The sequence below is a fragment of the Stegostoma tigrinum genome, chromosome 2 (assembly GCF_030684315.1).
Source record: "Stegostoma tigrinum isolate sSteTig4 chromosome 2, sSteTig4.hap1, whole genome shotgun sequence".
NCBI lineage: Eukaryota > Metazoa > Chordata > Chondrichthyes > Orectolobiformes > Stegostomatidae > Stegostoma > Stegostoma tigrinum.
The window spans coordinates 34818221-34962399 of NC_081355.1; the positions used below are offsets into that span (position 1 = coordinate 34818221).

At 41.0% G+C, this 144179-nt stretch overlaps 2 protein-coding genes across 3 annotated transcripts; both read right to left on the reverse strand.

Annotated features, from left to right (window-relative positions):
- Positions 1 to 14217: 14217 nt before the first annotated feature.
- Positions 14218 to 35473, reverse strand: LOC125447061 (biogenesis of lysosome-related organelles complex 1 subunit 4-like). Of its 2 annotated transcripts, XM_048521142.2 has the most exons (5): positions 35202 to 35473; positions 29809 to 29880; positions 21548 to 21649; positions 19975 to 20109; positions 14218 to 14909 (listed from the first exon to the last, which is right to left on the reverse strand). In XM_048521142.2, exons 1-5 carry the CDS (start codon positions 35370 to 35372, stop codon positions 14820 to 14822), a joined length of 570 nt encoding a protein of 189 aa, XP_048377099.1. In that variant the 5' UTR covers positions 35373 to 35473; the 3' UTR covers positions 14218 to 14819. The 2 variants fall into 2 exon arrangements, with proteins under 2 accessions (XP_048377099.1, XP_048377108.1); XM_048521151.2 differs by lacking the exon at positions 19975 to 20109.
- Positions 35474 to 49022: 13549 nt separating this feature from the next.
- LOC125448673 (partitioning defective 6 homolog gamma) lies at positions 49023 to 100917 on the reverse strand. Its single transcript, XM_048524105.2, has 3 exons — positions 100671 to 100917; positions 86810 to 87032; positions 49023 to 55457 (listed from the first exon to the last, which is right to left on the reverse strand). The coding sequence occupies exons 1-3, from the start codon at positions 100737 to 100739 to the stop codon at positions 54613 to 54615; spliced, it is 1137 nt and encodes a 378-aa protein (XP_048380062.2). The 5' UTR covers positions 100740 to 100917; the 3' UTR covers positions 49023 to 54612.
- Positions 100918 to 144179: the final 43262 nt, after the last annotated feature.

Here is a 144179-nt window from a genome sequence, read left to right on the forward strand (position 1 = left end):
TATTTTTAAGCCTTTTTGTACTAATGATTTATTGGCAATTATCTTAGATTTAGAGAAGGGCAATAAAATTTGTAGCAGATGTTAATTGAGCCACTGTGTAGTCACACTCATAATGGAATTATTGTGTATGTTACCTCGGTAAAGACTTAATCCTGCATTATCCCAATTGTATGTTGTGTGTACCTGGTGTGTAATAAGACAGATTTGAAGAAGAATGCAATTCAAAATTTATATGAACTCAAAGTGGTTTTTGAAATTACGTTAAATTTGTTTTTCAGAGTTGTTTTGAGGTTTAGGGTGATTGCTTAAAGTTAAATACTCTGGCTGTTTCACCCTTCCCAGTCAGTGTCCATCTTTGACCAGGCAGATTTTTACTCTTGATCTGCCTCCTTGTCCCGTGTTCATTATATTCGAGCTTCCCTCCCTTGGACTTCCTCCAACCTCTAAACAACTCAGGGAGCTGCCACTTGCTGCATAAAAGAACCCTACTCCATCCTACTGACCGCCCCTAAACTTCCTCAACTATTCCCAATAGCCCGCAATCGCCCACCTCCACCCAAAACTTCAGCTGGGAGAGATTGTCTGTTAATAAGCATGCATTACAAGTAAATGAATACAAAAGGGCCTATACGTGCTTGGTGCCAGGGCCCTCAAACTGGCTTTAAAGTTCAGAGATGTTAACTGCAAACTTTGATCTCTCAGTGAGAAATCTGATTTTTGGTTTCTTGTACAATTAAACTCTCCCACTCACTTGGTTCCTGCTTTTGACAGCTTCACCAGATTCCACACCAGGAGATTGGCCACTGCTCCCTTCATTATCCTATTTGTCTTTGGTTTCAGAGCCTTGTAGCTGCCAGTGTTCCAACAGTGACACAAGGTAGAGAGCATGATCAGCTAAATGCCTCTTTGGTTCATTAGGCACTGACAACAGCAATTCATTTAACTTTCTGATACTGTGGAGAGTGGGATGAACGGAATCAGGCTGACAAGGTGAAAGTCTGCCTGTGAATCTTCCATTTTCTGCGGAGAATGTGAGGTTAGTATAATTTTTAGTAATTTTGGAGATTAGTGACATAGGACATGACTGGACATTGCCAACGAACCACACATTGATTGAAGAAGTTTAAAAAAAGCAACAGAAAATCTGGAAAAATATTAAAGTTAATCAGCCCTTTCATAATATATGTATTTTGGAAAAGAAAGGTTAGACATTTGAGATGTAAGATGGTGTTCAGGGGGAAAAAGAAGAATGTACAGCAAAAATTCACATTGTGAAAGAAAGGCTATGTTTTCAACTAGTTCACTTTTCAATTGATAACGAGAAAATGTGCTGACTTCTTTTTGGTTTCAAGAATGTGGGTGAAAATTGGACAGTTGTTTGATATTTTAATTTTAAATATTCTTAAAAGAAAACATCTATGTTGTTTTGCAATGTCAGCATTATCCACTTTGATTTCCACACAAAAAGCTATTTAAACTTCTGTCATCTTTGATGCTGTAAGCATCAGGTGTTTTAATTAATGCCTTTTTCTTTAAGCATGAACTTTGTCAAGTTTAATCAATTTCTCTACATACAGATTTATGGATACTATTTTTGAGAAATTTACTTATGTTTTTGGATTTGAAATGATATAAGATATGCAAGTATTCCTTGGGCTTGTGATTTTTGAATGTCTCATAAAACTTGCCTTTCATGGCCCAGTACAGAGTCAGGATTTCCAAATTATCTATTAGTATGAAAGTGTGATTGCATACCTAGAATTAAGGAAAACTTCGGATTACATTTTGAGTTAAAGATGCTGGCGGGCATTTATTTTGATTCAGGGTTACTTGTGAAGTTGTCAAATATAATTTTTTTTACTCTGAAACACTTAAAAGTTTGTGTGGGAATACCTCAGAACCAACAGCCATTGGAAAGCCAGAATGTCAGAATGATCTAGAGTGATGCAGAAGGGGAATTCGAAATTTATGTTGAGAGAGACCATTGAAGTACTCTACAAAAGGCATCTGGATGGGTACATGAATAGGAAGGGTTTAGACAGATGTGGGTCAAATGCTGGCAGATGGGACTAGATTAACATAGAACATAGAACATTACAGCACAGCACAGGCCCTTCAGCCTTCGATGTTGTGCCGACCTGTCATACCCATCTGAAGCCCATCTAACCTACACTATTCCATGTACGTCCATATGCTTATCCAATGACGACTTAAATGTACTTAAAGTTGGCGAATCTACTACCGATTAGGATTTAGGATATCTGGTCAGCATGGGTGAGTTCGACCGAAGGGTCTGTTTCCATGCTGTGACTCTAAATGGTTTATGAGGATGAATTGAAAGATTTGGATGCTTGACTGGATCTCGGCATTCCCTTCATCATTTATGTCATTATGTTGTAGCTAGTGCTTGTCACTACTCCTGCTGCGAGATCTGCTGTCGTCAGCTGCCATCCTTGTCTGTCCATTGCCACCCTTACGCATCCATTGAATTCAGTGACTTATGCCTATGTTGATCCTCTTATTGTTCCTCTTTTCTCTGCTGTCTAGAAATGACCTCTGTATTTCTCAGCTCTGATCAAATGGCCAAAATATTGACATTTTCTTTTCTGGATGTCACTTTATAGAATGTGTTACTCTTGCAATCTCAAATACCTTGGTCATTTAGCTTATGGTCTGTATCTGAAATTTGTAGCATACTTCCTAGCATCCACATTTCAAAGGCCTCTTTTTTTTCCAAAGATATTTACTTATTGTCCAGATTTCTGAGGCACATAGGAATGTGGGTAGAATAAAGCACCTTATAGGTTTTTATATATTGCAAACTTTAGTTTTCTTGTTAATGCATGCCTTTGCTGACCAACAAACTACACTAAGCCCATTTACCTGCACCTGGTCTATAGCTTACTATGTCATGGCATTTTAAGTACACATCCAGATTCTTATTAAATGTTGCGATAGTACCTGCCTTCACCACCCTCACAGGCAGCATGTTCCATATTTCTACCACTCTCTGGGTGAAAGCATTTTCCTCAGATCTCCTCTAAACCACTTATTCCTCACCTCAAACTTATGCCCTTTGGATTTAGACACCTCATTAACATTTGTAAAACAAAGTTACAACCAACATTCCCACAATACCGTGCGGCAGCTCTAAGGTTCCTCTAAAGCTCTGCACAAGCTGATTGGAGTGCCAATGCATTGTCTTCACGTTTCAGCAGGAAATCCACCCAACATGAAAGAAAATTAGAGGGAGTATTGTAGACAAAATAAGGCAAAAACCCAGGAAACAACATTTCTGATTATTGTACAAAAATAACATATAAACCATGTACATGAATGCGATTGCAGGGATATAAAGGTTGATGATATTTTCATTCATTTAGCATAGAGATCCCACAGAATGGGACAGACCTGAGTGGAGCCAGACTGAGTATCAGACAGAGTTCTGTTTTGCCAGCTTAAGACAGACTCTCTTGCTCAGATTGTTTGAATAAACATGAAGTTAGCCTGCATATTTGAGGTACTCAATAATCTATCAATCAGAAAATTACCACAAATTCTTGACTGCCTATATGAAGTAGTAATGACTGCGAACCGCCTAAAAGCAACATTGGCATCAGAGATAATAAGAACTGCCGATGCTGGAGTCAGAGATAACACAGTGAGGAGCTGGAGGAACAGAGCAGGCAGGCAGCAGCAGAGCAGGAAAGCTGACATTTCGGGTCGGGAAGTGGGAAGTTGGGCTGTTTGGCTTTACATTTGAGGAGCTGGGAGAAGCATCAGTCTTTAAGTTACATTGGCATTGGGATACATTAGATTGTGACTGATGAATATTTTAATGGAAAATAGAATCCCTACAGTGTAAGCAGGCCCATCAAGTGTTTAGCTGGGCTGAGAAATGGCAGATGGAGTTCAAACTGGATAAATGCGAAGTGATGCATTTTGGAAGGTCGAACTTAAATGCTGAATATAGGATTAAAGGCAGGATTCTCAGCAGTGTGGAGGAACAGCAGGATCTTGGTGTTCAAGTGCACAGCTTCCTCAAAGTTGCCACCCAAGTGGATAAGGTTGTTAAGAAAGCATATGGTGTTTTGGCTTTCATTAACAGGGGGATCGAGTTTAAGAGCCACGAGGCTATGCTGCAGCTCTACAAAACCCTGGTGAGACCACACTTGGAATATTGTGTCCGGTTCTGGTCGCCCTATTACAGGAAAGATGTGGAGGCTTTGGAGAGGGTGCAAAGGAGGTTTACCAGGATGCTGCCTGGACTGGAGGGCTTGTCTTACGAGGAGAGGTTGAGTGAGCTCAGACTTTTCTCTCTGGAGAGGAAGAGGAAGAGAGGTGACCTGATCGAGGTGTACAAGGTAATGAGAGGCATGGATAGAGTTGATAGCCAGAGACATTTCCCCAGGGCAGGATTAACTGCCGCGAGGGGTCATAGTTTTAAGGTGTTAGGAGGAAGGTATAGAGGAGACGTCAGAGGGAGGTTCTTCACTCAGAGAGTTATGAGCGCATGGAATAGTTTACCAGTGGTAGTCATGGAAACAGAGCCATTAGTGACATTTAAGTGACTGCTGGACATGCACATGGACAGCAGTGAATTGAGGGGAATGTAGGTTTGGTTATTTTATTTTTAGATTAGGATTATTCCACGGCACAACATCGTGGGCCAAAGGGCCTGTACTTTTCTATGTTCTATGTCCTATGTTCTAAGTCTAAACTGCTCCTCTGAACAGCATCACATCCAGACCTACCCCACTACCCGGTCCCTGTAACCCTGCATTTCTCATGGCCAATCCACCTAACCTCCACATTTTTGGACTGTGGGAGGAAACTGGTGCACCAAGAGGAAATCAAGGATGGAATCAAACCCGGGTCCCTGGCACTGTGAGTCAACAGTGCTAACAACTGAGCCACCTTGATACCCATCAGTAATGGGAGCTGTACTGGCAATTATAGAAATATGTGAATGGCAACTATGATTCTGATCTTGACAGGCTTTTGAAAGAGATTATGAAAGGAACAATTCAGTTAGAAACAGTCCAGAATAAGTTAACAAAGTGTGAAACCAGATGAACACAGCAGGCCAAGCGGCATCTCAGAAGCACAAAGGCTTCCAGCTTCACATTTTGTTATCTTGGATTCTCCAGCATCTGCAGTTCTCATTATCTCTGACTAGAATAAGTTAGTCCATGGTACCCATCTGTACACTTTACAATTGAATAAAGAACTTAAAAAGCTGCAGGAATTAGTAAATGAGCTGCAAGGGTAAAAATGATTGGCAACAGGAATGTAATATCTACATTCCGCTACATACAACACAAGGAAAAACCTGGAGGTAAACCCAATGTTATGACTAGACAAACTGAATATTGAGATGGATCATAAACCAGACCTCTACCATAAATTTGCTAAACTTAAAACATGCCAAGCAGAAATCTGAGAACAGACAGAGCTAAGAACTGCTATCTTGCAAAACAAGACAGGTAACCTTGGGAGCATGCAAAATAATAAAATGTGAGGCTGGATGAACACAGCAGGCCAAGCAGCATCTCAGGAGCACAAAAGCTGACGTTTCGGGCCTAGACCCTTCATCAGAGACCTCACTCCTTCCTCCGTTACTTTGATAACTGTATTAGCACTGCCTCATGCTCCCATGAGGAACTTGAACAGTTCATCAACTTTACCAACACCTTTCGCCCCAACCTCAAATTCACCTGAACCATCTCCAAAGCCTCCCTCCACTTCCTGGACCTCTCCATCTCCATCTCTGGTAACCATTTTAACACCAACATTTATTTCAAACCCACTGACTCCCATAGCTATCTGCACTACAACTTCTCTCACCCACTGTCCTGCAAGAATGCGATCCCTTATTCCCAATTCCTCCACCTCCGCTGCATCTGTTCCCAAGATGGAGTGTTCCATTCCCAGACATCCCAGATGTCCTCCTACTTCAAGGACGACGACTTTCTCCCTCTATTGATTCAAAATGCAGTCAACCACATCTCTTGCATTTCCCACACTTCTGCCCTCAAACCCCCTCTCCTCAACAAAAATAAAGACAGAGTCCCCTGATCCTCACGTACTACCTCACCAAACTCTGCATCCTGTGTATCATCCTCCCCCACTTCTGCAACCTGCAATCCGATCCCACAACAAAAGAGATATTTCCTCCCTATCTGCCTTTATAGGGACTGCTCACTCTTCAAGTCCCTTGTCCACTCCACTAACCCCACCATAACCAGTATCTTTCCCTGCAACTGCAGGAAGTGCTACATCTACCCCTATACCTTCCCCTTCACCTTCATTCAAGGTCCAAAGCAAGCCTTTCATATCTGACAGAAGTTCACCTGCACATCCTCCAACCTAGCTTATTGTATCCATTGCTCCTGATGTGGCATCTTCGATATCGATGAGACCAAGTGCAGATTTGGGGACCATTTTGCGGAGCATCTGCACTCTGTATTCGATAATCAACAACACCTTCCGGTTGCTAACCATTTGAATCTCCCTCCAACTCCTTTTGATGATATGCCCATCCTGGACCTCTTCCAGTACCACAATGAAACTACACGCAAACTGGAGGAGCAACACCTCATATTCTGCCTCGGGAGCCTACAGTCTGAAGGCCTGAACATAGTATTCACCAGTTTTAAAATCTCACGAACCCCAACTTCTATATTCACATCCCTTGCATCCCTGCCTCCTTGACCTTACACAACCTGATCCATCTTCTTCCACACCTATCCGCCCTACCCTTCCCACCAAGCAATCTCCACCACCTCCTACCTGCATCCACCTCTCATCATCCCACCTACCTTACCCCAGCTCCACTCGTCCTCCCTCTATTTATTCGCCAGCTCCCTTCCCCTTCCCTATTTCTGAAGAAGGGTCCAAACCCGAAACGTTGACTTTCCTACTCCGCTGATGCGACCTGACCTGCTGCGTTCCTCCAGTTCCACACTGCATTGACTCTGAATCCAGCATCCGCAGTTCTTGCTGTTTCCTTGGCTGTATACTTGTTTCATTTTAAGGTGGAATTAAAACAAATTAAAGAGATGTTTTCTTTAAGCCAATAAAATTTTGAAAAGGTAGTTTGCAGTTATCAGAAGGTTTCAACTTCTTTTTGAGTAGACTATATGAAAGTATAATATGAGATCATCTGGTGACTTCTGCTCTGTCCATTCTCCAAACAGCTTTTAAAATCTTACCACACACACCTTCCGTGTTCTGAAATGTGTGATTTTGGACAGGACTAAATTTGGATTTCTAAATTTACAAACCTATTTGGGCATTATTAACCCACTGAGCTTCTTCTGTAGCCAAAGCGTCTTTTGTTTTTGCATTTTAAAATAGGTTTCAAAAGCACAATGAGGTCCCCGGAAGACTTGCTGAGATTAAATATTTAAAGTCAATCAGCTTTGTTGTGTGAAAGGAAAAGTAACAACAAACGTGTAAGAAGTTGTATATAAACTGTTTGAGGAAAGTTAGATGAAGGTAAAAGTTTTAGATAAATCGGTGATTTCAGCATTTTTAAGATTGAATTGACAAGTTTGAAATTTCATTTTCTGGCCAAAATGAACTTCTAAATATTAGTTTTACATGTCAGTAAATTTTAACTCAAAATTATAAGGTTTCCTCAGATCAAATGTTTATTAAGGTGAATTAGTACTTTATAGAAAATAAGGAGCACTTCAAATTTTCAAACAAAAGATATCAAAATTCAACAAAGGATTGCTGAGACCATCACTACTTTTCTTCTTTTTTCCCTCAATTCTATTTGGAACTGTAAGTTGCAATTGAGAAATGAACGTTGAACTTTAAACAGTAGCTTCTTTGGAAAAAAGAAGAGAACAAAGACCATCCTGGGCCTCCTGCAGTGCCACAATGATGCCACTCAAAGGTTGCAGGAACAGCATCTCATATTTTGCTTGGGAACCCTGCAGCCAATGGTAATAATGTGAACTTCACAAACTTCAAAATCTCCCCTATCCTGACCGCATCCCAAAACCAGCCCAGCTCGTACCCACCTCCCTAAACCGTCCTCCCATCTATCCAATCCTCCCACTTCAAGCCCCACCCCACCTCCTACCTACGAGCCTCATCATGCCTCCTTGACCTGTCTGTCCTCCCTGGACCGACCTATCCCCTCCCTAACTCCCCACCTAAACTCACCTTTACTGGCTCCAACCCTACTTCCTTGATCTGTCTGTCTCCTCTCCACCTATCTTCTCCTTTATCCATGTTCTGTCCACCTTGCCCTTTCTGCCTATTTATTTCAGATCCCCTTTCCCTCCCCCATTTCTGAAGAAGGGTCTAGACCCAAAACGTCAGCTTTCCTGCTTGGCTTGCTGCGTTCATCCAACTCTACACCTTGTTATCTTAGAACAAGACTGATGCTTGTTGTTGGGAACTGGCCTTGGAAGATAATTACCACTGTAAGAACACCGTACACAAATCAGGATGGAGATATTGTTATGCTCAGAAACTGGCTACTGTTTGGATGTTATATTAGTCAATCAAATGAGGACCAGGGCTGACCAGCCAACTGTAAAGAATGTTAGAAAAAGAGGAAGAAAAAGGAGTAAACAGGCTCCGAGTGTGTTTTAGACAGAAGGCAGTTTCACTTTTGATGCGGATAGAACAGGAAGCTGTCTTTTTGGTTTTGCTGTGTTGAGTTATTATCCAACTATCGACTTGTTGAAACGTCTGAGCAAAGAAAACCAATCTGTAAGAAATAAATAAGTCTCCAGTGGTCTGTAGAAATTGTTTGCATTAACAGGCGATTTCAGAATTCAAGCAAGATATACAGTCCTATTTACCTACAACATAACCCATCATCAAAGGATTTCACAACAGCCTGATGTTCATTGTTGAAACATTTATTAAACAGGCAAATTATAACTTTTTCCAAGCTTATCCCTTAATTATATCACTGTGTGTGGCCAGTGGTTATAGTAAAGTAAGGTTAGATCATGAGATATTAATTAGATGAGCTTGTAGTTTATCAGTTTCCTGCCAGTTACATTTTTAAATAACTTGAACACAAATTAACAATGTTATCAACTTAGAATCCAATATTTGTTATTGGTAAAGGTCTGGTTTGGAACAATTGAGCAAATTTGAGTGTTGTTGAATGATTTAAGTTCACTATATTGCAAATTCATTGATAGTAGGATTGGTTTGGGTTAGCAGGCTATCCTTGGGTAGTAACAATGATTTTTCTCCTGAACAAAGGGAAAACCTAGAATCTACAATATGTAGCTTTTGTTTGTCTTTGAAAGAGGAAAGGATGGCATAATTATGTCCAAGAACCTTTGTCCCCATCTTTTAAAATCAGCAGATAAATTCTGACCTGTGCAGTTAATTATACTATCCAATATATTGTGAAATTTGAAGTTTCTGAATTGTCAAAAATGATTGAATGAATTAACCAAATATGTCTGAAGGGGGAAAAGGATGGATTTTCTTTTTGTTTTTCAGATAACTGCAAATAGAGTAAAGTTGCCAACAGCTGCAAGAAGTTTTAAATCTGTCCACAGACTTTTACCAGCAGTGATAGACAAATCATCCTTAACCCACAGAAGCTATTTGTTCATCAAAATAGAGAGTAGAAGATACGATGATCACAGAAACTTAGCTGCATAGGTATCGGGACTGGGAACTAAATATCTAGAGGATACACATCCTATTGAAAAAGGACAGGCAGATACACAAAGGGAACTGGGTTGCATTCTTAGTAAATGAAATTAAACCAATAGAAAGAATGATATAGTTAGAAGGCATAGAAGCCATGTGGATAGAGTTGAGGAACCACAAAAAAGAAAAAAAAAAATCCTGATGCGAGTTGTGTACAGGCCTCCTGGCAGTAGTCAGTAGAAAGGGGGGGGGGGGGAAAAAAAAAAAAAAAGATCGGAGATAGAAAAAGTACATAAGAAAGGCACTAATCTTGGGGGACTTTAATATGCAGGTGGACTGGGAAAATCAGTTTGGTAGCGGATCTCAAGAAATCCATGGAATGTCTAGTAGATTTTTTTTGAAGCAAGACAGTGATGGTGAAAGTGGGGCCAGTGAGGCAGTGATGCTGAGAGCGGGGTAGAGCCCATGAGGGAGCAGCCACTTCTGTATTTGTTGATATGTAATGAGGTAGACTTGATTAGACAGCTTAGGTTGAAGGAGCCTGTAGAAGTCACCCTGCAGTTTTAAAAAGGAAGAAATTGGAATCGATGTAATAGTGTTACCTTTACTCAATTGTAATGACAGATGTGACAGAAGTGCTAGCCAGGTGAGTGGAAGGGGATCTAACAGGGAAGATGGTAGAGCAGCAATGGCAGGAATTTCTGGGGGTAATTTGGGAGGCACAGCAGAAATTCATCCCCAGGCTGAGGAAACATACTAAGGGAAGGATGAGGCAACTATGGCTGACAAGGGAAAAATCAGGGCCAGCATTAAAAACAACAAGAAAAAGTAGACAAACAGGTGGTGAAGATTAGTAGAAAGCCCTTAAACCAGTGGAGAACAACTAAACAAGCAATAAACGGGAGGGAGGAGGGGTGATGATGATGAAATATAAGCAGTTTAACTAATAATTTAAAAGAGAAACTCTTACAATCTTTTACGATATCTAAAAAAGGTAAGAGAAAGGCAATAGCGGACATTAGGCCAATAAAAATTGAGGCTGGAGAAGTCGTAATGGAGAACAAAGAAATGGAGAGGATTCATTAAGTACATTGCATCAGTTCCACAGTGGAAGACACTAGCAGTATTCCAAAGCTTAGAGTCATAGGGCAGAAGTGAGTGTAATGGCCGTCACTAAGGTAACGGGGCCAGGGAAGCCGAGAGGTCTAAAGGTGAATGCATCACCCAGACCAGATGGCCGACAGAGATCTGAAAGACCTCTTTGACAGTGGAGACATTGGTGGTGATCTTTCAGGAAAAAAAAAAATCACTGGAAAATGGCTAATATAAATGCCATTGTTTCAGAAATCTGGGAGACAAAAAGACAGGAAACTATAGGCCAGTCAACCTGACCTTGGTCACTGGTAAGATTTTAAGAGGCCATTATTAATGTGGAGTTTGCCAAGTACTTGGAAGTGCATAGTAAAATAGGGCTTAGTCAGCACAGCTTTGTCAAGGGGAGGTCACGCCTGACAAATCTACAGAGATGGTAAGTTAACCAAGGAAAGGCAGTGGATGCGATCAGTTTGGATTTCCAGAAGGCCTTCAACAAAGTGACATACAGGATGCTGCTAAAGAGAACGTTCATTGAGGCACGAGTAATTTAATATTCCAAATGGAACAATCTTACTCAGTGCTGAAGTATGACAGTTATTGAATCTATAAATGTGGTTAGGAGGCAGATATCTAAGTGTACGACTTGCAACGTGTTATTCTAATGAATCTCTAATTGTAGACTAACAACTTGCAGTTCTATTTTCACAAAGTGGACATAAAACAATGGACTTTAAAAGTGGCATGATGAGAATTTGAGTTTACTTATTCTTTCTTGGGACATGGGTGTTCCCAGCAAGGCCAGCATTTGTTGTCCACCTTGCATTATCACTTGAACTGAATGGCTGTGAGATCACTTCAGACAGCACTTACAACCTACATTGCTGTGGAGTCACTTGTAGGATACATCAAGTAAAGAATGGCAGGTTTCCTTCCCTAAAAAGGAGATCATGAACCCGTTTTTTTTTGATGACCACTAAATCTACAGCAGCCCTACTGATCCTGTCTGTAATGCCATCTAGAAGAGATGGAAAATCCAGTACAGAAAGTTTCAACCACTACAACATTTGAATGCTAACGTCCATAGCAGATTCAATCATATCAACATGCCACAACTTGACAACGGTTATCAAACTGAGAGCTAGTGGAAGTTGCTGCTTTGATGGAATTCCAATATTGTTCAGTAATTTGACTGTAAATAAGATGTTTAAAAACAGAACTGGACAATACAAGTCATTCATTGTCAGCTCAAGGCAGAAAAGAATTTACACTAAAATACATACTCCAACATGCTGCATAGGCTATGGGGTTGAAGTAACTACAGAAAAGCTTGAGCACACCTCAACAGTACTGAGGGTGTGCTGCATTAAAGCAGGATTTAAAACCAAAGCTTTGACTTAGATGAGGGGTACACTGACCACAGTTGACAAACAATTTCATGTGTCATGGTCACTGAAGTATGGGATAGTATGGACAGGAATTCAACCCCCAACACATTTGAATTAGCTCTTTCACGAAGCAATTCAGTTTCTTCCACAATAGCACTACATCCCTGCAATTTTCTCCCCTCATTTAAACATTTAAGTAATTTCCTCTGGAAAGCTGCAAGTGAATCCATTTTCCCCTCAGTTTGAGGCAGTACATGCCAAAACCTAACTGATGTTAAAAATCTATTCCTTGGGCAGATTTTCAGAAAAATGTGAACGTGCATTAATTAATCCTCAATAATTACGTTTTTTTTAAAATAAAGAATTAGTAAACTACCTGATCCATCTATAACAAACAAAACACCCAACACAAGTGCTCTGTCCACTAATTCCAAAGTTGTGAATTGTTTTATAAATCTGGCAGGAAAATGTAGGGTAATAGCTCACAGGACAGCCACAAAGATAGTACAATACTTGAAAACTGGCATCAGCAAAATTGTTACCAGACAGCAGGAGGAAAAGTGGGGTCAGAGAGGCATTATAGTGCAATGCCCAGCCTGTCCCAGATGTGAACAATGGTTACATTTCAGAGGATGAGCAGAACATGTATGAGCATAGAGTACCTGTCCGTGGAACCAGTTACATGAATTCTTACAGTGAGGGAAGCCACACATCCTACTGTGTCTGTACAAAGGCTGGCCTTTTAATCAGGTTAACAAACCCAAAAGAAAATTCAAATGGGTATTCACATTATTATACAATGAATATCTGTCAAAGAAGAGGCCCCTAGTGGATAATGAAAGTTATGAATGAAGGGAGATTAACAGCATGAAAGCAGACCCTTTTAGTCCAACCAGTCCACGCTAAACAATCCCAAACTAAACTAGTGCTATCTGCCTGCTCTCCTGGCCCATATCTCTCCAAACCTTTCCTATTTATACACTTATCCAAGTGTCTTTTCAACACTATGCCCACATCCACCACTTCAAGAAGTTTGTCCCACATATCTTTAAAAATCTGTCACTTTAAAAAAAAAGGTGTCCTTTTATCTTTGCCCTACAATGGTGGAATTTCAAGACCACTACAATAGACTATCTATACCTCTCATTTTATAGAGGTCTCAAAAGGTCACAACAGGTTTTTTTTTAAAAATCTGTTTTGAAAAATTATATTCCACATTATGGTTATATTTAATTGCATTGCTCATTTAATATGTTTAATAATTCAGTCCATTAAAATTTATCAAAAAATTAGGATTCTATTATACCATTCTACTTAATCTCTCCAACTCTGCTAAACAAAATCCAACTCTTAAAAATTAACTTTGGTTACTTCTCCTTGTGCAGACCATCAATTGTCTGATTCTATCACCCAGAAGCTACTTGGTTTATCTTGAGATAACCTTTTACTATGTAAAAAGTGAAAGTTATTGCTGTTTTTGCTTGTTTGTTTGATACTATTGAAATTAAATTCATGCGATTTTGGGCGTGTAACAACAGAAAACAAGACGAAGGTTCTAGGCCCGTAACGTCAGCTTTTGTGCTCCTAAGATGCTGCTTGGCCTGCTGCGTTCATCCAGTTCCACACTTTGTTATGTCATATACTAAAATTAGACTGTTGAGCACAGTGCAGTCCTCAGTTGCAAGGTTGCTTCCTACAGCCCATGTACGAATTGCTCGAAGTTCAGAAGGTATACCCCATAAACCTAAAACACTAATTGGAAAAAAAAGTAGTACAGCTGTAGCGTCACGGGAAATAAAAAAAGAAGTTTTACTTCACATTGATACTGCTGTTAACGCTGCCTAAATCCAAAGCCATTCTCCAGATCATGGAGACTCTAGAGGATGAGAATATCTGACCCTGCTTTATAAGTTGTTTGGCATCATTGATGACTCTGCTTCACCAAATTCTGCTTTGCACCAATGCAAGTTTAAATAATATTAATGGATCCCAATGCTGATAGTGCAATATCGCTACCTGACTTGCTTCCAATTTTCTTCAAAAAGTTACATACATTTCAGGTCATTCTTAACAACAAAAATGAATAGACAATGCATTGTTGGGAGATACAATGCTGAACAGCAATTTAATAATTTCCAACATAAAAGAACTTGTATAAAATCCAGTGCCTGTAGTTGTTAATGGTATAATTTCTCTGAAAAAAAATCGTTGATTCTCCAGAAAATAAAAAGGATATTTCTCACCCTCAGTTTACAGAATTGAAGAAATGGAAATTCAATACATTCTAAGGCAAACAAAGTGCAAAATCATGCATTGGCATTAGCATGGACACCATTTATCATTAATCAGCAAATATCAAAGGTAGTCTCAAAAACAGAACTCTTACCAGATCAGCATTTAAAAACTCATCCTTGGTAATTATAAATCTGTAGATAAATATCAACACTGTTCAAATTTTATCTGTCAGCAGTATTTACTTTATGCATATATTTAAGCAGTTTCATATCAAAAGCAATATTTTAATATTAAAAAGGAAGACAAGAATATTGGCTTCAGAGGTTTTGAACAAATCAGCCTGTTTCATAAGAAAATGACCCCTGCTTCATTAACTGGAAGTGACTGACACTGCATCCAGTAGGTTTGGGCAGGTAAGTTTCTTCCTTTGTGCTACTATTCTTTTAATGTTATAATTATATGCTAGGAGTTCTGCACTGGGAAGTAATCTTCTGTCCGGAAGAGTGTTGGGTGTTCAAATCTTTGCTGTTGTCTCTTAGGCAATGGTGATTTCTACAATAAGAAAAAACACAATTAGAATCAGGGTATCTGTCTTTAGTCATTCAGCATAAAGATTGCTTGGTCACTTTTCTTTTTAAAAAAAAAACCTTGATTTCAACATCATTGGTTCTCCTAAAAGGAAACCATACTTCTTCTACAAATCTTCCTCCAAGAAAATGACAGACAAATCAGGGATTACAAAAATTCTGGGCACTAGTCATTTAATAATGCATTTTAATTTGACAACTGGCAATGTAAAATCTAAAACAAAAGAGATCCAGTGCCAAATAAAACAAGTGAGCTGATTTAAATATAGTAAACAATTAACAGCACACAGTACAAGTGTGGCATCTAGCTATAGTAATATTAATAAATGTGTAATCCAGAAATCTAGACTAATAACCTGGAGATAATTTTTTAAATCTCATAGTAGTTGAAGAATTCGACTAAATAAAATTAAAAATCTAGATCAGCAGTTGTGATCAAGAAGCTACTGGATTATCAAAAACTAATCAGTTCTCAAAAATGCTCCCTGCCTGTCACATGAGTCCAAATCCAATGTGCTTGACGCACAATTGCTCTCCAAGACATCCAATTGGATCAAGCAACATACATTAAAAGAGAAAGAAAAATACTGGACAAGACTTGACCTTAAAAAAGTCTTGAGAATAAACTCACTCCAGCCCACTCCTGCTCACCAACCTTCATTTTGGCAGCTCTGCCACTGATCAAGTCAAACCTGACAATCGTAATGACTGAACTCATCCTTCAGCTCACATCCCAGACTTCTCACTATTCCACTGATAGGTGATGACACTGACACACACAGACGCAGTGGCACTGACAGTTCCTAACATTGATTTTTAGGATCAGATCAAACATCAGCAAGGAAACCTTTTAACTGCCACGTACAGAGTTCAGATGAATTAGTGCTTTCCTGGTAAACACTATTTGGAAAAATACATGGAAAGGTGGCAAGGGCACAATGGAATCTGAATAGAAGGCTTCAGTGTCCAGCACTGAGTAACTCATAAGTACCGCTACTACAGCAACTGAGCTTTAAAGGACACAGCTATCTGACTAACCTTACAGGGGGTAATAAGAACACCATTAGGATTGGAAACTACATGCACTTCTACTCAATCTGTCACATATGCATCTGCAATGGAAATATCTGTAGCAGGAACTGCTGCACAGTTCCTGTGGGAGATGAGGCCCACTCTAATGCAGGTTATCCAAAATTTACCTTTTGTGGTACAAATGCTGGTAAAATGGGTCAAGAGCAGATATGCCATGATATTTTGGGTACTAAGTCAGTAGAATTATATTTCCACACCAAATGTAACCCGACAGCCCAGCATATCCCTCAGTCTACCACAACCATCAAACCACACAACCAAACCAGAAGTTCAGTGAGAAGATGAAGACAGCAAAATGTGGAAATAGCATGCGACAGAGAGTTAAGCATTTTCTCAACCAACAGCAAAAGCAGAAGTTGCAGGAAAAGCTCAGCAAGTTTGGCTGTATTTGAAGAAAAATCAGAGTAAACGTTTCAGTCCGGTGACCCTTCCCCAGCAGAGGAAGGGTCACCAGGGCCAAAACATTAACTGATTTTTCTTCAGACCCTGCCAGACCTGAACTTTTCCAGCAACTTCTGTTTTTGTTCCTGGTTTACAGGACCACAGTTCTTACTTAGCTACAACCAACAGATCAGGTTGAAGTGCTGCAGTTCATGTTCAGAGGCTCAGTGGTGATCCCTATACTCAACACATGAAAACAAAACAAAAAGACAAAGACAAAGCACTTGCACCTATCTTGAGCCAGATCTGTTGAACTGATAACCCACTTACGATTCCCAAAGGATGGCAGTTTTCAATGAAGTCTATTCACTTCACGTGAAGCAAGGAACAGTTGCAAATAGGGAATGACAACATACTTGCTTTGGTGATTAAGATCAGTGCCCCTAGCTACACCTCTAGTAAAGCTGTTCAAATACAGTTACAAACAATGAGGATTATCCAGTATATTCAGTCAGTCATGGCAGTCACATAACAAGGAGTAAGTGTACATTTTTAATTTATTTTTCATTCATGGGATAAACTAGCTAAGTCTATCCAATAGCCACGGAAAGTTTAGGTCAAGATGGGCGAGTGGTTTGGAGGGGAACTTATAGAAGCCTGTATATACTGCCCTTGCCCTTCTCAGCCAGAGAGAGGGGTTGAAGGTCTGGAAGGCACTGTCAGAGAAGCCTTAGCGTTACTACAGTGCACCTTGAAAATAATACAATGGGGGCATTGTGCAGAGGCGATAAAGGCAGGGAATGTTCCAAGTGGTACATGACGACATGCCAGTCAAGTAGGCTGCTGGATGGTGTCAAACTTGACTGCTACTGAAGCTGCATTCATCCAGGCACGTGGGCAGCATTTCATCGCATTGCTGAACTGTGCCGCACCAGATTTAGGGAAGCAGTTATTGCCACAGAACTCCAAGGCTCTGATCTGCTCTCATATTTAAGTTAGTTGATCCAATTCAATTAATGGTAACCAAGGATATGATAATGGTGGATTCAGCAATGGTAAATCCATTGAACATCAGGTGATGAAGATTTGATGGTCTTGTTGGAGACAGGTCTTGTTGGAGACAGTTATACAATAAGTAGCATCGGACAATAAAATGTTACTTTCCCCAACCGAGGATTCTCTGCTATCATGATTGGCAGTACCTTCAGTCATATCCAACCCCATCTGACACTTCTGCCGTCACCCCTTCTCTTCCTTCCTGCAATAACGACAGCAGCGTCCAGTGTTCACTTACCACCCCACTTGCTTCCATATCCATTCTCTCCTACCCAAAACACTATCATTTAGTAAGCTAGGACAAAACACAAGCTAAATATCAATAATACTCTTTCACGTACCCTCTGATCTCTCTGGATTCTGTCTCCCCACCACAGCTTATCTTCAATGCAAGTCAGTTTTGCTCAAGTTCCTTGGCTGAATGCGACCTTGAAGTCAGGGGGTGCAATTCTCACCTTATGGCTGGACGTCAGCCATTTTTGTCCATGTGTGAAACAAGGCTACAATGAGGTCTGGAGACGAGTGACTCTGGCAGAACCCTATCTGGGTGCTGGTGAGCAGGTTATTGCTGAGAAGATGCTTGATAGCACTTTACTGATTACAGTCCCATCAGTCTACTGTCAATTAGCCAGATTGGATTTGTCCTGCTTTTTGTGCACAGGATATACCAGGCAGATATCAGTGTTGTAACTGTAGTGGAACAGCTTAGCTAGAGGGTGCACAAGTCTTCAGTACTCTTGCAGGAATGCTGTCAGAGTACATTGCGTTTGCAACATTCAATACCAAGTGTTTCTTGATATCATGGAGGGAACAGAATTAGCTGAAGACGGGCATCTGAAATGTTAGGAACCACAATGACCCATTGCAGCCTCCCCCAGACAGCACTTATGGCTGAAGACTGCTGTGAATGCATCAGCCTTGTCTTTGGCACTGATGTGCTGGCTTCTTCCACCATGGAGGATGGGGATATTTGTGCAGCCTCCTCCTCCAGTGAATTGTTTAACAAGTGGATGAGAGAGGACTGCTAGGCTTACATCTTATGCACTGCTAATGGAACATCATTTGGCTCTATCACTTGCTGTTTATGCCAAATGATATGCCAGTAGTCTTTCTGAAGCTTCACTAAGGTGTTGCCTCATTTTCACGAGTGCTTGGTACTCTCCACTCAACTGGAATGGATCCCCTGGCTTGATGGTAACAATTCAGTATGTGTGTGTTTTGGTGGGGTTGGGGGGTGGGCAGGGTATACTCAGGCCATAACATTTCAGATTCCGTTGTAGAATGATGCTGCTGCTGATGCATAGTGCCTCATATGCCCAGCCTGGAGTTGCTACATCTGTTTGAAGTCTGTCCTACTGGGCACAGTGGCAGCACCACACAACACAGAGGGCATTCTTAAAGTAGGACTGCATCTTCACAAGGACTGTACGACGGCCATTCTTACAGATACCATCATGAACATACACATCTGCAGACAGATTGGTGGTGGTCAAATATACATTTTGCCACCCCCCCACCTCCACATTTTGGTTCTCTCTCCAGCTGCTGCATCCCAATCTAGCAGCAATACCCTTTACTTGACCAGCTTAATCACTTGTGCTGCTGCAGAGCTATTCTTGTGGTGGACATTGAAGTTCACCAACCAAACTTCATTTTGCGCTTGCCACTCCCAGTGCTTCCTCTGTGTGTTGTTCGACATGGAGGCGTACTGACTCATCAGCTGAGGGAGGGCACTATGTGGTAACAAGCAGGTTGTTTCCTTGTCCATCTTTGACTGGTGTCATGAGACTTCATGGTGTCCAGGAAGTCAATGTAGAGGAGTTCCAAGACAACTCTATACCACTGTCACCACCTCTGCTGGGTCAGTCCTGCTGCTAAGACAGAACACCTACAGAAATGGCAGTGGTGTCTGCTATGGTGTCCATAAGATGTGATTTCATGAGCACGAATATGTCAGGCTGTTACTTGTTTAGTCTGAGAGACAGTTCTTCCAATTTTGGTACTAGCTTCCGTAAGTTAGTATGGAGGACTTCACAGAGTTGAAAGGGCTATTTTTGTCATTGTCCTTTCTAGTGCAAAGTCAATGCCAAGTAGTGGTCTGGTTTCATTTTTTGTTGATACTTCTTAGGTATCGAGTGGCTTGCTAGGCCGTTCAAGGGCAGTTGAGAGTCAACTGCATTTGGTGGGTCTGGAGTCATATCTTACACTAGGCCAGGTGAACACAGATGTCCTTCAGGGAGGGACATCAGTGAACCATATTTTTTAAATTTCCCCTAACAAAAATCAGTGGTTTCACGGTTGCCATCTGATTCCTAATTCCAGATTATTTTCTTAGAATTCAAAATCTGGATTCCTAGAACATTAGCCAAGGTTCAGACCTAACTGTTTAATACTATTAGATAATATCAGTAAATCACTGTCAATTTCAAAGAACAGGATAAAGTAGTAAACCTCAATTCTGGGAATTTTTATGTTTTAAAAAAAAAAGGAACAATACCTACATTAAGGAATGCTGAAGAACCGATTGAGTGCCAAATTTTTCTAAATGTGCTGGGAAAGCTTCCAACTTTGGCTTCAGCTTGTGTCACTTGATCATCTAGAACACATACATTTTGTCCAACCATCTTGACAAAGGCCTGTAATTTACATTAGTATATTGTTAGTTAAATTCATACCTTATTGCATTTTTATAGTTTAGGTAGCTTTTGTTGAAAAAGTTTTACCAGACCAGCCACTCGATTTTTTTTTGCTCACACCTGGCAATGCTCTTTCACTATAGCATTGAACCATGGAATCCCTAGTGTTGATGCAAGCCATTCAACCCATCAAGTTCAGACCAACCCTCCAAGGAACATCCCACATTATCTTATCCCTGCATTTCTCACCCTAGATGTTATGGGCAATGCAGCATGGCCAATCCATCTAACCTGCACATGTTTGGACTGTAGGAGGAAACCCACACAGGTGCAGGGAGAATGTCTCTTGGAGTCTGCACAGTTGCCCAAGGCTGGAATTGAACCTGGGTCCCTGCCACTGTGAGGCAGCAGTGCTAACCACTGTGCCGCTATGCCAAGTATGGTACAAGTATTAAACTTCAACTTTATCCCCTCTTTCAAATTAGTGTTTTGCTGGAGAACAGTTCCACAGATGCTGGTTGGTCTAAGTGCCCATTATTGGCAAACTTTGAGAATGCAAACTATTTAACCAGTGACAGCATTATATAGTATGGTCTAATCAAACCTACTGCCAACATGCACAAAGGCACATCTTCAGCAAGGGTTGACAAGTATCAGAAGATTTAGCTGATTATTTTGCACTTCTAATTACGTTTAGAAGATATTTTGAGCACTTTTTCCTCAAAGTCAGGTGATACCTTAGGTTCAGAACCAGAGGCCTTCCAGATCTGTACTGATCAAATCATTTAACAGCATATTCTTGTCAGCAGTCAATGAAAGTGCAGCTTCCCTTTCATTGAAAATTTAGCATTTCTTAATATGCATACTTTTAAAATAAAAATTTGAAACATTTCAGTCAGTCATTCTTCTGAGAAGAGATTTCATCTTTGTCGCATCCAAGCCACTAACAGGTTTTGACAGACTTAAACAGGACAGTCTGTTGTTCGCTCTTGACAGAACAGTCAATAAACAGAGTACAGGTACAAATGGCAAAATAATCTTGACAGAGAAGGAAAAATTTTAGTTCTATTTTAGAAACAGTGAGCTGTTGTGATCTTGGGTAGAGGAAGGAGGTTCAAATAGTATTCACCCAAATGGAAATAGACATTATACCAGAAAAAGAAGGGCTTGTAGGCTTAAGGGTCAAGAAAGTGGAATGTTTAGATAGCTCTTTCACTACTTGAATGATTCAAAGTTGATAGCATACAGAATAAAACAAATTTTACACAGGAAATTAAAGAATAAAGCACCCGTGTCCACACTTTCACTGGAAACAGTTAATAGGAAGACTACATCGATAAAAGACGTCTGTTATAATTAATTAAATGAAGCTTTGATGACAACTTTTTCATTGTTATCACAAGGCAACTGTCTAATAATAGAAGTACAAATTGCCCACCTCTAATTTATCAATCTTTTTGTATAATTGCTTCATTTCATCTGCTTTCGCATGGATTTCAGGGATATTTTCATTCATTATCTGAGAAGAATCATTTCGAATCTACACAGCAGAAAACAGCATTTTAACCCATGAAGCAAACCATGAAACCTGCAATTCAATGCTCCAATAAATCTTTTGAAAACATAAAAGAATAACAATAATCTTAAACTACCTTCGACAGTGGAAAAATCTTTGACATAAGAATCCAGAACAATATTATTCCACCAAGTGACTGTTAATTAGGGAAAGCCAGCATGAATTTGTTAAAGACAGTGACAGGAAGCAAGTAAGTATGGCGGTAGTTGGTTTACAAACTTGAGAGAAATTACTGAGAAGTACAAAGACCACTATTTCCCTTGATCCGCAAGAAATGACCCAGACTTGAGTGCTCAGAGCACAACTTCCAAATTTTGGAGTCGTTGATGCAAAACTTAAACATATGAATCGTGAAGTGGATATGATGGACTTCAAGGCATAAATTGGTGAAATGAGCAACAGGCAGCAGATTAAAATTTAGTTCAGAGAATTGTGAAGGGGTACATTATGGTTGAAAGAATGACACACTATGGAAAAGAAAATTCAAAAAGGAGATGCAGTCGGGTGTATATGTTCATAAATTATTGAAGGTAGGTTAGCAGGTGAAGGAAGGGGTTAATATGAAAAAAAAGGGACTTTTGGGTTTTTACAGAGACATAGCATGCAAGAGCAATGAAGTTATTGCAGACATATTTAAAACCCCTTTAGACTAACTGGAAGATTGATCAATTCAAGACACTGCACATTTAGGAACCATACAAGGGCTTCAGAGGAGGCAGAGAAAAATATTCCAAGAACACAAACAAATTCAGAGCAGTAGGATATTTAGCCCTCAAAGCCTGCTCCACCAGTGAGATCAAGACTGATACGACAGTGGCCTCAGTTCCACATTCTGACTTACCCAAGATAACCCATGACTCACTTGTTAAAAATCTATCTCTGCCTTAAAAATATTTAAGGCTCTACCTCCACTTAGCAGGGGTCTAAAATATTCTCAGTTAAAATTATCTTATTTTAAAATTTTTATTTGAGGCACTTGTTATTCCCACAAGTAAAATCATTTCAGCATCAACCATATCAAGGCACCTCAGGATCATGCATACTTAAAAAGAGATTAGCTCAGATTGTTCTAAATTTGATTGGATACAGGCCCAACCTTTCTTCTAAGGTAGCACCTCAAATCTAAGGAATCTGTCAAGTGGATCTTCTGCGAACAGTTTCGAATATCTACACAAGTAAGGAGACCAAGACGCTACAACGTATTCCAACTGTGATGTCACCAATGCCCTGTATTATAGCAAGAAAACAGCTGCACTTTTATCTTACGCTCCATTTGCAACAATGGAAAAGCATTCCATTTGCTGTCCTAACCTCTGGATGTATCTGCATATTAACACTTGATTCATGTGCTAGGACACTGAGCTACAAAAGGAATCAGATCCCAGTTAAATAATCCACTACATTTCCACTTTACTATTGTCTTGGCAAGTTCACAATTACACCCCAGCTCAGAAATTTTCGCTCACTCAAATTTATATCTTTTTATCGACTCCTTATCTTTCAGCTAATTAAGCAATCATATTTTGTTCCCTCATCCAAAATTAATATAAAAAATTGTAAATAGTTCAGATGTCAGCACTAAATTCTGAAATGGAAATTTTAGACAGGGTAAGTGCAAGTGCAAGTAGAAAACTCTTGACTGGGGGATCCGGGATCCAGGACCAGGGTCATAACCTAAAGGATACAAGTAGGCCGTTTAGGACTGAGGCGAGAAGAAATATCTTCACCCAAAAACTCTGCCAAAAAGTAGCCGAAGCAATAACATTGAATGTTTTTAAAAAGGAGACAGATGTAGTTGCCAAGGCTGAAGAAATGTACGTACTGAGTAGAATGATCAGCTATGATCATATTGAATAGCAAAGCAGGCTCAAAGGGCTAAATGGCCTACTTGTATTCCTCTACACATTTGTCAACCTGGAGAAAAACCAAAACCGCTTTTTCCAATCCTCTATCCATCCATGTTATCGTCTGAGCCATCAGCACTTATTGTGTAGAAACCTTTGATGCAGTGTTGAATACCTTCCGTAAACCTAAATGGTAGGAATTTCTGAGATAATGGGAACTGCAGATGCTGGAGATTCCAAGATAATAAAATGTGAGGCTGGATGAACACGGCAGGCCAAGCAGCATCTCAGGAGCACAAAAGCTGACGTTTCGGGCCTAGACCCATCAGAGAGGGGGATGGGGGGAGGGAACTGGAATAAACAGGGAGAGAGGGGGAGGCGGACCGAAGATGGAGAGTAAAGAAGATAGGTGGAGAGAGTGTAGGTGGGGAGGTAGGGAGGGGATAGGTCAGTCCAGGGAAGACGGACAGGTCAAGGAGGTGGGATGAGGTTAGTAGGTAGCTGGGGGTGCGGCTTGGGGTGGGAGAAGGGATGGGTGAGAGGAAGAACCGGTTAGGGAGGCAGAGACAGGTTGGACTGGTTTTGGGATGCAGTGGGTGGGGGGGGGGGGGGGAAGAGCTGGGCTGGTTGTGTGGTGCAGTGGGGGGAGGGGATGAACTGGGCTGGTTTAGGGATGCAGTAGGGGAAGGGGAGATTTTGAAACTGGTGAAGTACACATTGATACCATATGGCTGCAGGGTTCCCAGGCGGAATATGAGTTGCTGTTCCTGCAACCTTCGGGTGGCATCATTGTGGCACCGCAGGAGGCCCATGATGGACATGTCATCAAGAGAATGGGAGGGGGAGTGGAAATGGTTTGCGACTGGGAGGTGCAGTTATTTGTTGCGAACTGAGCGGAGGTGTTCTGCAAAGTGGTCCCCAAGCCTCCGCTTGGTTTCCCCAATGTAGAGGAAGCCGCACCGGGTACAGTGGATGCAGTATACCACATTGGCAGATGTGCAGGTGAACCTCTGCTTGATGTGGAATGTCATCTTGGGGCCTGGGATGGGGGTGAGGGAGGAGGTGTGGGGACAAGTGTAGCATTTCCTGCGGTTGCAGGGGAAGGTGCCGGGTGTGGTGGGGTTGGAGGGCAGTGTGGAGCGAACAAGGGAGTCACGGAGAGAGTGGTCTCTCCGGAAAGCAGACAGGGGAGGGGATGGAAAAATGTCTTGGGTGGTGGGGTCGGATTGTAAATGGCGGAAGTGTCGGAGGATAATGCGTTGTATCCGGAGGTTGGTAGGGTCGTGTGTGAGAACGAGGGGGATCCTCTTGGGGCGGTTGTGGCGGGGGCGGGGTGTGAGGGATGTGTCGCGGGAAATGCAGGAGACGTGGTCAAGGGCGTTCTCTATCACCGTGGGGGGAAAGTTGCGGTCCTTAAAGAACTTGGACATCTGGGATGTGCGGGAGTGGAATGTCTTATCGTGGGAGCAGATGCGGCGGAGGCGGAGGAATTTCTGATGGCCAGCTAGTAGTTTCTGTATTGCAGACTGGAGATCTCTACTGGGAACCTACAGAAGACCAAATGTGGCAAGCCCAAGGGATTTGTCCAAGAAATTTGAAGATTCTGATGGGCAACCTCCCTGTACCTGGCATATCCTAAAAAGTATCCTCTTCAAAACTAGAGATTTCAGAGGATTCTTGCAGTGCACAGTTACTCAAGAGATGAATATTTAAAAATCTAGTTTAACTCCTGGGTACCTAATAAACTGACCCCTAACTTCACCAATTACACCTCTTCCAGACCACAACGCCCCCTAGACCAAGATCAAACATTCTGCTCTGCCCTGGAGACCAGATACCCCTCCTCTTCACACCAGAGGACAAATCCACCACCAACCTGAGCTACCCTCAGCATTCACTAACCTGCCACCTTTCCCAGCTTGTATCATGGTACCCACCTACCTGACACCCAACTGACCTCAGACCCTGAGGCACTACAACTGGCACTTTAACCTCAGTTATCATACTTATCCTCTCGCAGGTTCTCAGAGTGGGATTTTTTAAGAATTGCAGAATACAGTAGCCAGTGCTGTGAAAAAGGAGCCATTGATTTGGTTATCCTATCGTGCAAGGACAGCTGGATTTAAAATACATTCTGCATTTTTACAGAATCTGCTTTTGGGAATCTCCTGCAAGAAATATGGAATTCTAGCAGCGTGGCAATCCGAGTATATTTGCCATTCCTTGAAAAATCCAGCCCATCCACAGAGTCTCCCTGATTTCAGTTCAGATTTCTCAAAAAGGACCAAATAAATTAATCAATTGCTTTTTCACAAAGCCACAATGACAATGCCCATTACGCTGAGATTTCTCAAGTGCCCCACCATAACATCCTTAATAAGTTTCCAGCATTACCCTTCAAAACAGATATTAAAGCTAAATGACCTGTAGGTTTCTGCTTTCTGTCTCTATCCTTTGGAGGAACAGATGAGTCACATTTGCTATTTTCTAATCTGTTGGAACCTTCTTGGAATCTAGGAAATTTTACTTTTAAGACACTAATCTGAAGTCTCAGGACAAGGGGACTTTTAACCTTTACTAAACCAAAAGATGTCCAAAGATTTACTACCCTCAAAAAATTCCTCCTCATTTATCTTAAAGCAGACAACCCTAGACTTTCCTCACAATGAGAAACAACCTCTTTGCTGTGACAGTACTGTGCCTGAAGAGATTTCTCCTGTGCTGTTTCAGTTGGACAGGCGTTGCCTCAGTGATGTGGAATGCCTGCTTCAGAAGCAGTGGGCAAATAGCTTTGAGCTCAGTGTTCCATTTTTTAAAAAAAGACTAAGTAAGCATAATTAGGTGAAGTTAGACTCAGACGCAGGGTTTTAGTTTTGCTTTCAGTTGGGGTTTGGAGCTGGCTGAAGTTGAGTGATAGAATTCTCTCTCTCCACTGTAGCAAAAAGGCCAGGTTATTTCTTGCTGCTAGATTGTTTATTTCAGTGTTCCTTTCTCTGGGACTGGAAGAGAGATAGCATGTGAGGAAAATCAGGTTTGCTGAATTTGCCTTTGCTAGAAGGTGTTTATGGGATGCTGTATTGGAATAGTTGATCATTAGTAGTTAACTAATTTAAGTATTTCTCGAGTTAAAATTATGCCAATTCTATTTGTTTGCATTTAATTGTGTTGTAAGAATGAGGTGTGCTTTGCTTCAAATCTAGTAGTGAACCAACAAAATCACATCAATACTTGCCTTTAAGAGTCAGGGCCTCTGCTATCCCCTTGATATATTTTGAGGGGATTTGATCTGGTTCATAACAGCACATCTACCCGTCACGTGCCCCAAGAACTTATATAGAATAAGAAAAGACCTTACTGGAGTAAATTCCAAACAAGTATAGACTCAATCTATTCAACACTTCCTCACAAGATTGAGCAAAGGAAGGTCTATTCCTTATACATTCACAGGATGTGGATGCCACTGGCTAAACTAGCATTATTGCTTATCCCTGGTTACTCGAGACTGTAGTAGCAAGCTACCTTCTTGAAATGCTACAGTCCAGTCACCTAGTGTACCTTGTCTGGACTGCCTCCAACATCAGTACACATTTTAGGTCAGGGACCAAAACTGCCCACAATATTCAAGGTATGATAAGGACTACTGCCATGTCTAATTTTAGCAAGACCTGCCTATTTTTATACTTCATTCCCCTTGAAATAAAGCCTGTCCATTTGTTGAATGAATTAACTTGGATTCTAGCTGTTGAGAGATTTATAAATAAGGGTCCCCAAATCCCTCTGTTTTGCAGCTTTCTACAGTCTATTTCTAGGTAATATTCAGCTCTTGTATTCTTTCTACCAAAGTGCATAACTTCATTTTCCCAAATTCTGTTCTGTGCTGCAAGAAGTGAATTGCTGGGAGTTGAGCTAAATAGATCAGTTTAGGGAAATTGGGAGCAGCAGTTTATTGCAGAGAAGGCGCATTACCATGACTTGTTCCAGACATTTTTACAGCAATTTTTTGGAGGGGGAAACTTTGTGGTTTGAGTGAGTACTGGGCTTTGTGGAGGAAAGCAAGCAGCAATAAAGCAAGGTCCACTAGTTGTTAAAAAGGGGTGGAGATGGCAAATGTTATGCTCCTCCTGTCAGATGTGAGAGATCATACAGCAGTTGAGTGTCCAAGGCTACCATGTCTGCAGGAAGTGTCCAGCCTCTCAGATTGTATGGATTGGCTGGCATGACGGTCAGATGCACTGAGGAGCAAAGAATGCAACAGTAGTTTCAGGGAAGTGGTCACCACTGCAGGTAGTGAAGTGACTGCCAGGAGAGGTAGGCAGGTTGTGTCGGAGTCTTCACTGGCTATCTCCCCCTCAAATAAGTAAACCGTCTTATATACTGTTGTGGGGTAGTGTCTCAGGGGAAATAAGTTACTTAGAAACCACCCCCCAACATTTCCCCAAGACTCCTCCCAACACCAAGTTTACAGGCACTAGCAAAATTTTCTCCACTAGGATACTGGTTCCTTTCTAGTTCAGGTGAAATCCATCCCTGCTAAACAGAAGTGTTCTACTCCAGAAGAGATCCTAATGATCCAGTAATCTGAATTCCCACACACTGCACAACCAGTTCAGCCATTGTCTTACCTGCCCTATCCTTCTACTTCCTCCCTTATTAGAACTTTGCACTGGGAGTAAAATAGAGATTACTACTTTGGAGGTCTTTTTTTTTTTTAAGAAGCCTTATACCTAACTTCTTTATATTCACTCTGCAAAGCCTTAACTCTTTCCCTAACTATGTCATTCATACCAGCGTGTACAACTACACCTGGCTTTTCACTCTCCCCTTTGACAACATGCTTCAAACAAACAGAGATATCTTTAACCCTGGCACCAGGAAAGCAACATACTATCCTAATTCATGTTCATCACTGAAGAACCTCCTGTCTATGCCACACAGAACAATGCCCTATAACAACTGTTCTTTTAAATCTTGACAAACCCCACTTAACATAAGATTCATTCTTAGTGCCCACAATCTGACTGCCACTTGAGAAACTAGCCCCTTCAAATAGTAGCCAAAAATGGAACATGTTTGAGAGGAGTAGCTACAGCAGACTTCTGAACTACCTTACTTTTCCTGATAGTCACCCATCTGTCTGTCTGATTCTGCCAAGTAATCACTTCACTAAATCTGCTAGTCACACTGTCGTTTCAACGCCCTCAGTGACATTAGTCCCAGTGGGAAGCTCTCAATTGCACCTTTTATAGAGAAAAAAACTGCCCTTCCTTACCCACAGATTTCAAATCTTAAATCATGCAAAAGATTAAGAAAATTAAAACATAAATCTTAAAAAAAAACAAAGCACTTAGCTTAAACAATTGAGAAAAAAAGCTTCAAGTCTTGAAACAGTCAGCTTTCAATCTCCAGATTGAAAAAAGTCTCATTTAGACAGGCTACTCAAGGGATAATCCAGTGAGGCTATATGGGTGCAACTGCGAAATAAGGGGTGATCAATTTGATGGGATTGTACTCATCCTGTCAGCTGGGGAAGGCCTCAATTACTTGAATAGTTTGGAGAAGCTGGTGTTATGCTTCTTGAGCTTCTCTGTTGAAAGCAATCTCTTACAGCTGTTCAAAAATCATGAACGCATTGACCTTTTTCAAATAGAAACAGGAGTCAAGTGGCAGAGAACAATGATAAAAACGAACAGCAATGAGCAAAACATATTCTTTTAAAAAAAGCAAGCCAGAGTTTAGGACCTAGAATTTACAGTCTGATAATACTGCAGATGGCAGATACAACTGGAGTTTACTAAAGGGAATTGGATAAACACCTGAAGAAGAAATAATTATCAAGGTGGGGGGGGGGGGGGGTGGGGAAGGACTAGTTTAAATTGCTCAGAGCTGGTACAGACAAAAATGGACAGAATGGCCTCTTATGTGCTAGTCATGCTACAATTCTACTCCAGGGCATATTTGTGATTCAGCAACTTGGTGCATTAGTATCCTGCATCAGGAACCCTCAAAAAAGTGAACATCTGTTTTTGTACCTCAGATGTGAATTTGAATCAGATTGCGTTTGGAAGTGTGGAATTCACTCAAAAAACAAAAACAATCCAAATCATTCCAGCTTTCAAGATCACACACCTCTGACTAATTGCTTACGGAACAGCATCAGCAAGGATACAGAAGCCAAAAGAAAAATGTTTCCATCCTCTCGAACCAGTGTGTTCAGCTCAAAAAGGCAACCCTTTTACGTAGGAAATGCAGAGGGGGCACAGATTTTAAACAACTACTTACCATGTCTAACATCCCACAGAATTCATCCACTCTAGTAAGCATTTCTTCTAAACTTTGTTCCAATTGTTGAATCTGCAACAAATAGGTCAAGCTGAGCTTATTGTCACAATGAAGTACAATTTTACTAAGAGTAGCTCAAATAAAGTCTGAATCATTACTCCAGGGCTCTAATCACTAGTCAAGTAGGAATTTTTGAGCAAGCATTCTCATTGACACCAATAGGCTCTCTACAACCTGTTTATTACCATTCTGATTCTTCAACTTCTCAAAATATTGATAAGCCAATAGTGGAGATAAGCTTGGGTAGGAGACAGTAAACTAATCTTAAAATGGAGGCACCTAACTGCATTCATATTGGTCATTTTTGCTTTGACCCTGAGCAGTTTATTCCACCTAGAGATAGTTAACTCTAGAAGCAAGAGTGAGAGCAGGCAGTGACAAATGTCCAGTCTGAAGCAGTTTTCAATTACAGTATTTTGACTTTCCAAAAAAATGTATTTATTACAACAAAACAGCAGAAAGTTCAGATCTTGAACAGTTGGGACTTTTTTTTTTTTAAGGAACTGGATGGTTAAGTGTCTCTGATGTATTCAGCCAAACTAACTATTTTAGCAATTTGAGGCATTCTACAGTATAAAGGACAATGAGTCTGTGGTGTACAATTGCGAGATGGTCACTACATAAATAGGGAAAGAACAATTACGTTTAAGAGGAAAAGTAAGTTATCAAACATAACTGGTGACAGAGAAGGACTCCAGTTGAGACACAGGGAGTCTTTAGGAAATCTGAAATACTCTTTAAAGTGAAGAATACCTATAATCACAGACAGCAACTCCGGTGCAGTGCGTGGGGGAAACAATTGCAAACAGCACCAGAACATCTCAGCACCGTGAAACACTGGACATGAGTCAACTGCATCTACAGTAAGAAATTTGACAGAGATTCTTCTGTAATATAGCCTGAATTGTATACTCACTGTCAGGTTCCAGGCTAAAAAAAAAGACAACTTACTGGAACGGGTACAGAGTGACTGGGAGAGGGGTGGTCAGTCGGTGAGAAGTAATGTACCAAGTGTCAGTGACCACGTCAAAACCGATAATGGACCTGAGTGCAAGACTCATGCTGAAAAAGGGAGAGACAGGTTCTCACGAGAGTATTATTCTCAAAAAGACAATCAGTGTAATACATTAACTCCTACAAGAACAACCAGATTAGAAAGATAACTGTTGTGTATGAGTGATATACAAGAGTTCAGAATAATTTTTGCGATATTAATAAATCCAAACTGGCCCAATACTGTCCCAGTCTATTCTTGATCATCACTATAGCCATTAAGCATTACTTCCTCAGCAATCACCTGTTCACTAATGCTCAACTCCTGCCAGGGACATGGAGATCCTGACCTCATTATAGTCTTGATTTAAATAATGACAAAGCAGCTGAAGTCCAGAGGAGAGGGGGAAGTGACTGTCCTTGATGAAGTTCACATTTAGCCAGGCATGGCATCAAGGAGCCCTAGCAAAATTAGACTCAAATCAGAAATCATGAAGAAAACTCTGATCATCTCACAGTGGATTCAAATGCCATTCAGTACTTGGTTGCAGCAGAAAGGGAGCACTGTATTGTCAGAGCAGTCATCTCTAGAAATGAAGCTCTGGCTCTCAAGGTCCCATCTGCGGGATGTAATGCAGCAGAAGATTCTAGGGCACTGTGTAAAGAACAGCAGGGCAACTTTCTCAGTTTTCTGACCAATTTACCTATCTTAACCAATACCACAATATAGTGTGAGTCATTTATTCACCATAACTGCTGTAAGCAAGTCCTAAACAATACCTGCATTAAACAACCTATATAAACTCAGCAAAAAGCCAAAGGTATTTCACAAAACAGTAATCAGGTAAAATTGAATAAAGCCAAGAAAAAGAGTTAAGGTAGCAAAATAAAAAAAACTTCTGTCTTTGTTGCAGATGCTGGAAATCAAAGTGCTGGAAAAACTCCGCAGGACTGACAACACATTAGGACAGAAAGAGGTGTTAATATTTCAAGTTCAGTGAGCCTTCTTGAGAATTGATTGTAACCAGGAAAGATTGGTATATATGTGAAAGATGGGGTGGGGAAGTTAAAGATAGGTGGAGATGGCTGCAAAAGAGACAACAATACTTGGGCTGACAAAAGAATGGATAAAGGTCATCCTGGCAGAAGTCAATTGCTGTTATTGGGGACCATTAGTGGCTGACAACAGGTCAGTTGTGGTAGCAGCCACTGTGATGGCAAGGCCTAGCATGTGAGGGTTAGGTTAAGGACATGGGAGATGGTGCTTAGACTCAAAAATTATTGAACTCAATATCCAGTCTTGAAGGTTGCAAGGTCCAAGTGGAAAACAAGATATCCAGTCCCTCGAGCCTGCACTGCCATTCAATAAGATCACGGCTGATCTTTGAGACTCAGCTCCACTTACCCGCTCACTCACCATAACCCTTAAGATGTTGTTCTTCTAGTCTGTGCCGAGCTCCACTGTGTCAGAGACATTGGCCAGTGAAGATAGTGGTGTGCTGAAGTGGCAGGCAAGAGGAAACTTGAAACAATGTCTGAGAACAGAATAAGAGCGGTCACCCTGTCTGCATTTGGTCTCCCCAGTGTAGCGCAGACCACACTGTTACCCAGCACACACAGTAGACTAGATTGAGTGAAGTGCAGGTAAATCACTGCCTCACCAGGAAGGTATGTCCAGGGCAACAAAGTGTGGAGCTGGATGAACACTGCAGGCCAAGCAGCATCTCAGGACCACAAAAGCTGACATTTTGGGCCTAGACCCTTCATCAGAGAGGTATGTCCAGGGCTTTGGACAGCAAGGAGGGAGGACAAACAGGTAGGTGTTACAATTTCCAGGACTATATGAGAAGGAACCATAAGCGAGGGTTTAGGGAGATGGAGTAGAAGAGGAATGTCAGGTACCCCAAAAGAAACTGCCTGGCAGAAGGCTGACAAGGGAGCAGACAGAAATATGTCTGGTGGTGGCTTTCCACTGGAGGTGGCAGAAATAGTGGCTATGACTCTCTTGATACAAGTGATAGTGGGATGGTAGGTGAGGACAAAGGGGACCGAGGCCTTGTCACCCACGGTGGTGAGGAATCCTCAACTGAGGAAGTGGACATTTTGGAGGTCCCCTTTTGAAGCTGGCAACAATTAGAACTAATGTGACAGAGAATCAAAAAGAGTTTTTACATATAGCAGGATGTATAGTAAAAGGTATCTGTGGGAATTGGTGGGTTTGTAGTGGATACTGGTGGCCAGCATATCCCCAGAAATGGAAACAGATGCTGTGGAAGATTAGATTCAATTTATTGTTGTAACATATACCAAGTACAGTGAAAAGGTTTGTATTGCAGGCAACACAGGCAGATCATAGCAAACAAAGGATATACAGAGAAGGGAAGAGTTAGACAGAGCAGGTGAAGGACAGAGCAGAGTGGAAACTGGAAACAAAATTGATAATCTTTTCCAATTCTGGGAGTCAGGGGGTATCAATGTACTGGAGAAAGTTGCTGGCAGCATTTCATAGGAGCTGTTCCCTCCAGGTCAGTTTGGTCCACTCCTCCTTCATGTCCAACGACTCTTCAGGCCCCACAGCACCTTTCCATGCGACTGCAGAAGGTTAACACCTGCCCATTTACTTTCTCGCCTCATTATCTAAGCCCCAGACATCTTCCAGATGCTTCACCTGGAAGATGTCTACACTGCAAAAAAAACCATGAACATTGTCTACTGTATTTGCTGGCCACAATGTGGTCTGCTCTACATTAGAAGGGGAAATTGAGCAACCTCTTTGCCAAACATGTTCTGTCCACAACAATGACCCTGACCTTCCTCTCACCTGCTACGTTAATACGCTTTGTTCATTGACCAGTGTGTGTGTTTCAGGCTTAATGAGGTGCTCCAAAGCTTGGCACAAGTTGGAAAAACTACATCTCATTTCAAGCACGAGGACCTTGCAGCCTTCAAGACTCAGTGAGCTCAATAATTTTAGGGAGAGCACTTTCTCCCATGTCCTTACCCTCATATACCAGGCCTTGTCATTACCAATCCAAACCCCCTCAAAATACATTAAGATAACAAAAAGTTAGGGTTTAGGCTATTTTAAAGAACAGTACCAGATGTTGCATCCCAGGTGCAACTTGACTGGTCAGGCTTCCAGATTTGAGGCAAAAGGCAGTTTATTTATACACTATTGTTAAAATACAACAAGAGAGGACATTGAAATAACTCTTGGAAAATTTAGATTTAGGCAAATTCAGGAAAACAGTCTCACATGCAACTCCAGCATCAGGAAGAATTCCCAGCTTTGAGCTGTAAGTGAGGGGGTGGGAAAGAAACAGCTTCCAAAGATTCCCTCAACTGCTATTATTGCAAGACCAAAACCAAAAATCTTGGAGCTTGACCCCATCAATTCAGGCTGCTCCTACTGTTCCAACTTTAGCAAAATAAAACCAAGGTCTCACAAACTGTTTACTCTAGTGGTTTTGCTCAGCAGCTCTCTCAACCTTCCTTCATAAAAACAAACCCAGGACAAAATACACCTCTATTAGGATCATCACAAACTGCTACCACAATCAACACATTGTCAACCACTATATTTAGAACTACTGATTCTTTCAGACTGACCTTTATTCATTCCTTTCTCAGCCCAACTACTGTTCTCTCTCTGGATACCATCACCACCTATAATCAACTCCTTTCCCTACCCTTCTGCATATTTACTAACCTTTTCCTAGCTACAATCACTTCTGAAGGAGGATCACAAGATCCAAAACATAAACTGTGCTTTTACTCTTAAAAGATGCTGCCAAACGCTGAATTTTTTCCAGCACTTATTTTCAACAACAGCAGACGTTTTGCTAAAGGGCTCTATTTTCAAGAATTTCTTAGAAGTTTGATAGAATTAGGAAGAAAAAAACCCATCTAAAATGAAAACGTATCACCATTGAGCAATGGGCTGTGATAGAAAATTTATTAACTTATGGGGACAGTTCTTGGACAAGAACTAATTTAGATCTTTAAACAAAATGGGTGATACAGAGACACAGCAGAATCAAATTTAACAAAGAAAACATTCAAACTATTAACTTCGCTTCATAGACATTGGTTTCACATTACCGTTAGTATTGTAGACTAGTTATAGCTAGTTAAATGCACTTTTCTTGACTCGTTTTCCTCAGTTTCGTATGCAGCACCTGACCTTTAACTTCCCTGCCGGAAGTGAATTCAGCCAGGCCGAGGATCTCAAGACACCCTCCCGTGGGACGTTAAACCCAGCCTTCCTTCATGGGGGGCCGGTAAAACTTACTTTACCTTACGTTATGTTACGTTCCCAGGCCCCAGCCCCGGCAACTCACCTCCCCTTGGGCAGTAGCTGTTAAATAACTCGAGTAGCAGCTCGCCGTGCTCCATAGCAACGCCTCCTGCTCAGTCTCCCCAACAGCCTCCACCGGGCACGCTGTCCCGTCCTCGCACCGTTGCTGCACAGTCTCTAAACCACTCAAACCCTGCGGATCCTCTTCTTCCATCGCCTGGAAATTAGCCGCCAGGCTGGGCCTGGGCACACCCCATTCTTGGGCCACAGGGCCGTCCCTTCTACTAATCTCCAAACTGGCCACGCCCACTGCACCGACCCCGCCCCCTGTGATGACCCCGCCTCCACACCTAAACTCGCCCATTGCGCTGGCCCCGCCTCTTCCTCTGATCCTTTGCACCTACATTTTTTCATTTGAAACTTTCTCTGTACCTACATTAACCCAGAATTAATCCTGGTGTGGAGCTGGATGAATACAGCAGGCCAAGCAGCAGTGGAGTCGGAAGGCTGACGTTTCGGGCCTAAACCCTTCTTCAGAAAAAGAGGTCGGAAAACGTCAGCTTTCCTGCTCCACTGATGCTGCTTGGCCTGCTGTGTTCATCCAGCTGTACACCTTGTTATCTCAGATTCTCCAGCTCCTACTTTCCCAGAATTAATCCAGTTGTTTCCACTCAGGATTAGGGTTTTTTCTAAAAAATGTGGTGATAATATGTAGCATTATTGTTATGTCTTGTTATGTCACCTTTATCTCTAGAATAACAGTTCTCTTGTGGCCACTTTTTTGGGTTGGAGTCTTTCGCCCATCTCCAGTTCTACATTGACCCCCTCCCCTGTCCCTCTTACCCACTTTTGATTTATTAATTCAGAACTGTTGGCCTGATGTCAGCTGCATTTAATTTTAACCTCTAACACCTTAACCTGTCTTCTTTGTTTGAATTTGATAAATTTAGTTAGGTCAAATCTAACCTTGTCTCTGTTATTAACCCTGTTGACAATGGTGATACTGTTGCATTGGGCCTTTCAGAGTGCCAAATCCCTGACATTTCTTCCTATGTCTCCCTGTACCATGAGCCCAACACTGAACATGAGGGAAATTTTTCAGGATGGAGAATGTCCCTCCATATCTATAACCTTATAGTTCCCAAACCCCATAATACTCTGCTTCAACTTCCTTCCCAGAATCCACAACCAGGATGGACCATCTTAGCCTGTTCCTTGTCTTTTTCTTTAATCATTAATGGGTTGAGGGTATCACTGGCTCGGCAGCATTTAATGCCCATTCTGAATGGCCCAGAAGGCAGTTCAGAGTAAACCACATTGCTGTGGATCTGGAGTGACATGTAAGCCAGACCAGGTAAGGATGGCAGTTTCCTTCCCGAAAGGGCATTAGTGAACCAGATGAGTTTTTCCGGCAATCAACAATGAATTCATGGTCATCATTAGATTCTTAATTCCAGATATTTTATTGAATTCAAATTCCACCATCGGCCGTGACAGGATTTGAACCCAGGTCCCCAGACATTATCTGGGTCTCTGGATTAACAATTCAGCGATAATACCGTTAGGCCATTGCCTCCCTCACACAGCACAATATTATTTTTCCACCATCTCAACTGCTTTCTCCCTCTGTTTTGAGTCCAGTGGCTCTTCCCACAGATGCTGTGAAACTTAATGAATATCTTTTCTGATATTACCATCAACAACACCATTTCTGAGATGTCCTTTTTTTTCCCTTAACTGAGGATTCCGTCCAACTGTGGCTACAGAGCAGTACAGCATGGAAACAGATGCAACTTGTCTATGCCAACCAGATATCATAAATTAATCTAGTATCATTTGCCAGAATTTGCCCATAGCCCTTTAAACCCTTGCTTTTCCTATACCTATCTAGATACCTTTTAAATGTTGTAATTGTACCAGCCTCCACCACTTCCTGTGGGACCTCATTCAATTAATGCGCAACTCTGTATGGAAAAAATTTCCCCTTAAAAGGGACCTAAGTCTTTTCCCCTCTAATTTTGACCTCCCCTACTCCGGGGAAAAGACTTTGTCCATTCACCCTATCCGTCCCCCCATGATTTTATAAACCTCTATAGGGTCACCCCTCAGCCTCTGACGCTCCTGATTCAGCTTTCAATCATGTTAGATCCATTTGCCATTCTTCTAACCTCACCCTTTCCCTTCCTCCTCAGAACATGCAATTTAGGAGCAGGAGTAATGCATTCAGCGCCTCTACGCTAGTTCATAATTTACGGTTTCAAATCTAACATCCTGTCCATTCTTAATTGCCTTGTTAGTTCAGAAACTATCTGCCTGTGTCTTGAAAATTATTAATTGATCCTACTTCCACTGCTGTCTGGGGAACAGCATTCCAAAGATGCATAATCCTCTGAAAGAAAACATTCTTCTTCATCTCTGTCTTAAAACATGAGGTCTTGCATTTAATTGTGTCTTCTCCGAGGAGGTGATGCTGAACATGTATAAATCAAATCACATGTTAGAATATTGGGTACAGTTCTGGGTGCTACACTATAGGAAATATGAGAATGCATTGGTGAGAAAACAGGACAAGATGTATAAGAATATTTCCAGAGACGAGAAAATTCAGTTACAGGGTCATAGAGCTGTATTGCATGGAAACAGACCCTTTGGTCCAACTTGTCCATGCGAACAAGTTATCCTAAATTAAAGTAGTCCCAATTGCCAATATTTGACCCATATACCTCTAAGCCCATCCTATTCATATACCCATCCAGATGTCTTTCAAATGTTATAATTTTACCTGTCTCCATCACTTTCTCTGGCAGCTCATTCCATACACACACTAACCTCTGTGAAAAAAAGTTGCTCCTGAGGACTCTCTTAACTCCTTCCCTTCTCACCTTAAACCTATACCCTGTAGTTTTGGACTCTTCCACCCCAGGAAAAAGACCTTGTCTCTTCACCCTATCCATGCTCCTCATGATTTTATAAAGTCACCTCTCAGCCTCCAATGCTCCAGGGAAAATAGCCCCAGCCTATTCAGCCTCTCACTTTAACTCAAACGCTGGCAACATCCTCATAAATCTTTTCTGAACCCTTTCAAGCTTCACAAGATCTATCCTGTAGCAGGGAGACCAGAATTGCACGCAGTATTCCCAAAGTGGCCTAACCAATGTCCTGTACAGCCTCAATGTGATCTCCCAACTCCTATACCCAGTGCACTTATCAATAAAGGCAAGCATACCAAACCTCCTCTTCACTATCCTGTCTACCTGGGACTCCACTTATGAACCCGCACAAGCTCCCAGGACCTTACCATTAGGTGTATAAGTCCTGCCCTGATTTGCCTCTCCAAAATGCAGCACCTTATATTTATCTAAATTAAACTCTATCTGCTACTCCTCAGCCTATTGACCCATCTGAACAAGATCCTATTGTACTCTGAGGTAATATTCTTTGTTGTCCACTAACCTCTAGTTTTGGTGTTATCTGCAAGCTTACTAACATACCTCCTATGTGCCACCCAAAACATTTATATAAATGATGAAGAGCATGGACCCAGCACCGATCCTTGTGGCATGCTACGGTCTCAGGCCTCCAGTGCAACCTCCACCACCACCCTCTGTCTTCTACCTTTGAGCCAATTCTGTATCCAAATGGCTAGTTCTCTCTCTATTCTGTGTGATCGAACCTTGCTAACCAGTCGAACGCTTTACTGAAGCCCATGTAGATCATGTACAGTACTCTATCCTCATTAATCCTCCTTGTTACGAATTCAAAAAAATCAGTCAAGTTAGTGAGACACGATTTCCCGCACACAAAGTCATGTTGACTATCCCTAATCAGTCCTTGCCTTTCCAAATATATATAAATCCAGTCCCTCAGGAATCCTCCCAACAACTTGCCCATCACCAATGTCAGGCTCACCGGTCTATAGTTCCTGGTTTTTCCTCACCACCTACTCCTCTGTATTATGGACATTTTTCACAATGTTGCTATTGACTTCCCACATTCATTATCTTCTATATCCTCCTCTGCAAAAAACACTGATACAAAATATTTGTTTAGTATCTCCCATCTCCTGTGATCACCAGACAGAGGGGCCCTATTTGCTTTCTTGTTATATTTGTTCTTAATGTATTTGGAGAATCCCTTTGTATTCTCCTTAACCCAATTTGCCAAGGCTAGTTCATGTCCCCTTTCTGCCCTCCTGATTTCCCTCTTAATTAAACTCTTACTGTGTTTATACTCATATAGAGATTTATTCAATCCCTGTTGTTTATACCTGACATTTATTTCCTTCTTATTCTTGACCGAAACCTCAATTTCTCTTGTCATCCAGCATTCCCTACACCTACGAGTCTTGCCCTTCACCTGCTTTACTTCCCATAATCTGTCCTCAGAATCTCATTCTTTTCTCTTGCTATGTAATTACTCCCAAAATGTACAATGACCTCCAGCTGGTCCTTCTCCCCTTTGAGAATATTGTGCTCCGTCTCCGAGATATCCTTGATCCTGGCACCGGGGAGGCAACACACCATTCTGATGTGTTGTTGTCAGTGACAGAAACATCTGTCTGTGCCTCTGACTAGGGAGTCCTCTATCACAATCAATCAATCTCTTGGAACCTGACTAACCCCTTGTCACATTGGAGCCAGTCTCAGTAAGAGAGACCTGGCTATGAGTGCTACCTCACCCTGAGAGTGCATCACACCCCCTCTACACTTTCTAAAACAGCATACTCATTTGAAATGGGGATAGCCACAGGAGACTCTTGCACTACCTGGCTGCTTAACGAAATCGGCAGCTTTGCTCCCTTCTTGCAACTGCCATCCGTCGCACCCCCTAGCTCCTGTAAATTCTTCATTATCGCTAACTGCTGCTCCAACTGATACATGTGATCCAATAGGATTCGCAACCAAACACACTTACTGCAGACATAATCATCAGTGAGACAGAAACTGTCCCTAATCTACTACATCTGACAGGAAGAGCACATCACTCCACAAAAGGCCATCTTTGCACCTTAACAAACTACAGACTAAGAAGATGGACCAGTCTTACTGCCCTAAAAACATGTACTAAGCAAGCTTAGTATCTATGTTTTATATTTTTAAATTTTAATCAAGAGACAGAGCTCAACAAAAACATACAATAAAAAAACCACACTCTACTTCAGTATTGTAGATTTACAAAGAAATAGTAAGTTCCACACAGGTTTTTCTATGTCAGCTGTGAATTTCATTGTTTGTTTATTCTTCTTAGATGAACTCTGATGTCTGGAGATTTTGAAACCAAAAGCAGAGGCAATCAGCTCAGTTGGTTCACTGCTGAGTCAGACAGGTATACAAGTTTGCTTCTCCTTTTGATTCACTTCCCACATGATCAGTGCTTCGTCTCTCTTCCTCCTTTTTAAAGCGCATTGTTTTCAAGTCTTTTCTAAAAGTTCCAAAACAATGCAACAGCTTATCAAACAGTAATTACTGCTTCTAGAATTCAGTGAACTCAGTTCCAACACTGAAAATACCTCAAAAAAGGAGCAGCTCTTAACAGCCACAATTTTTTCTTGTCCTCTATCTTGGATTACCCAGAATTCTCTTATGAGGATAAATGAAAAGATTAGGACTGTTCTGCTTAGAAATAAGAAGGCTATAAACAATCTGCTAGAAATTTCAAAATTAGGAGGGGGCTGGATAGAGTCATATGGAGAAACTGCTCCCACTTGTAAAAGGATCAAGAACAAGAGGACACAGATTTGCAAAAGAATCAAATGTAGGATAAGAAAAATGCTTTTTCATACAATTGGTTCAGGTCTAGAATACACTTCCTGGAAGTGTGGGAGAGGCAATTTCAATTGAGGCAATCAAAAGATGATTACTTGAATAGAAACAATGTGAAAGGGTAGACAAAGGCAGGAGAATGGCAACATGTCACAACACTCATTTGGTGAACTGGAACAGTCCTAATGGACTGAATGGTCTCCTGTTGTGCCATAACACTTTTGTTCCACAAGGGGCAACATCGTTTCAACATATAATCTGTTCAGTCCCTTCAAGATCTTACACCTTTCAATAAGATCACTCTCACTTTTATATTCCTATTCCCTTGGCAATAACAAGATTCAATTTGACTTCCTAATCACTTGCTGCATCTGCATACTAAATATTTGTAATTTGGTCCACTATCTTGAATTATTTAAGGAATCTTGTTATGCACAAAGCACCAATGTGACCTACAAAAATAATTGACTTTTGTTCCTATTTCAGTTCTCCAACATTCTGCTTTTATTTAAATGTGTTAATATGTTTTGATAATGTGAGGGTGCCTTTCAAAAACAGATTCACACTTTCTAAATGGAGTTGTATCAGAAAGCAAGGAACAGTACTTGTTACAGTGCTGAGCTCAGTGGCAGAATGCTCAAATGTGAATCTTTCCTTAACTGTGAGAGCACTCAGGTTCTAAAGGTGAGTTGATAACCAAACACTTATCCTTAAATTCGTACTAATTTCCATTAGTTCAGCATTTATAGCTGTATCTAAGGTAGAGATCCACAACTTCACTGTAAAGCTGCTTGTCTAAACATGCTGGTGGGAAAAAATGCAGGCAACTAAGAACAAAACTATTGTTCTGATTCTAGCTTGCCGCAGAATATTTAAATCCCAAATTTTTGAACTTGAGTACATGTGACAAAAGAATCTAATTTCTGCAAATATGCATGATTTTCGCTCAATCCCAATGATATAACACAGTAATAACAGGTTCAGATTGAAATTGGTCATCCTACTGCCTTTAGTGTCAAAACTTTTATGAACAGCCCTACATCTGGTGTCAAAATTCTTTGTCCTAATAACGTGACAAGTCAGAATGATGAAAATAGGAAACTGATTACCACTAAAATTGAATTGGTTGAAGCTTCCACTGTTCAAATTTAATGAATAGAAAATTCTACAGTTCTTTGATCACTGCATCCAGAGCTGATAAGGCCTGTGAATTTGTAAAAATCGATCCTGTCATCTCTATGTTAATGACTAATTACAAATTTGGCATTGGGATGTTAACTAATAGTGGTTGCCATGTGTAGTTAGAAGTGGTCAGAGATAATGGGAACTGCAGATGCTAGAGAACCCAAGATAACAAAGTATGGGGCTGGATGAACACAGCTGGCCAAGCAGCATCTTAGGAGCACAAAAGCTGACGTTTCGGGCCTAGACCCTTCATCAGAAAATGACTTTTCTGATGAAGGATCTCGGCCCCAAATGTCAGCTTTTGTGCTCCTCAGATGCTGCTTGGCCAGCTGTGTTCATCCAGCCCCATACTTTGTTATCTTGTAATTAGAAGTGGGCCTTCCACCCAAATCATCAGACTCAGCGTGAACACAACATTCCTGCTGTTCAGTAAGGAATACTAGTATATTTACCCAAGTGTAGTGGTTGTCACAAGTTCAGCCTGGTGGACATCAGAGAATAGGAGTTCCTTGTTTGGGACTGTTAACCTGGTCCAATCAGGAAGTCCTGGGTGATAGATGTAAACAACAGTGTCAGAGATTCTGTGCACTCTGAAGGCTGGCTCTGATGAAGCTGGACTGGTGTGAAGTACTTTGCACATATAAATAAAGGCTCACTTGGTGACAGGATACCAGTCTCTGTGGAGTTATTTCAGTGGCAACAAATGAAAAATATACACTCTGGTTGTTGACTGGCTCACTGAGCTGTCAAGTTTGTTTGCAAATCATGCCAGGTAACATCAGTGTGCCTCTGGTGAAGACTCGGTGTTCTGTCCTGCTTGCTATTTATACGTCTTGGTTTGTTGGGGTGGGTGGCATCACTTCTGGATTTGTTTCTTTAGTTTCTCAAATCTCAAAAACCTTGAGCACACACTCCTGAAGAAATTTGCTCGCAACAGTTGTCCTTGAGGTGGGGTAACCTTTTCTGGCATCATGCCATTATTTGGGAAGCTTGACTCATTCAATCCTGCCAAAGACTGGGCCCCATATGTGGAAAGAATGCATTATCTTTACCAGGAAAAAATGGACAGTGGGGCAGATGAAAAGCAATGAGTTAATTCTCCTGACATATTATGGACCCACAGCTTTTTCAGTTATGAGTAGCCTAACACCTCCTCATGCACCAGATCCTTTTACCAGATTCTAAAACTTTTCAAGAGGTGACAGGTTTAGTTAATGAATATTACAACCACAAACTTCCTCTAACTCTGAAATGCTACTGGTTTTACTCAGCAGGTTGAGAACCGTGTGTCAGGATTTTTGGGGAGGTTAAGATGACTGGCAGAGGCATGCGACTCTGGTAGTTGGAATTAATGACGTAATGATACAAAGGTGCCTGCTAGCTGAAGCTCAACTGGACTTCAAACAGGCACTATGACTGCATGTGTTATTAGAAAATACAGCAAGCGGAGCATGAGTGTTGCAGGGAATGCCAGAAATGGACACCCTTCCCAGGCCAACTGAGCTTGAGTAAGCTACACCAATTGCATAGCTTCACTCTGGGACAAATCAAGGGACTTTAGGCCAGCACATAGCAAAACCCCAAAACAATGCCAAACCTTGGCCAAACCATTTTATTCAGGATCTGGTCTGGTAAGCCAGTGTAGTTGCTGCCAGTATGTGGACTCGAGACCCAACTGACATGAATTCAGTAACAGAACTCGTAGGATGATATCTGGGAGTGTGCATACCTTGGAAAGCCCAACTACATCTGGCTTGGGATAGTTAAACTGTTTAGCGTCATCGAAAGCAGAATAAAAAAAACATCAAGTTAGATGGTTATCCAGTTTTAAGGGCGGTTGACACTGATGCAGCTGTAAATGATTACAGAACCAGTCTTTAACAAAATTTTCTCTAGATTATAAAGCTTACATTTGCTTAAAACCTCAGCTAGACCGGGGAACCATTACAGGTTAAGGGTACAACTTAAGTTCTGGTCTTGTATGAGAAGCAGCTGGTTCAATTACTACGGATTGTAGTAAAAGGTTCAGACCCAAGCCTGATGGGGTGAAATTGCTGAGGAAGATTCAGATTGGTTGGCTCAACATTTTGTGATTAGAAAATGGCAGCCCGAGTGAAGCCCTGGATGTTTTTCAGTAAGTCTAGGGACTGTCAAATGAACCAAGGCCACCTTGCATGATGTCCAAGAAGCAATTCCATGGTTATGCAAGGCCCACAGGTACCACTTGCCTTACATGCAAAAACAGAGGCAGAGAGCAGGAGGCTGGAAAGTGAAGGGTTTGCAGAATGGGCAGTGCTATCAGTTGTACCGATAAATGCCCAATCCCTTGCATACAGGACTTGTATACAAAACGTGGGGAGGGCTGTCCTTCATGAAGCTGGTCATGAGCTATGTGTACCTGTAATTGCAGTTAGATGAGGATTCCCAAAAGAATGCTATAATATCTATAAAGACTTTACCAATATACAAGACTCCCATTTGGGGTATCATCTGCTTGTGCCATTTTAGAGCAGATGATGGAGAACATTTTAGGAGGTCTATCCCAGGTTGCCATTTATCTGGCTGATGTGCTAATCACAGGGAAGACCAATAAACAACATTTAGAGAATTTGGACACAGTACTATGAAGTTTCTCCCAGGCAAGCTAACACCTTAGAAGGCAAAAATGTGTGCTAGGCACCCCAATTGACATACCTGGGCTAGCGAGTCAAATACTGGGTTACAAATGTTGGATGATGAAGTGAGAGCGATCAAAGATGCTCTGGTTCCCACTCCTGTATCAGAGTTTGGATCTTACCTTGGATTGGTGAATTATGATGAAAAATTCATATGTAGAGTGGCCTACATTCTAGTACTCTTACATGTGCTATTGAAAAAAATGTCAACCTTGGAAATCGTTTCACAGCCAAGACATAATTTTTAAAGATGTGAAGAAGCAGCTATCATTTAAGGTGTTGGCTTTTGGCATATAAGGACAGCTCCATAATACCCATCATCCAATGGTCTGGCAGAATGAGCAGTCTAACTTTGAAGGCAGGCTTAAAGAAAAAGCCTACAGCTTTCCAATATACCAAACTGTCCAGGTTTCTATTTGATAGCAGGCCATGCCGCATGCAACTATAATGATAGCTCCAGTAGAGTTGCTAATGGGGAGAAGACTCTGCACCAGGTTAAATAGGATTTTCCTGGGGGTGGGGGAAGGGGGTAAAAGGCATTAAGAATAGGCAAAACTCCTGTAAGCAAGAGAGAGGGAGAGATTACTTCAAGGGATGAAGTTTGGTGCCAAAACTATGGAAATGGCGCTGCATTGGTAAGGGTATGGTCAAGGATCACATGAAAGCTGTAGACTTGCAAACAGGTCAGGAACAAAATGTACACAGGAACATCCAAAAAGGCTCTTGGAACCCATGGGTTCCCCCCTTTGACACCATACAAAGTAGTGGAGACAATGATCTAGTGGTATTATTGCTGGACTGTTAATCCAGATAATGTTCTGGGTGGATTTCTGGGCAGATAGTGGAATTTGAATTCAGTAAATATCTGAAATTAAGAATATATTGATGACCATGAAACCATTATCAATTGATGATCTCGTTCACTAATGACCTTTAGGGAAAGAAACTGCCATCCTTACCTGTCTGGCCTATTTGTGACTCCAGACCCACAGAAATGTGGTTGACTCTTAACTGCCTTCTGGGCAATTAGGGATGGGCAATAAATACTGCCAAGCCAGTGATGCCCTTATCCTGTGAATGAATAAAAAAAACCCTCATAGTCTGAGATGAACATGGTGAATGTTGCAGCCTTGATGCCTTTACCACCTGAAGAGGATGAACTTCTTCTAAGATGTTCTGGGCGCAAGACGCAGACTGCAGTCTGGTGCATACTGTCCGTATCGGAGGCTGAGTCAGAGGAACCGTACCAGGTGTGAAAACGCTTTAGGAAAGGCCACATGACAAAGATCAAGCCAACGTCCCTGGGCAAGGGGAGGTGTAGTGGCTGTAATGAGGTCAGGCAGATGGACATCATAGAATATCAGTTACATGATTGGACCAGTTTAACAGCCCTAATCAGGGAGCCTTGGCTGACAAATATAAACAGGAATGTCAGAGGTTCTGTTCATTGAGAGTTGGCTCTGAAGAAGCTGGACCACTTTCAAGAACTACGCGCATGCAAATAAAGAGTGACTTGGTGACTGGATACTGGCCTCTGGAATGATGACTAACAATGATGGAAAAATACCCATAAAATGTAGAAATTAGGATGGTGAGAGAATTGGACTTCAGTGCAAACACATTTGCTTTGTAAAATTAAAACATGCAACTCCCTAAATCTATTAAAAATAGCTATAATACTGAACTCCCAATACTTTCATGATGGCTTTACATTCAGTAAATAAAAATACACTAGTACAAATCTAAATTTTTCTTAAAAACACACATGCATAAAGGTCAGACCTCAAATCAAAAGGCTTGCATCTCCACAAGTGCACTGACCTTACATTAATGCATATGGAAGTCACAATTTCAAAAATTGCTTTCTTCATGTTTTCATATTACTGTGTACATGGCTGTTAATTACAAGAACACTGCTGCTTCCAGTCTTATGGTGGTTTCATTTTGCTATAACCATATGGCACTAAATGGAACTGGTCTGGGGTCTTGCATGGTATTCAGTAAATAAACTTTCAACAAATTGTGCAATGTGCGCCATTGGTATTTACTCATCCAATGATCGTGGCAATTAGTGATGGAATTTTAATAATAATTACCATAATAATTTACATTTATACCTCTTCCAAGAAAAAGTTTTTAAACAGAAGTGCAATTGACAAAGCATATTCAACCATGGGGCAAGATATTAGGGGTAATCAAAAGCTCGATTAACATGGGCTAAAAAAGCTGTGTTAGGACTGGCAGAGATGGTGCTGGGTACAGAGGAAACAGGAAGAATGATTTATAACACAAATACCTCTAGCAGGCTTTGTGGACCAATGCACGATTCAACAAATGCTATGCTGATGTACCACTCCTCAACCTTCTTATATAATCCCCATATCCATTGACTTTTCTGATGACTCAAAACATCTGCCTACCTCTGACTTAAATATACTCAACATAGACTATCCATAGCTCTCAGAGAGTGGTAGAGAATTCTAAATATTTAAAGTCCTTTTTTTGAGTGATATTTCTCATCTCTGTCATCAATAGTTGTTGTGTTATTCTGAGACCAATTCCCAATTCCAGAATCGTCAAACAGACATTTTCCAGCATTCATCCTGTTGCTTAAGAATTATATGTACCTCAATTAGATCATCTTTCATTCTTTTAAACTCTGGAAGTATAAGCCTAGCCTACACAATCTCTTCTCAATGACAATCCTCATTGTAGAAATGAATGTAGTGAATCTTCATTGCACTCCTTCTTGGGAAAATAGATTTCTGAATATTAAAACTGCAAGGTTTAAAATGGCCCTGTAGAAATGTAGTTAGATGTAATTGCTAATATTCTTCAATTCCACATGATAAAAGTTGACCATTTGTCTTGCTAATTATTCGCTATATTTTTAACTTTGCAATCATGCAAAAGACATATCTAGATATGTGAACATAAACATTTTCCTGTCTTTCATGATTCAAAATCATTACTTTTCCTCTACCCAAGTTGTCGAACTTCACACTTAGCCTCTTACTTTATGACAATTATAACACTGAATTCCATCTATCATGTTTTTACCCACTCATAGAACCTGTCTCTATCCTTCTGCAGTCACTCTGCATACAATGCACTGCTTCCTCTCATAGGTTACACTCAGTCCTTTCATTTCAGCCAATCATGAAGACTCAACAGCTGCAGTACCCTGCTTTATATGAATTGCCAAACAGACGAATGCCCAACTTAAAAATGCCCTGTTAATTCTGACTTTTTTTAATAAAAATAGGGCCTGTACACATAAGTTTAGAACATTTAACATTTAGGAAATATATAACTGAAACATAAAAAAAATCCTGAGTGAATTTTAAAGGATCAATGTTGAAACCATGTTTCCCATCGAGGAAGAATCCAGAAATGAGTGGCTAGAGTTTAAAAATAATTCAAGATGGGAGATGACGAAGAATTTTCCTCCTGGAGGGTCTTTGGAATTCTTTTTCTTTACCCCAACAGCATGGTAGAAATCAGGTTATTCAATAATTTAAAGGCAAGGCGAGACTAACAAGAGTCAAATTTAATCTGGGAATTCGGAGTCAGGCTACAACCCAATCAGCCATAATCTTCATAAATGGTGAAACGGGCTAGAAATCCTGAAACCCTACTTCTGCACCCAATTTGAATTTTTACATTTCCCAAATCCCAAGGGAGTCATAATTTTGTTTCATACTAAAAACCTCATTTCACCCCTTACTGAGTGTTTTTTGACATTACATCCACTGCAATGGATCCCCCATCATGTTTTCCCTTTCCCAATTACCATGTCCTCAATAACAGTTCTTAGCATTTTGTCTACTAGTGATATTAGCTATCTGACCTATTCACGATCAGCTTTCTGTCTATTCATTTTTTTAAATGCACACAGTTCAAGAGACCTGCTACGAGAGTGGGTCAGAGTAGGAATCCTGCAGCAAATATCTCTTTTTCCTGACTCCCAAGTTTGTTCACTATCTACAAAACACAATCAGGAGTGTGATGGAAGGTCATTATGTCAAATTAAAGACCATCAAATAATGAGAAATAAAATGACAAGCATTTTGTTGGTATCTCAAAAGTTTACAGGAATAGTTGGGAACTTTCAGCCATCAGAGACACCTTGAAATAACAGCAATGGACTACAGCAAACACTTTTAAAAGCATATTAAAAACAGCAAAGAACACAGGCAGGCACTAAGATATGAACAAATAAAGAGTGGTGGAGGTATTTTATTTAGGCTCTAATAAATAATTATGGCAAAAGAACTGACAAATACATTGTGGACCCATATTTGCAGAGATACCTTATTATAAAGACAAATATAGTAGGATTTGTTGGACCGAAGTAAAATCCAAGCAAGTTAGATTGAGTACACAGGACAGCAAAGTACCAGCATTATTGAAAGTTCTTGACCAGTGGTGCAATGTGATCATGAAAATAGTCTCATGCAGCAGGCACATAAATCTCCTGAACACTGCTGATGCAGATTCTTGGAACCTGGGTACAATGAGGGCAGAATTTTTATCTTTAAAGCTAGAAGTATAAATAAAATCTCAACCAGGTTGTCTGAAAGCAGAGTTGAAAATTATGCAAAACTGTTTAAACTTTGTAATAAAAATCACTTATTAACATATTAAAATAAAAAGTTATTTCTTTGGTGCAGAACGTAATAGTTCTTCACAATCATTAATTTACAAAATAGTACAAAATCATTATTTGCCCAACTATTACAAGCTTGTACACTCACTAATGTGGCAATCTGAATGTGGAAAAAAAAGGAACAGGAACTGAAAACTCATCCCAAAGTCACAAGGAAACCGAAAATAAAGTATGAATGAAATACTAATCCAAAGATCACAATTTTTCAAGTACAGGGAAGAGTATGTTGATTTCACAATCTGTATTTGATGCACAAATAGATGCAGCATAGCCAATCCAATACATACCTGAAACAAGAACACATCTTGCATACAAAATTGGTAACGTTTATTATATAAATAGCAAAGCAGTGTGCCATTCAGTCGAAGTTAGAGACTTTTAAAATTATCCTCAGTTTAGTGTAAACTCCGATGAAAAATACAAACTGCTCAAGCTTTGTAATTGGTATTTATAATATTGCCATTACATTATGATTTGGTGGCATCCCCAGCAAGGAATAAGTCAATTTGATGGGCAGCTAGTAAGTCTTTCTGGGCAATAATCTAAGTAAACACATGGCAGAAAGTCTGAATTCCTGAATGACAAGCTACAGCAGCTCAAGCTCCAAGTTTCGAAGATTGACCAGTAGCAGGAGTCAATGTGAGGGATTCATGAGGCTTAGAGCTGTTTGGAAAGCCTACTGCTGGATGTGGTGGTCATGCTATAGCTTTAAGAGGTGCACGAAGAGAGGGAATAGATGACTTCCAGAAGGATAATGGGGACAAGGCAGGAATCTCAGACTGTTAAGATTAATGGGTAAAGGTCCATCTGTGAAGTGCAGGAACAACCAATACCCCAGATGATTCAGCTGCACTGGGAAAGAGGAGAAGGGAGTAAAAGAGGTCACAAATTTGATAAGGAGGTGAACAGATCTGCACTCTTGTGGTTGCTAGTGTCATTTTTGGAAGGCATGTTACTTCCCTGCTGCCAGGGCCAAGGGTCTCATTTTTTTTGGGGGGGAGGGGGGGAAGGGGTGTAGATTAGGTGGGTTGGGTCTGGGTGGGATGCTCCGAGGTTTGGTGTGGACTTGTTGGGGCAAAGGGCCTGTTTCCACACTAAGGATTCTATGATTGCAGCTGCTGAACGGTCTAAGTGAATAGCCACAGGTCCCAGTCCAAATTGGCACAAATGAGGCAGACAGACAGACAAAAAAAATGGGTGGATTAGATTTTATTGTCACATGTACTCAAGTATACTGGAGGACAGTGAAAAATGTACAAAGTCACCATTCCAGGCACAATCTTAGACACAAAGATACATAGGTACAAATTTTAGGGATAAAGTAGAAAAAAGTTTGTCTTGAAAGTAGAGTTAAGATTCTGGAAAATAAACTGAAAATAGTACCTCAAAAGATAGTAATCTCCAATTTACTCCAGGGAGCATGCGCTGGTGACTACAGAAATAAGAATATAGAGCTGATGAATACATGACGAGAGAACTGGTGCAGGAAGGACAACTTTAGATTTCTGGGGCGATGGAGTAGGGACTGTACAAGTCTGACTGACTGCATGTCAACAATGCTGGGAACAATTTCCTCACTGAAGATTTTATTAGTGATGCTGGGAAGGGATTCAACCAATTTAGCAGAGAGATGGGAACCCAACAGCAGATTGAGAAAGGAAAGAGTACAAGCTGGGAATGGAAAGCAGAAGATTTGTATGCATGTTTGAAAGGCAAAGTAAACCAAGTCTAGAAAATAGTATGCAAAGCAGCTTGACATTACTAAATATAGATGTATTTCAATGCAAGATGTCCAAAGAGTAAGGCAGATGAGAGGAGAGCACATATTGAAATGTAGGAATATGATATCATAGCTTTTATTAAGACATGGCTAAAAGAGAGACAGGAGTGGCAGCTCAACACTCCTGGTTACAGTTTTCAGATAAAATATAGAGGATTAAGAGGAAAACGTCGTAAAATTGACTCAAGAAGTAACCAACCGAGAGAAGAATATGGTAAAAGGATCATCAAATGAGAGCATATGGGTTGAATGAAAATACATCATACTATGGGAGTGCACTCCACACCAGCAAACATTCGAGAGGGAGACAGAGTTGTAAATATGTAGCAAATTTGAAAATTGCAAATAACAGAAGTAATAATAGAAGATTTCAAAATTAACTAGGATAGAATTACTGTGAAAGGTACAGGGGGTGAAGTTTTTAAAAAAATGTATTCAGAACTATTTCAGTAGAACTTGCTGCATGTAGCAAGTGAGAGGGAGAGTTTATGGACTTAGTCTTACAGAATGAAACTGGATAGATAGCAGGAGTATGAATTGGGGATCATATCAGTAAAACAGAGTTAAAATTAGGATACTCACAGAAAAGAATAAAGGAAGATCAGAAATAAAATTTCCTCATTCATAAAGCTAATTTTACTCTACAGTGATTGAGTTAAATTGGAATGAAAACAATTACTTGAAAGGTGTTAGATAAGATGACTAAGAAAAATGTGAGATTCAGAGTTAGTACATTCTCTTAAGAAAGAAGTAATATGTTAGTATTATTCTTAATCAATATTTTGCATTTGTTTCACAAAAGAAAGGGATGACACACACAATGCAGTCAGGGAGGAGTGTCAAGTTTAAATAACGTTAACATTGTGACTGATACATCAATCCAGATGTAATGTGTCCCTGGCTGCTATGGAAGCCAGACGAGATATAGTGGAGACTGATGCCTTCAATTTCTAGTACCCTCTGGCTCCAAGCGAAGTGCTAGGAGACCGATAATGTTGTACCTCTGCATAAAAAGGGAGAAAGAGTCAACTGAATTATTACAGGTCAATCAGCCTAACCCTGGTGGTGGGAAACCGATTGAAAAAAATTCTGAGGAACAGGATAAATTAATTTGGAAGGACAAAATTAAAAGACATTTGTGAAGGAAAGGTCATTTCTGACTAACATGGTTGAATTTGTTGAGAAGGCAACAAGGAGGATTAGTTAGGGTAGCCATTTGGTGCAACCTGTTTGGATTTTAGTAAGGTTTTTGATGAGGTGGTACTAACAGACAACAAAAGCACATGGGAAAGAGGTAAATTAGATTCAAAACTGGCTTAAAGTTAGGAAGGAAAGAGTATTGAGTTGGTTCATATTTGAGAAACTGAACATGGCTTCCGCTGAATTCCATATGACTCAGCACTGAATCTTTTGGTGTTCATACTTTATAACAATGATTTAAGACTTAAATATAGCACTGGACTAACGTGCTTCCTGATGATGCAAAAACAGGTTTGTAGTAAATCTGGGTTGATTATGAGATTGCAACTCAGCACTTGCCAAACGTTTTCCCCCATTATGGCTCCTTTGAAAATTGGTGCCATCCCTCAGTAATAATTGAAGGCACAGAGGCATGTTCCAGAGGAAACACAGCTATTACAACTTGGTCCAAGCACCAGAGTGGCCGTTACTGCCTCAGAATTCAAGTGTTGATGTCAGCTAATGACCTCACTGGGGGTCCTCTGCAATAGGCTGAAATATCAATGGATTGGTCAGTCAGGCAGAATAGGGACCAGCTGAATTCCATTCAGAGAATTAAGATAATGCACCTGGAAGATAAGGCAAAGGAATTTACAATAAATGCCAAAATACCAACAAGAATAAGTACTTGTTGTTGAAGTATACAGGAACAGAAGAATTTATGACAGCATATCCACAGAGCTCTGAAGGTGGCTGGACATGTAGACCAAGGTGATTAACTGAGAGGCCATACAGTAACAGTACAAAATGCAGGTTTAAGCCACAGCTGGGGTACGTCATGCTGTTCTTGACACCACATCAGAAGAAAAATATGATTGCATTCAAAAGGGTATAAAGAAAATACGCAAGGATATTGCCTGGTTTGGAGAATTTTAGTTATGAGGGAAGATTGGATTGGCGAGAGTTGTTTCCTTTGGAAAAGAGGTGGCCAAAGAGAGACCTACTTACAGAGCATAAAATTACGAAGAACCTGGATACAGTGGTTAGGAAAGACCTATTCCCTTTTGTTGACAAGTCCATATTCTGGGGAGGGTTAGATTTATTATGAGATGCAAGGTTTAGACAGAATTCTTCACAGACACAAGGACTTCAAGGAGGCAGCTCACCACCTTCTCATGGGCAACTAAGGACAGGCACTAAATTCTGGTCCAGCCAGCAATGCCCATGTCTCATGAGTTATTCAAAAATAAAATTGAAGAGAAATGATTTCATCAAGAGATTGATCAGGAAGTGTCTTAAAAAGGTGGTTTGAGAACATAACATTTAAAAAATACTTAGATATGCAGTTCAATCACTGAAATCTCTAAGGTTTATAGATCAAGAATTAGGCTGGATGGAACAAATGGTCTTCAACTGTACTACAAATTTCAGTTAATTTGATCGCATTACTACCACTGTGTGCATTACTTTTAAATACCTATTAATTGTCACAAACTGCCAACAGCCATGGTTTCTAATTTGCTGATAAAGCAATATTATTTTCAGCTCCAAAAGGGTTTTTCTAAAGATGTACTATACATGTATTCTCAATATCTTCAGCATCTAAATTCCAAACAGTCAAACAATAAAACATACAAACATGGGCGATTGCATATGGGATTGGATGTGTTGGCAAATTCTAAACTAAAGTAGATAATTCTCCAATTCTTAGTTTCTAGTGTTACATCATCTATTTAAAATTATTTTAAACAATCTAGAATTCATTGGTTATGCATTGATAAACAGCTGCCAAGTCCTGGACCAGGCTGATACTTGAAGAATCTAAGATAAGTAAATTTGTCTTCCATAATTATTGCAACAAATACATCCAAGCAAGTGGTGCTACACAACACAATCATTTTTGCTCACAGGTTATCGCCATGATTTTGTTTAAAGGTAATTTGGTGTCATACTTTTGATACACAGTTTGTTAAAGGCTTTCCTATCATTTAAAATAAGCTTCTATGCTTAAATCCACTTACTAATTATATCTGAATAATAGTTTTAGCCTCAACAAAGGCAATCAAAAGAACATCCTGCAAGGTACGGAATTCCAGTAAACAAGGGAAATGTTCCCAAAATATGTTTGCGATTTAAAAAAAAACAACACATCTCTATTGTTTGAGCTTCTCTGCTGGCACTTTACATCAATCCAGACCAAAATTTCAAAGTGTAATCACTGTTCCATCCTCTTCAATGCCTCCTCTACTGAAAGCTAGGCTATGTCTTGCCTCAGCTTTGATTGCACTCAATGTTTTATATATACTTCCATTACTTTTTCTAATGGAGCCATTCAGTGGCAGCTCCTTCTGCCGTCTCTGACTCAGGTTATTTTGAGAACTGGTGAACGAGGAAGATGGTGATTTAAACAGAATGCTCTGTGGTTCACTACAACCTTCAATAATGATGTCAGCCTCCTCATCACTTTCATCTTCAGGATTATAGTTCTGCACGATATGAGCAGAGGGCAGACTATGATGACTGGTTGTACTGTCATTGGAATGGCCAGAGCTACCAGACATACGACTGCTGCGGTTGACATTGTTCCTCTGGTTCACTGGCTTTACTGTAATAATAAGGTTGTGACTGTTGGCAATCATCATGTCTGTAACTTGATCAAGTGTTTTACCCATCACCTCAATCCCGTTCACCTCGAGGACTTCATCATTAACAGCAAGGAGGCCTGTACTTTCAGCTAAACCACCAGGTACAAGCCGTGAGATGAAGATACCTGGAACTTTTTCTAGTCCATGAGCTGTCACTCTCACACTTGTGCCATCTCGAATGTAGAACCCCAAAGGTTTTTCACATCCATGCTTGTATAATCGGACCCTCCGGTGAGTTTCAGGCAGAATATCTACATCAATGATTGAAGAAACAGGCCTGAAGTCTTGAGGAATACTAATGCTGAGTTGAACTCGTTTTCGGAGGGTATCATTACGGAGACCTCCCAAAGGCTTTTTCTTTCGCGTCAATGAATCTGTGCCAAAGAGATTGTAGTCAACCTCTTCTGTAACAGTTAGAAAGAAAGATTTTTAAAAAAAACTTGCTTAGAAATTCATCATAATGTACAAAAAAAGGCTGAAGCATATCCTTAATATGTTTTCATTAGTTTCTAAATAAGAATGTATCAATGCAAAAGCTGCTTATGAAAACGGCGTAAAACTTATTCAGATTTGACTTTAGGTGAAAACTGTAAAAATGAAAATTCATTTTCAAACAGCAATTGGAATTCACAATAATAAGGTTAAACAAGGAAAACAACTACAATTTCAACAAGCTCTGAATATTAAGTCATTAGTTTTTTGCTTCAGAAACAATACTATTTAGTGCTCTCATATTGCCAACATTTGTTTAAAATTTGTTACAGGCAAAAAAAATGCACATAGAATACAGTTTTACATTCAATTCCCTTTTGTGATCTCACTACTTTGGACCGGCCTGGAAATAACTCCTGGTCACAATGGAAAACATGCTGACAAATAGGAGACAATCACCCAGTAGCACACATCATCTTCATCAGTGGAAGTGTTTGCTCTGCTAGCAGATGACTTAAGGTTTTAAGTTTGGGAGTATTCAGAAATGGAACCAACGAAAATTGATGTACCTTAATGGTTTTGTATGCACATCATGTTAGTATGGATACTTAATCCAAATTTTTGCTGTTATCCTAAAATAAACAGGGCACAAAAAGTATTCCTATTCATCCCTATATATACAAAAGATTAGTTTAATTTCATATGATTAAAGCTTTTACTTTTGCATATTTATAAATGGATTGAGAACTGGATTGTAAGTAGAAACAAAGGAGAGGTTAAAGCTTTTATTTCCACGATTCCCATATGTTGAGATGTAAGACATGATTTGAGTCTATTGACTTACAGATGTTACCATGATGTAAAATTAAATAACCTAGACAATCTTGAAATATATAAAAGGGACAAGTTGGCATCTTTTGTTGTAATGTATTCTATTTTCCTCCTGGTCTTGCTAACACTGGTCATGCTGTAATGGTTAAGCACAACGATTCCCAGCCTGGGGAATTTGGAATACTGTCCAAGAGTGAGTCTCACAATACCGGGTAGATCATCTAAGAATATAAATCCATAAGAAACAGGATCAAGAGTAAGCCGTTCAATGCCTTGAGCCCGCTCCATCATTCAACAGGATCACGGCTGATCCAAAATTCCTTATGTCCACTTTCCTGCCTTTTCCCCAGACTGATCAAGAATCTATGTCTGCCTTAAACATACACAAAGAATCTGCTCCCATAACTCTGTGGCAAGGAGTTCAAAAACACTTAACCTTGAGAAGAAATTCCTCCTTACCGCAGTCTTAAATTGCACCCCTTTATTCTGAGGCTACGCCCACAGGTCCTAAGACTGTAAATGAGGACAAATTATGCAGCCAAATCATGGGGTATTATTAACTGCAATCTTCAGAAAACAAAATTTGATCATGAATTTATAAAGTATTTGGTGAATGCATGGGTCATTTGTAGTTTGCATTCTGTTGACACAATTCTGACAGCTTTCTGCATTAAACTTCACACCAAAGATTAGCTGTGAAACTCAACCCTATACAGCCAGGCAGAAACAGAGATTTGTACATTGAATTATACGTGCACTGGAATCTCAAAATGTTTTCACGGGATCTCTACAGCGTGGAAAGAGGCCACTTGGCTCAGAGTCTGCTCCGAACTTTTGAAAAGCAACCCACCCAGACCCAGACCCAGACCCTATCTCCAAAACCCCACATTTACCATGGCCAATCCACCTATCTTTGGACTGAGAGGGAAAGCTGGAGCACTTGGCAGAAACCCACACAGACGCAGGGAGAATATGCAAACTCCACACAGTCACTGAAAGCTGGAATCAAACCCAGGTCCCTGGTGCTGTGAGGGAGCAGCGCTAACCACTGAGCTGCTTTGCTGTGCAATTTTAGTCAATCAAGTGCTTTCTTTAAAAAGGACAGCTAATTATGTTTAGCAAACTCACACAAAAGGATCAAATCTGATTTACATGATGTAGATTTGAGGAATAAATATTGGCCAGGACACCAGAAATAACTCCTTTGTCCTTTTTCAAAACAGTGTTATGAGTTCTTTTACAATTTACTCTGAGCAGGAAAGCAAGTAGATGAGGTGTTTTCATACAAGATGTCAAAGACAGTGCTTACAACTTACAAGATTCCCTCAATACTGCACTGGAGCATCAATCATGTTTTGTGAACAAGCCCTTCAGTGGGACGTGGACCCAGAACCCTCTGTGTATGCGACAAACTGAGCCACAAGGGGAAGAAAATTAAGATGGAGAGAGAGAGCGCGAGTGAGAGCCAGAGCAAGAATCATCCTAAATGTATTTTAATCAAGGATATTTGGGGATGCTTAGATACTACGTACACCAGAAATAGAGTTACCAGAATTTTGGCAAGCATAAAAATGTGGTCATTGTCATACATGGATCTCCAACTGAAGAAGGGATATTGGACCCAAAATGTTAACTCTGATTTTCCTTCACAGACCTGCTGAGCTTTTCCAGCAACTTGATTTTGTTTGTGATGGATCCCCAACTGATTCTGCTCCTCCACATTCAGTCCCATGGCAAGTCCATGTGGTGGAAGTACACCCATACTGCTGCTAGGTAGGTAGTACCAGAATTTTAACCCATTGATAGTGTAGCAATGGCAACTTAATCCCAATTCAGGATGTTGGTGGTGGTGGTGGTTGGGCGGGGGCAACTTGCAGAGGATCTTGCAGGAGGTGGCGTTTCCATCCATTTGGCACATTTTATTTTCTAGGACCAGACAGAACTTACAGGTTCGGAAGGTACTGTTGAAGGCTGTGGTACATCTTGTACATGTTTCTATCATTGAGTCAAGGTGGCGAATTTAAGATAGTGGATGGGGTATGAATCTCCTAAATAGTGTCAACCTCTGAGGTGTTTTTGGAGCTACACTCACCCCACGGACATGAGAGTATTGTATCACACATTCGGTTTGTGCTTCACAGGTGGTGGTCAGGCTTTGGGGAGTTATCTAGTATAGAATTCATTGCCTCCTGATCCACTCCTGGCTACTGTACTTATGCGGCTGATCCATTTAATTTTCTGGTCAGTGACAACTCTCTGGATGATGAGAGATTCTATGACTGTGTTGAGGGGATGGAGAAGTTCTCTTTTGCCTGATTATTGCCGGGAATAGTGCAACATGAATGTTACCTACCAATCTGCCTGAAAATTTTCCACATTTTGCTGCTTCAGTACCTGAGATGTTGGAATGGCACAGTGCTGTGCAATCAAACATACAGGGAAAGAACACTTGCGCTTTTGTCCATGTTTGGACCAAGGTCTTAATGAGATCTGACACTGACTAGCCCTGATGGAACCCAAACTCACCACTGGTGAACAGGTGAAGACCCTCTTTTTATACTGTTAACATCGCTATCAAACACTTTGCTGATTATTAAGAATAAATTGATGGGGTTTGTTCTGCTTCTTTTGGGAAAGTCGTGCCTGGGCATTTTTCCACACTGTCAGGTAATACCAGCCTTTATTTTAGCTGTTCTAGAACAGCTTGGTTAAGCTGGAGAACAAGTCTTCATTACTATAGTTGGGACACTGTCACTGCCATTAGCCATTATTATATCCAGACCAATCATCCATTTCTTGATGCTCATCGAATCATAGAATCCCATCAGTGTGGAAACTGACCATTCGGCCCATCAAGTCCACACCAACCCTCTGAACAGCATCCCACCTACCCCTGCATTTTCCCATGTCTAACCCACCTAACCTAAACATCCGTGGGCACTGTGGCCGATGCAGCATGGCCAATCCGCCCACCCTGCACATCTCTGGACTGTTGGGGGAAACCAGAGCACCCGGAGGAAACCCATGCAGACATGGGGAGAACGTGCAAACTCCACATAGACAGCTCCCCAAGGGTGGAACTGAACCCAGGTACCTGGCGCTGTGAGGCAGCATGCTTCAACAAGCAGTCATGCTTCAGTTCAGGGCAGCATGGTGGCTCAAAAGTGGTTAGCACTTACGTTGCACACAGTGGTTAGCATACCACCATGAACTGAAGCAAATTGGCCAAAGACTGACATCCGTGGCAGTGGGATCTTGACAGGCAAAGATAGATCATCCAGTTGGCTCTTATGGCTGAAAATGTCTTTGAAAGCCTTGGTTTTTGCATTGATATACTGGAAGAAACTAGCTTCATTTTCTGGTTATTTATTTACTTGTCCATCACCACTATTGGATGTGACAAAGCTGCAGAGCTTTGATTTGATCTGAGGAATAGTTTTAATTCTTTTCAGTAACGTGCTACTTTGGCTGTTTGGCATGTTACCTTTGCTGTAACATTACCAGGTTGTTTTTATGTATGTCTGGTGCTACACTGTGTATACTCTACATTCTTTCCTGCAGGAGGTCCTTTACAATCTGTAACAAGAGGAAGACATACCCATCTACTACACATCCTCTCTTTGAGAGAAACGTACTGATCAGGGAACATGTAATAGCCATGGCCTTGGCAAGGGGCAGCACTGAGGAAATAACGTTTACAATTTCTTCACACATCATCTAAATGCCTCTGAGCTTCTACCTCATGCTAAACAAACTTCAGGATAAATGTAGCTTTCCTAAAAAAAAAATCAGCAACATCTCTCTGCTCCCTATTCATAGAGTTATACAGCACATAAATTAACTAGCCCCTTTCTTTCATTTTAAGTATTGACAGGTGAATACCCTTCTGCCACTTCAGGAGATAGGGACCAGAACTCTGAAAATGCATTCTCATTTGCTGTTATCTCAGAAACCCTCAAATTAGGAACAAGGAACGGAGAATATGGGGCAAAGGAAGGGCTCAAAAGTCAATTCCATCATGCTGAATCTGTACAAAATATACACTGTTAATTGCACAGAGGACTAAACAAAAAGTATAAATCCAGTGACGAGTGACGGATGGGAGATGCCCATGGTTACCTTCACCCTTGGATGCATATTCTTTAATATTTTGGCTGTTATCTTTTTGTATTAATCATAATTATACAGATATTGCCTCACAGAATGGTGTTCGATACCATATAATCTAAAAATTGTTAATGTTTGCAAAATTGTGGTGAAAACAGCACTGTGCTTAATGACATTTTCAACATAGTAGCAACTACAAGCATACTGACAAGCAATCCAATCATGGCCAATAAGAGAGCCTTCTTGCCACCACATGGTTCTTACAATTTTAAGTCTGAAAACGGACCTAAATTGTAATACAGGAGCGCAAAGGTGCTGACTAAATTTTGCAAGTAACATAACAGTAAGTGGAAATTAATCCCAACTTGTTGTCACAGGTTGATGATTGGCCAACCAAAAGGGTATGACAGCTTTAAAAACAAGCAAAACTCTTGTTCTGAAAGACTGAGATAAGTTGTGAATTGATGGTTCTTCCTTTGTCTGAAAGGCACATAACTCAATGGGTATGTTTTAAAAAATGCCAGAGTAAGTCACATACTTGTGCCATTATCATTCTATACACTTGCCCTCTAAAATGGCAAAAAGTGAATTCAGTTACAGAATCAAGTTGAAGAAGTCATCAGGATAGAATCAAGACTGGAGGCCCTGGAAAAGACCACAGAAAATAGCCGTGAGGTAAGAACCAAGGACCACTGAAAAGATGATACTCCAGGTGGGTTGAGAATGAAGGAGTACTGAATAGAAGACATACCAACAAGCTGTAACCAGAAGTGATAATCCTTGTTCTCTACCACACTGGAGTTTGAAAATTACAAGACAGATAAAGTTACCCAAAATGTGGTCTAAAGTACAAGTATGCAGACACCAGGGTACGAGACAAGATGTCAGCTTGTCAGGCAGTGAGATCAACACTAACTTGGCTGTTGACTAGAAGGGATGAACTTATTGATGGCAGGTCAACGAGCTTAAAAATAGTTTTAGATACACTGGACAGCTTGCCACTAGGCTCGAGTGCAATGGCTCAAAACATGGAGATGTCCAGCTCAAGTGTCAAAAATGTGTGTGCATCTTGGAGATGAAGGCAAACAAAAACAAACAGGCACAAGAGAAATTCTTAGTTCGTTCTGTTAAGTATTATATATGGATAGAATTGGGCTATTGAATAGATTTTGAGGGATATGGAACCAAGGTAAAAGGCCCTAAGACAAAGGAGCTGAAGCAGGCCATGTGGCCCATTAAGTCTGCTTTGTTCTTCAGTAAGATAATGCTGGTCTGATAACCTTAATTGTCTTTTTGCCATATGTCTTGATTTCATTATGGATTAAAAAAAATGTTTGCCTTGACTATTCTTATGACTCAGCCACTTCAGCTCTCTGTCATGAAGAATCCCACAGGCTCAATACTATTCGACAGCAGAAAAATTTCCTTGTCGGTTTTAAACGGGTGACTCCTTACTCTGAAACGATGACCTCTGGACTTGGACTCTGCATGAGGGGGAATAACTTCTCAGTTTACCCAGTCAAGCCCTGAAGAATCTCCTGTTTCAATAAAAGCACCTTTCATTCTTCCAAACTCTAATGGGCACAGATCTAACTTAAACAATCTCTCCTCATAAGAATTGCCTTACATATCAGTCTCTAACGCCAGCGTACCACTCCTTAGATAAAAGGACCATGGTATTCCAGTTTTGGTTTGATTAGTGCCTTGTACAGTTTTAAGTTCTCTATTCATATACTCAATTCTCTTTCAAATAAAGGTCAATATTCCATTTGCTCTCCCAATTACTTGCCGAATTTGGAACTAGATTACTACGATAGCCACAATCAATGGATCAGATCAAAGCTCTGTAGTCTTGCAATATCCCAGATATCAGTATGTGGAAACAGGCCATTCGGCACAACAAGTCCACACTGATCTTCCGAACAGCATCCCAACCAGACCCATGTCCCCATCCTTTCCCTGTAACTGTACACTTCCCAAGGCTAATGTACTTAACTTGTACATCCCTGAATACTAGGGGCAATTTGCAAGGGGAGGTGATGGTCTAGTGATATTATCACTGGACTGTTAATTCAGAGACCCAAATAAAGTTCTGGGGACTTGGGTTCAAATCCCACCATGGCAGATGGTGAATGTGAATTCAATAAATATCAGGAATTAAGAATCTAATAACGACTGTGAATCCATTGTCGACTGTTGGAAAAACCCTCTGTTCACTAATGTCCTTTAGGGAAGGAAACTGCCATTTTTACGTGGTCTGGCCTGTTTGTGACTCCAGACCTACAGCAATGTGGTTGATGCTTAACTGCCCACGGAGCAATTAGGGATGGGCAATAAATGCTGCCTAGGCAGTGATGCCCTCATCCCATGAATGAACAAAGGAATTTAGCATGGCCAATCTACTTAATCTGTACATCTTTGGACTGTGGGAGGAAACTGGAGCACCTGGCAGAAACGCACGCAGACACAGGGAGAACATGCAAATTCCACACAGACAGTTGCCAGAGTGTAGAAATGAACCCGGGTCTCTAGCACTGTGACGCAGCAGAGCTAGCTGCTGTGCACCACCGTCACCACGCCCCAAAACAATGACTGATTATCCATAATCAAACAATTAAATGAAGGATGCAGCTCTACACATATCTTTACATTCAATAAGCAGTGTGTACATCAGTTCAAAAGACTGAAGCATTTGCGACCATGTCCAGTCTGGAGTGCCATGTGGACAATTCATCTCCGTCTCCTCCAAAGGTCCCAGCATTAGAAATTCCAGTCTTCAACAAATACAATACTGCAAAGTCTAAGGTCCCTGACAACACCTTAGCAGTTGCACTGAAGAGTTCTTCTTCAGAACTAGCTGAGCCCTTAGCCGAACTTTCTGTACAGCTATAACACTGGCATTTACACAATGAATGGAAAAATTTCCAGGTATACTCTCCAAGCTGGTCAATGAGTGCACTGGTTTACCTTCTATTATCAACCAATTGACAAAAGATGTGGGTGACAATACTATCAAGCAACAATTACACGAACTGCACACTGGCACTTATTTTTTGTCAGGGCCATTCAGCTCCTGAATTAATTATAGCTTTGGTCCAAATAGACAAAGCGCTGAAATCAAGAGGTCAGCTGAGAGTGATTGCCCTCAGCATCCAAGGAAGCAATGAATTCAATGCAGTTTGATTTGATGAACCCACACAAAACTGACATCAATGGGAATCAGGGGAAACTCTCCACTATTTGGAATCACACAAAGCACTAGTCAGGGTCAATTATCTCAGTGCCAAGATATCATTGCAGGAGTTCCTCAGGGTAGTATCCAAGGCCTAACCATCTTCAGATGGTTCATTAATAACCTTGCCTCTAAGAAAATGTCACAGTTAGAATGTTTACTAATGATTGCACTGTGCTCAGCACCACAACTGCTTAGGTACTTATCAATATGCAGCAAGACCTGAACAGTATTCAGCTATGAGCTGGTAAGCAGCAAGTAATATTTGCATTACACAAGGATCAGACAATGATCATCTCCAAGAGAGAGAATCTCACCTTTGCCGTTTGACATTGAATAGCATTACCAGAGCTGAACATCCCATCGTCATCTTGGAGTCACCACTGATTAGAAACTGAACTGGACTAGCCACATAAATACTCAGGCTACAACAGCACGCCAAAGGTTAAGAACTTAGCATTAAGTAATCAATTTCCCCAAAGCCTGTCGACATCTAAAAAGTCATGTGACAGATTCAACAGCAACTTTCAACAAGTAAAATTAGGAAATGCTTGAAGGAGATAAAATTGCATGGATATTCAAGGGGAGGTAACACTGAAGTGGTAGTGTCACTGAACTATTCATCCAGAAACTCAGTCAATATTCACAAGCCATTGATTCAAACCCCATCATAGAGAATGGACTGAATTGAATTTAATAAAATTCTGGAATAAATTAAAAGTTAAACTAATGGCAGATATGTTAATTGCTGCAAAAACCCATCTGCTTCACTAATGCCCTTTAGGAAAGGAAATCTGCTGTCCCTACTTGACCTGGCTTGCATTGATGCTAGACCCAAACTGATGTGGTTGACTCTTAACTGCCTTCTATCCATTTAGGGATGAAAACTAAGCACTATCCGAGCCAGTAATGCCTATAACACCATTCATGAACTTTAAAAATAGGAAGGAAGCTTGGGAATGGTCCAAATTGGGACTGCTCTTCAGAGGAGCACTGCAGACTTGAAAGGGCAAAATGGCTTCCTGTTAGGTGTACTATACGATAATTCTATTCTATTGGAGATTGTGAGGGCTCAAGGTGTGCATGTGATGAATACACCAATGTTTCTTCTAACAACATAGGCTGAACTATACAGGATTAATTTCTGAAAAGCTAGATTTTCAGCAATGAGATTGATGAAAACCCGAGTACTAAGTTAGGATGAACACTCATTCAGACATGCATATACGTTTGTCAAAAATACTGTAAAGTATTTACAGAATTAGTGCTCAGCACCAGTGACAAGTTTCACATTAAGTGAAACAAATCGTGAAATACGTAGAAACTGCTGGAGAATGTAGTAAACAAAGAAACTATAACACTCTGGGTTACAGACCTCCAAGAAGTGAACAAAATTTCTCTCCTCTCAGTCCAAAATCATCATCATCTTGAGACTGCACTCTATATATTTTAGATTTCTCAGATAACCTCTCAGATTCTGAAGGGGCGTAACAGGGTAGACACTATCATCTTAAAACAAGATCACCTCTCAGTCTCCTAAATGAGATAATATAGTAACAAATTGCTCTGCCTAGGATAGCACAACTGTCTCAACCCAGTGACCAATTTGGCGCACTGTCTTCAATGCAAGCATATCCTCACAAACATGGAAACCAAAACATCCTAGGTATGGTTTCGCCAAAGCCCTGTGCTAAGATTTCTTTATTTCTCCAACATTTCATCTATGCTAACACACCCATCTTGCATATTAACAGCCTTTTACATGGCACTCTATCGAATGCATTTTGGAAACCCAGGTGCACCACGTCTAATGATTCCCTTCTACCTACACTATTAATTACAGTAAATTTATTGAATACAATTTCCCTTTGTGACCAAAGCAGGATCAATTTTGGTTTTGTACTGAAGGTGGCTAATGTTGACCTCTCTGTTCTGTAAATTATCACAATGCCTATAGATAATATCCTAGTAGTGAAATCCAGTATTGCACTGAGGAAAATGCAAAAGAGTCAGAGATATAGAACATGGAAACAGGCCCTTCAGTGCAAATCGACCATGTCAACCAGATATCTTAAATTAATCTAGTCCCATTTGCCAGCATTTGGCCCATATCCCACTAAACACTTCCTATTCATATACCCATCCAGATGCCTTTTAAGAAAGATGTTGTAATTGAACCAGCCTCCACCACTTCCTCTAGCAGCTCATTCCATACTCTCACTACTCTACATGAAAAAGTTGGCCTTTGGTCCCTTTTGAATCTTGTCCCTCTCACCTTAAACCTATGCCCTCCAGTTTTAGACTCACCCATCCTAGGGAAAAGACCTTATCTAGTTACCCTATCCATACCCTCAAGATTTTATAAATCACTATGTGGTCACCACTCAGTCTCTGACATTCCAGGGAAACTAGCCCCAGTCTATTCAGCCTCTCCCTTTAGCCCAAACCCTCCAACCCTGGCAACATTCCTTGTAAATCTTTTCTGAACCCCTTCAAGTTTCACATGATCCTTCCTATAGTAGGAAGATCAGAATTGCACACAGTATTCTAATAGTGGCCTAACCAATGTCCTATACAGCTGCAACATCATCTCCCAACTCATACACTCAATGCACTGAGCAAAGGCGAGCATACCAAATGCCTTCTTCACTATCCTATCCAACTGCGACTCTACTTTCAAGATCTTTCTTCAGCAACACTCCACAAGACCTTACCATTAAGAGTATAAGTCCTGTCCTGATTTGCTTTTACAAAATGCAGTACCTCACATTTATCTAAATTAAACTCCATCTGCCACTCCTCAGCCCATTGGCCTATCTGATCAAGATCCTGCTGTATTGAGGTAACCTTCTTTGCTGTCCACTATACCTCCAATTTTGGTGTCATCTGCAAACATATAGCCATACCTCCTATGTTCACATCCTAATTATTTATATAAAAGTGACAAAAAGGTATGGACCCAGAACTGATCTTTGTGGCACAACACTAGTCACAGGCCTCCAGTCCTAAAAGCAAACCTCCACCACTGCCCTGTCTTCTACCTTCAAGCCAGTTCTGCAGCCAAATAACTAGTTTTCTGTCTATGCTGTGAGATCTAACCTTGCTAGCCAGTCTACCATGAGGAACCTTTTTGAATGCCTTAGCAAAGTTCACATGGATCATGTCCATCGCTCTGCCCACATGAATTCTCTTTGTTACTTCTTCAGGACAATTCAAATCAAATTTGAGACATGATTTCCCACACACAAAACCATATTGATCATCTGTAATCAGTCCTTGCCTTTCCAAATACATGTAAATCCTGTCTCTCACGATCTCCTCCAAAAACTTGTCCACCACTGATGTCAGGCTTACTGGTCTATAGTTCCCAGATCTTTCCTCACCACCTTTCTTAAATAGTAGCACCATGTCAGCCAACCTTTAGTCTTCTGGCAGATCACCTGATGCTATTGATGATACAAATCTCAGGGAGGGGCCCAGCGATCACTTACCTAGCTTTCCACAGAATTCTAAGGTACACCCAACCAGGTCCCGGGAATTTATCCAACTTTATGCATTAAAACATGCAACACCTCCTCCCCTATAATATGGGCCTTTTTCACAATGTTGCTATTTATTTCCCACATTCTCTATTTTCCACACTCTTCTCCATCGTCCAGTAAACACTGATGCAAAATACTCATTTAATATCGCCCTTATCTTCTGTGGTACCACACATTGGTGGCCTTGCTGTACTTTAACGGGCTCTATTCTCTCCCTAGTGTTTTGTCCTTCATGTATTTGCCGAGTCCCTTTGGATTTTCGTTAACTATTTGCCAAATATATCTCATGTTCCCTTTCTGCCCTCCCAATTTCCCTCTTAAGCATAGTCCTGCTGCTTTTATAGACCTCTAGGGATTCACTCAATCCCTGCTGTCCATACCAGACATATGCTTCCTTCTCATTCTTGACCAAAACCTCAATCTCTCTAGTCATCCAGTATTCCCTACATCTACAAGCCTTGACCTTCACCTTAACAAGAATCCAGAGACAGCGTGTGCCTGTTTCTGAAGTTTTCCCATTTTCCAGTCAGTCCTTTACCTGCAATCATCGGCCCCCCAATTAACTTTTTAAAGTTCTTGCCCAATTCCATGAAAATTGGCCTTCCTCCAATTTAGAATGTTAACTTTTAGATCCTGTCTATCCTTTTCCATCACTATTTTAAAACTAACAGAAGTATGAGCACTTGCCCCAAAGTGCTCCCCTACTGACACCTCAATCACCTGCCCCTCCTTACTTCCCAAGAGTAAGGTGAGGTTTTGCACCTTCTCTATTAGGTACATCCACATAATGAATCAGAAAATTTTCTTGGACACACTTCAATTGCTCTCCATCCAAGCTCTAAACACTACGGCAGTCACAGTCTATGTTTGGGAAGTTAAAATCTCCTACTATAACTACCCTATCATTCTTACAGACAATTGAGATCACCTTACAAATTTGTTTTTCAATTCCCCATTGACTATTTGGGGATCTATAGTACAGTACCAATTAGGTGATTATCCCTTGCTTATTTCTCAGTTCCACCCAAATAACATTCCTGGGTATAAGACCAGGAAAGTTATCCCCGCTAAATGCAGCTGTAATGTTATCCCTAATCAAAAACACCCCTCTCCTTTCTCTCTTGCTCCACCCTTTCAATCCTTCCTATAGCATCTCTACCCTGGAACATTAAGCTACCAGTCCTGTCCATCCCTCAGCCACGTCTCTGTAATTGTTATACCATCCCAGTCCCATTGACCTAACCATGTCCTGAGTTCATCTGCCTTACCTGTTGGGTCTCTAGCTTTGAAATAAATGCAGTTTAATTTGTCAGTCCTACCACATTCCTGTTGTTCCTGTCTGCCCTGTGTGTTTGACTTGCTCCTTTTTCCAACTGTACCAGTACCAGATTGATCTCTGGTCCTGAGAGAGCATGGTTATTCTTTGTCCAAATTTTCACAAGACAGAATTAAGTGGTGGCCCACTGATGATCATCCCTTTGATGAGAACTATAACTTGCATACTCTCACAGATCAAGTTGAAGATGACGACAACGACAAATTTCTGAGTGCAGCAAAATTCATGCAGCACCCTTGTCTAATGAGGTTCGAGTTTGAGTTCATAATGTAGGTAATTCCAGTTGCAATGCAAGGAAAAGTTAAAACTATGTCCTGGCTTCAGATCTGATGAATGATGTGGATTAGATTAAATATATGCAATACTTGAATAAAAACAAGAAAGTCTCCTGGTGTTTCAGTGAATTCAAGATCTTCGAGAAGATTTGGAGCTTGATCTGTTAATGCAGTTGTCGACTTGCTTGCCTAGCTGATAAGTTTGTTTGCAAATTTTTCATTAGGTAACATCATCAGTGCGCCTCCAGTGAGGTGGCATTCTGTCCCACTTGCTATTTATGTGTCTTGATTTGAGAGGTGGGTTTCATCACTTCTGGATTTGTTTCTTAGTGGCTGGTATTGAAATGAGTAATAGTCAGTCATATCTCTTGGTAGCTAGTTGGTGTTCATAAATCCATGACTATCACCTGTTTCAACACACATGGTCAAAGAGGGACACCAATTTGACTGGGTCACACCAGGACAAGCCAAGCAAAGACATGTATGAGAATTCCTAGAGGCCTGGCACTCAAATGGGAACTCCATTAACAAACCTGTAGAGCTGGACACCAATAAACCAAGACACACAAATAGAACACGGGTCATGAGTTTCCACTGATTTTGCTTTCCCTAAACTTTTCCGATTTTCAACAAGTTATTTGGTGTGTATCTGGTTAAGTGACAATGGTTTACCTATTCTTAAATTCAACAGCATATAGCAACTAGTGAGAAGGTTAATTAAACATAAAAACAAAACTAAACATGAAACTGTACAAAATAAATAATAAAGATGTCATTACAATCAAAATGGACCATAAGGCTGCTCTGTCATTAAAACAGTCACAACTGGTAATGGTTTAATCCAAGGATTCAAGAAGGCAACGCATCAGCACTTTCTCAAGAACATCTGATAGACAATAAATGCTGGTTCAGTCAGCAATGCTCACATCCTATGAATGAATATAAAATAGAGATGTCATCACCACTTGTTTTGAAACAGATCACTGCATAGACTGAGAGGTTTACAGCACAGGAGGCTGCCACTGGGCCAATCATGTCCATGCCAGTGAACAAATAAAAAAAAACTGGCTACAATAATGCATTTTCTAGTTTTGGCCCACAGCCCTGAAGACTGTGGCAATGAAAATGAATATCTAAACATTGCTTACATGTTACAGGATACTTCTAATTCAATCAATCTTTTAGGAAGTAAGCTGCAGACGCTGACCGCCCTCAAAAATAAGTTCTCAACTCTCTTCTCAGTATCTAGCCATTATATCTATGCCCCCTGGTTATTGAACTCTCTACTAATGGAAGTACTATCTTCCTATGCCTCTGAATTTCCTATCCACCTCTCAGGTCCTCTCTCAACATTTATTGCTCCAAGGAAAACAACCATAGTCTTTCCCATCTTTCCTCATATCTCAAACCCTCCAGTCAAGCAAACATTCTGGTAAATTTGCTTTGCACCCTCTCCGGGGCAATCACATCTTTCTTGCAATGAGATGCCTAGAAATGCAGATAGTCCTCCATCTGTGGCCTAACTAGAGTTTTATGCAGTAGCAGATTCAACCCCTTAGCAACATTTATTTTGCACACAGAGGTTGGCAAATAGAAATTGCACTTGTCACCACCGCTATGGAATCTAAGAAAATAGGATAAAACTCCAAATTTGTAGTAACCTTAGAAAAAAATTCATAAACCAAGATGACAAGTACCAAAGCATGACTGTCATAGAGAGATACGACATAGAAACAGGCCCTTCAGTCTAAACAGTTCTTGCTGAACATATTCCCAACTTAAACTAATCCCACCTGCCTACTCCTGGCACATATTCCTCCAAACGTTTCCTATTCATATACTATCCAAATGTCTTTTAAACGTTGTAATTATGCCCACATCCGCCACTTTCTCAGAAAATTCATTCCTAATATGAACCACTGTGTAAAGAATTTGTCCATCTTTAAAAAAGTTCTCTCCTGTCACATTAAAAATGTGCCCCATGGTCTTGAAATCCCCCAGCCTATGGAAAAGAAGCCTACATTAGCCCTATCTATACTCATGATTTTATAGACGTTTTTAAGGTTATCTCTCAATCTCCTACCCTCCAGAGTCAACACTCAGTAGCATTAATGATTAGAACTCTGGTTATAAAGACATAGCTATACTGACTGCAAGTGCTTTCACTATCTCAAGTTAAGGGCACATTGATTAGAAAGAAATATGGTAGAAGGATGATCTTACATGATGATAAGTAATCCTACTTTTATTCAAGAATCTGGGAAAATGTAGCAAAAGCCTGTACAGTCTATGAATCTACAATGAAGCATGTTTGTTGCTGTGAATTTAATAAAAGATGCTTACAGCAGAAGTTAACTATTGTTAGAAAAATCAGCTGCTAAAAGTTGTCGAACAGTGAATGATTATTAAACAGTTGTCAACATACCTGATGAACTAATCTACCAAGTTACATCACAATAACTTTAATTCTATTTACTCATTTTTTTGCTCACTGTATAATTACAGATAAGTACAGCTTTTGAAAAAATATCAATGGCTGAAGTGCAATTAAGAAAAACAGTATCTAAATACATTCTGAATTCCTAAACAGATATTATAAGATCAATTGAAGATTCAAATTCTCTTTTGGGAGAAATGCATTTGAAAATGTTTTTGCTTGCAGGTCTTTTTTTTCCAAAGAATATAGTGCAACCAATATTTTTCACCCCATGTAGCTTTCCCATGTTGGGGGAAAAAAGTGATCTGTATTTCAGGGAAACTAAGTGATACAAAACCTTTACATAGTATTTGTGCACATGAAGACAGGAACCTTTTGGCCAACCATCAAAACAAGATCACTTTCTAAAGTCAATACTTTACACCACCGCCATAACTAAAAATGTGTTGATAAGAAATATACAGACAATTAACCCATCAGCTCATTAACTAGGAATACTGAAGCAAATCTGCTTCAGAACAGTTATGGGCTGAGAAATTGAAAAATTTATTAAAACCGTAGCAGAAAGGAAATTCTGAAGTTGACTTTCTCTTGTCTATTATCCAGGGCTCAAAGAAACAAGGAAGGCTTGAGACTTCAAAAGATGCAGACAAAACATAGCAGTTATTAGCTAGAAATTACATGCAAAGTAAGAAAAAAAGAGAAAATTGAGAAGGTAGAGTACCAAAGTAAAATATTTAATAAAGTACTTTCTCACTGTTTTGATTGAAAATAATTGACCCTTTTATTCATGACATTTTATTATTGAAATATTAATGTTCAGGTCATGGTATACAACAGGAATTCTTTTTGTAACTAACATAGCTAGAACAGCAGTGTCAAAATTGAGAAGTTTCTGTTAGCCTAAAGGATTAGGTTTTGTTTAGGAAACAAGTTACATTCAATTATCTGAATTGTTTTTCATTAAAATTCAACAGAATGTTTCTTGAGACAATTGAAATATTCAAACTAAAGGACATTTGGTGTAATCCAACAATTTGTTGTTTAGTACATGGGTGGCACGGTGGTAACAGTGGTTAGCACCGATACCTCTCAGCAGCAGGGACCTGGGTTCGAATCCTCCCTTGGGCAACTGTCTGAATGGAGTTTGCACATTCTTCCTGTGTCTGCATGGGTTTCCTCCAGGTGCTCCGGTTTCCTCCCGCAGTCCAAAGATGTGCAGGTTAGGTGGATTGGCCATGCTAAATTGCCTGCAGTGTTCAGGGAGGTGTAGATTAGGTAGGTTATAGGAAGACGGGTCTGTATGGGATGCTCTGAGGTTTGTTGTGGACTTGCTGGGCCAAAGGGCATACTTCCACACTGTAGCGATTCTATATGCAAGCTGCTTCATAGGGGTGTATATTAGACATCATAACTACAGAATTTAAAAGAGGAGTCAATCTAAATATATTTGGCTCATCAAATGTCAGTGGCGAACAATTATATTCTTCATGAAGGTGGCATCAAATGGGATGCGCATTAATGTCTGTGTTAGAAAATTTCTTTTGGCTTCGAAAGGACACATAACTCTTAGTCACAGAGTCAAAGTCATACTGCATGGAACCAGACCCTTCAGCCTAACTCGTTCATGCTGACCAGGTTTCCTAAACTGAACCAGTCTCATTTGCCTGCATTTGGTCCATATCCCTCTAAACATTTCCTATTCAGGTACGTGTCCAAATGTATTTCAAGTGCTGTAATTGTAGTGCACAGTAGGATTGATTAACCAAACCTAACACAATGGGCCAGAACCAACTTTTACACCTCAGGTTACCCAGCACAGACCGTAAGGGGCCTACATGGATAGCAGACATTCAACTTCAATCAAAATACATTCACACATACTCTTAACTACCAGGAAGACAAGCGACCTTAAGGGGATCACCAGAAACACAATGGTAAGCACAGAAGTGTCATGAAGATAAGGGGCCCCACAATCAGTAGAATTGCAGGCCTGATCTCCCAGTCAGCAATCTCCAGAAGAATTCCAAAAACTAATAACAGCAGCTATTTCCAAGAACTATTTCCAGAAAGGAGATCCCAACAGCAATTTCGAAAAATATCAACATAGCCTTGTTAAGAACCTGGGGAATCAATGGGAACCAACTGCGATCAGCAGACCTAAGAACTAACAACCTCCAAAAAACACTGACTCAACTGAAACCACAAGGCCTCTGACACATGCTGAGATTAAAACTGACCTGCAAAACCACTAGAAAGTAAGGAAAATCAAGTACTTACCTGATAGATCCAATATGCATCCTAATACGTCAAAAGGACTCAACCCAGGCTGAAGGCCTACACAGTCTGAGGTCTTCGTTCAGGCACCAGGTACCGTAGGCAGGGACTGCCATCTGTGCATCTAAATCATATTTTCCCTGGTGGTGAGCTTAAACCCCGAGACCTCAAAAGTTTCTGACCTAGCTAGCATTGAGGGGAAGGCCGGTGGTGACCCCAAGGGTTGGAAGCCTGATTAGTTGCTGTGATTGAAACTGTTAATTTAGTTCTAATAGTGTGTAGTCTGTGTGAAATTTAATAGTGTATTCAATTACTATCCTCTGTATAACAGACAGCGTTAATTTCACTGCTTATTGCATTTACCTCTATTTCTTACCTTTTTGTATTGTAAATAAATGCAGAGATTCTTTTGCCCTGAAACACTTGTCTACAGCCTTCTTCATTTCATATTCTCTAGATAAGTCCAGTGTCTAGAACCAGGGATCTGGAGGTGATTCAAACCACCTAAAATCAGCAAATTACTGATTGCAAATCAAAACTCTACATAATGGTGACAGCGGTAAGACATTGGCATAAGGAACGTGATGTAACAGAGGTTGTTTCAAAAACAAAGTCTATGATCGAGGAGAGGATTTCCTCCTACGTGTTCAAAAGAGTAAATATATTAATGTAATGCATCATCAGTTTCTTGCAAGCTAAGTTTCCGGGAAAGCAGCAGCCCAGTGGACTGACAGCAAACAGCATTAGCATTCTACAGAGAAGGCAATCTGGCTCCTCTGCCTTCTGTGACAGGTCTGCGTACTGGATAAGAAAATCAAGGAACTGAAGGCAGACTTAACAGAGGTAGAGGAAGGCTCTAGCGTGAGGACTAGGGCAAGAGAAATGCTGCACGCAGACCTAGAGCAAGAGAGGCAGCAAACCAAGGAAAGGTACAGAAACCAGCTAGATTATCTGCAGCATCAGGTCACAGAAGCCAAGGCTAGTGAACGGGCTTGAAAAGGAGAATAGCCATCTAGGGAAGCAAGTTAAAGTGCAGGAGGAGAATCTAATAGACATTCAGGCACCCTACAAGGTAGCCTGCAGTGAAGAGTGTCAGAATGACAGCACAGTCCCTGCCAGGAGCAGATTCTTAAACTGAGCCTAGCTCTGTCCCAGGCCAGGGGCAGGGTTTGCCTGAAAGCCGAGATGCGACCAAGGCAGGTGCGGAACAGCAAGGGGCTTAGATGCGAGTGGATGATAGGGTAGTTGGGGTTGCTCGGCCACCTGTAGCAGCAGGGAGAGAGAATAGGTTGAAAGGCAAGGGGGAACCTCTGGATCACCACCTGTGGCACTGGGAGCAGGCCCAGTTAGGCAGCAGATGGAGGCTCCACTAGTACCTTCTGGTTTTGGACTCATCGACCCTGGGAAAAAGACCTTGGCAAGTAACCGTATCTATATCCCTCATGATTTTATAAAACCTTTATAAAGTCATCCCTCAGCCTCCAACACTCCAAGGAAAAATGAGCCAGCCTATACAGCCTCTTCCTGTAACTCAAAACTTTCATTCTTGCTAACTTCTTTGGAAATCTTTTGTATGCCTAATCCAGTTTAGTAACATGCTGCATTTAGCAGGGTGACCAGAACTGTACACAGTACTACAAATGTGGCTTTATCAATGTCTTGAACAGCTGTAACATGGTGCCCAACTACTGTACTCAATGCTCTAACCGATGAAGGCAAGTGTGCCAAATGCCTTTTTCACTGCACTGTCTACCTGTGATGCTACTTTCAAGGAACCATGAACCATCACCAATTGGGTCCTGTTTGACAACACTCCTTAGGGCCCTACCCATTAACAGTGTGAGTCCTATCAAAATGCAACACTTCAGATTTACCCAAGTTAAACGCTATCTGCCAATCCCTAGCCCACTGGCCCATCAGATCAAGATGTCGTTGTACTCTCAACCTTCTTCTATGTCCACTTTACCACCAATTCTGGTGTCATCTGCAAACTTATTAACTATGTCCCCTATATTCCATGCTATTAATATATATGTCAAACAGTGGACATAGCATCAATCCTTGGGCACCATGCTGGTCACAGACTCCAATTTGAACAACCCTCTACACCAGCACCCTCTGTCTCCTACCATCAAACCAATTTTGTATCCAATTGGCTAGCTCTCCCTGGGTCCCATATGATCTAACCTTATTAGCCAGTCTACCAAGCAGAACTTCGAAAGCCTTGCTAAAGTCCATGTAGGCAATGTCTGCTGTTCCAGAGAATGAGGTTTTATAATCATTTTGAAATGGATTTTAATGTAGGTAGATACATAACTACTTTCTGTCACCGTCATACCTTTCACAGAGTGCTTTTGTTTCTCATTTTCCTATATTCAAACTCGACACATCATTTGCATCTTAGCAAGTAAAAGTTTGGCTATCATTCAGAAATAAAGCTTACATGAACAAGTACAGGATATATTAATCCAAAACTAGTAACTGAAAAGAAAACAAGCAATTTAAGATTTATAAAACTGTAGACAGAAAATGGGAATAAAATGCTGGAAAATGAAATTAGAATGGTTAAGTGCTGGTTTTTGATCCGCGCTGACTCGATGTATCAAAGGACTTTTTTTGAGTTGCAGACCTCTTACTCTATAGAAATCAAAACCATTTACAATTCCTTCAATTTTTTACAAAATATATTTATGTGTTTAATGTGTAAAATATTAGTCCGTAGAATTATTTTCAATTTTTGCAATTGGAAGGCATTTTGAGGTTGTAGACATGCTCGCTGAGCAGGTGGGTTTGGTTGCAAACGTTTTGTCACCCTGCTAGGTAACATAGTCAGTGCGCCTTCAGTGAAGCATTGGTGTTCTGTCCCACTTGTTATTTATATGCATTTTTTTGGGGTGTTTGGTACACTTCTGATTCTGTTTTTCAGCGGCTTCTACCCAGGGTCTAATTCAATGTGTTTGTTGATGGAGTTCCAGTTAGAATGCCAGACCTCCAGGAATTCCCTGGCATGTCTCTGTTTGGCTTGTGAGATTATGGATATGTTGACCTAGCTGAATTCGTGCCCCTCTTTGTCCATACATAGTCAGATAAGGTGAGAATTGGTTGTCTCTCTTGGTGGCTAGTTGATGTTCGTGTATCATATTGTCAGTTTTTTTCTGGTTTGGCCTATGCAGCATTTCTGACAGTCCATGTACGGTATTTTGTATAATACATCAATTTTGCTGATTTTGGGTATGGGATCTTTTATGTTTGTCAGTAGCTGTTGTAGAGTGGTTGCTGGTTTGTGGCCTACCCTGATACTTAGGGGTCAGAACCAGAAGTGGTACCAAACACCCCAACAAACTGAGGCATATAAATAACAAGCTGGACAGAAAACTAACACTTCACTGGAAGTGCACTGATGACAACACCCAGCAGGGTGACGAAACATTTACAACCAAACCCACTGACTCGGCCAGCATGTCTATAACCTCATCCACAACACAAGATACAAATCTTCTTGAAAACTGAGGTATTTTGCCAATACCACTTGTCGACCCATTACTAGAAATTAGCAAACCTACCAAACAAATGAAGAAAATTCAAAATGGGATTTGGATATTTACCAGTCAGGATTTTAAAAAATCTTCTAACTCTCAGACCATTCATCAAAAATCTCCAAAATTCATCTACAAATAATTACCTATTTCAGTTTGGGTAATAACTTCCCACAAATGATTATGATAAGCAGATAGAGAAATTCTAGCACTCTTTTGCAATGTTGGTCCACACAACCTACAGTTGCACTTATAATGTACCAATTGATAAGGAATAATCAAAGATAACTTGTAAAGTTGAAAATAAAATGAAAACAATGTTATTTTCCATGCTTACCAAAGTTAGATCCTGATCTTCTTCAACATTGAATCTTTCTAGTTAATTTGTTCTCAATTCATTCAATTCTATAAATCCATTTTATACTAGTAACCTAGACACATTGCTTAGCTCATCAAGGTGAGAAATGTGACAGTATAGAGGGCACCATAGTAAATTACTGAGGCATTATTAGCAAATATTGCCTTGACATTTTTCGATTTACCAATAATCTCTTCTTCATAACACCAAAGAGGTACAATATTTAGCTAGGTTTCATTTAAATTCATAAATATTTCTAACTGCTTAAGAGACATGAAATATTGCTCTCAAAAACTGTCAGCTATTCTCATAACATCAGTACATTTTAGATGACAACTCGATAATATTTTCGTTACTGCTGGATTATTTGCCCTACAATTTTCAGGAAAGCATCACAATTTTGACCTTTGGAATCATGTTTGATATTCTCTAAGCTGTTACACTTCTTGTATTCCGAGTTCCATACACAGGCAAATGTTTAACACACACCCAAACTCTTCCATTATTTAACAGAGATGATGACCAATTTAAAACATTCCTACAATATATTTCACAGTAATTTCCATGTTATAGTTTATAAGTGATTAGGTCAAATCCGTCAAGTTTTTACATTTGTACTAAATTACTGGACTAAGTAAAACAGTTCAACCTGAAATTAGGGATGAGCAACAAATGCGTACACATCCCATTAGAAGTATTAAATAAAATTAAGTTTAAGTTTAAACAGAAACCGAAGTCTTAATTATCTGTAAAAAAAAGTGCAGATACTATAAATCAGGAACAAAAACAAAAGTTGCTGGAAAAGTTCAGCAGGTCTGGCAACATCTGTGAAGAAAACAAAATCAGTTCTGAGGAAGCATCACCGGACACAAAATGTTAACTCCAATTGTTTCTTCACAGATGATGCCAGACCTGCGGAGCTTTTTCAGCAACTTCTGTCATAATTTTCAGTACTTACCAAGTGACTGCTACAATGTCAGAATGAGTTCTGATGTATGGGTATTGGAAAAGCAAGTACCATGAAAGGAAAGCATTTACAAGATATTTTGCGATTACATCATAGAGTCATAGAATCTTTGAAATTTGCATCGCAGGTGGGCAGTGATTAAGAAGGTGTTTAGCATTTTTGCCTTCATTCCTCAGACATTTAAGGATAGGAGTTGGAATGTTGTGTTGAGGTTGCATAGGACATTGGTAAGGGCTTCTTATGGTGTATTGTGTACAGTTCTGTTCACCCTGATATAGGAAGGATATTATTAAATTGGATGGAGTTCAGACAAGATTTATCAGGATGTTGCAGGAATGGAAGGTTTAAGTTAAAATATGTTGGATAGGCTGGGACTTTTTCCACTGGAGTGGAGGCGGTTGAGGGGTGACTTTATAGAGGTGTGTGAAATCATGAGTGATATAGCTAAGGTGAATAGCCAGAGTCTTTTCCCTAGGGTGAGGTGTTCAATAAAAAGGATGTATTTTAAGGGGAGAGGAGAATGATTAAAAAAAAAAGACCTGAGGGACAACTAATTGTTTATTTTAAAACACAGTTGCTCGTATCTGGAATGAACTGCCTGAGAACATTTAAAAGACTGTTACAAAGATAATAGGAACTGCCGATGCTGGAGAATCTGAGATAACAAGGTGTAGAGCTGGATGAACACAGCAGGCTAGGCAGCAGAGGAGCAGGAAAGCTGACGTTTTGGGTCAAGATCCTTCTTTCTGCTCCTCTGATGCTGCTTGGCCTGCTGTATTCATACAGCCCTACATCTTGTTATCCAACATTTAAAAGACATTTAGATACATACATGAAAAGGAAAGGTTTAGAGGGATATGGGCCAAATACAGGCAAGTGGGACTAGTTTGGTCTGGGAATATAGTTGTCATGGACAACTTGGACCAAAGGGTTTCCATGCTGTATGACTCAAGGGATAATACAATTATTATTCCTCTGTGCCATATATTTTACAGAGTTCTGCATACCACAAACCCATTTTGTTTCAGAATGTTTTTAAATAACAACAATATTATCTGCACTTCCTTCACACCGGCACAGTTGGGTGGGAAGCAGCGTCAGGATTATGCATATTAGCAGAATAAAGATGAGCGTTCCAAGTATATAGTCTTTTCACTTCTGTATATGGCACAAACTGTTGGAAACCATGTGAAGGGGAGGGAAAGATAGTTCTACTGCATCTACCAACATGTTTACTTTACACAGCTGCTTCATTTACTTGCCCAGATCACTGGTTGTTCACTTCGCTGTCATTTTCCCAGAGGTTTCATGAACATCTCAATAGTTTCCTTTCAATCAAGTGTGCCTTCCAGCATAACACATTCAAGAAATCGGTTGTCTTTGGAAGCAAGAGAACTGAGAGACTGTTTAAACCAGTTCAGACCACAGAATTCCCAAAAGAGATGCAGAGTATATATGACAAGTATAAAGCATCATTTAAATTGAATTTGTAATCCTTGGACAAAAAGAAAAGTAAAGACACGCAAGAATAGATGAAATTAAGGGAGTGTGATAAAAGTCACAGACAGGGAAGGCAAAATTTTCCCCAACAATTCTGTCGTACTAATTTTCTTGTCAATGAAACACCATACTTGTAAAAATTATTTCTCTGAGCCAAAGAGCTGGTTCAGCAAAAATTACCACTATTCACATTTATTTTGGAATACACTAGCCCTAAAAACTTTCGCTCATCTGCTGTACAGACCGAGTCACCAAGCACAATAAATTTGCACTGTTGCGGTCATTTGAATGCTGGACATCTCAGTGGACAGCTGCAATGGCCTATCTTGTTGTTTTACAGGATATCTGACATCAACTTTCAAGTTTGCAAGTTTATCTGTGTGTGTACGGACATGTGAAGTTGCTATCTGAGTAAAGCAATGTTATTTCTGCAAAAAACCAGCTCAGCATTTATACATAGCTATTTAAGATAGCATCATAATAGCATCAGGATGGATGTAGTGACCTGCCACCAATGCTGTAAATTTCCTACTATTGGATGGAAATGACACATATATAGTTAACAATGTACTGGGTAAGGCATAATAACATGATTGGCCTACATAGTACCTTACAGTCAAAAAGAACATTAACTTTGACCGCATTGGAAAAGCTTTACAAGTTTTTATAATGCAATACAGTACTTTTAAGGATCTACAAAACTAGATAATTTTTTTCAGAAATTTTTGAGGAATGCAATTCAAACTCTGTCTGGAAACTCAAATGTAACAAAGCAGTAATTATGTTGGTCTAGCAACTAAACCATGTAGGCATATGCAAAGAACATGAAAACTTCCAAACAAGCAGCAAAATGTTATTTACAAAGGGTCTATGCACTTCAGTTTGTCCAAGCACTCAAAAATTAAAGAAAATGTTTCTATCAATCAAAATGCTTAACATCATGCCAAATATTCAAGGACTGCTGGATTCCAAGGCAAAAGTGACCCCACAATGGAGTATTTCCTTTATGGTATTATGACTAGGTAGGCTACCACGGATAATCAGGTTACATTCACATCTCCTCTTTGATAGTGGATTCAAGGGAAAACAGAAAATCTGTATAGAAGTGTTTGATTCCAAGGAAAAAAAAAGTTACCATTGATTGTAAAAATGACGACAAAATTAGCAGATCATTTTGCTTTCAAACATACTGGTGGGAAAATAGAACTTGAAAAATGCGCTAGATTACCTCAGCAAGAATCTTTTACTTTGGAGTTTAATTGATGTGTTGTCCTTCCTGACTAGTCAATATGATAGAAATTACTGCAAGTCATAGTGTATACATCAACGTCAATTTTCTGGTTCCAAAAATCATGTTTTGAAAGATGTTGTTAAGTTGATCATCCCATCTTTTACCCATATACGCTGTTTTTGCATCAATAATCACACTACAGCTGCAATTAAAGGATCAAGCTGGTAATATGGGCTGGTGCTGCACTGGGTTCTGATGACATTTCAAAATGGTTACCACCCAAACTGAGGCCCAGCAACAGACATATTCACAGTATCAGCCAATTCCCAATTTTGGAAGAAGTGTGAGGTTTCAAATGTTGATTATATGCTGCTGATTATCGATGGGTATCTTTAAATTCTACGGGATCAAAAATTAACATCTTGCACCAATAGTAAAAACGAAATGGGAAATAACTGATACGACAAGACTGAATGAATGGCATCATGAATGCAGCTATCATTTATATCCATTCTAACCACAATTCTCCTGAATATTATCACAGTCATCAGCTCAAAACTATTTAGATTAAATTAGATTAGATTCCCTACAGTGTGGAAACAGGCCCTTCGGCCCAACAAGTCCACACCACCCTTTGGAGCATCCCACCCAAACCCATCCTCCTATAACCCACACACCCCTAAACATTAGGGCAATTTAGCATGGCCAATCTACCCAGCCTGCACATTTTTGGACTGTGGGAGGAAACTGGAGCACCTGGAGGAAACCCACGCAGACGGAGGAAACCCACGCAGACACGGGGAGAACGTGTAAACTCTGCACAGACAGTCGCCCGAGGCTGAAATTGAACCCGGGTCCCTGGTGCTGTGAGACTGCAGTGTTAACCACTGAGCCACAATGCTGCCCGTTTACTGCAAGAAGAATGAGGACTTGTTGGGCCAAAGGGCCTTTCTCCACACTGCAGGGATTCTACAATTCAGAGATAGATAGGAGGACAGAATCTACTTTGTAGAGCACCTAAAAACAAAATATCCTGATGTGGATGTATCTCTAGAGTTAAAACTGATTCCATGTCCATGATGGAAAATGAATGATCCAAGCCCTATTATAGGGAACAGATCCTCTAGCGAGATTCACAGTTCAGTAGAAACCAAAAAATCTCAACATAAGGAAAGGTTTTAGAGCTGTCTAGTTCAACCCCCTAATGTACCAAATAAATGGTAGCTTTTGTTTTAAAATATTTGCACAATTTGACAGTGACTAGATCCAAGTGACTATTGCCCAAACTATTCCAAAAACTGCCCATCTTTGTAGTGGAGTATTTCTTCCTTGTGTTCTATTTGGTAATCATTCATTTTTAGCATCTGCTCATTTCCTTTTATTTCATAAACAAAGTTTAAACAGACCCAAATGATCTTGTATAGACTTGAGCTTCATTAACTTGATGGACACATTCATGTCAACTCAGTTTTCTTCTCCAACACCAGGCTTTAATCCAACAGATAACTCTTTTTTTTTAAGATTCTCATGCCTTATTCATCTTAGCTATATCTTTCCTGTACGAAAGATTCAGGACTGCATATAAACCTGCATCTGCAACTTAATCAATGCTGTGTACAATGGCAACAAAACTGCCTTCAATCTATATTCTATACTAACAACAATTTTGCCTGTTTGGTTCCCAGATTTCTATCATGTTTCTTCTTATTACTATTTCCAGATGAATTCGATAATCTCCTGATTGTTAGACAGTTGTTAGTGCATACCGTTATACTTAACTGGGTCAAGTTGCATTGGCTAATTGACCACCTCCACAAATCAGTTTCAGTGTGAATCTATTGAAAATTATTCAAATGAGGCCATGGTATTAAATTTGGTATAGGCTCCTTGTCATCTACTGTTGGGGTCCTCCACAAACCTCAGCCTCTCCATTAATAACAGAAGCACAGTTACGATCACATTCACTTAGTTCAATCAACATAACTTCTCTAAATATAGTAGTATGCTAATTTGCATTGGGGGTCACGGTACATGACAAACTGGTGTAGCTTCAATTGTTGCTGCATGTTTACCTTGTCAAACGACTAATACAACACCATACTTCTTCTAATGGAATTGCATTTCCTTTAAACTACCAGGCTAGTGTTGTTGCAGGGGGTGGAGGGAGGAGGAAGTCTAGTCAAACTAGAATGGTGTGGGAGTGGTTTTGGGAACCTAAGCAAAGTGACCAGCCAAAGAGAAACAAGGATGGTAGTAGAAGAAAAAAACACACAGTAAAATACAAAAACAGTAGACAGGGTGATCAAGGGTGACAGGCAAATAGGGTCACCTAAAAGAAAGGTCAGAATGATTAAAAATGGCAAAAAGGCAACCCTACAGGTTTTGTATATTAATGCACAAAGCAGTTGGACTAAGGTAGACAAACTGACAGCACAAATAGAGGTAAATGGATATGCTGTCATAGCCATTACAAAGAAGACATGGTTACAAGAAGATCAGAACTGGGAACTTAATATTCAGGGAAACCTGACCTTTCCCAAAGACAGGTGATGAGTTGATTGTTAATGAGATGAAATGAGGACAGTTGGGAGAGATGATCTAGGCTTGGATGATGTAAGGTCCATTTGGGTGGAGGTAAATCTGGTAGGAGTAGCGTATAGGCCCTCAAACAGTAGCCACATGGTATAAATCAACAAATAATAGGTACCTGTAAAACAAACAAAGCAATAAATATGGGCGACTTTAATCTTCATGTTGATTGGGTCAATCAATTTGGAAAGGGAAGTTACGGCAAATTTAAAGAGGGCATTAGGATAGTTTCTGACAATGTCTAAAGGGCCAACCAGGGAAAAGACTACCCTGGATCTGGCAATGAGTAATGAGGCAAGTTAAATAAATGACCTCAGAGTAAAAGGTCTCCAGAAACTACTAATCATAACCATATTCAGTTTGGTTGGAGACAACTGTGTTTAAATTAAACAAAGGGAATAATAACGAAACGAGGATAGTCAGTGAAAGTAGTTTGGACAAATAAATTATCAAAAAAGACAATAAGCAAGCAAGCACTGGCAGTCATATAAGAGGGTAATTCATGACTCTCAGCAAAAATATACCCCAGTAATGAAGAAAGATTCGAAGAGAGGGATAAATTAACCATAGATAACCAAGGAAAGAAGAGTATAAAACTGAAAGAAAAAGGAGGCTAAAGTCAGTGATAGCCCAGAAGACTAGGATAAATTCAGAATCCAGTAAAGGAAGATGACGAGGTCATAAACAGAGAAAATAAATATCTAGGCCAAGCTAGCGAGGAATACAAAAACTAACAATAAGAGCTTCTTTAAATATATAAAAATGAAGAGTGGTCAAAGTGAACACAGATCCCTTAGAAAATAACTCTGAGGAAATAGGTATGGGCAACAAGGAAATAGCAGAGCAGATGAGCAGATATTCTGCATCAGTCTTTACAATGGAAGATACTTCAAATATCTCATTAATACAAAAGAATACAGGTGGGAATCACATATCGTTACCATTGCTAGAGAAGTAGTATAAAACAAAGAAATGAGGCTAAAGGTAGTTAAGTCCCCTGGCCCCGATGGCTTGTATCCTAGGATCCTAAAAGGAGTAGCTACAGAGATAGTGGATGCATTGATTGCAATATTCCAAGAATGCTTGGACTGTGGAGAAGTACCAGAGGGATGAAAACTGCCAATGTGATATTCCTTCTCAAAAAGGGAGGAACACAAGAAGTGGCTAAGTATGAGTTGATTACCCTGACATCTAATGTTGGAAAAAAAATGTTCAAATCAATTGTAAAGGAAGTAATAGCAGCACATTTGCAGAATCATTATTTAATCAAGCAGATCAGCATGGCTTCATGAAACAAAATCATATGACTAATTCTGAGTTTTTCATGCAAGTTTCACCAATGTAGATAGAAAGGAACTAGTAGATATGTTGAATTTGGACTTCCACATGATGTTCATCAAAATACCTCACAAAATGTTAAGTCGTAGAAACCCATGGTATTGAAGGTAACCTGTTGGCATGGTTAGAGAATTGCCTAATGGGCAGAAAACAGCGACTGGGGATAAGGGTCTTTTTTTAAGGTTGGCAACCTGTAACCTGTGGGGCTCCACGGGGATCAGCGCTAGAACTACAACTGTTTACAATAAATACAAATGATTTTGAGGAAGGAAATGAATGTGTTGTAGTCAAACTTACATGATACAAGGACAGGTGGAAAGCCAAGTGGTGAGAAGGATACTACCAGGTTTATTGAAAGATATTGATAGGTTAAGTAAGTGGGCAAGAAATTGACAAATGGAGTATAATGTGGGAAAATGTGAAGTTGTTCATTTTGGAGGGCCGAACAAAAGTACAAGAGTATTACATAAATGGAGAGAATCAGCAATACAACGAGACTTGGGGTACTTGTGCAAGAAACAAAGATGGCACACCAGGTGCAGTCAATAATCAGGAAGGAAAATAGAATGCTGGTCATTATTTCAAAGGTAGTGAAGTCTTACTTTAACTGCAACAGGTATTGGTGAGACCACATCCTTAGTACCGTCAGCAGTTTTCACCCACTTATTTAAAGGAAAAATATCACTGTATTGAGGCAGTTCAGAGAATGTTGTCTAACAATAATGCCTAGTATGAAGCAATTGTTTTATGTGCAAAGGCTAAATAGATTGGGATCCAACTCATTAAAGTTTAGAAGAATGAAAGGTGATCTACTTGAAATATAAAATTCTTAAGTGTTTGACAAGGTAAATGCTGAGAGGAACTTTCCCCTCATGTGATTGTCTTAGGATCAACAGGCATAGTTTCAGAATAAAGAGCTGCAAATTTAAGACAGATAAGGAACAATTACTTTTTCTGAGAGTTGAGTATCTTTGCAATTTCTTGCCACAGACAGCTGTGGGGGCGGAGTCCTTGTGTATACTTACGGCTGAGGTAGACAGATTCTTTATCAGTTGGGGAATCAAGGGTTACGTGAAAAAGGTACAAAAGTGGACACGAGGAACTTTTAATCAGCTTTGATCCTACTGAATGATAGAGCAGGTCTCTCGGCCAAACGGTCTACCGCAATTCATATTTCTCAAGGTCTTATGATATCCAGAGTAAGATATTCATATTCTATTTATTAATGCAAACAGATCTGAATATGCATAATACGTTCCTTTTTTCAGTCATACATTAATCAGACTCAGATCAAACAGAAATGACAGATATTTTAAATAACAATTTTCAGGACTTTTGAGTTTGCAGTATCTATACTGACAGCCTTGAAGACTTCAATTTTTATTGAAATGTAAATAACTCAAGACTTAAAATAGAAAAAATAGCTCATGTGCACAGTACACCTATTTTATACTACTTTAATTATTTGATTCTTCTCATTTCATGATGGACACAAACTCTACTGCGCATTTTCTCAGTTGATCAATTAAAATAACTGGATCAAGTACTTGCAATAACATGGCAAAAATATACTTTCCAGTTAACTCAGCAAGTTTCAAAAAAAGTGGGTGAATTACTTAAAGCAAAACTCAAAGAAAATGAGTGACCAGAGACAACAGGAGTGAGAATGCTCAAATTAAACAAGGAATAAAAATTCTAACTAGATTAGGCCAAAGCACCTAATGAATTCAACAACTTCTATTCAGCTGATAATCTTTTAAGACCATACCTTTTCGTTGTACAAAAATCCTTAGCAATGGGTTTGCCATGGAAATGGCTTTGCAGAAGTTGTCATCATTGTTGATTGGCAGCAGGTCACCATGGACATCAGCATATCCAATTAATATATCCATGTTCGAAATGTTATGCATATGAATGATCAGATTGTAGAATTCATCAAATTTTCCAGGTTTATAGCGGCTTAAGGAAAATCTTCGAAATTCTGCCCCAAACTTATTAAAAACAAAAAAGTCTCATTAGTAACTGCCCTAGGGCAAATTAATACTACAAAAGGATTTAATAAAAAGATATACAATATACTGGTGATGTTTAAATATAGAATAGTCAGTTACATAAATAAACGTTTATGCATTCTCTTGTGAAACTCCAACTTCAAAAGCAGAGAGAAGTTTCTGGAAGTAGCAGACATCTCAGGGTCTCTTCAGAAGGTTGGGCATGATTCCAACTGAAGGAACGTGGAGAAGGAAAAGAGGAAAGAAATTAAAAGGGCGCAATGTGCTAAGTGAGATTGTATTTGAAACATTTTGAAATAAAGCATCTTCAGGATAATATAAACATATTAATAAATAAGTAGCCATTGACTTGCAATGTTTCAAACAAAAGACAACTAAATCTCAACAGTATCAATGTGGACTTCACCAGCTTCAAAATCTCCCCTTCCCCCACCGCATCCCAAAACCAGCCCAGTTTGTCCCCTCCCCCCACTGCACCACACAACCAGCCCAGCTCTTCCCCTCCACCCACTGCATCCCAAAACCAGTCCAACCTGTCTCTGCTTCCCTAACCTGTACTTCCTCTCACCCATCCGTTCCTCCCACCCCAAGCCGCACCTCCATCTCCTACCTACTAACCTCATCCCACCTCCTTGACCTGTCTGTCTTCCCTGGACTGACCTATCCCCTCCCTACCTCCCCACCTATACTCTCCTCTCCACCTATCTTCTTTTCTCTCCATCTTCGGTCCGCCTCCCCCTCTCCCTATTTATTCCAGAACCCTCACCCCATCCCCCTCTCTGATGAAGGGTCTAGGCCCGAAACGTCAGCTTTTGTGCTCCTGAGATGCTGCTGGGCCTGCTGTGTTCATCCAGCCTCATATTTTATTATCTTGGATTCTCCAGCATCTGCAGTTCCCATTATCACTAAATCTCAACAGTTTTGGATTTACCACCCGAACATGAATTAGGTAACTGTTTTGGTTTTCAGGTATAACAAATCAGAAATAAAACGTTTAACACAAAATATAAATACAGACATTTATACGTTTATCTTATTTTCTGCATATTAGTCATCCACCATCTTTTAAATTAATGGCCCAGTCCTTCCAGATTCAAACTGTCAAAAGACAGCCCCAGACTCACCTGAAAAGTTAACCAAGAAAAGTCCTAATATCGATGCACAATTCACAATAATACCATTAAAAAGGAAAACTAAAAATGTACACAGTATGAGAGGAAAGTGCTAATTGATTGGCAAGTGTATTCCGATTGTACAGACAGTCAAGGAGACTGCAACAGTTAATGATGATTGGCTATTAACTGTCAGGCTTTGTTTAGATTTCAAACCAAGCAATTTTTTATAGAACAGTACCCTGACCAATGTATCAGCATATGGCTGTAGTCTTTCTGTTGAGTTGAAACAGGCACAGTACATGCACATTCTGTCTGCAAAGAACAAGGCCTTGCATTTTAATGTATGTAGCTACATGCAAGCGCACCACTCTGCAAGCCTGAGTGACAACTCTAAAGTAGTCAATATAGTTCTTAGCACACTCTGGATAATCCAGCAAATATTGTCCTATTGCAGAATCAGATCTAATTTTGGTCACTGTGCCGAGAGTTTTGCAAAGCGGAGACTAGTTGGATACGATCAGTATCTTGCTTATTTTGAACAGCGCAAGGGATATGCTGTTTAATATAATCTGCCAGTCTTTGGGACTTACAAAAAAACGTGTCTGGCATTATCCCAAAGGAAGGCTTTGATGGATCCTACTTCAGCATTAAGTTTGCACGGTAAGCAAAACGCTCAGACCCTATTTATGAGTTTGCCAACAAGGGCAATGTAGCATATGAATTTCAGTATCAGTGTGAAATCAGATATGTAGGTAGTCGGTCCCAAAGACTGAAATTTTGAATCAGACATATCCCTTCAGCTGTTTGCAAGTACTGACCATTTCCAACAAGCCTGCTGAAGGAGTTGAAGAGGAATTAAATAGTTTCAAATAGTTAAAGGTCAAAATAGAGATATGCAGATTCAGTGAGAAGTGCTTTTAGTAAAAAGTAAACTTGGAAAGTACTGAAGGATCACAGATGTACAGTGCCATAATAAGGCTGGGAACAGCTGGGCCATACAAAGATAAAGGTGTCAGTGGGACACAAACAAACCTGATGCATGAACAGTAGGAAAGGAATAATCTAACGTAAATGTGGTCAACATACAGTTGTACATGACCTGTAGTGTAGAAAAGCTAGAAACTGGTGGCTATTTGCAGAGATTAATCTTGAAGACTTTTAAGGTGGGCTATCCTTATACTCTCTTGAATAAATAATCATAATCTGTACCTGAGGCTCCTGGTGGTTTGTCAAATTGAACCAAAATAGAATCTGCTGTATATGCCAGGATCCTGTGACACATCACTAATACCGGCACTGCATTCGTTTGAATATGTTATAAGGCAGCCCAAGCAGCACTAGCTTGACACAGGCAAGATCCAAACAACCTGAAAAAGGACTTAGGACAGGAGGCCAGGTGAAGAGGTAGAACTGTACTAGTGGAATGGAACAGCCAAATCTGCATAGATAGGTCAGACCCCAAGAAGCTATTTAAGTGGAACAAGTTAGCTAAAACCACATTGGTTGGGAAACTGAAAACATGCAGGGCTGGTGAATGTCTGATGAAAATATACAAAAAAACATTTTTGGGAGAAACAAAAACAAAATCAGAAAGCAAAGTTTAAAATAGAATTTGTTAAAGATAAAGGGTACACACAGGAATATACTATTTGGAGAGTAACATTGGCAAATAATATATTTTTCATTTTCCTTGTTTCCTTTTCTGGAAGGCAGCTAGCAACAGCTAGCAAATTTTAGTCAAGGTCAAGGTCAAGGTCAAGGGACATAAAAAGTACTGGACGAACATACAGACACCACATACACAAGTAGTTGCTATGACAAACAAATTTAGAAAAGGAAATTTAAAATGAAAGGAAACCTGTTAACTTAATCGCTCAATAATTTTGAGATGTGAAACATCTAAAGGAATTCAGCAAGTTAGTTTTGAAAAACTGACAACCAACAGAAAGATTGAAAATACATGATATTTTAGTGCCTGGAGTCGTATAAGTGTTTTAAAAATATTGAACAAACACTCTACTGGACAGTAAAGGTTTGCCAAGACTCACGAATGTGAGAGAACAAAAGAATAATGCAATGTCTACTTCAGAAGATAAAATCTGTGAATATGTTTTGTTTGTGAACTTGGAATAACTGGAGTGTAAATTGATTGAATATATCAAATTGGGAAAATCAATGAGACCAATATACAGGTGATAAAATTTACACTGGAACAATTAAATGTTTGTGAACTATAACAGGAATACTTATAAGTTGGAACACGATTATAAGAGGCACTGTAGCACCTTCAGTTGGTTTGATTTAGTAGTTAAAAGGTTGGGGGTGGGGAATGGGTGGAATTTGACTAGCATTGTCGAGAAGCTTCCTGAAGGGAGAAAAAGGCTCAATTCCATACACTGACTAACGGTAGAGACATATCTAGTGTCATAAGGGATAGACACAGATTCCACAAAAAATTGACTCGGTTTGCCCAGCTTTAAGAAAAGAAGCGGAAAACTATTGTTACAGAAATAACAAGGTGTAGAGCTGGATGAACACAGCAGGCCAAGCAGCATCAGAGGAGCAGGAAGGCTGACGTTCTGAGCCTAGACCATTCTTCAGAAACCTTTCTAGACGTTTAGGAAATTTAGAAAACCACGACAGGAAAACGGGATTAGAATGCTGGAAAATAGATTAAACTAGTTTGGTGGGAGCTAGTAGGAACTGCAGATGCTAGAGAATCTGAGATAACAAGGTGTAGAGCTGGATGAGCACAGCAGGCCAAGCAGCAAAGGAGCAGGAAGGCTGACGTTTCAGGCCTAGACTCTTCTTTAGAAGAGGAGGCTAGGCCCGAAACGTCAGCCTTCCTGCTCCTCTGATGCTGCTTGGCCAGCTGTGTTCATCCAGCTCTACACCTTGTTATCTCAGATTCTCCAGCATCTGCAGTTCCTACTACCACGGTTGTTACATGTTAGTTTTATTTGGCAATATACACCATGAACTCTTACTCATCATTCTAAACATCTCCAACTTTGGTTGCCTGGAGGTACAATCTCAAGCATTCTGTGCAACTTTAGTAAAGCAAGTGGTCTAATGGCAGCGGACAGCCAATGGCTACACTCCATGTTCAGGAATAAGATCAACTGAAATAGTCTGGTCAATTATGTCACTACAGCATTTAACGCAGGGACCTCAGTTGTAAGTGTGTGGTAACATTTGCTGCATAATCCTGAGTGCAAATAATGAATATAACATCCAATATAAGACTATCAATTGGTCTTGCACCAAGATAATATACTTACTTATACTGGAAACTACAGATATTGATACACAGGATTCTGTTTGTTGCAGACATAAAGAACATGTGTAATGCCCTGACCAGAGTCAAGCTGTATGGACTGAAATCTAAATAAAGTCTTGTAATTAATAGTCAGTCAATCAATAACTGCACACTGCATGGCAATGCTTCTACCATTCCGAGTCCACTAGTCATTCAGCATTCTCCTCTCATGCAGCACAACTGTTGGTTTTCCTGTTTATTAGTATCCTTGAGAAGAGGTTGAAGTAAAAACAAATTGGAGTTACTCAGTAGATCTGGCATTATCTTAGAGAAGAGAAACCGTTAATATTGTAAGCTCAATCTGATTTGAAAAGGACTCTAAATGTTAACTCTGTTTCTCTTTCCACAGATGCTGCCAAACTTGCTGCGTTTCTCCAGCACTGTATTTTTTTTCACATTTCCAGCATCTACAGTTTATTGGTTTTATTTGATGAAACTGCCTTTTCTCAACAATACGTAAAAAATCTTAATCTAATTCTTGGATAGCTGCACAACCCCTCCCCTGATTGCCCCCTTCCTATGACTGACTTGGGTCTATCTACTGCTACTCCCAATCTAACCACGCATCCCAACCAAACTATCCTCAATCATCTACCAACTTAACTTACACACCCACTCCACATCATTCATCCATCACACTGGTCCCCAATGAATCCCCTGCCCCATTCTCCAGCACTGCAATCAAACTGAGGGACTGTACACCACTTTTCTAAAGAAGCTGGGGTTGGAAGACTAGGCCAGAAATGTGAAGCAGCATCATAGTGGACAAAAGGTCCACAGTGATAATCCAATTAGTGCCTCATGAAAGATCCAAACCAATAGGCTTTAAAAGTCAACATCCACACCAGATGTTAATTCAGAACAGGATTCACACAAACAATTTAAAATGTAATTTGCGTTACTTTGTATTCTCATGTCTGACAGGAGACAAAGACACTATCCTAGATATACTCAGAGTCACAGAACATAGAACAACAGACCCTTTGGTCCAACTCATCCACGCTGACCAAATATCGTAAATTAATCTAGTCCCATTTGCCAGCATTTGGCCCAGGTCCCTCTAAGTCCATCCTATTCACATACCCATTCAGATGCATTTTAAATGCCTCAACCACTTCCGCAGGCAGCTCATTCTATACATGCACCACCCTGTGTGAAAGATGCCCCCTCGAGAATCCTTTTAAATCTTTTCACTCTAACTTTAACCCTACCCCCTTTAAGTTTTGAACTCCCTACTCTGGGGAAAAGAGCTTGGTTATTCAGCCTTCCCAAGTCCCTCATTATTTTACAAATCTCTATAAAGGTCACCCCTCAGCCTCCAACGCTCCAGGGAAAATATCTCCTGCCGACTGAGCTTCTCTGTAAAGCTCAAACCCTCTAACCCCGGCAACATTCTTGTAAATATTTTCTGAACCTTTTCAGGTTTCACATCTTTCCTCTCGCAGTGAGACCAGAATTGAAAGCAGAATTCTGGTGGCCCAAACAATGTCCTGTACAGCTGCGACATGACATCCCAACTCCTATACTCAATGCACTGACCAATAAGGGTGAGTGTTCCAAATGCCTTATTCACTACTCTGAAAGTGGAGTCACAGATGGGCAATGAACTATGAACGTGCACCCCACAGTTTCATTGTCTGGCAACACACCTCTGCACCCCACCATTATGTGGATAAGTACTGGCATGATTTGCCTGACCAAAATGCAGCACCTCACATTTACCTAAATTAAACTGCTCGGCCCATTGTGTTCTGAGATAACCTTCATTGTCTAATACACCACCCAATTTTGGTGTCATCTGCATTCTTACTAACCATAAATCCTATATTCACATCCAAATCATTGACATGAATGACAAAATGCAGAGGACCCAGCACTGATCCTTGTGGAATGCTGGTGGCCACAGGCCTCATCTACTCAGGACAGTGAGCTTCTGCTCCTTGTGTCAAAAAAAAACAGAATTACTCATGAGTAAGCAATTATGATTTTAATACTGCAAAGGACAAAACCTTTGGGTTCAGTTTGTGAGATCTTTTACTTCCACCCGAACTGGCAGATGTTCGAACTGAAAGATGACACTGAACTCAGTCACATTTTATGCTTAAGTTCCAACATACCAATGAATACAGAGAAAATGATAACCATAATAAATTTTTATTTAAACGTTTAGAACAGAAACTGTACATAAACTTGTTAATGGAATTAGTCTCCCAATGATGAGAAGAGCTTTTTTTAAAAAACAAGCCCTGTAGCAAGTCTTATTTGCATCATGACAAGTTTGTGGAGGCAGTTTACATTATAAATGCAGACATTATAATATTATATAAATATCACTTTCCCTTCAGTAAGCATTCTGCAATAATTTGTTGTGCTTAAAAAAATTATCTAGTTCTCTGCAGCAACCCACAAGTTAATTTCTACTCAAGAACTTTAAATCATTTTATGGAATTTCAAAGCAGTAACTAAAATATAGAAAATAACTTATCGATACTGGTTTCGTAAAGATGCTGTTAATATATTTTATTGCAAATGCACTATAAATAGTGTAAGCACCATTTAAAATTTTAAAAAAGACGACTTTGCAACTATGCAGAATAACTGAGTAAAGCAATTTACCTCAGTTATGTTATTGCACTGTTTAATACAGAGCCATTTTTGATTATTCAGGCCTATTTTTACTGTGCCAGAACTAACTGAGATTCCAAGAGAGTATCGTACTAGTTTTGGATAACTTAAATCCAGAATAAAAATGTCAATTCACACAATATCAAATTTGTGTGATGTTTTACTTTTGGGATTTTCTCAGACAATGATACTACAGCCGTCAGTGGTTCAGCATAACAATGCCCATACAATCGATAAAACATATAAAATAATGCTCTGAAAGTTTAAGTTTTGGGAGCACAATTGCGTTGTCTGCAACCTCAGATGTAATTAAAACAGAATGTTCATCAAGGAAGTTCCGAAGCAAGGTCACCGGGCTCATAACATTAACTTTACTTTCTTTCCACAGACGCTGCCAGACCTGGTGAGTTTCTCTAGCAATTTATGTTTTTGTAGCAAGTAGGAGCATATCAATGGTAGACAGAAAAGTCAAAGAGAGAAAAAATAGAGCCAGCAATTCACCTAAAATTCAACTGTCTGCTGTACTGCCTTATTTGTGACTGAACTTTCCTGTCACAGTTTAGCCATTTCAATCACCCACGTATCCATCAGAACTTGACTGAACATTCCAGATGGCACACACGGCTGGTAAGCTTTGCCTCAATAAGCAAATTACAAGCACTGATGAAATTAATGAGAGAACACTCTGGACACAGAAAATTGCATAATTCTCTCCAAAGTACACTGTTTTATTACTGCAGTTGCAATATCAGTTGTAGTAATCTGAAATCAATAGATACAGAATATACACTTAGCATGAAGGAGGGTCTAGGCCCAAAACGTCAGCTTTCCTGTTCCTCTGATGCTGCTTGGCCTGCTGAGTTCATCCAGCTCTATACCTTGTTATCTCTAACTACAACTGCTCCCTTTTTGTAGTGTCTAGTCTGCCATGAATCAGACTATGTCAATGCAACCTTCTCCATAGTTCAAGATTAGTTTGAAGCCTCAAAAACACACACGGAAATCTCAAGGTACAATGTGACAACAATACAAGAATAATTTGTAATTAAAGTAAAAATAGTTTTAAATGGTTACAAGATAAGAAGGAACAGAATAATTTACTGTTACAAGCAACAGGCATTGATTATCAATGCCTTAAAGCGATAGTAAAATCTCAAATTTAAATGGCAGACGATGCTCAAGGAGTTGAACAGCCCGATTATGTTTATAAGTGTTGAGAACTGTGTGACTGTTGCAGGCAGAGAGTCATGTTTGGCACCCATCTTGTCAAGAAAGAAACATTCCAGAAAATAAGGGCCATCATTCGGTACTGGCCCAAGTGCTAATCTGAAGCCAGGCTCCCCCTGGCTAGTTCTAACATGTGGCTCTCTGTTTCCAATACAGTCACTTCAAGACTCAAAAATGATACCGGTTATGAAATGAAGCAGCATAGCAGGAAACGGGGCAATACAAGGGATGTCTTAAAAAACACTAAATAATCTTAGCTATTTGCAGAAAATGGAATACTTTCAATAGGGTTTCAAACAGTGAATCATAGGACTAATTAGCAAAATTAAAACTACTCTAAACAAAAAGAAAATCGGCCTTCCAGTGCTGAAACCAATACCCAACATCTAGTCCTAAAACACAGTACCACAATAATACGTAGTTCATGACAACAAAGTCATATTTAAGGCATGGAATATGAAGTGCAGAATACAACCAAAGTTGAAAATTTATACAGTGCTGTTTATTTAACAATTAAAAATTATATATTACAAAATAAGCATTCTCCCACCTTAAGTGGAGAGCTCCACTTCAAGTGGTAATCCTCTTCCCGCACAGCTAGCAAAATAAAATGGAATCATAGCAGACTGGGCCAATCACCTATTTTTCAGCATGGATAGGTTGAACATAATTCTGGCAGAGGTAACCTTTGTTTCATAAGAGGATAGTTTAAGCTGTGGTGCTGAACTCTTAAGCATTGTATGATGTGGTTCAGAGGCTACACTTTGGCACGGCAGTGTCTGCCGTACTTGTTGTAAAGGAAAACAGTGGACTGAGAAAGGGGATGACTTACTGGCCTGATATCCCTGGGCCAGTTGAATTTTTTTATATCCACTCCCTTCCAAACAGCATCTAAAAGTCACATATCTCGCCTGCAGATACCTTCGTAGCAGATATGGGTACCTAGGACGTTGTGACACAGTGACCAATTAGCCCTACAGGAAGGTTCTTGGGCTGAACAACATGTGAACAATGATTTTTGCATGTTGCTATTTGTACTGAATATTACTTGCCAAAAGCTGCTTTGTGGTGTCACTGAAGATGTGGTGAAATCCACCCTGCAGCTTAAATAGAACAGATTCCATAATACCACAGCTCAATTTAGTCCCTAGGCAGATTCCTGAAATTTATTTGAACATATTTGTAACTAAGAATCCTGAATCAACTTGCACTTTCCATCAAATGGGACTGGCGGACTGCAGATAGGAAGGAAAATACAAAATACAGCATACACTGTGATATTAGTATTTGATGCTTCTATCCATCAATTGTAAACCAGAAAGGAATCTCAAACCATTTACAACTTGCACTGATATAATGCTTTTCATCTGGCAAAACATCCTGTGGCACTTCACAGCCACATTCTCAAACAAAATGTGACATGATTCCTTGCAATGAAATACCAAGTTAGGTGACCAAAAGAATGATAAAGTAGTACGTTTAAGAGATAAAGAAGCAAAACAGTTCAGGGAAGGAATTTGAGAAATTAGAGTTTCAGCAACTAAGGACATGGCTGCCACTGACTATAATCTAGAATACGCAAGAGTGAGGACTAGAGGAGTGCAGAGATCCAAAGTAAAAATGAAACACTGGGATTTTCTTGTAAAAACTGAAGCATTGCGATACTAGGAGTTAATGTAACTCTGAATTAGAGTGGGACAGCAAATCTTTGGATTTCCATTTCATAGGGGAATACAAGACTGTAAGTCAGCCAAGAGATCATTACATAGGTGAAGGAAACCAAAGCAAATTGCATTGGTTTTTCGAAGTAATTACTGGAAACATACGTTCATCCTGTATTGGCTATTAAACAAACAGTACAAGGTAGTGCAAGAGTTGATACAGGTGCTGACAATGAAGAATTGATATCATTGGCATAAATGCATATCTGACATTGTTTTAGCAACAGCACATACAGGGGAAAAAGGACTGACCCTTTAGTATTCCAGAGACGAGAGTCTGGGAGCACAAGGAGAAGCTACTGCAGGGGTTACAATATGGATGAATTGAAATAGAATCAACCAAGGACATTTTGTCTCAACTGAATGACACAGGAAGTATTCAAAGATGGTGCAGTCAATCAATTCAAAGGCTGAAAGCATGGAAAAAAGAATGAGGGATAGTTTCCTATGCTCATACTTAAGGGCATCACCTATACCTTTGCTAAAGCCATTTTGTGGTGTAGCAAGAGTGAAGGCTTGACTAGATGGATTCAAACAGATCTGGGAAAAGTCAGATAACGATGGGCTTCCTTATGTAGAAAGAGAAAGGCAGCAACTTGCTAAGAATTGGTTAAGTTTGCTTAGTGGTCTCATCACACATGTTCTTGTTGTCAACTGTGCCTTCATTCAGAGGTGACATCTATTCAGGCTTGTGAGTTTCTGCCTTGGATTTCATGTGATCCTACAGGCCAATTCTTGACCTGAGAGTCATAGGATACATAGAGCAAGACATCCTACAGGTCGACAGTGCAGGATTGGCTTCATTTATTTTGTTTGCCATCACCATTCTGCTTTAGTATTAAGATGTTTGGACTTAAGTCATGATGCAGCTCAATAGATACATTGTTACTATTTTGAATGATCAGAAATAAGCTCCTTCCAGTTATTAAGATCAATGTTGCTGCATTTGAAGGACAACTTTAGAATTTTTTTGTGGTGCTTCCTTTATTGCCCCCTAAAAGCATGGCCAAGAAATTTGAGAAACAGCATCTAATGAGACAGACAACAGTTTGGAGCTGGAGGAACATTGCAGGCCAGGCAGAAGAGTAGGAAAGTTGGCGTTTTGGGTCAGGACCCTTCGTAGAACGTCAACTTTCCTGCTCCTCTGATGCTGCTTGGCCTGCTGTGTACCTCCAAGTCACACTGCAATGTCTTGGACTCCAGCATCTGCTGATCTTGTTATCTCTATTGAGAGATGTTTTTGGCAATCGGAAAAATGTATCCACTACATCATTGTTGGCTTTACAGGAATTTATCTGAATGTCTGTGGAGTTGTCTTCAACAAAGACACTAGCATTTGTTCGATAGTCTTCCCATTGAGTCAAAGGATGTGGCCCAGACAATGACCGAGGAATTTATCTGGTGCTCCTATGTGTCAATGGTACACAGTCCTAGTTTTGCAAATTACAGGAGTGTAATTGAGCTGTATGAAGAATTTTGTTGGAAAAAGACACCGTGGATAGAAACTTCCACCATGGCATGTAGAAGGCTGAGCTGATGCAGCTGATTCTATTCGGATCTCATCATCAATGGTGGCCTTGCAAAACAGATGGTTGCAAATGTATGGGAAGTGTATCACTGTATCCCAGTATCACCTCTTCAACATATATCGAAGTTGGAATATTTGACTTACCAGGTTTAGATTGCTAAGAGCTTTGTTTTGGCAACAATCAAGATTAGGCAGAGCATGTGTATGAATTGAAGACTGTCTTGTAAATATGGCATATTATGAGAAATGACAGTGCACTCTTCTGCAATCTTCAAGTTATGTTCATGAGAGTCAGTTCAGCTGTGGCTTGGATTAAAGAATTTTCTTTATTTCACATAAGATGGCAGCTAATCTTGGATGAAGGGAATTGCACTGTTAGTTAGTCCCCACGTGCTTTACAGTCTATCTTATAGCCTTGCTTGATAATGGGCCAGATTCTCAAGATTGTTGCAGTCAGTGACCATGAAGTGATTTCAGGATTGTGAAGAAGTTTCTTGGACGTCAAATTCTTTGGAGAATCATAACTCAGTAAATTGCAAGGCTCAGTCTAAGTGCTTGGATGAATGCAATGCATAGTTCCTGACATTTTGTTACCGGGAAAATCAAAAACAAAGACCAGAAGCTTCTGTGGAAGATTTAAAGCCACTGGAAGTAAGACAATTCAGGTAAATGAGTCAGAATGTTCCCTGTATGGCCAAGAGGAAAACAGCTTGATAGTTTCCGCAGCAGAAGTCATCTCCCTTCTGGACGACAATTACCATAGTCTCTTTTGTGACTTTTGGGGGATGGCTTGGGGGAGATAGCCTTGAAAGTATCATCTGACAGGAAAGGAGTTATTGAAAATGTTCTTTCCAGCAATTACATCCCTTGGAAGGATTTTCATCCTGGGAATGAAAGAAGTCTTGTCCATTTGACCTTGGTCCACAAATGCCTTGTGGCTTCAAAAGATCTTTAAATGTCATGATGGTCAACATACTGTCAGATTTAATAGGCTCTCTCTTCTCTCTCTTTGTCCCTTTGTTTTCCAGGTTTGTCTTTGGGCTTCAGCCTCAATCTGTTGGGATGCTGTCTTGATGACTTTGGATGCTGAGTTGTCTACCAGGCAATGAATGCTATTTCTGTTCTAGGTGTTCACATATTTTACATCATTTTCATTGAATCAGTCTCAGTGGCAACAATATTTAAACCCATAGGCTGCATCCATTGTCCAAGTACAACTTTCAGCAAAATCTTCCATCCAGCACATTTTATTAAAATCACAAATCTTAGACAGCACATTAAATCAATCAAAATGGTGTGGTAATTACACACTTGAACTGCTTTGGTATCAAATGAATACCAACCAACAAAACATAAAAACTCCTCTTGTATCTAATTTCTCTTTCCTGATCTGATCCCACGCAAACAGATTCCGAGAAATGTCAAATAGTGATAATAACATAGAGAATGACAACGCTTCACAATGCGCAGGAAAGGCAGCAATTCTCCAGCAGCTGGGTTTAAGCGCCTGTGCTTGGTGGCCAGATCATGCCAGTTCCAGCACCTTTCCGGACTGCGAGAGAGAAGGCAAGAAGCACAAGTGGGTGAAACACACTCTGAAAGAGGCAAAGGACCCGAAACGTTAACTCTGCTTTCTCTGCTTTCTCCGCACAAATGCCACCGGACCCGCTGAGTCTCACCAGCAACTTCTGTTTGTGAACCATATTCCAGATGTTGGCCTTGAACCTTTTATTACGCGCCAGAGACGGGAAAAAAGCGAAGCCACAGGCTCATATCAACGGGCCGGAATATTCCATTCCTTCAGTTTTTTAAAAAAAGAAAAGAAAATCGAAGCAAGAAATTTCCGAAAAAAATTCTGAAAGTAACCTACTCTCCGTGTCCCATTCAGTTTACACCTACATGTTGCGCTCCACTTCTAAACAGGAAAGGGGGGGGAAGTAAGGGAACAGAATCCACAACGTAGTCGTGTAATAAACATTAAACAAACTGCGCCCACTTAAAGCCGCTGGCTCCGAGTGAAGGAAGACCCATTCCCCACGACCTGCAGTCTAGGCTTTTAGTTTGTAACTTTCACCCGCTCACCTTACTCTTCACTTCCACCGCCACCCTATCCAAACACTTCAGCGTGGTGGGCTTGTAACTTCTGTTCATTCTCCCTGCTAGTAGTTTTTCTCTTTCTCTGCGATGGGAACTCGCGGCGCCGAATCCCGGCACGAGCTGCTCCCTGCGTCGTTCCAATTGGAATTCGAAAGTGTTCCGAGAAGATCAGACCATTAACGAGTCTTCCTCCGATTGTTGTCGAACGGACTCAATCTCGCAAGCAAGCACCTACTTGCGCGCGCATACCCTTTCTTTCTCCAACAGTGTCTCTGGCACGTACCGATGTCATCGCGTAAAACCGTTAAGCTCCTCCCCCGAAGTGTCGTTGTAACATCGGAGTCTTCTTTCCAAACTGTAGTTGGCGTTGTATCGTGTGGCCACATCTTTAACTTTTTTTTAAAAAAACGATCTGTATGGACCTGTTATGCATGATATTACGTTCAGAGATGAGACTTGAACCCAGAATTCTGGGCCAAGGAATAACGTGGTCTGCATGTCCTGACACGAGAATTCCAAAACAAACTCTACTTTGAGCTCTGTCTTGACATGCAGCTACCGCAAGGGCAGATAAATTGCTTCAAGGACCTTCTGAAAGAAAACCTTTCTGAAAAATTCCAATATTCCCACTGATTTATTGGAATGTCTAGGCGTGACCACCCAAACCGGAGAAAAACACCTGTGAAGGTGGCAAATATTGAGACATCTCCCAACAGGCCCAAAGGGAAGTCAAGTGCAAACACCGGAAAAGGCCTGTTAAAGCCATGAACATTCCATCCATCGCTTCAGCAAACACCATTTTCTGCATCTGAGGAATGGTTTATGAGTCCACTCAGTATAGTCATCACACGACCCACACCACCGGCATGGAAAAAAAAGTTATCTTTGATTCTGACAAACTACCTAATCATTGAGATCATTGCTTTGAAAAGGTGGTTGATTTATCATGGTTGGACACTAACCTGTTGAAATCATGCCCACACTTCATAGGATCACCATCTTGGCTGGTGGTGACTGGAACAGAAACTGTTCGGAACTTTGAATGTTAGAATATTCACAAGTGACCATTAAGAAAGAAGAACTGTACTTAAATTACATGAGCTTTCAAGATTCCAAACTGATATAGCCAAGGAACAAGCAGTGGGTTGAAGTTTCTACTGGAAAGGAAAAAACTGATAGTTGGTTTGGCCAGCCAGAATAGGATCTTGGATGCACCACCAAAACACTCCAATTATATAAATGTAAGGTTAGTGACACTTCTTCCAAAACTCGGCCATAAAAAAAGTGCCATCATCAAGACTTATACACTACTCCTTGAATCTAATGAAAATGTTACATGAAAATCTCTATTCTGACATTGTTGGAAGCCTCAAAACCATCCCAAAACCAGAAATGAGTCTAGGGACTTTAATGTTTTTTTAAATTCAGAAATACACTTTATTCATAAAATATGTTTCTACACGTATGTAGTCAGCAAAGCAGTTCGGCTCTGTACAGAGGCATATGGAGAAACAAACACACATTGGAGTTTAGCATTATCCAGCAACCAAACCCAAGGTATTTCTTTCTTGTACAAGCCTATGTTTACATATATTTGAGGCACAGGGAAGTTCTGATAACTGAACAGACCCCCATTTAACTTTGGCAGAAAAACCTTAGACAGTGTTTTTTCCCTCACTGCGCCTTGACAGCAGCTGCCCCAAGCTTTAGAGTGAACCTCAGCACGTAGTCCTGGAGCTTGGATTGTGCCAGTCTGCAACAGTTGGTCAAGGTCAACTCCTTGCTCTGGAAGACCAATAAGTTTTGGGCTGACTAAGAAGCATCTTTCACTGAGTTGATAGTCCTTCAGATCGGTTTGTCTCGTGCATCACGGCGACAGACTGTAGAGCACATGTCCTGCATCGCGGTGCTGCTCAGGACAAACCTTAACAAGAACCATTGCATCTCTCTCCAGAATTCCTTTGTAAAGGCACATTCCAGGCAGAGATATATGCCAATCTCTATCCCCACCACAGCCACACTGAAGGCAGCTTGTTGTGGCATGGAGAGTCTGGACGTACACAAAGGATCTCACTGTTAGTGCCCTTCTCACCACCGGCCAAGTGATGTCTTGTTGTTTGTTGGAGAGTTCTGACGATGAAGTAGCCTGCCCAATGACTTTGTCAGTCTGTTCAGGGAATAGGGATCCTGTTGTGACACGATCCACCATCCCCTTTTCTCGCAGGATTTTGAGGATGCTTCATGCTGACCACTTCCTAATGGACTTATGGTCAAAGGTGTTTTTCTGTGCAAATTTATCCACATAGGACAGGTGATTCAGAACTACCTGGAACATTCTGTGGTGCTAAGGTTAGTCCTATCCTTCATAATACCACGGCAAGGTAGATCCTCAGAATATGTTGACCCTTGATGTTTGCATACTGAGGGTCTATGCAGAGCTTAATGCAGCAGCATGCAGAGGTGGTCATCAGGATGAGGGCAGTGTTGGATCTGTGCTTCCTCCCCTTATCCAGAGCTCTGTACACTGTGAATGTGGGCCATCTTAGATCTCCAGATGAAATGGAAGATGGCTCGGGTGACTGCAACAGTGCAGATTTGGGCAATGGGCTAGACCTGTGCCACAGACAGCAACAGACAGAGTACCTCACACCTGATGACCATATTTTTACCAGCAATGGAGAGGGAGTGGTGTTCCTAAAAGCCCAGTTTCTGGCTCACTGTGGTGATACACTCCTCGCAAGTTTTTAGTACAGGTAGAAATCTTACAAGCATTAAACATTTAGAAATATCACTTTATTCAAGCAAGTTCAATCTTAATTCCACAGGCTTTTCTTTGTCAAAGCTGGACTGGATATAATAAGAAAGATTTACTAGATTACTAAGTTCATTGCCTGTCACCTTTGGCCTTTAAAGTATTTTTCATCTCTTTTTTTTCCCCTCTCACCGATTTTATTCCTACAAATATACCTTTTCAGTTTAAAGTATTGGCAAAGATCTGTAGCTTGGGTTGTGGATGAGGTTGCTGACTTGCTCGCCAAGCTGGTTTGTTTTTGTTCAGACATTTCTTCATCAAGCTAGGTGACATAATCAGTGGAGCCTCTGAAGAAGTAATGTTATTCTACTCCACTTGAAAATTCCCCAAATCAATACTTCTCTCTATCCCCTATATTCTTGGACTCACTCATCAATCAAGAATCTAATAATCTCAGGCTTAAAACTATTAAATTGTTCTAACTCCACTGTTCTTTGGGAAAGAGAATTCTACAAACAATAGACCGCTCAAAAAAGTTGTTACTTAACTATATCTTATACAGGAGAATCCTTATTTGTAATAACAAGGTGTAGAACTGGATGAACATGGCAGGCCAAGCAGCATTAGAGGAGCAGGAAAGCTGACGTTTCAGGTCTAGACCCTTCTTCAGAAATGGGGGAGGGAAAGAGGATTCTGAAATAAATAGGAAGAAAGGGGGAGGCGGATAGAAGATGGATAAAGGAGAAGATAAGTGGAGAGGAGACAGACAGGTCAAGGAGGAGGGGTTGGAGCCAGTAAAGGTGGGTTAGGGAGGGGATAGGTCAGTCCAGAGAGGACGGACAGGTTGAGGAGGCGGGTTGAGGCTAGTAAGGAGAAGATGGGGTGAGACTTGAGGTGAGAGGAGTGGATAGGTGGGAGGACAGGTTAGGGAGATGGGTATGAGCTGGGCTGGTTTTGGGGTGCAGTTGGGGGAGGGAAGATTTTGAAGCTTGTGAAGGACACATGGAAACCCTGCAGCCCAATGGTATCAAAGCGAAATATGAGATGCTGTTCCTGCAACCTTCAGGTGGCATTGTTGTGGCACTGCAGGAGGCGCAGCATGAACATGTTGTTCAAGAAGTGGGAGGTTTCCCTGATGTAGAGGAGGCCACAATGGGAACAGCGGATACAGTATAACCACATTAGCTGATGTGCAGGTAAACATCTGTTTGATGTGGATGGTCTTCTTAGGGCCTGAGATTAGGGTAAAGGGGGAGGTGTAGGGACAGGTGTAGCACTTACTGTGGTTGCAGGGAAGAGTCCTGTGGTGTTGGGGGTGGTAGGGAGTGTGGAGTGGAGAAGGGAATCACAGAGAGAGTGGTCCCTCTGGAAAGCAGATAAGGGTGGGGGCTAATCTGTCTTTGTAGTGGGGTCAGATTGCAAATGGCAGAAGTGTCGGAGGACGATGTGTTGGATATGGAAGTTGGTGGGGTGGTACATGAGGACGAGAAGGATTTTTCTTGTTATTGTGGGGAAGGGGTATGAGGGATGAATTGCAGGAAACGGAAGAGACGCGGTCGAGGGTGTTTTCAACCAAAGTGGAGGGGACGTTGCAGTCCTTGAAAAACGAGGACATCGGGGATGACTGGGAGTGGAATGCCTCATCTCAGGAGCAGATGCGGCAGAGGCGAAGGAATTGGGAATAGGGGATGGCATTTTTGCAGGAAGGTGGGTAAGAGGAGGTGTACTGTAGGTGGCTGTGGGAGTCGGTAGGCTTGAAATGGATATCAGCTTCCAGATGGTTACCAGAGATGGAAATAGAGAAGCCCAGGAAGGATAGAGAGGTATCGGAGATGGTCCAGGTGAACCTAAGGTTGGGGTGGAAGGTGTTAGTGAAGTGGATGAACTATTGGAGCCCTTCATAGGAGCACAAGGCAGTGCCGAAACAGTCATCAAAGTAACGGAGGAAGAGGTGGGGTATAGGGCCAGTGTAGCTTCGGAAGAGGGATTGTTCCATGTATCCTACAAAGAGGCAGGCATAGCTTGGGCCCATGCGGGTACCCATGGCCTCCCACTTTGTCTGCAGGAAGTGGGTGGAATTGAAGGGGAAGTTATTAAGGGTGACAACGAGTTCAGCTAAGCGGATGAGGGTGTTAGTGGAGGGGGACTGGTTGGGCCTGCAGGACAGAAAGAAGTGGAGGGCCTTTAGGCCATCTGCTTGGGGAATGCAAGTGTCTAGGGACTGGAAGTCCATGGTAAAGATGAGGTGTTGAGAGCCAGGGAATCGGAAATTTTGGAGGAGGTGGAGAGTGTAGGTGGTGTCACGGACGTAGGTGGGGAGTTCCTGGACCAAGGGGGAGAAGATGGAGTCGAGATAATTGGAGATGAGTTTGGTGGGGCAGGAGCAGGTGGAGACAATGGGTCGACCAGGGCTGTCAGGTTAGTGGATTTTGGGAAGGAGATAGAAACGGGTGGTGCAGGGTTGGGGAAAGATGAGGTTGGAGGCTGTGGGTGGGAGGTCACCTGAGGTGATGAGGTTGTGGATGGTTTGGGAGATGATGTTTTTGTGGTTGGGGGTGGTGTCATGCTCAAGGAGGTGGTTGGAGGAGGTATCGGAGAGTTGGCGCCTGGCCTCGACAATGTAGAGGTCAGTGCACCATACTACAGCTGCACCTCCTTTGTCCGCAGGTTTCATGGTGAGGCTGGGATTGGAGTTGGAGCGGAGGGCTGAATGTTCTGTGGGGGAGGGGTTGAGGCGAACAATCTCACAATGGCAGTTGGAGATGAAGAGGCCGAGGGAGGGTACAAGGCGTAGGGGTGGCGTCCAGGAGGAGGGGGTGTATTGGAGACAGGAGAAGGGGTCAATAGAGGGAGGGTTAGGCTCACAATTAAAAAAGTAAGCATGGAGGCTGTGGAAAAACTGTTCAATGTCCAAGCGTGAGTTGTATTCATTGATGTTAGGGTGGAGGGGGACAAATTGAGGACTGACCATTCGCCCTCAGTGTGGGGGAGGTCTGGGGTTATGGTGAAGGCTTGGCAGGGTGAGTGCTACTGTCTCCTCTGGAGCTGCTGGCTGTGGAGGCAGTGGGCAGAGCGACGTCGGCTGTGGGCGAAGCAACGTCGGCAGTGGGCGGAGAGACATTGGCCGGTAAATCTTGGATGTTAGCGGCCACGACTGCGGCATCCTCGATGTCTGTGGTGTTGGCCTCCGAAACGGAGGCAACAGCATCAGCAACGGTGTCGATGGTGTTTGCTTACCAGAAGTGGCGTACACGGCGGGGGCGGATGTGACATCATCTGTGGAATCCATTGGTGCTCCGAAAGTGGCCACAGGGCCAATGGTGGCGTGCACATTGTGGGGAAGGCCCTGGGTAGGGTTGGGAATATGGGGGGTGGAGGTGGCCGGTGTTGGGTGGCAGGCACCAGTAAATGTGCTGTATTTACGGTTTTTAGTGTCTAATAAAGCCAAGTAGAATTGTGAGTTCAGGTTGTGGTTCCTGCAAAGAATTAAAAACAGGAGAGGTCCTTTGCAGGTCTGGCAGAGGGAGGCTCCAAGCTGGGGTAAGCTTAATTGTAGTATCTGGAGATGCTGTTGCATTGCTGCAAGTGTATGTTTGAGGAGTCTTAGGGAGAAACACTTCTGAAGGATATCAATGTTATGGATGTAGCAGTTGGGACCAAATTGGGAAGGCCTAAATGTAGACTGTACTCCATTGGGGATGATCCGGTTCCATAGGCAAGTACTCAGAAAAGCAATTTCGTTGTAGTACCTGGTTTTCTTCTGACGTGGCCGAGCAGTTTCAGGGCCGAAGAGATTACAGGAGGATTGCAGTGGGACAGAGATCCACTGAGATCTTTCGGAAGGGAAGAGGGTAACTTCTTCAAGGTAGCCATCCTTAGAAGAGGCTTCGCAGTGGGGTTAAAATTGTTACACAGATAGTAGGAAATGCTGATGCTGGAGAATCTGAGATAACAAGATGTAGAGCAGGATGAACACAGCAGACCAAGCAGCATCAGAGGAGCAGGAAAGCTGACGTTTTGGGTCTAGACCCTTCTTCAGAAATGGGGGAGGGGATAGAAGATGGATAAAGGAGAAGATAGGTAGAGAGGAGAGAGACAGGTCAAGGAGACGGGGTTGAAGCAAGTAAAGGTGAGTTAGAGAGGGGATAGGTTGGTCCTGGAAGGACGGACAGGTCAAGGAGGTGGGATGAGGCTAGTAGGTCAGAGATGGGGTTGGGGCTTGAGGTGGGAGGAATGGATAGGTGGGAGGACAGGTTAGGGGGACAGGTATGAGCTGGGCTGGTTTTGGGATGCTTTCGGGGGCGGGGAGATTTTGAAGCTTGTGAAATCCACATTCATACCATTGGGCTGCAGGGTTTCCAAGCGAAATATGAGATACTGTTCCTGCAACCTTCGAGTGGCATTGTTGTGGCACTGCAGGAAGCCCAGCATGGATATGTTGTTCAAGGAGTGGGAGGGGGAGTTGAAATGTTTCGTGATTGGGAGGCGCAGTTGTTGCGAAACTATCATAGGTGTTTCACAAAGCGGTCCTCAAGCCTTCATTTGGTTTCACCGATGTAGAGGAGGCCACAACGGGAACTGCGGATGCAGTATACCACATTAGCAGATGCGCAGGTGAACATCTGTTTGATGTGGAAGGTCTTCTTTGGGCCTGGGATGGGGGTGAGGGGGGAGGTGTAGGGGCAGGTGCAGCATTTCCTGCGGTTGCAGGGAAAAGTGCTGGTGGTGGTGGGGCTGGTAGACAGTGAGGAGCAGACAAGGGAGTCATGGGGAGAGTTGTCCCTCCGGAAAGCCGATAAAGGTGGGAAGGGATGGTGAAAGTTTCAGAGGATGATGCGTTGGATCTGGAGGTTGGTGGGGTGGTACGTGAGGTTGAGAGGGATTCTGTTTTTTTTGTTATAGTGGGACAGGGTGTGAGGGATGAATGGTGGGAAATGCAGGAGGTACGGTCGAGGGCATTTTCAACTACTGTGGAGGGGAAATTGCAGTCCTAATTTCTGTCTTGCCTCCCATAAATGGAACATCGTCTCAGGATCCACCCTAAAAGCCCTGAAGGTCTTGTGTATTTCACCAGGATCAGACCACATCATTTTTTATCACTTAAATTGAATGAGATGACTTTATAACTTGACAGTCTGAAGTATAAAGCCTTGTCAAACCAGTGAATCTATCAGGGGCAGAGATTAGCACATTTTACAACACTTTCTGCCCATTTGGGATTGAAAATTATGCAGAATATTCTGAGTTCCATACCTGAATTCCAGATATCCATTTTTGTGGCGCAAAACTCTTCTTTCATGATTTACAGCCCAGAGAAATGGACACAAACAAGCTTTCACATATATTTTTGTTTATTGTGGTTGGCGTGGTGGAATCTGTCACGCAGTATAAATAATGTAAGCTCCACTGCACTGGGGAGCCAGCATACAGATCTGTTTACAGTTGATGTTTCTCTGAAATGTAAACATACCACCTCCCTCACAGTATCAGGCTCTGCAATGCCTCAGTGCCATTGGCCCTGTTAAGGGAACCAGCACTCTCCATTTGCAATTCTAGAATTTAAATGTAAATAATCAAAATGACATTGAATTTACTCAATGTAGTGGTGTGATCTTGAAAAGTAAATACCAATAGCGACACTTGTTTGTTAAAGCTGAGAACCTCCATCTGTTTCATAGAGAAACAATTCAGGAAAGCAGTGGAATAAGTGTAATTCTGAGACTCACAACCTGGAATGCGTAGTAACAGGCCTTACATAGAATCTCTATAAGCATTCCATTGAGACAATAGCTGTGTAAGTGGGACAGCTCCACTTACAAAGTGCCATGAATATCTACCCAAGAAACAAATGTGTATGACTTTCTGCAGGAACTCTTTGGTTTAAGTGGGAAGTGAAGCAAAGCTGAACAGAGGCGTTCTCACCTTTCCTCAGTCACACCTTTAAAACAGATTATGAGATTACTACATTGCAGTCTATTGGCTCTTGCTGTGTACAAATTGCCACACTTCCTACATTATTTTATTGCATTAATCTTTTATTGCAGTAATTTTTAAAAAATTAATTCACAAAATGTGGGCATCACTGGCCATTGCCAGTATTTATTGCCCATTCCCACTTACCCAGAGGGGATGTTAAGAGTTAATTCCACAAACCAGGTAAAGACACAGGAAACCAGATAGGATTTTGCAATTATTTCCCGGTCATCACTGAACTTTCACCTCCATATTTTTATTGAATTCAGATTCATTTTCCAAGGGCAGGATTCAAAATTAGGTCCATGGAACATTACCTGGGTTCCTGGATTAATAGTCTAACAATAATACCACTAGGCCATCGTCCTCTAATTGTGAAGTGGTTGTGAAAGGTGCAATATACATTCAAGTTCTTTCTTTAAGGCCCCAGGTTGAAAGTATTGTTGTTTAAGCTATATGAATGGAACACTAACTTGTAGATGTTTTCCTAATCAACCTGTTCAGAAATGTTACTACGCCTGGAGCAGGTAGAACTTGAAACTTAGCATCCTCTTCCAGAGGTAGGGACACTACCACAATAACACAAGAGCTCCTGATATTATTCTAATATTCTTATTGTTTCTTAAGTGAGTTCAGCATCAATGTGCTGTTCTCAGCAAATTTGTCCAATGGTCAGTCACTTTCTGCTTGAGAAGATACTTGTTGAGAGTCAATTTTAATCCTATCCGACTGGCAGAAACTAGGTTACTAAGGAATTAAAAATGCATACACGCTCAATTATAATAAGATTTTGCTGTCTTGTGGGGGATTCCAGTTTTTCGAGTAGGCAACAGGAACACCAAGCAGAAGCCTGTGGATCCTGATTTAGAGATACAGGTCAGACTCTAACGTCACCATTAGGGCCAAACTGGAATTTTTTTACCACCAAATAACATGGGGACACCATTGTGCTTATCTGCCAAATTAGACTAGAAGGAAGATGGTTCCAGATAGGTAAAGGATTAAAAAGCTGGTTTTCTTCATATTCTAATGTTCCTTGTGTAGCCACGAATACTCCTTTAGACACCTCAAAGAAAGCCGAAGTTTTCATTGCTCTGGGCATTGTACCATTTGAGATCACAGGATCCTCATGCAGACATTCTAAGCCAATTACCTGAGTGATAAACAGTTTCTAGCAGCAACCTTTTACCAGCTAACATTGCACATTTTGCCTGTGAGCCAGCAGGACCTTTCCACCAATTGTAGGTTGTAGACTGATGGAGCCAATACATACAAGGCCCACAAATGATTTTCCATACACTTCATCTAATGACTACCACCTCATGTTAACATTCAAGCTTTGATCTCCCTTAAATTTACTCTTTACAATCCTGAATATTTATTCTTATATCCTGTTATCTTTTCCTCAATAAAGCATTTAGAATGTAGTTGTGATAGATCTAAAGAGCAGCCTTAACAAGGTAATGCAATAAAATAATGTAGCTATTATATATTTTGAGTGACAACCTTTAGGGTTAACTAATATCTGTGTGTACATACCTGCTGTATATTGCAACACATAAAATAAAGCATAAGCCAGAGCTTGTCTGTTCATAGCAGAGTTACAATTATGCCTTCGGTGTAATGGCACAGTAGCTTACTGCCTTCACCACGCATTAAGAACAAAGTTAATGCTTTTTTTTTAAACAGGGACAATCACCTACTTGCAGAATAGTTTTTTTAAAGTAAACCTTTCACTGTTGCCTGAATAAAATGATCTGGAAGATTCTGGAATTATTACTGTCGCAATAGCATCACATGTATGCGACGTGTCATATTGTAATATACATCATTATGTCATGTGTTTGTAAATAAATGAAAAAAAGGTTCACCAAACATTCTTCTTGAGAAAGTGTTCCTTTATTGAAATCTGAAAGGATATACAGCTAGCCTGTACATGTTCAGCTTGCCTGACTCTGAATGATTGCTTCCAACAGCTTTGAATAACTTGAAAGGAGCTCTTTTTCTGATGTATGCAAGGGCAGGTAAATGCCTGCACACACAGGAGGTGAGATTCCAGAGAACAATCACAGTTAGTTAAAGAACTGTGGTTTGAAAAAGTATTTAATAGTTTTAACTTTTTCTCTCCTATACTGTCCGATGACAAAATAATAGATTATCATGGAAAACATTACATTTCAACAGGAAATCATATAATTCGTTAAAGACTGTATAAACAAGGAAAGGAAGTGTACTATTTTAACTGCATCAATGAGGGACAAATCATGAGGGTGTGAACAAAGTAAACAAAGCTCTATGCACTGTAAATGATCATCTTACAATTGTTTTGACATTTGAAAGGAGGTGAGATTTCCAAGTGAACCTTAATAGACTGCAAAAACAACACTGAGCAAGCTGCAGCAGACATGTTTAATAGTTTCTCCAAGGTCCAACAGGTTCAACACACCAATTAAAGAAATACAAGGGCAATTTTGAAATTCAAGTTACTAAATCTATTTAACTCAATTAAACTCAATTTTCATATGAAGGGAAAGATTTAAACATTCACACTGCTCCTCTCAAATTGTCTCTCCCCTGGTGTCTTGAGTGCTTCAACTGCCATCCATAAGCTATAGTATCCTGTCCTTAAGACTGTTTTTCTAACTCTCTTTACTCCTTTATGGTGCCCCTTAACAATTACTCCTTTGATCAAGCTTTCATTATTTATTCTCATGTTGTCTTATGTGACTCAATGTCAATATTTTTATGTTAAAGGCACTATAGATGTAAGTTCTTAATGGTAGCGTAGACAGTAGCAAAACTAAGCACAATGAAACTTTTTTCACATTTAATTCCTTGGTTTACTAATTAGAAATTTGGTCAAAATGTTTAACACAGTCATTATATTAAAAAAACTAAAATCAAAATGTAATAACTGTGCTATCCACTCTGATCTCACTCAGTTCCTTCCTTCTCTCATTTTAGGAGAAAGAGTCCACAGTAGGGCAGAAAGAGCCAAAACTGGTGATGGGGTACCTAACATTCAACTCTTCATCCCTTAGGAGGAAAGGATTCTAACCATCCCAAGTGCCAAATGCTCATGCATGACCCCCTGGACTGAGATCAAAGGGTGAATTTGACTTACTGTGCCAGGACCCCCAGACTGAAAGTTGTGTCCCTTAACTAAAGATTATTCCCCTTAGAATTTAAGGTATTGTCATTTCCATGAAGCAAATGCAATGTGTTTGGCACATACATTTCTGACACGTTGCAGGTGTGACATTGACATAGCGTGCTTTATAGTAGCTGGTCCATGTCCTTGATTGATGACTGCTGTCAATCATGACAAACATAGTTTCATTTATAGGTAACAAAATGTGGAGCTGGATGAACACAGCAGGCCAAGCAGCATCTTAGGAGCACAAGATGCTGCTTGGTCTGCTGTGTTCATCCAGCTCCACACTTTGTTATCTCAGATTATCCAGCATCTGCAGTTCCCATTTTCTCTAATCATAGTTTCATTTATGTCTGTGCTGAAAAGCTAGTTAGGATAGAAGTATTGTGTGCCTGTTAGTTCTGGATGAGGGGGCAAGAAAAGGCAATACAAGGCATGGCAGGGGTGCTGTAAATATCCAGTTAGGTCTTATGTGAATGAGCATCACTGTGATGCAGTCTGGTCCAATGTGTGAGCTGAGTGCCTGTCCAAGAGCAGTGTCCCTTTTATCAACATTCCCATGATAGTTGCCAGTGCACCTTAAAGTGTGGCATAGCAATGCAAAAACATATTGTAACTAGTTTGGAGATATATTATTATGGGTGTGGAGAAAGCACAAGTTGGATGCCAGCATCTGTGAATGTGAGGTGTATGCAGCCATTACCCTGGACCCTGCCCTGATACATTGATACTATATGTTATAGGTAGAGGCTCAGAGAAACAAACTGCCAGATAATTGCTCTGACTTACATGTCAGGAATTCTAGGCATCTAGTTGTAAAAACTATATATGGTCACAATGGCAAATACATACCCAATTCTACGGTTTGAAGACTGCATTACTAAGGTTAGCAGTGCCTCAGCCCTATCTAAGATTCAGCTATTGAAGGAGTAAAGGCAAATGACATTAATAGCAAGAGCAAAAGAAATAGCTACTTTTATTCCAGCAAGTTGGTTATACCAATGTTAAGTGATGCCATTTGAGCTCAAGAATGTCCCAGCTACATTTCAGAGGCTTATGAGTCAAGACATAGCTGAGGTTCATAACTATAATTCAGACACGGTTGTGGTATATGATGATTCATTGGAAGAACATGTGAGACGAACAGCAAATCTGTTTAGGGAATTATGGTTGACTTGCTTAGTAATGCGTGTAGCCAAAAGTGAATTTGGAAAAGTAAGAGTCACTTACCGCGGACATATTGTAGGTCAAGGACAAGTGTTGCAAATTTCAGTGAAAGTGAATTCTATTAGGATTCATTGTTCCTGAGAAAATGAGAAATCATAAGATTTTTAGGATTATGTGGGTTTTATTGTAAATTTGTGTGTAATATCATCATAATAGTTATAGTGTTAACAAATTTGTTAAAGAATCGAGGAAGGTGGCCTGGTCACCAGAATGTTTGGCAGCTTTTGGGAATCTGAAGACATTTCAAATAAATGAATCAATGTTGGTCATGCCTGATATTTTTCAAATCTCTCAAAATGACAGTTGATGCCAGTGACATGGGAATATGTTAAGAATTGTTACGGATGATAAATCAGGAATTGAGAGGCCAATGAGGTACTTCGCTAAGAAACTAAACCAACATCAGAAGAAATAATTGTGTATTTATGTAAGTATGGTAGACGGTCATTTTCAGAGTCTGATCACGAGACATAATGATGACATTATCAAATAAACATCTCAATTATGAAGTAGAAATTGCTGGAAAAAACTCAGAAGGTCTGGTAGCACCTGTAGAGAGAAAGCAGAGTCAGTGTTTTGGGCTCAGTGACCACTTTTTTTTCAGAATTTATTGTACCGAGGAAAAGGTTGGTATTTATGCTAAAATAGGAGTTGGCTAGGGGGTGGGGTGTGTGAGCAAACAATAACTGAAATCATTGACTGAGGAGGAAAGTTGGCATTTTGGAGGCCCCCTTGTCAAAGTTGGCATCATCAGAACAGATGTGACTGAGAAGGAAGATCTGGGAGAATAAGAGTTTCTTTAGATATATAAAGGGCAAAAGAAAGGCAAAAGTGGACATTGGACCACTGGAAAATGACGGCAGAGAAATAGTAGTGGGGAACAAGGAAATGACAGAAATTGAATAATTCCTTCACATCAGTCTTCACGGCGGAAGACATGCGTAATCTCCCAAAAGTTCAATAGAGCCAGGGGGCAGAGCTGAATATAGTAGCCATTACCAAGGAAAAGGAGCCAGTAAAACTGATTGGCCTGAAGGTGGATAAATCACCTGGACCAGATGGACTTCACCCCAGAGTTCTAAAGGAGATAGCTGAAGAGATGGTGGAAGCGTTAGTGGTCATCTTTCAGGAATCGCTAGAGTCAGGAAGGTCCTAGAGGACTTGAAAATCACTAATGTGACACCCCTGTTTACAAAGGGAGTCAGGTAAAAGACTGAAAATTACAGGCCAATTAGCCTAACCTCGGTCATGGGTAAGATTTTGGAGTCCATTGTAAAGGATGAGATTTGTGAATATTTGGAAGTGTATGGTAGAATAGGGCAAAGTCAGCATGGTTTCATCAAGGGGAGGTCATGCCTGACAAATCTGCTAGAATTCTTTGAGGATGTAATGAGCAGTGTAGACCAAGGAGAGCAGATGGATGTTATCTACCTGGACTTCAAGAAGGCCTTTGACAAGGAGGCTGCAGAGTAAGATGAGGGCCCATGGTGTAAGAGGCAAGGTCCTAGCATGGATAGAAGATTGGCTGCCTGGAAGAAAGCAAAGGGTGGGGATAAAAGAGCCTTTCTCGGGATGGCAGCGAGCGACAAGTGTTGTTCCACAAGGGTCAGTGCTGGGACCACAATTTCACTTTATACATTAATGATCTAGACGAAGGAACTGTGGGCATTCTGACTAAGTTTGCAGACAATACAAAGATAGGCTGAGGGACAGTTAGTATTGAGGAAGTGAAGAAGCTGCAGAAGGATTTGGACAGGTTAGGAGAGTGGGCAAAGAAGTGGCAGATGGAGTACAACGTGGGAATGTGTGAGGTCGTGCACTTTGGTAAGAAGAATAAAAGCATGGACTGTTTTCTAAATGGGGAGAAAATTCGTAAGTCTGAAGTGCAAAGAGACTTGGGAGTTCTAGTCCAGGATTCTCTCGAGGTAAACTTGCAGATTGAGTCAGTAGTCAGGAAGGCAAATGCAATGTTGGCATTTATTTTAAAAGGACTTGAATACAAAAGCGGGGATGTAATACTGAGGCTTTATAAGGCTCTGGTCAGGCCACATTGGTGTATTGTGTTCAGTTTTGGGCCCCATATCTCAGGAGGGTTGTCCTGGCCCTGGAGCAGGTTTCGAGGAGGTTCACAAGAATGGTCTTGGAAATGAAGAGCTTAATATTATGAGGAATGTTTGAGGACTCCGGGACTATACTCATTGGAGTTTAGAAGGATGAGAGGGGATCTAATTGAAACTTACAGAATACTGAATGGCCTGAACAGAGTGGATGTTGGGAAGATATTTTCATTTTGTAGGAGAGACTAGGACCAGAGTAAAGGGAAGACATATTAGAAAGGAGAGAAGGAGAAACTTCTTCAGCCAAAGAGTGGTGAACCTATGGAATTCACTGCCAGCAAGGCTGTGGAGGCCAGATTATTGAGTACATTTAAGACTGAGATAGATAGGTTCTTGATTATCAAGGGGATCAAGGGTTATGGGGAGAAACTGGGAAAATGGTGTTGAGGAACTTATCAGCCATGATTGAATGGTGGAGAAGACACGATGGGCCGAATGGCCTAATTTTTGCTCCTATGTCTTATGGTCTTAATAGAATAGAGTCTTTACAGGAAGCAGGCTGTGAAGCACCCATAGCTCTTTCTCTAGTGTATCAATGACATCATCAGTGTTGTTTCCCTCTCTCATCCAGAATTGGAAAAGTTTATCAATTTCGTTGCCAATTTCCACTGCCCTCATCTTCATCTGATCCATCTCTGACTCCTCCATTTTCTTCTTCAACATCTCAGTTTTCATTTCTGGGGATAGACTGGTCACCAATATCCACAAACCCATCAACTCCCACAGATACTATATATCCTCACATCCTGATTCCTACAAGGAGCCTGTTTCTTTCTCCTAGTTCTTCATCCCTGTTACATCTGTTCCTATAATGCCAACTTGACAGGAGCCTCTGAAATGTCCACCTTCTTCCTTAACTGATGATTCTCCCACTACTATAGTTGACAGGGACATTAGCTGAGTCCAAACCTCCCCTGCACTTCAGCCCTCGCGCTCTCTTCCCTCCTGTAATAGGGTCCCCTTGTTCTCAGCTACCATTCCAGCAGCATTCTCGCCCAAAGGATCATTAGCTGTTATTTCTAATATCTCCAGTGGGATGCCATCACCAGGCACTTATTCCCCTCCCCTCCCTTAACAGAGATCATTCCCTCTAGGACAGGTTGGTCCATTGTTCCTCCACTGCCAATATCTCCCTATATCCCACAGTACCTTCCCATACAGTTGCAGAAGATGTAACACCTACCCATTTGTTTCCTCTCTCCTTAGTATCCAAGGCCAGAGACACATCATCCAGCTGAAGCCATGGTTTACCTTCACTATACTTATTCTAGTGTACTGTATTTGCTGCTCACGATGTGGTCTTCTCTACATTCAGGAGATGAAGCAGAGACTGGGTGACTGCTTTGCAGATCACCTATGTCTGTCTGTAAAAATGATCTTAAGCTTCCAGTTGTCTGCCATTTCAACGCACACCATGTTCCCTGGCCAACATCTCTGTCTTGAGCTTACGGTAGTACAAAACAAAGTTCAGCAGAAGCTGCAAGAACAACATTTCATTTCCATTTAGGGACCTGCAACCTTCTGTAATCAATATTGAGTTCAATAATTTTAGGGCCTGAGCAACTTCTCCCAAGTCCTTGCCCCAATTCCCACATACCAAGCCTTGTCATCACATGGGCTGCTACCACAAATAACCCATTGCCAGCTACTAATGGTCCCCATTAGTAGCTATTGATTCTCCCAGGTCGACTTTTACTTGATCTTACCCAACTGTTTTTCTGTCTCTCTGGGCTCTATCTCCACCTATTGTTTACTCCTTCTCCCCACCCCCTCCCCCATTCTGTAGCATACATACCAACCTTTCCCAAGCTACAATCCGTTCTGAAGAAGGACCACTGCAACTGAAATGTTACCTCTGCTTTCTGTCCTCAGATGCTGCCTGACCTGCTGAGATTTTCAGTAATTTCTGTTTTTGTTTCTGATTTCCAGCAACTACAGTTCTTTGGGATTTTATTTTCCATAACAAAACATCTGCTGTTTAACACGGCAGATTCCTGAGTTTCTTGGAACTTAACAGTACATGCCATAAATATCAAAGGGGACTTTGGGATTGTCGTTGGCTGTTCAACATGTTGAAATCCATGTTTGACATGGTAACAACAGGACATATTTTGTGGTGAAATATGTTTTTTTATGATGGTGTTTCATTTTTTTTAAGTATGGAGGCTCTTCAGTTTTTTTATATTCCTGTATTTTTGGTTGCAAACTGAAATGGGAAAAGGATCATTTTTAAAGATGAGAATAATTGAAGGATTGTTGCACTTTTTAAAAGCAAGTCGCGTGACATTCATTGTAAATGTTGTTTATACAGCTGTTTGTTTAAGCACTGGGACAAGTGCAGTTACAGATGAACTGAAGCTAAGAGTGTGTCCAAATGGAGCTTAGGCCAGCAATAAGTAGCTGATTGTTCCATGCCATCATGACTAGTTAAAGCTGTCTTGGTCTGCCAACAACAATGTTATTGGCTCCCTGGTTGCTGAACATCTTGCGTATGTGAATGTTTGAAGGAAACAGAATTGAATCTTTGAAAGGGAAGAAACAATATCTTTGGTTCTGTGGTAACAACCATCCCAAGCCTGAGGAAAGCCAGTTTATTTTGCCCTGTGCCCATGCAAGCAGGTGAAAGTATCTAGAGAAGAAGGATCAAGCTGCAGCATCCCATCAAGTGAAAAGGATCATCTCAGCAAAGCCTGGAGACAGAAAGCATTGAATTGCCTTTCCAGTCTTTCCCACCACCCATAATTCCCCTTTTTTGTCTTGTTTCCGTTCATATCCGTGTTTAGGGAAGTTTATAAAGGGTTTAGAATTTTAATTAGTAACTACATATTGACAATTCATAATTGTTTATCTCTAGCTAAAATATTCTTATTCAGAATAAATTTTTGCTGTCAACCTGAGTCTAAAAGCCAGGTAAATGATGAATTTTACACAATTTAAAATTTTTTTAACTTTTGTGACAACTTCAAGAATTATGAGTCTTGCTTTTCATCTTGCTAACCCAGTGAAGTGTGATGATAGTTCCGATCCAGCAGTGTTAGAACAGGAACCTGCATCTTAATGAGGTAAGGTTAAGTAGTAATTAAGGATATAATGAGCAATGGTCCACCTTGTGATTTACTGCCAAGAATCTTATCTCAAAATCGGAAACTTGATTGGAAAAGGCAAACTGGTGCTCGTAACAAGAAAGAAGTCATCACTGAACTCTTCACATGAGTTTTCCAAATTTTTCACAATTGTCCACATTTGTTCAGTGCCTGGAAAGATTCAACCATTTATTATTTGTTCCATTTACTTATTCCCCATTTCATCTCTTTATGCCTCAAATGGGCTGACAGGCATTTCCATTATTTTGGTTCTTAATTACATACCTTTAAAAATGTTTTCAATATATTTTATGGAACCAACAGATGAAGGAGTAAAGCAGGTGATTAGTCCCTTTTCTGCGCTGTGCAATGGGATCACGATTGATCTGATAATCCTCAACTTCACTTTCTTGATTGTTTTCCTAGAACCCTTGATTAAAATATACTTAATGACCCAACTTCTAGCTCTCTGTAGTAAAAAATTCCACAGATTCACCACCCTCTCAGAGAAGAAATTCTTCCTCATCTCTACCCTTATTCTGAGATTATGCCCTCTGATCCTAGACTGTTCCACAAGGGGATACAATGTTTCCACTTAAATAAAAGCAAATACTGTATATGTGGGAAATTTGAAACAAACACAGAGAATGTCAGAGAAACTGAGCAAGCCTGGCAAACTCGAAGGAGAGAGACACACAGAATTAAGGTTTTGAGTCTGGCATGACTGTGGGGGCAGCACAACAATTCAGTGGTTAGCACTGCTGCCTCACAGTGCCACGGACCTGGGTTTGATGGTCCGGTTTCCTCTCACAGTCCAAAGATGTGAAGGTTAGGCGGATTGGCCATGCTAAATTGCCCATGGTGTCCAGGCATATACAGGCTAGGTGGATTAGCCATGGGGGATGCAGGGTTACATAAATAAGGGTCTGGGTAAGACACTGTTTGGTGGGGTGGGGTGGACTCAATGCGCCAAATGGCTTGCTTCCACACTGTAGGGATTTAATGATTGTATGACTGCTTCAAAACAGTTTCTTTCTTCACAGATGCTGCCAGACCTGCTGAGTTTCTCCAGCATCCTCTGTTTTTGGTTCAACTTTTCCATATCTACCCTGCCAAGTCCCCTGAGAATCTTGTATGTTTCAATAAGGTCTCCCTCATTCTTCCAGTGGGTGCAGACCGAACCACTCAGCATCTCTTCATATGATGATCCTTCCATACCTGGTATCGTTGGGTGCCACCAATACATCTTTCCTTAGAGGGGGCCCCAAAACCGTTCACTGTGGTCTGACTAGTGCCTTAATAGTTTTAACAAAAACTCACTACTTTTATACTTCATTCCCTTCTAAATAAAGGCTTTCCCTATTATATGCTGAGCTTGAATGTTAGTTTTTTAAAATTCACGGATGACAACAAAACCCTCTGTTCGATTGTTTTCTGCTGGCTTTCTCCATTTAAATAATACTCATCTCCTCTATTCTTCCTGTCAATATGCATAACCTCAAATTTTCCATTACTTTATTCTATCTGCCAAATTTTTGCTACTTACTTACCCTTTCTATGTCCTTCTGCAGACTCTGTGTCTCTTCGCTGTTTGCCTTTTGCAACTATTTTTGCAACATTTGCAAACTTGGCTATAGTACATTCATTTTCAAATCTAAGTCATTAATCTAGATTGTGAATAATGTTAGCCTCAGCACTGATCCCTGTGGTAGTCCTCTAGTCACAGACCTGTAAACCTGAAAATGTCTTCCTGACCCCAACTTTATCTTCACTTAGTTAGCCAATCGTCCATCTATGCTTATGTCATTTACTGTTGTTTTATTAAGTAGCCTAATATGTAACCTTATCAAATGCCTTCTGAAAATCCAAACATGACACATTCACTGCTTCCTCTTTACCTCAAAAACTTCGAGTAAATTTGTCATGAATGATTTCCTTTTAATGAAGCCATGCTGACTCTGCTTGATCATATTATTCTTTATTACATCACGACTACATTCTTTGTAAAAGACAGTAACATTTTCCCAATGACAAATGCTAAGCCAACTGATTTATAGTTAACAAGGTGTAGAACTGGATGAACACAGCAGGCCGAGCAGCATCAGAGGAGCAGGAAGACTGGTGTTTCGGACCTGGACCCTTCTTCAGAAAGGTCAAGAAAGGTTTCTAAAGAAGGGGCTGGGCCCGAAATGTCAGCCTTCCTGTTCCTCTGATGCTGCCTGGCCTGCTGTGTTCATCCAGCTCTACACCTTGTTATCTCAGATTCTACAGCATCTGCAATTCCTACTATCTCTGATTTATAGTTAACCTATTTTTTGTCTCTGCCCTTTCTAAAATAAAAGTATTACACTGATAGTTTTTCAATCCTCTGGGACTTTTCCAGAACCTAAGGATTCTTGGAAGATTGCTACCTGTGCATTCATTATCTCAGTTACTTCCTTCAGTATTGTGGAATGCATCCCATTAGGTCCAGGGGAATAATGGTCTTGAGTTTCATTAGTTCCTCTGGCACTTTTTCTCCAATGATAATTGTTATACATATTTCTTCTCCTTTTGTTCTTTGATTTTTTTTATTATTAGAATCTATCTGCCTAGATTTAAGAGAATCTGAGAATTAAGATTGACAATTAACTATTCCTGCTGGAGTTCCATGCCAATGATGTCTCAGCCAATCAGCACTCTCTTCTGATGCTATATAAAATGGTGTCTCTTTTTTTGTCAAATCTGTTTCATATATCTTTGTTATGATGAGTGCAAGATGAAAAACTTTGACTTCTTGTCTCCTTTTAGCATATATTATTATATGACTTGCTCGTTTACTCTTGTATGCTGTTTTTCTTTTTCTTTATCAATTAGTTAGTCATTTGCTGCATTCTAAAACCTCCCCATTGTTGTTGTAATGAATTGTTCTGTGGATTGCAAATCATGAAGATAAACTGTTCTAGGCCTGTCTGCAATTTAGACCGTCTCTATTTCTTAAAACTCAGAGCAAACTTTTGAAACAAACTTCTAATCAATTTAAGCACTTCATGTTTCAAACTAAATTCCAAACATTTAACGTGCAGTAATATGGACTCCCCTCATTGACACATAAACCAATTAAAACTTGTAATTTTAAATGGGTATTTTTTATGCAAACCTGTGACATTTAAGGTGAACCCATTGTTAGGCAGATGAAGTTAATCTTAACTACATATGTTCCATTCACCGTTATGTAAAACATTCATGTGTGAAATTACAGAATATAAATTTCAGTATTCAATTTCATAAGCAGCTTAATGTTTTTTTGAAAATAATGGAACTCGATACATAACTGTTAAAAGTTACATGCAAGATTAGTATTAACACAGTTTGTTCACGTAATATCTGAACATCATTACTCTTGTGTTGAGCTCTGGGTAATAATCACTGGCGATTTGTGATTAGGACAGTTCACTGCCACCTATTCTGTTTTCTATGCTGTGTCTAAGGATTTACCTAAATATCAGTGGTACAAGATAAACCACGAGAGAGTTTTAAAAAAAAAGGCATATGGCTTACAGAACAAGTATAGTTTTGTGTGATAGCAATGTGTATAGTTAATATTCACTTTGTTAGATATGATTACAACTATCTAGAGCAAGAAATGATATGTCTGTTTCTGTTAGGACCTCATGCAAGACTGCCTGATTCTCTACCAAATACTGTGTTATATCATCAGATTGGGTGGAGCTAATGTAACGTCAATATTAACTCTTTCATAATTATTACCATATACAGCAATTCACTCCAAATCTTTGTCCACATAGTTAACATTTCTACATTTATTTCTATAACTATATGCATTTACCATTAATCTGTGTCCCCACAAGTCTCTGACTTCACAAAGATAGTGGTCTAGAGGTTGCATTTTCCTCCTGACACATTTTCTTCTGACATTAAAGATTGGCAGATCTTTGGTTTGAAGAATGTTGACTTTGATTCTGGTTTTCCACAGATAATTTCTCCACTTGAGGATTTTTTATGTCTTGGCTGTCCCTCAAGGAGGATGTCATTTCTGCTAAAATTGGCGGTTAGTCTAATACTTTATTTGGAGCACTCTTAAATTGCTATACTTCCTTCATAGGTGACGTTATTCCTGCTAACTCAGGTAGTTTCCTCTGGCATCATTTTGGAGGAACATTTAATCCCATGAATGACCATCTTGGAGGAGCATGCTGTGTTGATGCATGAAATTTCTTTCTTGCAGTATCGTAGATTTCTGAAACAGGCCATTGCTTTTTGATTTGAAAAGGTATTCTCTTTTATGCAGTGTCCAGGCTGCTTTAGATTATGTAATTTCTTATTTTTCAACTGTGTCCTGAACTTGTGGAATTTGGTCTACCTTAAATGGAGTCTGACTTTCATTTTGTTCAAACAAATCTTCGCTCTTATTCTGCTGATTATATTCTTAAGAACAGACAAATGTAACCTATAGTCTTCAACGCACTGCTGTTTTTCCTGACCAACATCTCTGTTTGCTGCAGTGCTCCAATGAAGCTCAGCATAAGCTTGAAGAACAACACCTCATTTTCTGCTTGGGGACTCTGCAGCCGTCTGGACTCAATATCGATTTCAACAATTCTTGAGGAACCTGCTCCCATGTCCTTACTCTAACCACCACAGACAAGGTCTTGTTATCACATGGTCTGCTATTGCATACAACCCATTGTTTGCCCCATTAGTAGCAATTCAATCTCCTAGGCTGATTGTTACCCACTCCTTTGTCTGTCCAGCTGTTCATCTCTCTCTTTGGGCTCTATCTCCACCTTCTATTTACTCCTTCTCTGCTCCTCCTACCATATCATCTGCATAAAACTAACATTTCCCGAGCTACCAACAGTTCACTGATCGGTCACTGGACCCGAAACGTTAACTCTGATTTCTGTCCAGAGATGCTGCCAGACCTTTCTGAGCTTTTCTAGCTGTTTTCATTTTCATTTGTAATCTATATTGCTTCTCCAGTCTCCTCTACTGAAACATATTCCGTGTTAAATTCCATCTGCCACTCTTCTGCCCATTCTGCTATATCCTATTACTGTTAATTAATATCATCCTTACTGATTGCCACATCTCCAAGTTTGCTGTTGTCAACAAATTTCAAAATTTTCCTCTGTATTCCAGGGTGCAGCATATATAAAAGCATGTTCCTAGCACTGATCCTTGGGAAACACCACTGTGCACTACATCCTCCAGTTTGATAAGAAAACATTTACCTGCTTTTGCAGACTTGCTGATTTCTGCCAATTTTTTTAAAATCATGCTGATGTTTCTGAAAGTTATTCCTTCACAACTGTAACTTCTTTGTCTAACTACAATGTGACATATCATCCAGACATAACTCTGAACTTATTCCCCAGGTAATTTTAGGTAGTGGAAATACGTAGCCTAAGACGGTACTACCCTTGTGCTAAGCAGACGGACTTCCGAATGTTCTATCAACTTAAACTGATTTCTATAAGGCAGTGCAGATCATCAGAAGCAGCAAAATTGTATTTTGTAACATCGTGGCATGGGATACTCCCACTGCATTATAAAGAAAAGAAAGACTTTCATGCCTTCAGGACTTCCTAAAGTGCTGGACAGCCAGGAAAATGTTTCTCAATATTTCTTTGGATACCATAGAAAATGCAACAGCCAATTTGCACACAGTTAATTTGCCAAAACAGCAGTGTAATCACAACCAGAGAATCTGTGTTTGTAATATAGAAACAAAGAAGATAGGAACAGGAGTTGGCCATTCGACTCATTGAGCTTGCTGTACCATTCATTGATCATCAAACTTAATATTCAGATCCTGCCCTCCCTCTTTTACCTTGATCACCTTAGCCACACGGACTCTATCTCTTCCTTAATATTTGCCTTCAACTATGTTCTGTGGTTGTGAATTCCACAGGCTCACCAGCCTCTGGGTGAAGAAATTTTTTCTCATGTCAGCCCTGAAAGGCTCACCCTTTGCTGTTAAAATCATTAAAATCCTGGTTCTGAACTCCTCCAACATTGCAAACATCCTTCCTGCATCTAACCTGTATAGTCCTCTTAGAATTTTATCGGCTTCTTCAACCACCACCACCAACACCACCACGCGCCCCCCCCTCCCCCTCCCAGTTCTTCTAAACTCCAGTGAATACAACCCTAACTGAGTCAATTTCTTCTCAGTTGTCCATCCTGGAATGAATCTGGTAAAACTTCAGTGCACTCCCTCTGTAGCAAGCACATCATTCCTCAAATAAGCAGATCAAAACTGCACACAATACGGTTGTGGCCTCACCAATGCTGTGTATAATTGCAGCAAGACATCCTTGTTCTTGTACTCAAATCCTCTCACTATTCTTTACTGACTGTTGCACGCATTTGCTTGCTTTCAGACACTGGTGCACTGGACATTCAGGCCTTGCTGAGAATTACCGTCTTTCAATGTACAGCCATTCAAATAATGATCTGCCTTCCTATTTTAGCTACCAAAGTGAATATCCTCACATCAGTCTGCATTATTTCTCCATCTGCCATGCATTTGCCCACTCACTCAGATTGTCCAAATCAAATTGCAACATTTCTTCATTCTCCCCACAGCACATCCTTCCACCCAGCTTTGTGTCAACAGCAAATCTAAATCCTTAATATATATTGTGAATGGATGGGGTCCTAATACCCTACTAATCACTGCCTGCCATTTAGAAAAAGACCCATTTTTCTACTTTTTGTTTCTTTTCTGCCAATACACTACCTCTAATCCCATGTACTTTAATTTTGCACATTAATCTCTTTTATGTGGGACCTAGTTGAAGGCCGTTTGAAAATCCAAATGAACATCATCCACTGGCTCCACATATCAACTCTACTAGTTACATCCTTGAAGAATTCCAGTAGATTTGTCAGGCATGATTTCCCTTTTGTAATTCCATGCTGACTGGGTCTGATTCTATCACAGTTTCTAAGTGCCCTGCTATAAAATACTTGATGATGGATTCTAGCATCTTCCCCATTACTGATGTCAGACTCTCTGGTCTATAACTCCCTGTTTTCTCTCTACCTCCCTTTTTAAACAGTAAGGTTACATTAGCTACCCTCCAATCTGTTGGAACTGTTTCAAAGAATCTTGGAAGAAGATTATCAATGGATTCATAATTTCTAGGACTACTTCCTTAAGTATTCTGGGATATAGATGATCAGATTATGCAAATTTATCACACTCCAATCCCATTAATTTCTCCAACACCATTCTCGACTAATGTAGATTTTCTGCAGTTCCACCCACTCATTAAACTTTGTGCTCCTTATTATTTCTGGTGCATTATTTGTATTCTTCTTTATGAAGACAGGAGAGAAACATGAAATTAACTCATCGGCCATTTCTTTGTTACCCATTATAAATTATCCCATTTCTGGCTGTAAAGGACCAGCTCTCCACCTTGTTATCTCAGATTCTCCACCAACTGCAGCTCCTACTATCTCTGTAAAGGACCTATATTAGTTTTCAACAATCTTTTTCTGTTTACCCGTCTATAGAAACTTTTACCATCAGTTCTTATATTCCCAAGTTTATTCTCATACTCTATTTTCACTTCTTAATTTTTTCCTTGGTTCTCCTTTGCTGATTTCTAAACTATCCCCAATCCTTAGGCCTGTTGTTTTTTTCTTGCCAATTTATATTTGTGCTGGTTGACACTGGGGTGAATTCTTCTCTTCTCCAAAATAGTATCATTGAATCTTTACAGTCGCTCAAGAGAGCAGCTAGAAACTTGCTTTAATATTTCAAGTGAAAGATGAAACCTCCGATGGTGCAGCACTGCCTCAATTATGCGTTGACCTAGATTTTGTACTTGTATCTCTGGTACATAGTTCAATTTCACAGGCTCAGCTGTGAGAGTCTTACCCACAGTGCCATGCTTACACCGAATTTAACTTAAAACCAAAAACATGTAACATAGGACACAGACATGTAATTTTCTAGCATTATCTAACATGATACATGAAATGTGAGGTCGTTAGTAAGTAATGGAAGAAGGTAAAATAATGTGGAAGCAACAGAGTTCTTTTTAAAAAGGTCAGTACCAGCAAATTCTATGTATGATAAATAGACACAAATTCCTCCTTCTAATTTTCTTTGTCAGCATGTCTGCAAAGGAAACTGAGATGGATCGTGTCACTCTACGTATCTAGGTGAAGACAAATGTAATAAAATGTGAGGTTGGATGAACACAGCAGGCCAAGCAGCATCTCAGGAGCACAAAAGCTGACGTTTCGGGCCCAGACCCTTCATCAGAGAGGGGGATGGGGAGAGGGAGCTGGAATAAAGAGGGAGAGAGGGGGAGGCGGACCGAAGATGGAGAGAAAAGAAGATAGGTGGAGAGAGTATAGGTGGGGAGATAGGGAGGGGATAGGTCAGTCCAGGGAAGACGGACAGGTCAAGGAGGTGGGATGAGGTTAGTAGGTAGATGGGGGTGCGGCTTGGGGTGGGAGGAAGGGATGGGTGAGAGGAAGAGCCGGTTAGGGAGGCAGAGACAGGTTGGACTGGTTTTGGGATGCAGTGGGTGGAGGGGAAGAGCTGGGCTGGTTGTGTGGTGCAGTGGGGGGAGGGAACGAACTGGGCTGGTTTAGGGATGCAGTTGGGGAAGGGGAGATTTTGAAACTGGTGAAGTCCACATTGATACCATTAGGCTGCAGGGTTCCCAGGCAGAATATGAGTTGCTGTTCCTGCAACCTTCGGGTGGCATCATTGTGGCACCGCAGGAGGCCCATGATGGACATGTCATCTAAAGAATGGGAGGGGGAGTGGAAATGGTTTGCGACTGGGAGGTGCAGTTGTTTGTTGCGAACTGAGCGGAGGTGTTCTGCAAAGCGGTCTCCAAGCCTCCGCTTGGTTTCCCCAATGTAGAGGAAGCCACACCGGGTACAGTGGATGCAGTATACCACATTGGCAGATGTGCAGGTGAACCTCTGCTTAATGTGGAATGTCATCTTGGGGCTTGGGATAGGGGTGTGGGAGGAGGTGTGGGGGCAAGTGTAGCATTTCCTGCGGTTGCAGGGGAAGGTGCTGGGTGTGGTGGGGTTGGAGGGCAGTGTGGAGCGAACAAGGGAGTCACGGAGAGAGTGGTCTCTCCGGAAAGCAGACAGGTGTGGGGATGGAAAAATGTCTTGGGTGGTGGGGTTGGATTGTAGATGGTGGAAGTGTCGGAGAATGATGCGTTGTATCCGGAGGTTGGTGGGGTGGTGTGTGTGAATGAGGGGGATCCTCTTTGGGCGGTTGTGGCGGGGGTGTGGTGTGAGGGATGTGTTGCGGGAAATGCGGGAGACGCGGTCAAGGGCGTTCTCGATAACTGTGGGAGGAAAGTTGCAGTCCTTGAAGAACTTGGACATCTGGGATGTGCGGGAGTGGAATGTCTTATCGTGGGAGCAGATGCGGTGGAGGCGGAGGAATTGGGAATAGGGGATGGAATTTTTGCAGGAGGGTGGGTGGGAGGAGGTGTATTCTAGGTAGCTGTGGGAGTCGGTGGGCTTGAAATGGACATCAGTTACAAGCTGGTTGCCTGAGATGGAGACTGAGAGGTCCAAGAAGGTGAGGGATGTGCTGGAGATGGCCAGGTGAACTGAAGGTTGGGGTGGAAGGTGTTGGTGAAGTGGATGAACTGTTTGAGCTCCTCTGGGGAGCAAGAGGCGGCGCCGATACAGTCATCAATGTACAGGAGGAAGAGGTGGGATTTGGGGCCTGTGTAGGTGCGGAAGAGGGACTGTTCCACGTAACCTACAAAGAGGCAGGCATAGCTGGGGCCCATACGGGTGGCCATGGCCACCTCCTTAGTCTGTAGGAAGTGGGAGGAGTACACCACCCTACCAACCTCCGGATACAACGCATCATCCTCCGACACTTCCGCCATCTACAATCCGACCCCACCACCCAAGACATTTTTCCATCCCCACCCCTGTCTGCTTTCCGGAGAGACCACTCTCTCCGTGACTCCCTTGTTCGCTCCACACTGCCCTCCAACCCCACCACACCCGGCACCTTCCCCTGCAACCGCAGGAAATGCTACACTTGCCCCCACACCTCCTCCCTCACCCCTATCCCAAGCCCCAAGATGACATTCCACATTAAGCAGAGGTTCACCTGCACATCTGCCAATGTGGTATACTGTATCCACTGTACCCGGTGTGGCTTCCTCTACATTGGGGAAACCAAACGGAGGCTTGGAGACCGCTTTGCAGAACACCTCCGCTCAGTTCGCAACAAACAACTGCACCTCCCAGTCGCAAACCATTTCCACTCCCCCTCCCATTCTTTAGATGACGTGTCCATCATGGGCCTCCTGCGGTGCCACAATGATGCCACCCGAAGGTTGCAGGAACAGCAACTCATATTCCGCCTGGGAACCTGAAGCCTAATGGTATCAATGTGGACTTCACCAGTTTCAAAATCTCCCCTTCCCCAACTGCATCTCTAAACCAGCCCAGTTCGTCCCCTCCCCCCACTGCACCACACAACCAGCCCAGCTCTTCCCCCCCACCCACTGCATCCCAAAACCAGCCCAGCCTGTCTCTGCCTCCCTAACCTGTTCTTCCTCTCACCCATCCCTTCCTCCCACCCCAAGCCGCACCCCCATCTACCTGCTAACCTCTTCCCACCTCCTTGACCTGTCCGTCTTCCCTGGACTGACCTATCCCCTCCCTATCTCCCCACCTATACTCTCTCCACCTATCTTCTTTACTCTCCATCTTCGGTCCGCCTCCCCCTCTCTCCCTATTTATTCCAGAACCCTCACCCCATCCTCCTCTCTGATGAAGGGTCTAGGCCCGAAACGTTAGCTTTTGTGCTCCTGAGATGCTGCTTGGCCTGCTGTGTTCATCCAGCCTCACATTTTATTATCTTGGAATTCTCCAGCATCTGCAGTTCCCATTATCTCTCACATTTTATTATCTTGGATTCTCCAGCATCTGCAGTTCCTATTATCTCTGAAGACAAATGTAAACGCTTCAGTCTCTTCTTTTGTACCAAAATGCTTGTTTCCACCATCTTACTGGTGATGGGTTATTTGTAAATCAGCCTCCTCCAGGAGTTTGGTCAGTTGTCAACCTCCTGTTACAGTTGGCTGTACAGAACTGTAGGACTTGGATGTGGTCCTCATTTGCTGTGGGATTGCTTAGTTCTGTTTGTTGTAGTGCTGTTTGGCATTCCTGCAGAACTGTATTGCAGTTTAATCATTGACACCTCATTTTTAGGCATTCTTGATGCCACTCCTGGCATCCCCTCTTGTATTCTTCATTGAACTAATGATCTCTGTGCCTGATGGTAATGAGAGAGTGGGAACTATGCTGGACTGTGAGGTAGCAATTCTGCTGCTGATAATGATGGCCTGTGCCTCATGGATGCCCCGTCCTGAGTTAGATTTGTTTGAAATCTTTCCATTTAGCATTGTGTTAGTGCCACACAATACAGTGAAGATTATCCTCAATTTTGTTTTCAGATATTGTTTTGTAATGTGGGATTGGGCGCATTAAGTCGAAACTAACATAACACCTCTACCTCTCAGATAACTCGTCCAATTACCTTTGATCAGTATCTCTTGCCTTATCAGGCCCCTCAGAACTGGTGCCCAGAGTTTCTGGAAGCTGCCGTTCATTCAGGGGCAGGCAGCTTTTAGGTCTTGAAGACCACCAGTTTGAGACCTACTTCTGAGAGAATCCAGCGATAAGAAGGCAAGTGTTTTTGGGGTGAGGACTGTGGGGACAGGGAAGGTTGGGGGTAGGGGGTATTCTGAGATAAAAGCAAGACAATGGGGTTTAGACGTTGCCTCCATGCCATCCATCAGTGTCTTCAGTTTCCCACAGATTGGGACAGTTGAGGACTCCTCCAAAATTTGACCTGCATATCTCCCTGGTTTCCCAACTAGCCTCCTTTCTAGCCTGCTTGGGGGCAGGTGATTGGGAACCTGGTGAGTTGAAGTCTTCTAGAGGGCCTTTATTGCTGGCAAGTCAGGAAAACCACTCATGGACCTTTCCATCCAGCATTTTTTGCCCAGTTGTTTTCCCCGCATGTTATTCCTCTTTGCCAGGGTTCCTGCTAATGTGTACTTGTTATACCATCTGAATTTGATGTTTGATTTTAGGCAGCTGTTGACAGTAGCAGTCATAAAGGACTGTTTTTCAATCTATTATCCAATAACTACACTTGTCATCATGTACCAAATGGAATGCTGAATAGTGCAAGCACACTTTCAGCATATACCACTTCCATACATCCATGAACAAATGTGAAATTCAAAGGGAAGGGGTTGGGAAATGATTAAAAAAGATTGTGATTATCAATTTTAAGTTCTTAGACTCAACTGAGAGGTGCATTTTAAAGAAGTTTTGTCTTGTTTTATTTTGAGAAAGCCATTCAGAGTACTGATTGGTCCTTTGGGGACTATACATGTGGCTCACAACATCAGTCCTAGGTTAGCAGTCAGATCTTTACAATCATTCAATCATGAAAAATCCACAATTAGAATGCCTGTTAGAGTGGATATGCCAGAATTCATCTAGATGTAAATAACCAGCATAATTTGTAACTGCTACAGATTACACAATCTAGGTAATTTATAATACCTTCACCTGAATTTCTGTTACTTAACTAATTTCTGTCTAACTTAATTTTTCTTAGTTTTTCTTAATCACACTCTAACAAATGAAGTTCTATTACCCTATAAAACAATAGTGGCTGTACTTCAGATGTATTTTGTACATTTTCCAAAGCACTTTGAAGAATTCTGAACTTGTGAAAAATTATTATAAATGGAAGTTTTTTCTTTGCTCCATTCCTTCCTGTTAGTTTTCTTTTTAAATAATTTAAAATTAAGTAACTGAAATATTGGGAAAGATAAGCTTAGTTGGCTAAGAGATTGGCGCTTGATAAAGCTGATGGGCTCAGTCCGTGAAACAGTTCAGTTGTTTCTCAGAACCAATCTCATTCCCTTGGCTCATTGAGCTATCATATGGAGATACGTGGAGAGCCATGATGAGTCATTTGTGGATTCAGAGGATGCTATGTATAAGGAGAAGACTTGAACATTGAATGGATGTTTAACATAAAGATCAACATGCAAATATTAATTAAGGACTGTATTTTCAAACGCAGGTAATACGTGAAGTAATCAGTACGTGTGACAATGCAGTTGGTTTAGACAAAAAAAACTGACAGATTCAAATTACAGCAACATTCCTAAATAGGTTTTCCTACCTTTGGTTCTTGCTATTTCTGAAGGCAAAGGTTGTAGCAATTTTTCCTTTTGCTACAGATAAGTAGTTCGAGATTTGTTTCCTATGTAATTGAACTCCTTGTCTGAAACTGCAGGTTACTGAGTAGAAGCTGTTGCTTCGGATTTGTAAAGTAGCTGTCTCTTCTGATGAAGGGTCTAGGCCCGAAACATCAGCTTTCCTGCTCCTAAGATGCTGTGCACATCCAGCTCCATACCTTGCTATCTCGGATTCTCCAGCATCTTCCTATTATCTCTGTCTCTTCTGCATCCTGTGTTGATTTGCAAGTCTATTTTTCCCAGATAGGCCAGTTCAGGAGGAATCTCCTCTGAGTCTTCAGCACAATTGGAGCTGTCAAAAAGTAAAAACGTTGAAATTTTAAGCAAGGCTTACACGAATTTTATAGGCAGAAATTTGTACGTAACAAGGAATTTAAAAACTTCTCCAGTTTGTTTGTGTTCTTTTATTGCTTAATTTTGGCTGAATCAGAAGCATCTCATGCTTTTTCTACCATCTGAATTTTTAGCATTGACATGAACAACATGTTGAAGAGCAGAATATTTACTTCCCTTCACCTTTTGTTTTTCTAAATCTGAAACAACTGTTTTGGTTTTTGTAAGGTAATTGTATTAACATCAAAAGGTAAAGAATTTGCAGTCTCATTGATAAAGGGGAGGAGAAATTGAACTAATTGAATTGTTCTTGCTGCTGACTGGTGCAGATTTGATGGGAAAATGGCCATCTGCATTATAATCATTCTGAGCTTTGATTAAAACCATGACTTTTCTGGACATCTTTAGTAGATATCGGTTACCATTTTCCATTCGTTGTTTGAAGTGACTTAATTGCTTGGATAGACTTGAGCAATTTTCAGCCTTAGTTTGGGTATTGTACCCTCCTAGGTCACAAGTAGCCTCCTAGACTGTTCACAAGTGAAGGGACATCTGATAAATACAAGACTTTCAAAAGTGTGTTAACGAGAGTTCAGAGTCATTATGTTCCTGTTAGAGTGAAAGATCAGGCTAATAGGACTAGGGAACAATGTATAAATAAATATACTGAGGTTTCAGTCAAGAATAAAAGTGAATTATAGATATAGACAACTGGGTTCAAACAAATTTCTTGAACAGTGTAAACAGTGTAGGGGCATTCTTAAGAGGGAAATCAGGAAGGCAAAGAGGGGATATGAGTTAGCCTTGGCAGATAAGGTTAGGGACAATCTAAAGAGATTCCACAAGTACATTAAGAGCAAGAGAGCAACTGGAGAGAGAGTAGTGGCTCTTAAAGATCAAACAGGTGGTCTTTGTATTGAACGTCAGGAAATGAGAATGATAGTATTATGAATATTTCATGTTAGTTTTTAACTGTGGAGAAAGAAATGAAGGCTAGGCAACTTGGGGAAAATAAATAATGATGTTTTGAAAACAGTTCACATTACAGAACAGGAAGTGCTGAATGCTTTACAAAATGTAAAGGTGGATAAATGTCTGGGACCTGATCTGCTGTATCCCAGGACATTGTGGGAAGTTAGAGAAGAAATTGCAGGGCCACTTGCAGAAATATTTGCATCATCTATAACTTCAGGTGAGGTGCCAGGTGACAGGAGAGTGGCTAATGTTGTGCCTTTCTTTAAGAAAGGAATATAAGGAGAAGCCTGGGAACTATGGACCTGTGAGTCTGACTTCAGTGGTTTGTAATTTATTGGAGGTGATTCTGAAAGGTTTATATGCATTTGGAGAAGTAAGGAATGAGTAGGGATAGTCAGCATGATTTTTTGCATCGGAAGTAGTGTCTCATAAACTTGGTTAATTCCTCAAGAAACTTAAGCAAGAAGATTAAGGGCAGAGCAGTAGACATTGTTTATTTGGACTTTAGTAAAGCCTTTGACAAGATTCCATATGTTAGACTAATTAGTAAAGTTAGATCACGTGATTCAGGGTGAGCTTGCCAATTGGATACAAAATTGGCTTAACAGCAGGAGACAGAGTGGTGATGGAGAGTTGTTTTTCAGACTGAAGGCTTGTTACCAGCAGTTTTCCGCAGGGTTCGGTGCTGGGTCAACTTACATTTTCATTTATATAAATGATGTAGGTGAGAATGTAGAAGGCATGTGTAGTAGGCTTGTGGATGACAACAAAATTGTTGGTTTAGTGGACAGTGAAGAAGGTTATCTAAGATTACAAAGAGATCTTGAGCAAATGGGTCAACGGGCTGAGGAGCAGCAGATTGATAAATGCAAGGCATTGCATTTTGGGAAAACAAACAAGGCAGGACTTATACAATTAAAAGTAGAGCCTTGTGTATTGTTGTATACCAGAGGTCCAGGGGTTCCAATAACATAATTCTTTGAAGTTTGTGTCACATGTAGACAGGGTGGTTAAGAAGGCATTTAGCATACTTGCCTTCATTGCTCAAACCTTTTGAATAAAGGAGTAGGGACATCATGTTGAGGTTGTACAGGACATTGGTGAGGCCTCTTCTAGAGTACCCGTGTTGAGTTGTGGTTGCCCTGTTCTAGGAAGGATATTATTAAGCTGGGGAGGGTTCAGAAGCGATTTACCAGGATGTTGCCAGGAATGGAGGGTTTGAATTCTCAGGAGAGATTGGGAAGGCTGGGACTTTTTTTCATTGGAGCATAAGAGGTGAAGGGTGACGTTTTATAGGGGGTTATAAAATCATATGGGGTAGAGATAAGGTGAATGGTAGGTGTCTTTTCTTTCGGGCGGGGGATTTCAAGACTAGGGGATATATTTTTAAGGTAAGAGGAGAAAGATTTAAAAAAAAACATGAAAGGCAAATTTTTTCCACAGAGGGTGGTATGTGTATGCAATGATGGATGCGGTACAGTTACAGTGTTTAAAAAACATTTGGATAAGTACATGAATAAGAAATGTTTGGACGAATATGGGCCAAGTGCATGCAGGTGGGACTAGTTCAATTTGTGGTTGGACCAAAGGGTCTGTTTCCATGCTCTACGACTCTGAGTTAATAAAAAAAATGGTGCAGAAGGTCGTGTGAGCCAAGGAAATTGGTTTTCACTGATGCTTTGAATTGTGTATTTGTAAAATCTTCCTTACTGTCCTGTTTTGACAGCATCACTTTGATAATTTGTATACCTTAATCTCTATACCTTAATTAGTTTTGTACAGTTTTGGATCACTTCTTACTTTGTTCAGACCCTCAGCGTGCAACTCCCATACTTAGCATGTTATTCCAGCCATTTGGTTTGTCCCCAGCACCAATTCATTTTTAATTCTTTGTAATTATCTCTCTGCCTCAATTAATCAGATTATAGGTCATCCTTTCACTTGCTGTTTGGCTTTTGATACTTTACTCACACTGTCTGAAACTTTGATCACCTGCAGGGACTTATTATTCAGCGTATCAACTCTCCATTCATGCAATTTGTATCATCTTTTGATTTCTCCGCCCATTGATCTCTCTGCCAATAAATTCCTTGCCTGAGAGATAGTAGGAACTACAGATGCTGCAGAATCTGAGATAACAAGTTGTAGAGTTGGATGAACACAGCAGGCCAAGCAGTATCAGAGGAGCAGGAAGGCTGAAGTTTCAGGCCTAGACCCTTCTTCAGAAATGGGGGAGGGAAAGAGGGTTCTGAAATAAATAGGGAGAGAGGGCGAGGCGGATAGAAGATGGATAGAGGAGAAGATAGGTGGAAAGGAGACAAGGGTGGGGCTTAAGGTGGGAGGAGGGGATAGGTGGGAGGAAGGACAGGTTAGGGAGGTGGGGACGAGCTGGGCTGGTTTTGGGATGCGTTGGGGGAGGGATGATTTTGAATCTTGTGAAGTCCACATTGATACTGTTGCGCTGCAGGGTTCCCAAGTGGAATATGAGTTGCTGTTCCTGCAACCTTCAGGTGGCTTCGTTGTGGCACTGCAGGAGGCCCAGGATGGACATGTCGTCTGAGAAATGGGAGGGGGAGTTGAAATGGTTCGTGACTGGGAGGTGCAGTTGTTTAGTGCAAACCAAGCAGAGGTGTTGTGCAAAGCGGTCCCCAAGCCTCCACTTGGTTTCCCTGATGTAGAGGAGGCCACAACGAGTACAGTGGATGCAGTATACCACATTGGCAAATGTGCAGGTGAACATCTGTTTGATGTACAAAGTTTTCTTGGTGCCTGGAATGGAGGTGAGGGGGGAGGTGTAGGGGCAGATGTAGCACTTTCTGTGGTTGCAGGGAAAAGTGCTGGGAGTGGTTTGGCTGGAGGGGAGTGTGGAGCAGACAAGGGAGTCATGGAGAGACTGGTCCCTCCGGAAAGCAGATAAGGGTTGGGAGGGAAAAATGTCTTTTGTGGTGGGATCGGATTGCAGATAGCGGAAGTGTCGGAGGATGATGTGTTGGATCCGGAGGTTGGTGGGGGGTACGTGTGGGATTCTGTTTTGGTTGTTATTGCGGGGAGGAGTTGTGTGGGATGAGTTGCGGGAAATGCGGGAGACACGGTCGAGGGCATTCTCGACCACTGTGGAGGGGAAGTTGCGGCCCTTGAAAAACAAGGGCATCTGAGATGTACTGGAGTAGAATGCCTCATCCTGGATGCAGACGTGGTGGAGGCAAAGGAATTGGGAATAGGGGATGGCAATTTTGCAGGTAAGTGGGTGGGAGGAGGTGGGACTTCACAAGCTTCAAAATCTACCCTTCCCCTACCGCATCTCAAAGCCAGCATAGCTTGTCCCCGCCTCCCTAACCTGTCCTTCGTCCTGCCTATCCCCTTCTCCACTTCTCCCACCTCAAGCATCACCCCCCTCTCCTAGCTACTAACCACATCCTGCCCCCTTGACCTGTCAGTCCTCCCTGGGCTCACCTATCTCCTCCCTAACTCCCTACCTACACTCACTTTTCCTGGCTCCATCCCTGCCTCTTTGACTTGTCTGTCTCCTCTCCAGCTATTTTCTCCTCAATCCATCTTCTATCCGCCACCCCTTCTCTCCCTATTCATTTCAGAACCTCCTTTCCTTCCCCCATTTCTGAAGAAGGGTCTCGGCCCAAAATGTCAGCCTTCCTGCTCCTGTGATGCTGCTTGCACTGCTGCGTTCATCCAGCTCTACACCTTGTTATCTCAAATTCCTTGCTTGTATGCTTTTCTTCACTTAACCTGCTAAAGGGGCAGCTCTTTGAAAGCTTGTGATTTCAAAGAAACTTGTTGGACTATAACCTGGTGTTGTGCAATTTCTGGCTTTGAATGGGGGAACAGGTTTGGCTTTTATAAATATTTTTAACAGTTTTAGTGGAGTGTCACAGCTTGTGAATTTCGACGTAGTGTTGACATAAGCCACTAATGCCACATGTCTTGAAATTACGAGGCAATTATACATTTACCATAAATGTACCATTAGTATGATGCAAGTTTTCAGGGCAATTCAGTTTATATTACAAATTCAAAACCAGAGTACGTTTGTCTATGTTGGCCCGGCTAGGACTTTATTCCTTGGAACATTGGAGAAAGAGGGGGTGACCTTCTTGAGATGTATAAAATTATGAGGGACATAGATAGGATGAATGCAGATAGCCTTTTTCCCAGGGATGGGGAAATGAAAACTAGACAGGGGCATACGCTTAAGGTGAGAGAAGACATACTTAAGAAGGACCTGAGGGGCAACTTCTTCACGCGAAGAGGAGTGCATGTATGGAATTGGGCTGCCAGAGAAAGTGGTTGAGGCTGGTACAATAGCAACATTTAAAAAAACATTTGGATAGGTACATGGATGGGAAGGGTTTAGAGGGAGATGGACCAAATGAAGGCAGTTGGAACTAGCTGAGTGGGCACCATGGTCAGCATGGACCAGTTTGGGCTGAATGGCCTGTTTCTACGCTGTGTTATTCTATGACTCTATAAAGTCAAAGTATTGCTGCAATTAGCCATACAGAGCAGCAAAACTTTACATTTGGGTCTGATCTGGCCTGAATTAGTTAACTTCAATTAGACTAATGGTGGGTGATGTTAGTTTCAGTCCTCAAGAAGAGAATTGTCGGCTAAGCTTCTTATCCCAGGTAACTATTGTGATTGTTATTAGAAGAGTGCACAGATAGATGTGCAATTAAAATAGGAACAGGCTTAACTATAACTGTTCCTCTGTGGGCTGCAAATCTGTTTATGCCTACTGTTTATGTTTACACTTGTAGAATAGGCTGTTATGTCTGTTACCGTTAATTTAAAGAAAAAGGATTATAAGCAAAGAGAGGAATTGCAGAAAAACCTACACTTTATTTCCTCCAATTATTTTTTTCTGACTTGCCATTGCCTCTAATTCTTTTCTCTCACTCATTGATTCTCCCCTCTAGCAAATTTCTCTATCTCCCATCATTTTTTTTTTGATTTTGCTCTCCTTTGTTTTTTCTTTATCAACAGGGGAGGTTTGCTAAAATACACTTTAAAATAAAGCCATTGTGACATCTTTAGTAACTAAAACAGTTGATCTGTGAGCAGTATTTATTGGTATCTCACTATATCAGAAAACACTGAAGAGTAACAATTGTACCATAGTACATTTAAAAGCAGCAGCTACTATTGAGCATGTTACCATATAAACATTGAATGTGTTTGTTTCAAGTTTCTTTCTTCATTATTTTAACAAAAGAGTGAAAATAACGTTCTTGACTGTGTTTCTACGCTCTAAAATAGTAACATTGAAAAGGTGCTAAAATAAAAACAGAACATTCTAGAGAAACTCAGCAGGTCTAGCACCATCTGTGGACAAAGCAATAGAGTTAATGTGAGTTTCTCATGCATGTTCTGTTTTTATTATAGCACTGCTGCCAGATTTGCTTAGTTTCCCTGGAAATTTCTATTTTTATTTCAGATTTCCAGCATTCTTCTTGCTTTGATTTGAATGAGTACTAAATATGCAGCAAAGTGACAAAGTCTCAAAAATGCAAGAAAATGAAATTCTGCCACTGGTGCTCTCTAGAAAAAAAATTCCAAATATTTTCATCTGTGTGTTTTCCACAATAAAATTCAATGTCCAGGAAGACCATAAGACCATAAAGACATAGGAGTGGAAGTAAGGCCATTTGGCCCATCAAGTCCACTCCGCCATTTAATCATGGTTGATGGGCATTTCAACTCTACTTCCCTGCACTCTCCCCATAGCCCTTAATTCCTTGCGAGATCAAGAAATTGTCAATCTCTGCCTTGAAGACATTTAATGTCCCGGCCTCCACTGGGCTCTGTGGCAATGAATTCCACAGGCCCACCACTCTCTGGCTGAAGAAATGTCTCCTCATTTCCATTTTAAAATATCCCCTCTAATTCTAAGGCTGTGCCCATGGGTCCTAGTCTCCCCGCCTAATGGAAGCAACCTCCTAGCATCCACCCTTTCTAAGCCATGCATTATCTTGTATGTTTCTATTAGATCTCCCCTCAACCTTCTAAACTCTAATGAATACAGTCCCAGGATGCTCAGCCGTTCATCATATGTTAGGTCTACCATTCCAGGGATCACCCGTGTGAATCTCTGCTGGACATGCTCCAGTGCCAGTATATCCTTCCTGAGGCGTGCGGCCCAGATATTCCAGATATTGTAAATGAACTAGTTTGAGGTTGTTGGTTCTTCATCAATCCTGTGAAAACAGTTAAAATTGAATGTTTCAAAGCTTGTCCATTATCACTTTCCAGTTGTTTTAATCCACTCATACCTAGAAATTGGAGGGCTCATTGAGAACAAACAGGCTAAGGTTTCATAAGGTTGATGATTCATCACCAACAACTGGTATTTATTCAACAGTATGTATCAAGATGTTTCACAAAAGCACTATATAAAAAAGCTGAAGAGTTGAGGCAGGGATGGAATCGGTGATGGTATAAGCTTGCTGCTTGCTTTCAGTTTCTATGCACTAACACCTACAGACTTGACACATAGTCTAAAGCACAAAATGCAGTCAGTAGTTTTGGGCTTAATCTTACAATATCTTTGAAAGTGTAATTTTTGTCAAGTTTCATGGAGTTTCTTTCCATGAGGACTCACAAGTTTTCTTGTGCTATTGTCCCAAGCTATTGCACCATTAAAAACCTACCTTGCCTCTGAAGCGCGCCTCTCATCTAAAGCTTGACCAGTTCGACTACACATCATATCCAGAAGTACTTGGCACTGATGGGATGACCTCAATTAGACTGTCATCTATGGTGGTGGTGTCATTTTGGAAAACCATGAACATGTATTCAGGCAAGTATTGGCTGTCTAGAGGTGCCCTTCACTGTCAAAGAAGTGGCACAGCAGCCAGAAGACTATGCTTCTCACAGCATAGAGATGGGGTGGCATGGCAGCCATTTCCTAGCACATACAACAGCATATTTCCCTTCCAATTACTGCTCAAGTGCCAGGTCATAAATTGATGTTAGAAAAATGGTAGGTCAACTCAAGGACAAAGAATGAAATTTGGAGATAGTGGGTGAGGTCCTTAACAAAACCATTCGCAAAGGAGAAGGACAAAGATGGATCACAAGTCTCTGGCAGAGTGTATTGATATTCTAGGGCATCTCTATATAAATATGGAGGAGGTGTTGAGTATTTTGAAAAACTCTAAGGTAGACAAGTCCCCAGGACCTGCTGGGATCTATCCCAGAATGTTGAGAGGCAGGTGAGGAAATTGCTGGGGCCTTGTATGAAATCTTTACCCCATTTACTTGCAGGAGCAGTCCCAGAAGACTGGAGAAAGGCCATTGTTATTTCTTTGTTTAGGAAATATAACAAGGGTAATTCAGGAAATTATGGAACGGTGAGCCTCATGTCAGTAGTAGGTGAATTATTGGAGAAGATTCTTGGGGATAGGATTAACTCACATCTGGAAAAATATGGACTTATTAGTGGTAGGTAACATGGCTTTTTGCATGGAAGATCATGCCTCACAAACTTAAGTTTTTCAAGTAAGTGACAAAGATGAATGATGAGGTCAGGGTGGCAGATGTGGTCCACATGGACTTTAGCAAGGCTTTCGACAAGGTCCCTCAACACAGGCTGATACAAAAGGTGAAATCAAATGGGATCTGTGGTGAGCTGGTGTGATGGATAAAGAATTGACTTGATCACAGATGACAGAGAATAGCATGGAAGGGTGTTTATCAGGTTGGAGATCTGTGACCAGCAGTGTTCAGTAGAGATCAGTGCTAAGACTCTGGTTGTTTCTAACATATATAAATGATTTAGAAAAGAATGTACACAGCCTGATTATTAACTTTTCAGACGACACAGTGATTGGGGGAGCTATGCATAGTAAGGATGATTGCCAGAGGAAACAGCAAGATATAGATAGGCTAGAGGCTTGGGTGGAGAAATGGCAGATGGAGTTTAATCTGGACAAATGTGAGGTGATGTATTTTGGGAGATGTACTGTAGGAGGGATCCACAGTAAATGGCAGAATCCTTAACAGCATCAACATACAGAGGGATCTAGGCAAACAGGTCCAGTTTCCTAAAAGTGGCAACACAAGTGGATAAGGTGGTCAAGAAAGCATCTGAAATGCTTCCTTTCATCGATTGGGACATAGAGTATAAAAGCTGAGTTGTAGCAATATAGAACTTTAGTTAGGCTATATCTGGAATATTGTGTACAGTTCTAGTTGCACAATACCAGAAGGATGTGGAGGCTGTGGAGAGGGTACAAAAATGATTTGCCAGGTTGTTGACTAGAATGGATGGTCTGAGCTATGAGGAGAGATTGGACAAAATGAATTTGTTTTCACTTGAATGTCAAAGAATGAGTGCCAAACTGATAGAAGTTTACAACATTATGAAAGGCATGGATAGTCAGAGTCTTTTTCTCAGAGTAGAAACGTCAATTACAAAGGGAAAGATTTAAGGTAAAAAGGGGCATGTTTAAAGGAAATGTGAGAGGCAGGTTTTTTACACAGAGGGTGGCAAGTGCCTGGATTAGAGGAGGTGTTGGAGGCAGATACAATAGCAACATTCAAGAGGCATCTTGACAGATAAATGAATAGACTAGCAACAAAAGGATATTGAGAATGTAGAGGCAAAATGTTTTTAGTTTCAACAGGTATCAGTGTAGTCTTGATGGGCCAAAGGGTCCGTTCCTGTGCCGTGCTATACTTAGTTTTTTGTTCATTGGTCCATAGGCACAGGACGTCTTACAACCCTTTTAAAGGCACTGCTGCTGTTACCCCAATGCCCACTGTGGTGCAGTTTCTTACCATTGTTCACTAGGGAGCCATCACATACAAGGTGAGCTTTAAATGATACAAAACATTATCTTTTATTTCAAGAAAGTAAACAGAATGGAAATCAAACAAACAGAAGCTGAATTTCTGTCCCAAATACAAGTGAAAATTGCTTGAATATTTAGCAATATGTATTTTATAGTCAATGAGTGATCACCGCACGCAGCTCACATCTGCTGGAACTAGGTGTCAGTCAGGTCCTGTTTGGCTTGCAGTACCTGGCGTGGCTGCACACTGGCATGCACCAGGTGATGTTCCTCCTGCCTCACATCCTCAGAGGAGGAGATCCCCTGCTCTCTCAGTTCCTCAGCATTCAGTTCGTTTCCTGCAGCACTTGTGCAGACCACATCATGCTAGAATTATGCAGCGACAGGATTGTACTGCAGGGTCCCCCCCCAGAACAGTCCACACAATGGAACCTTACCTTCAGGGGACCTGTCATTTGCTCCACCACGTTCCTGGTTGGAGAGTGACAGTATTGCATCTATGCATATCCTCAGTCGGGAGATTGTGTAACAGTGTCATTGGCCATGGTCATATGGGTAATCCTTGTCCTTAAGTAACTGGCCTTTCAGGAAATTCTCGATGATTAGGAGTGATGGCAGCATTCAGCATATTGGATGCAAATCCCTAAGATGTGATACCGATGATCACAGGTCATTTGCACATTGACAGAATGGAAGCCTTTCCAATGGATGATGTCAGCTGCATTGTTGTATGGCCATCTCAGTATGATGTGTTTACTTGATTGTGCTCTGCAACTGGGAAAGTCAGCAATATTGCTGCAACTTGCCGTCTGGGCTGCAGCACTGACCTTGTTGTACGCACCAAAATGAACCAGTCTGATTAGGGTTAAATGCCTAATCATGCCTTTAAATGCATTGACGGCATGTGGCTCAATGGTTAGCAGTGCTGCCTTACAGCGCCAGGGACCCAGGTTCGATTCCACTCTTGGGCAACTATCTGCGTGGAGCTTGCATATTCTCCCTCGTGTCTGCGTGGGTTTCCCCTGGGTGCTCCAGTTTCCTCCCACTGTCCAAAGATGTGCAGGCTAGGTGGATTGGCAATGCTAAATTGCCCATAGTGTCCAGGGATGTGCAGATTAGATCGGTTACAGGGGGATGTGTCTGGGTGGGATGCTCTGAGGGTTGGTGTGGACTTGTTGGGTTGAAAGGCCTGTTTCCACATTTTAGGGATTCTATGATGAGTGGCATCACGCTTGACACATTTGTGGGTGGGCAATTAAGAGATCCCACTGAGATCCCCAGTGGCTCCCTGGTAGGAGCCAGTCACATAGAAAGTCAATGTAGCTATGATCTTTTCGGCAAACAGAATAGGATGGCTTTCCGGTCCTTCAGGTTGCGGATCTATTTCAGCATCTATGATAGTTCAGTCAGATCCTGGGCCATTCTCAACCTGTGCTGACACTCTGCCTCACTTATCTTGGGGAAATGTCTTGAGGCCCTCCTCTGTCTCTGACTCTGGACATCCTTATGTGGTGGAAGCTTTTCCTTGTAGTTTGCTCCTGGTCCAGGGCTTGCTGGTGCACTTGTTCCTCCTCTGTCTCCCTCCACTGTTGTCGCATGGTAGCAATTGCAATAATAACTCCTATTATGTCAGGGTCCATCTGTCACGTCTGCAATAAACCTGTGTTGGGAACATGTAGAACAAGACAGTTTTGTAGCAACGAGAATAATTGATGTGCGATATGAATTACAGCTAAACATCGTTTTCCAGAGAATGAAACATG

Bases quoted from the DNA above. Each gene is read 5' to 3' on its own strand.
- LOC125448673 (XM_048524105.2), bottom strand. From the start codon at position 100,739: ATGAACAGAAGTTACAAGCCCACCACGCTGAAGTGTTTGGATAGGGTG. The intron at 87,033-100,670 runs GTGAGCGGGTGA...GTTTTTAATAAG, and splicing joins CGGTGGAAGTGAAGAGTAAG to TTTGGGGCAGAATTTCGAAG. The intron at 55,458-86,809 runs GTATGGTCTTAA...TAACTGTTACAG, and splicing joins GATTTTTGTACAACGAAAAG to AAGAGGTTGACTACAATCTC.
- LOC125447061 (XM_048521142.2), bottom strand. From the start codon at position 35,372: ATGGAAGAAGAGGATCCGCAGGGTTTGAGTGGTTTAGAGACTGTGCAG. The intron at 21,650-29,808 runs GTAAGTAGTTGT...TCTGCTGTGTAG, and splicing joins TCTGTGGGATGTTAGACATG to ATTCGAAATGATTCTTCTCA. The intron at 14,910-19,974 runs GTAGGTATTGTT...TTCTTATTGTAG, and splicing joins GTTCTTCAGCATTCCTTAAT to AAATCACCATTGCCTAAGAG.